The sequence below is a fragment of the Haliotis asinina genome, chromosome 16 (assembly GCF_037392515.1).
Source record: "Haliotis asinina isolate JCU_RB_2024 chromosome 16, JCU_Hal_asi_v2, whole genome shotgun sequence".
NCBI lineage: Eukaryota > Metazoa > Mollusca > Gastropoda > Lepetellida > Haliotidae > Haliotis > Haliotis asinina.
In genome coordinates, this window is record NC_090295.1 from 16,205,166 (window position 1) to 16,327,506 (window position 122,341).

A 122,341-nucleotide genomic window follows, 5' to 3' on the forward strand; every position below is an offset into this window, starting at 1 on the left:
GAGGACTGAGGATGCGCTTGTATCCAAGTCACTGAAACGCTTATAATCCTCACGAACTTTGGCTTTTCAGCACAGTAAATTGAGTGAGTGAGTTGGGCACTAGGCTACCCCACTGCCCGTGAGTAAATTGCACCTCAAGGGCACTAAGTTCTCTTGGTGTAATTTTTTAAAAAAAACATTTGATTTAACAAGCTTAAGAAATATAATTTGCATACTACACAAGGACAAATAGGTATCTTAGACACTGGAACAATATTTTCTTCCACTCAAATATCCCGCCACATTGTTCCACAAGCTGTGTGAGTGATGTTTAAGTAACCTAAATCAAAGTAACAGTTCTCTCAAGTTTCCAACCAAAAACCCTGGTCACTGTTTTGTGTTTCAGTTTAGAGTGATGTTTAAGTAACCTAAATCAAAGTAACAGTTCTCTTATGTTTCCAACCAAAAACCCCGGTCACTATGTTTTGTGTTTCAGTTTAGAGTGATGTTTAAGTAACCTAAATCAAAGTAACAGTTCTCTTATGTTTCCAACCAAAAACCCTGGTCACTATGTTTTGTGTTTCAGTTTAGAGTGATGTTTAAGTAACCTAAATCAAAGTAACAGTTCTCTTATGTTTCCAACCAAAAACCCTGGTCACTATGTTTTGTGTTTCAGTTTAGAGTGATGTTTAAGTAACCTAAATCAAAGTAACAGTTCTCTTATGTTTCCAACCAAAAACCCTGGTCACTATGTTTTGTGTTTCAGTTTAGAGTGATGTTTAAGTAACCTAAATCAAAGTAACAGTTCTCTTATGTTTCCAACCAAAAACCCTGGTCACTATGTTTTGTGTTTCAGTTTAGAGTGATGTTTAAGTAACCTAAATCAAAGTAACAGTTCTCTTATGTTTCCAACCAAAAACCCTGGTCACTATGTTTTGTGTTTCAGTTTAGAGTGATGTTTAAGTAACCTAAATCAAAGTAACAGTTCTCTTATGTTTCCAACCAAAAACCCTGGTCACTATGTTTTGTGTTTCAGTTTAGAAGTTGATATTCTTTTTCAACAAGTTGTTTCTAAGTCTAGTTTTGCCTTGGCTTTTTGATAGTTTGAAGCACACCATTATTTTGGTCATCCTTGATATCCTAAAGTCTCCACTGTACCCTTGTCGCAGCTACGGGTCAATAACTTTGTTTCCTCCCCTGCTGGCCAAGCACCCTCACAGTAGCCAATCAGCTAAGCGACCGTTACACCCGAGCCTGCCAGTGTCAACAAAGATTGCGGTTCGCTGCTGCGAGGGTTTGTTTGCAGTGCGACTCAGGTTTTGGTGAAATCATACAAATTGACAAATAGAAAGGTCCGAAACATTAAAAAATGCAAGAACTCCTTCTAACTCTATCAGAGAACCTCTGCATGGTTTGTGTCGCCAAGTTTAATCGGTTAGATAATCTCAGAAGCAAAACTGAGCTGTGACTGGTACACTAAACTTCCCCACGAAGACACCTGATTGGATAGAAAACGGTCTGTACAAGCTTGCGTCAAATGCCATTCTTCAGTCACTACCGACCTAATTATTTCCTAGTTTATATGAACTGTTTCTACTTTTATTTGCAGATGATGTCATCGTTGTATCCGAATCAATTATCGGCCTTCAAAATCAATTAAATATTCTTGAAACTTTTTCAGTCAATTGGGGGTTAACTGTTAATCTTAAGAATACACAAGTAACTTAAATATGACTAAATGCATCTCAGACCTAGCAAGCCGGGGTCAGAAAGCATTGATGGAAATCATTGTCAAACTAAACAAGATTGGAGTGATTGACCCGAAGACATATTTTAAAATCCATTATTCTCAGGTAATGCCGATATTATTATATGGCCGTGAGGTTTGGGGAATAAAGTACTACCAACGATTGGAAAGGGTACACCTTCTATCCTGCAAACGATTTTAAGGGTAGGACAACAAACTCCCAATGCTATTGTATATGGCGAATGTGGTCACCGTCCAATATGTATAAATGCTTACATACGGCTTTTACGCTATTGGCTAAAAAGTGCTCAGAATGAGCGATTGTAAACTGCCCAGGAAAGCGTATTATATGTTAAGATATTTTGATGACATTGGAAAAAAGAGTTGGGTATCGTTCGTAAAATATACTCTGTTTTCTCATGGCTTTGGTATATCTGGATTAGCCAAACTGTTGGCGATGAATTTTCATTTGTACAGTTGTTTAAAAATATGCGGATAAATGAATTTTCTCAAAGCTTGGACTTCCACTTTGAATAACAGCTGTAGATATGTGATGTACAGAGGATATAAATTCATATTTGAACCAGAAGGATACCCGCATATCATATCAGAAAAAAAGGTGCGCTCTACTTACATCAAATTCAGGTGCAATGTCTTGCCATTACGTTATAACGAAGGTAGGTGGCAATCAATCGAACCGGGTTTACGTCTCTGTCCCATTTGTAAGACGGCTGTATCATTCGAGTATCATTCACACTTATATGCCACTTGTACTATGAACTCAGAATAACATTTCTTCCGGAACATTTTTGGAAATTTCCTTCTATCCATAAATTTGTAAGTCTCTTAGGTACTTCTCAGGAGAATACTATCAAACGTGTACAGCATTATATATACCATGCATATATAAAAAGAAATATGTATTTAGAAACACTCTTCACCTGTATACTCTTGTCAACTATATATATGCTATATCTTGTATATGGGTCCTTGGCCTCGTTACAAATAAACTCCTTTGAGTTTTTGACTTTCAATGGTGTTTCTGGGTTTTAAGTCATACTAAGGTCAGTTTAAACAGGAAAAGATAACAAAAATCCATCCGTCAAAAAATATTTATTCAAGCTAATGGGTTAACATACAACAAGAGCTCTATGTTGTAGTATGAGTATAAGGGCCTGTATGGGGTCAAGATCTATTTTTAGAGTAGCATCATTATAGGGTCAAAATCTATTTTTAGAAATAGACCATTATCTATTTTTAGACGAGTCATTGTATCAGATCTATATTTAGAACACATCTGTTGTGTCAACACCTGGTGTCTGAACGACATGAGACCAGGTCCAGGTCTTGAGACTCCTACTGACAAGCAGATGACAGAACTACAAGATCCCAGTTGTCATTTACAATTCATCTTCTACAACCCATGCTTGTCGTAAGAGGCGACTGACGGGATCGGGTAGTCAGCATTGCTGACTTGGTTGACGCTTGCCATCTAGTCCCAATAGCGGAGATCGATGCTGATGATGTTGAGCACTGGATTGTCTGTTCTAGACTCCACTATTTACATACCACTGCCATACCAGCCAACCTGGGTCCTGATTCACATGTGATGCAAGCTTTCGTATACTGTATTTTGTCTAATAAGCGTTGGAAATACAGCAGTGGAGTAAGAAATAAGCGCCGTTTCCGGAATACCGTTAGAAAAAGAAGCCTTTGGCCTCTTATTACAGGAAATATGGCATAAAGTTTATCACAGGATTACGAATGACATATTGCAACAGTCGGTTTGTGGACCGGGCTCCTTGCATTTGACTGATAGGTCCATGACCTTGTGAAACATAACCATTGGCAACGATGACTGAGTAAAGGAAACATCTTTGCATATCTAATAAAAAGTAAGCTTTACGTAAATATTTATAGTGCACATGCAGGGAAATTGTCTTAACCGTGGACCTTTCATTACCAACATTATGCATTTAAACAAGTGAATGATATAATTCTCGGGAGGCCTCATGGTGAACAGCAATAATTTATTGACATTATTTATAAAACTGAGCACACAATGCCTAAAACACCCAAACCAACCCCCAAATATTTGTAACCAAATATTTCCGTATACCGTATTTGGTCTAATAAGCGTCGGAAATACAGCAGTGGAGTAAGGAATAAGCGCCGTTTCCGGAATTTCGTTGAAATAAAGAAACCTTTGGGTTCTTATTACAGGAAATATGGCTTATAGTTTATCACAGGATTACGAATGGCGTATTGCTACAGGTGCTTTGTGGATCGGACTCCTGGCATTTGACTGATAAGTCCTTGACCTTGTGACGCATAATCATTGGCAATGATGACTTAGCAAAGGAAACATCTTTTTATATCTAATATGAAGTCAGCTTTACGTAAATATACTCTTAAAAAGTAAGGGAACTTCCTCTTTTTATTTACAATTAAATATATTTAGGAGATTTATCGGAGTCAATCAATGATATGATAATATTGAATGTTTTGAGAATGCATCACCATCTGCACTTCCTCACAACCATAGCTATATGGAATGTAGTCGCTTATGAAAGATGACTGGTGTATGGCATGTAATTTGCATGTGTACGATTTTCATTTTAAAACAAACGACTAGAAACAAACGGTAAGAAATGTGTGATCCGAGATGAGTGTCAAAATTAATGTTCTAAGTGATTTCTCGACCTTCTTGAAAACCCTTAAAATCAAGAATGGGACCCCATGCACGTGTATGGGGCTACTGCATTGTGCACCTGCATATCATGCGTTGTTTAGGGGTGGTAATAGAGGGAATTGGTACTCATCATAAGATGTCTGTACTTGAACCGTTTGTCAACGTTTACACTTCCTATTCAAATTGAAAGGTCAGGTTCCCCTACTTAATAAAAAGTAAGTTTTACGTAAATATGTATAGTGCACATTGAGGGAAATTGTCTTAACCGTGGACCTTTCGTCGGATACATGTCTTGCCAACATTATGTATTTAAACAAGTGAATGATATAATTCCCGGGAGGCCGCACAGTGAACAACAATTATATAATTGACATTATTAATAAAACTGAGCGCACAATGTCTAAAACACCCACATGCCCTCACCAACCCCGAAGTATTTGTAACATCGACATTTTTGTATAAAGTATATGTACGTTGACTTCACAGTCTAAGTAAACTTAGGTTCGGTATTATTCTTTACACTGCGATACTGAGTCAGTAACAAATCCTAGTAGAACACTGGAGTTCGAATCTCTGTTTAGACAACAATTTCTAAAAAAAAAAAAAATAGACTTTTGTAATCGTACGTTGTTTTTATATGTTATGATTAGTGTACATTTCAAATTTGAGCGAAATTGGTGAAGAAATGGAATTTTAGAAAAATCTGCCTCTACACGCTATTTATATTTATTTTAAAAAAATATTGTCGAAACAGAGATTCGAACCTCTGTGCACTAGAAGGTCGAGTGTATGAAAACAGTGTAACGAATAGTACTGAACCTTAGTTTACACTGGTTGTCTTTACCATAACGACTCGAGTGAGTGAGTGAACCTTATTGAGAATCGAAAGTGGACCATCGGTGAGGTGAACAAATGCTTTAGTCATTAGGCCACCCCTACCTCCCAACCACCTCAACCACTGAAGATGGTTAGATGCTATATAACATGACAGATGTGTTGCAACACGACCAACAATCCAATCTAAAACTCAACAAAACATTTCCAAAGGTTTCTGGACCATGGTTATCCAGCCAGCCTCTGGCACAGTGCTGTAAAAGTCAGAAAGAACACACCCATGAGGCAGTGAAGGATGGTAACTAAAGGCGATGCATGACGTAGTCCTGAGACACTGGAGTCCACACTCAGTGACTGAATAAGTTGACAGGAAAGTCAATGTATATTCAACCTTCCCCGTACATGATGCATACGTCACGGCTGAAAGAAAACAAACTTCAATTCAAAAACACCTTTGACGATGATGATGACGATGACGATGGCGACGAAAATGATCAATATTCTATGTGAAACGATTTGTCAAAAGTACCAGTAAAAGTTATTTGTAATTTATATGGAAAAATAACTGAAACCAATGTTTATCTAACAAAATACAATCAAAATAAGCGTGATTCCTCTTGTATAAGACCAAACACATTTATATTTATAATACTTCTTAACGCAGTCAGTTCATGTTTCTGACCAAAAGATCTTAAAGAAACCATTTCAGTTTTTATATATTTCCACTTACTTGATCAATGTGAAGGAACACCCATACACAAATCACGACTTTCCTTAAACAATGTTAAAATTTATTTACATTTACTTTAAATGTTCCATGTTAAAAGAGTTTTATATTCGTACACACACTGTGGAATGAGAAAGGGGATGGAAGGCATTGCATATGGTCACTTGTTTTCATGTCACATATTTTCTTCCGCTGGAACTATTTGGCTTACATTTCCAAACAATCTTTTTACCGACCATGTAAGACAATCAACTGCATCTAAAACAAATGTGACAGTTTCGATCAAAAACGTTTTCGAGAAAACGACTCAGTGCCGAATGAAAGTGTCCAAGGGTACGTTTCTGTATACCCGTGTAGTACCCATGCTGAGACCTACCCCTTTGGCCTTCCTTAGTGCAGGTTAAAGAGGATGCGCTGTGTTATCCACCTCGCCGAATGAGTGAGTGAGTTGAGTTTTACACCACACTCAGCAATATTCCAGCTATATGGAGGCGGTCTGTAAATAATCGAATCTGGACCAGACCATCCAGTGATCAGCAACATAAGCATCGATCTGCGCAATTGGGAACCGATGACATGTGTCAACCAAGTCAGCGAATCTGACCATCTGATCCCGTTAGTCGCCCCACAATGGGGCATGGTGGGCGAGCTGGCTGAGGCGCCAGGCTAGTGATCCAGCGAGGTTTCGGTTTCGGGATCGAGCCCACCTGTGACCGGGTGTAAAAACCTTGGAGTCAGCTTTGTGTGCAGACCCTTTCAGTGTTGTCACAACCCCTAGTGTACAGTACACAACCCTGTGCACTTAAAAGAACCCACGAATCCGTTGGTGTATGACCAGATGGTGGCCACATGAACACGTGCATACACCTAGTTGCGGGTACGGCAACGTGCAGTAAACTTGGACCATGTGCTGTGACTATGTGTCCCAGTCCACCCAGCTGTCAGTTGGGTTAGAGAGAGAGAACCACAATAAACTCCGTGCGCCTAGTGGCAGCAAGAGTTGTATACTTCCCAGGGAGTTGAGATTGAAATACGATGTGCTTTTGAGATTGACATCCAGTGATCGAGGGAAAAATACCAGCCCTTGAGCATGCACTAGTGCGTGGATATGTGCGCTATATAAATATCCTATATCCTACGACAAGCATAGACGCCTTTTCTGGCAAGCATGGATTGCTGAAGGCCTACTGTACCCTGTACCTTCACGGGTCCCACGTCACCGAATCGCTGGCTGGTATGACATACCGGCTGTTGTGATTGCTTAGAATATTGTGGAACTGTGTGTTTTTAAACGCTGCACTCAGCAATACTCCAGCTATATGGCAGACAATCCAGTGATCAACAGCATGAGTACCGATCTACGCAGTTGGGGTACAATGACATGTGTCAACCAAGCCTAGTCGCATTTCACTACCGGCATCAGTTCTAAACCACATCTCCATGGGGCCACTTTCCAAATAGGGACCCTCCGCAAAACTGTTTCGACAACTTCACCTGTTGGCAAACATAACGCTGGCACTGAAACATAAGTAGATGTGGTGTGAGCTGACATGTTTTAAGGATACACTTACCAGAAATGTCTGCAATGGGTTCAAGTGGTATCAAACTGCCTCCTGCAGAGAAAAAATATAAAGCATTTTTAAAGACAATATGTCCCTTGTGTAACTGAAAATCGCAAAATGGCACGAGGAGCACCATTTGCTGCTTCAGAATCCATAGTCACTGTCAAATAAAAGTGGAAGCCATTGGCGCCAGGCGTGTATATAGAGGATATTGTATGAGTGCCCATGTCATACTATGTTTACGACACACGGTACGAGTGTCCAAATGTTGCTATTTCCAGAGCGAGAGCGTGGGATATGCCGACCTTTTGGCACGAATGTCGTAAACATGGTATGATATGGACACGAATGCGATGTCCAGTTGTGGAAGTGTCTTAGGGGTGTTTCGACGTTGACGTACATGTCGATTAATATCAAGTTATAGGGTGGATATGGCGAGATACGAACGTTGAAATGTTGGGCAACTGCACTCCCCACATTCAAAGAGACCAAATGTTTCGATTAGCGGAAAACAGGCACGAGTGTCGTAAACATAGTTTGATACGGACACGAATATAATATTCTGCTTATTACCGAAGTCATCAGATTGAGGAAAATAAACCCAAATCTCCGTTCAAACACAGGCTGGCTACCCGCCGTCGCCGCATGTAGAACGCAACGTCACAACAGAAACGCGATGTCATAGCACTGTTCATGAAGTTACGTCACCATGACGTTTTGCGAAGGCCATTTGTGAAAGTGTCTTAGGGTGTTTTGACGTTGACGTACACGCCCTTTAATATCAAGCTGTATCAGATATGATTTATCTGTGATTTCAATTGTTGTTCCACTAAGTTATCACCTGTACATTTACCTGAAATCGCTGACTGGATACCACGCAGTATTTAACTGTGGATAATACTGAATTTCAACGATAGCCTCGCGCTTTAAGCCTTGAAATTACAAATCAACAACATGCCAGTGTGGTCGTGCCTTTATTGCATATCATTTGGTAACATACACACCTTCCATTAGGTGTCATCAGCGGTGGGGTAGCCTAGCAGTTAAAGTGTTCGGTACACTGTCTGAAGCCCACCTTCATATTGCTGGAATATTGATAAAATCGGCCTAAAACTAAACTAAATATGTAATTGGGTGATGTCAAAGATTCAGGTTCGGGAGAGCTTGTAACATGTTCTCGTATTTTATTCCAGAATGTTTAGTGTGACTAGTAATTCTCTGAAATGGTGCGCTTACCGGCATGGGGAAAGATATGAGTTATAACTGCGGAGAGGTAACTGCACTTTGCTGTCGATGATAACACATTCATAGCTTGAGTAAATGGGTGAGTTTTAGCAATATTTCAGCAATATCACGCAGATGGCGCTGATGTTTCATCTACTCTGGTGTGACAATCGGACGCCATAATCATTGATGTGTGGAGGATTTCAAAGGAAAACTGAACATGTACGTAAAATGGCGTTTTTAATATTTTAAACTGCAGTCCGTTTCCAAATTCACGCATGACTGCACATAAATGTGTATCGATGCATGGAACTATCGATTGATCGCGTTTGTGAGTCTCCCCGATAGTGCTTTATCGATAGGTGTGTGAAATGACGATCCAGTGCATCGATAGTTGCATCAACTATCGACAATATCGCTTTAATTTGTTTTCTAAATAACGGTAACTTGAACACATGTCCTCTCTACAGTCCTACCTCCGACTGAGATCAATCTCTATTTGCTGTAAGCTAAAGTATTTTGCAGTGGTATAAGGAGCACTGAAGAGTTAGATTTAGATACTTTCATAGCGACAAACAATTATTGCCCTCTTTATATCTGCTGTGTCTGTTGAATGTGCAGTGCATTTGATACAAATTCACGTTGGTTAAACCTAAGCAAGGCAAAATTGTGTCCAGGGACACGGATGCCCCTGCTGCTGTAGAAAGCGTTCCCTACACTGAGTGTGCTCTGGTTATTAAATTTCTACCAAACAAATTTAAAAAAAACATCTGTGCAACTGTAAGATGCACACCTGTCGAGTCCCAATGAAACAGGTATAAGCGTAATCAATTCTGTTCAGCAGTTTTCGTGGAGAAGTGGATCCCCTATTTCACTACCATCAGAGAGAAATTCCACAACATTTATCTAAGTTCAAAAATAAAATACAAAACGAAAAATGAGATATACGCCTTTAGGGTGTCTACAAAATAAATGAGCCATGTGCAATGGTTTCTGAGAAGTGGATAAAGTACACCTCATGTTATATGGGACGAACAGGATGAATATAACCAAATTCAATTAAGTTCAAACATCTGTAGAAGTGACAAAGTTAAGAAACTGGATGAACAAGATATGAGATGCACACCTTTAGAGTACCAGTGAAACACATGTAGATACTGAATCAGTTCTGTTTAGCAGCTTTTGTTGAGGAGTGTATAGACTTTATCTTCTATAACACTATATTCAGGGAAAAATTCAACAAAATGTATGTACGTTCAAAATACGTAGATACGAAATCCAAGTATGAGATGTACTTATGTAAGTTCAAACGACATCAAAATTGGAAAAAATAAATAAAGTACAAAATCAAACCCCTTTTACACTATCATTTTGCTGAATATACCCCAGTTCAAATGTCTCTAAACAAAAAAAAAAGAAGAAAAGAAAAGAGAAAACCACAACATCACCACAAAGTCGTGGAGATCAGAGAGTCTGCAAAACCACAGTTTTATAATGAATAGTATCAAGTCCTGTGTGAATATGTTGGCTTGTCGATTTTTTAAATACGTGTACTAAATCATATTCGCCAAGAAGTCGTCATGACAACTTGACAAGTACTTACCTGAAAGGGATAAACTACACATTTTATGGTTTAAATAGTTTACACATTTTATGGTGTAAGTAGTTTACACACTTTATGGTTTAAGTAGTTTAATGTGAAAGAAGATGGTAGAAAATGGCAATTATCTGAAATTTATGTTTTGTCTGAACTTTTGCAATAGTTATCGCAATAGTAGCTTGCAATAGTCTATCGACATCGCAGTAGTTCCTGAGACCCCAATAGTCACCTGATGAAGACATACTTTTTTTTCTTCCAAACTTTGTGATCCTCATAATGAAGATGTCGACATTCATAAAATTCTCTCCCCCATGTGTATCACTTCTAAATGTCATTAAAGGCCTGCACTCGCAGGTCATTCTCCTCTAATGTCCTGATTCTTAGATTTACGCCGCTTTTAGCAATATTCCAGCAATATTCCAGCAATATTACGTTTGGGGAGACGAGGAGTATGCTTCACACATTGTACCCACATAGGGAATCGAACCCGGGTCTTCGGCGTGTTGAGTGAAAGCTTTAACGACCACCGCGTTCATGCCTTGAATCTAGTTGCGCATAAACTTTGGAATTGTAATATCATTGAAGTGAGTATCAAATTATTTTAGCTCAACAGGCTTCCCTTTGTTTAATGCGGTTAGTTGCAGCTACGAGCGATCCCGAACACGTGTGCATAAAGGTGTTCCCGAAGTGACAATAAAGCTTACTTACTTCTCACCTATCATGTTTAATGAACCTAACACATTGCACACACCCTGTGTATTGGTGAAATCCCCAGTCACTGCAGCAATATCCCGATAGTGACGTTAATACCATATAAAAATGTTAAACGTTCTAAATAACCACCCCACTAAAGACCAAATGTGACCTGTCACGACGTAAATTGTAATAAAAACGTAAATTGTACTACTTGAAGCAAATTTTAATAACCGTTGACGTAAACTGTAATAAAACGTAAATTGCACAGTGCTTACGTGTGGTGAAAATTTTTATTACAGTTGTAACGCAATTAAACGCAACAATTAAACGCAAGCGTCCTCATGCTTCAACTATAATAGTTCAGGGCTTTATTACACTATACATGGTGAGAGTGAGTGAGTGAGTGAGTTTGGTTTACACCGCTTTTAGCAATATTCCAGCGATATCACGGCGGGGGACACCAGAAAATGGGCCTCACACATTGTACCCATGTGGGGAATCGAACCCGGGTCTTCGGCGTGACGAGCGGACGCTTTAACCACTAGGCTACCCCACCGCCCCTACATGGTAGAACGAACTGTATTTCTTAATTAGAATTTGCGTATTTCAACTTGCGTTAATTTTTATAACAATTTACAATTTACAATTGTATTAAATTTACGTCATGGGTTATTACAAGTTGCTGCAAGAATTGCAATTTACCTTTCCTTACAATTTACGTCGAAATATGGCTCAATGTATGTGTCGACTCACCTCCCCCTCCAGAGAACACCTGGGGTATAAGGCTGATGAATAGGGCCACAAACGACAACATGACAGGCTGCTTTCTTCCGCACTGCTTCTAGTCTAGGAGGAAATGGACGCACTTCACAATGACAAAGCTGAGACCATCCACATCCCGGGTAGAATCAATATTATCTTGCTTTGAGGGTACACACTTAGACAGGCTATTTTCTCCATTTCAAGTGGGAACCGGTGAATATTTAACGGGAAATTTGCATTTACGATATGGTGCCGTAAGGCATAGGACCAATAACATCCTTTTCCTACTAAGGTGGCTAAAACGTTCGCTCGTCACGCTAAGACATGGGTCCGATTCCACATATGGGTACAACGTGTGGTGCCCATTTCTGGTGCCCCCCGCCGGGACATTGCTGAAATACTGCTTAAAAAACTCGCCTAAGGGGGCTCAGAAAAAGAGTTTGTTCAACACGTCTGACTACACAGTTTGATGGACTTTGGCAGTTATTAGGTATTATAGAGCAGGAAAAAGTTAGGGGGTTTCCTTGGAGACCCGTGAAGATCCGGGTAGGAATTGGTCTTCACCAACCCATGCTTGTTGTACATTACATGTAAGAGGCGACTAACAGGCTCTTTGACATGCTTGACACAATGTCATGCGTATCCCATTTGCGGAGATCAATGCTTATGATGTCAATCACTGGAGAGTCTGGCCCAGATTATTCACAGATCGCCCAAAAAAAGTTTGGAACTCCGATCGGTGCGGCATTAAACATATGCAAGTAAGTGAGTTTAGTTTGACGCCGCACTCAGCAATATTCCAGCTCAACCTATCCGGTCCTGTTTGCGAGTCGTCAAACTTAAGGTGCCTTCTTCAAAGGATAACTTAAAATCTCTCCTAAATTCTCACCTCTTTGTGACAGTAAATAACCAGAACTACCAGTTCATTGTCAATGATTTAATCCCCCTGTACATTTGGTGTTATCATCATTATCACAAACTGTTTATCAGTATCAAATGTGTATAGCGAACTAAGGTATTGAGTGTTAGGCTTTTCGAGTTAAAACTCACTTTTTTTAATATGGATTGGGGTCGGTATGGACCGATCAACGGGATATAGCATCCCTTCCTTCTTTCAATCGTTCAAGTAGAGGTGTGTTGATAATGATAACCAGCCGTGGTGTGAAAGTATAAATTAATGCTCTGAATTATCTTTATATCGGTCAGTAAAAAGTGTGGTGTTTTTTAAAGTTATCTATCTAGTATATCAGTGAAAATCTATCACTCTGCACTTTGTTTTCTAAGATGTTCTAATCACTGCTTAAAGATTGAAATGGGGCGGAAACTGGAGTCAAAGAGACAAGAAAGCCTATGACCGTTATGCATTGTTCCAGCTGTAGAAACAGAATTACATTTTGTTCAACAATTTTATAACGAAATAACGCAATTATTATTACCAAGATATCATTGGCAAGGTCAAGGACGTTATCTGGCGGATGAGGAAGACGGCGTAGACGTCGACCCATCTCGTCCCAAACTTTGCTCTGTCGACGAGAGATCCGGTGAATTTGCAGGCAACGTTGCAAGAAATCAATAGCAACCCGTGCCGTATGAGGGTGGGCATTGTCCTTCGGAATGTTAACCCAGGGCCATGACGTTGCAGAAAAGGAATTGCCACAGATCGAAGAGTCTGATCCCTGTAGCCCACACCAGTTAAGCAGTCCTGAACAATCACCAAGGAAGTTGTTTGGCATGATGTTATTCCACCCCAAGTCATCACGGAACCACCACCACCAAAGTGATTCCTCTCCGAGACATCCACACTATGGGAAATGTTAAACATGGACTCATCTCTGAAAACAACATTTCTCCACCATAACAAGGCTCTGCGGACATGATTTCGGCACCACTTTCGGCGGGCTTGTCGATGACGATGTGTCAGGATAAGTCGCATGGCGGGACTTCGTGGTCTGATCACGTAATGATGTACACGTTGTCGAACTTTGTTGAGGTGAATAAGTCCTGGGATGGTCCGGACAGTCATCACTGATCTCTGAAACCTGGGGCGAAGATGGGTCACCCTTATCCATCTGTCCTGTCTTGGCGTTGTTACACATGGATGTCCAGAACGCGACCGATCGATGACGTCATTTGTGTTCTGGTAGTGTCTCACTAGTGCAGAAATTGTGTTCCGGTGGCAGTGGAAATGCCCTGCCACTTGTTGTTGAGACATTCCCCGACGGACCATCCCGTGCAGACGTTAGCCTTGGCATGCGTTTCAATAGCCGTTTCATTTTCTTAACGATCGCAAGGGCAGGGGTTGAGCTTTCCAAAGTGACAGTGGCATTCGTTTACTGTTTCTCTCCTCCGGAATGCACGTGCAACAACGTATTGCACATCTCAAGGATGAAACCACTGACGTCACGGAACGTGGCACGTGCATGCACGTTAGATACATATCACTCTGAGTCAAATCCTTATATGTCTACACAGATTTGATAAATGTAAATTTTAAATCTGTGTATGTACAGTTTCTTTATGCGCCCAGCATATTACCTGCCGACTGTGCTACGCTCCATCAGTATTTGTTGTACAGGGCACTGTATAAGAGGCCCGTGGCCGATCTACTGCAATAAAGTCATTCACCAACTAAAATAAGTGGTCCCTTTATGTTTGTTACAACAACACGTTACCGTATTTGCTCCTAACACTGTATTTGAGGCTCAGGGGTTTCTTAAAAACAGTCATCATTTACATAGCTCTTGAAACAATCTTCACATGCTGGTGTCCATGTCCTGACATCAACGAATCTGTTGAAACTTTTCAGCTCGAAATTATTCAATTTTGCCCAAATGGCATCAGAAATCAGTCATGAAATCAAAATACTCACAAAAGTTTGTGTTCAGGCACCAGTTTAGCACTTTTCAAAGGTTAATTAGAACTAGGAGCTAAAATTACTGGTTAATATGTTCCTCAAAATAATCCAATACCAGTAATTGTTGTCCTGAAAACGTGTACTAAGTGATTGTTCTCGCGTGCAGTGCACTTTGGCAGTCAAAATGTTAGCCTTTTAAATAATTGGTGTTATTTCTGAAAGCTATAGTTACTACTTTTGTTCCAGCGTTGTGGGCATGGTTCAATGAATGTTTGTCTTCACACCTCCAGAAAACACGACGGGTATCAGGCTGATGAGCAGGGCCTCAGCAATAACATAGCGATAGGCTGTGAATTTACACTTTAATTATCCTACGATGATTTGAACAATAGAATTTCCGACACAACTGACAAGCACAGTAATTGACCTGATCTGATTTTACGAGTTGTTTGTCACGGACAAATAAGCACAAAGCTAGAATGACTCGTCACTGTACCTTGATCTTTTAGTGCTCAAATGAAATATATATATAGTACACTTTAACAACACTTTGACGAAGATGGCGCTGATGTTTCATCTACTCTTGCATGACACTTTGACGCCGTAGTCATTAATGTGTGGAGATTTCAAAGAGGAATTGAATGAGAAGGTGAAATGGCGCTTTTAATATTTTAAACTGCAGTCTGTCTCCAAATTCACGCACGATTGCACAGTTGACCCGATGAAGAAGTACGTAGTTTCTTCCAAATTTTGTGATCCTCATGATGAAGATGTTGTCATTCATACAACTCCCTTCCTCGTGTATCACTTCTAAATGTCATTCAAAGGCCTCCACAATGGCCTCCATCAAATGTTTGATGAGAGTTTAGATTTGCTCCCCTTATATTCTGCAAAATTCTGGCAATATCATGGCACCAGGAATGGGCTTCACACATTATGCCATGTGGGAAATCGAACCTGGGTCTTCAGCCTGTCGAGCGAACGCTTTAACCACTAGGCCTCCTCAACACCCCTACTGAGAGCGGAGTTAGACAACAAACCAGCCAAAAAGCTAAGCAAGTATCTAAATGAATTGGACAAATTGTTATGGATAACAACTTCTTTATTGCGTGATTGCGATAAGAAGTTGTTATCCATAACAATTTGTCCTATTTGTACACCTCAACTTCTAAAATGCCACTCAAACAAGTTAAGTATCTAAATATCTGTATTTTAGAGCAAGTTTATTTAAATCACGAGGATACGAACATGACATAAGTATTTCATTATCCAGTATATCTAACATGCAAGTGCGAATATACCCACCCTTGACTATTCCTAGAAGTAAGCTACATATGTGGTGAACGTTGAACATCTATGGCTTTATATAGAAACATCAGAACCACTCAAGATCAGTTAATGCTCGATGGCGATATCATGTCCTGAAGCATCCAGTTGTCCTAATATAGTAAGTTTACATATATAATGCTGGAAAGTAACAAATATTTGATGTTACACACCCCTAACGAGATGTCGTGTCCAAGTCAGGGCACAAATTCAATATCGTGTGTGTCCACCACTGGTTTTGATGCAGGCTTGACATCAAGCGATTACTTCACATAGTAAACTGTAACCATACATTATTTTATGTTATGCCATTTGTCAATGCAAAAGATAATAACGTGATTTGTGGTACTTTACTTAATGACAGTTGGCAGAATAATATCGAAATCTGTATGGTTTGACACAAGGCATCGTGCCAGCCTTGACGAGATGTCGTGTCAAAGTCAGTTCACAAATTCAGAATCTTTTGTGTCCACCATTGGCGTTGATACTGGCTTGACATCAAGTATACTACTGGATTAAAGTAACTATACATTATTTTAGCTTATGCTATTTCTTTATGAAAAAGATAGTAACGTGATTTGTGGTGCTATCCTTAATGCCTGTTTAACTGTTGGCAGAGTAATATCTAAATCTATATGGTTTGACACTAGGCACCGTGCCAGCCTTGACATGATATGGTGTCAAAAGTCAGTTCACAAGTTCATAATCTTTGTGTCTACCACTGGCTTTGATGCATACTTGATATCGACGAAAGACGGCACTAAAGGATTGAAGAAACTTTGGGGAACGTTGTCCCGTGTCTGAACCAAAGCTTTAGTTAACGTCAACTGCTCATTATAGGATTGACGTAAACGTTTCACATTTATTACATTTTAATTTCAGGATAAGACATAAAACCTCCGAATGATCTAGTATCAAAATAGCCCCCAAGATAAACATGACTTTGTCAAAACTCAAAACTAAATTGAACATTTATGACAGCATAACAAACGCAAGGAAAGACTATGGGTCCACAAGTAGGTCTCTACTTAAAACGTCAAACATACATCAAAGTGCATGACGTCAGTAAATGACAAACATATGTTCCTTAAAGGATTGGTATGGCCTACTTGAACTTCTCCGTTCCCCTCAAGCGATGTGACGTCTGTATATAAGCGGCACAGATCCAGCATTGTCCGGTAAGACAGTAGTTGTCTCCCTTCTGACTTTTCAATTACACACTGGGCCGCCTGAAAGAACATGAAAACACGAGGCACCTAAATCTATTAAATAAACACTGAAATGTCTGGCAATCTTATATGAATGTTTAAAAATTATAATTGATAGAGAACAGCACAGCAGGGTACCAGTATGTAGGCACTGTCCTCACAAACAGTGGTGCACTGACCCTTAAAGTCACATACAGAAAAGGTTTACATGTATACCTCGGACGTTCCCTATCTTGAGCAAGTGGTACTTCCAGCTGTGTCATTAATATACTGAATCAGGGATCAGTTACTTTCAGCAATATTCCAGCATATCGATGGAATAGCTACAACGGGCACCAGAAATGGCCTTCACACATTGTACCCATGTGGGGAATCGAACTCACTTTTAAACCACAGTTCTAACGGTACTTTAAATGCCACGACTGTCAAGTATGCTACGTGAACTTGCCGTTGGCATGTTGCAAACAGGAAGTTATTGACGTCACAAAGCAATGGGATGCAGCCGCTGTACTGTATATGACTTGCGAGGTCGTCTACAACAAACTGACACCACTTCTGATCGCCCAAGGTCCATGTGTGACGTCACGAGCAGAAGACCGTCAAATCGTCCTACGTCACCTACGTGACAGATTTCTGCCGGATACATTGTCCTCACAGACCATTCGAAATCGGTTGCGGGCTGCTAATCTCCATTCGAATTTTTATTCTTGTGACTTGACATTCTGTATACCCATGTTTTGGAACTGCTTGTGGCACTGTCAGTGTATCGAGTACATCACACAGATCTCAGCAATGCAATCAATAATAGCAATTGAACCATCTTACCACATCTTGTTCTTTTATAGTGCCCTGAAGAAAGAATGTGAAGTTTCAAGCATGGGTTATTGAAGATCAATTCTAACCCTGATCTCCAGGGTTTTCTACCCCTCTTTCAGTGATATTTCAGCAATATCGCGGCAGGGGACACCAGAAATAGGCTTCACATACTGTACCCAGGTGTGGTATAGAACCCGTGTGTATGGCGTGACGAGTAGTACCCATGCTGAGAACTACCCCTTTGGCCTTACAGTACAGGTTAAACAGGATGCGCTGTGTTATCCACCTCGCCGAATGAGTGAGTGAGTTGAGTTTTACACCACACTCAGCAATATTCCTGCTATATGGCGGCGGTCTGTAAATAACCGAGTCTGGACCAGACAATCCAGTGATCAACAACATGAGCATCGATATGCGCAATTGGGAACAGATGACATGTGTCAACCAAGTAAGCGAGTCCGACCACTCGATCCCATTAATCGCCTCTTACGACAAGCATAGTCGCCTTTTATGGCAAGTGTTCATTGGTAGATGGTTCCGACGGGGAGCAGTCAAGGGCTGTTGGCCTTGGTCGGTTTTCCCTATTATTGTGTCAAACACCGACGCTATTCATGGCAAACATCCACATTGTCCATGTCAATCATGCCCATTGTTCATGTCAAACACCTCCATTACATTGTTCATAATAAACATCTACAGTGTTCATGTCAAACACCTCCATTACATTGTTCATAATAAACATCAACAGTGTTCATGTCAAACACCTCCATTACATTGTTCATAATAAACATCAACAGTGTTCATGTCAAACACCTCCATTACATTGTTCATAATAAACATCAACAGTGTTCATGTCAAACACCTCCATTACATTGTTCATAATAAACATCAACAGTGTTCATGTCAAACACCTCCATTACATTGTTCATAATAAACATCTACAGTGTTCATGTCAAACACCTCCATTACATTGTTCATAATAAACATCAACAGTGTTCATGTCAAACACCTCCATTACATTGTTCATAATAAACATCTACAGTGTTCATGTCAAACACCTCCATTACATTGTTCATAATAAACATCTACAGTGTTCATGTCAAACACCTCCATTACATTGTTCATAATAAACATCTACAGTGTTCATGTCAAACACCTCCATTACATTGTTCATAATAAACATCAACAGTGTTCATGTCAAACACCTCCATTACATTGTTCATAATAAACATCAACAGTGTTCATGTCAAACACCTCCATTACATTGTTCATAATAAACATCTACAGTGTTCATGTCAAACACCTCCATTACATTGTTCATAATAAACATCTACAGTGTTCATGTCAAACACCTCCATTACATTGTTCATAATAAACATCTACAGTGTTCATAATAAACATCTACAGTGTTCATGTCAAACACCTCCATTACATTGTTCATAATAAACATCTACAGTGTTCATGTCAAACACCTCCATTACATTGTTCATAATAAACATCTACAGTGTTCATGTCAAACACCTCCATTACATTGTTCATAATAAACATCAACAGTGTTCATGTCAAACACCTCCATTACATTGTTCATAATAAACATCAACAGTGTTCATGTCAAACACCTCCATTACATTGTTCATAATAAACATCTACAGTGTTCATGTCAAACACCTCCATTACATTGTTCATAATAAACATCTACAGTGTTCATGTCAAACACCTCCATTACATTGTTCATAATAAACATCTACAGTGTTCATGTCAAACACCTCCATTACATTGTTCATAATAAACATCTACAGTGTTCATGTCAAACACCTCCATTACATTGTTCATAATAAACATCTACAGTGTTCATAATAAACATCTACAGTGTTCATGTCAAACACCTCCATTACATTGTTCATAATAAACATCTACAGTGTTCATGTCAAACACCTCCATTACATTGTTCATAATAAACATCTACAGTGTTCATGTCAAACACCTCCATTACATTGTTCATAATAAACATCAACAGTGTTCATGTCAAACACCTCCATTACATTGTTCATAATAAACATCAACAGTGTTCATGTCAAACACCTCCATTACATTGTTCATAATAAACATCAACAGTGTTCATGTCAAACACCTCCATTACATTGTTCATAATAAACATCAACAGTGTTCATGTCAAACACCTCCATTACATTGTTCATAATAAACATCAACAGTGTTCATGTCAAATATCCACATTGTTCACTCAGAACAGTATATTGTTAAAGTTAAATATCAAAATTGTTCATATCAGCAATCCACATTGTTCACGTCAAACTCTATATCGTTCATATCAATCACCTGCACTGTAGTGTTCATGTCAAACATCCATAGTGTATATATCAAGCATCTGCATCATTCATATGAAACATCCACACTGTTTATGTGAAACATCTTCATCGTGCATCAATGTTGTTAATGACATCATACCTTGGTAATATCTTTGTTTTCCAGAAACGTCTTCAGTCGGCCTTCATTGAAGACCTGTGGCTCAACGAACACGTTGAACAAGTAGACAAAACCGTCTCGTTTACCCACCTGCAGAAGAGTGAGAGGGCCCTTCTTTCCTAGACTGATTCCCTCGCGGTTCACAGCAACGACAGGATCCTTCAGGAGGTCATCGACAGCCTTGACGCAGTCATCGACGTTATCCACAACGTTGTGGCGTTCATCACCGTCTGCCATCTACGCAAACGATGACAGAGGGCAAACGGGCCAAAAGTAAGTCAAAAGTGTAAATGCCAAAGTCAAGGAAAAATCGAAAAGGGCCAAAGGAAAGTTTAGTGGAACACACACTAATGCCTTATGGGGCTTTATAAACAACAGTCTGGTGTTTTATATCAAGTATGTTCATGATTCACATTGCCCAATTCGAGATATCGTGAGTCACACAGTATGTGACACTTGGATGTTGTCCCTGTGTGATAAACACAGTATGTGACACTTGGATGTTGTCCCTGTGTGATAAACACAGTATGTGACACTTAGATGTTGTCCCGGTGTGATAAACACAGTATGTGACACTTAGACGTTGTCCCTGTGTGATAAACACAGTATGTGACACTTAGATGTTGTCCCTGTGTGTACTTCAACAGCAACAAATCACACCATTTAAACTGGAAAGCAGTCACGGTGAAACTGGAGATTCAGAGCCCGTGTAAAATCGGGAGAAAGGACAGAAAGGGCTTGGTGACTAGGATATGAGAACTATGAGACAGACTCGCTTGTTATGCTTTCAGGTCACACATATCGCATTGCAGTGGGCGGCTACTATTATATTCTAATGAAGCTAAATCAACGGTTGTTTAACATTTAATCATGTTATTTAAGGGTGGGGGTGTCAGGGGCATTCAGGGCATGGTCACCAAGAAATGACAGTCTTTGGGTTGTTTTTGTTTTTGTTAAACAAATAACACTTACGTTCTTGAAGCACGAAAAAAACACCCGACCCAGTTGATAACAAAGATGATAACGGGGGGGGGGGGGGGGGGGGGGGGAGGAAGACATCACAAAAATTATTGTCAGATTATTGTCAGATTATTAGAGTAAAAGAAACAAACTCAGAGACGTTTAATGATTAATAAGTAAGTCCCGTTAAAAACAACACTACTTCACTGTCAATATTACCCTCACAATCAGTACATACACCCTGTTATCGGAATATACTACCTCACAACTCAAAACATTTATTCATATCGATCTCATGGTGCGTTATCGATCCACACTGAATAAGTACCAAAAAAAAACATAACAGGTGTAATGCATATGCCAGGTGCATTGTGAATCACTTTACGACCGCATCAAACAGAGAGAGTCTGTGACGTCTTTGTTAAGATCCTGTTGCCTACACCTCGCAATAAAAATAGAAATACGGTGTTATTAAAGTTTATAATTAAAATCCACTTGTAAATACCATTTACTTATGAAGCAAGAAATTGGAATTCAATGCAACCAGAGCTCTTTGTCATGTCTATTTTTTACTTTTGCACAAGGAATTTCGGATGGCTGAAAAGTAGGTCATTAATGAGACTTATGTTTCAGTATAATCAGTAAATACACTCCGCTATCGGAATATACTACCTCACAATCAGGAAATACACCCTGCTATACCTCACACTGAATAAATAAACCCCACTATCGGAATATACAAGTAGTATAGACAATAAAGGTTTCTGACCAAGTACGGGTGGGTGTCAATAGGTTTTGAGCCTTGAGCATTTTTCATACCCAGGTGTCACAGCCTATGGTATGTCATTGAACTTTGGGGTGTAGCTGATGTGATATATAAGTTTTGGTATCCTACTCTCAGAAGTTATTGACAGAAAGCGCCCCCCCCCCCCCCCCCCCCCTCACGGCAGTGAAAATGAATAAAATTGAGTACAGAGCAGTAATTAAGTTTTTAGTTCTTGAAGGAAACTCGGCGAAGAACATTGAAGAAAGGCTTTCAGCAGTTTATGGGAAGTCTTCCCCTTCATCTGCTATCATCACACGATGGGTCAATGAATTTAAGCATAGTAGAGAGAGTCGTGAAGATGACCCCCGTCCAGGTCGCCCAACAAGAAGCACTAGTCAATAAAACACTGACAGAGTGCATAGACTTGTGCTGGAAAATCGTCGAATCACACTCCACGAGTTAGAGGAGACCACAGGCATTTCACACGGATCCATCGAGACAATTCTTCATGAACATCTCGTCATGTCTAAGGTGAAGATGGGTGCCAAGAATGCTTACAGATGAAATGAAGCAAACAAAGGTCACCATAAGCAACTCCATGCTAACCAGATACAACAAGAATCCAGAAGATTTTCACTTTCGGCTAGTAACATGTGATGAACCCTGGATCCATCACTATGATTCCGAGAGCAAACAAGAATCCATGGAATGGAAACATGCCACTTCTCCCAGGACCAAAAAGTTCAAAGCCTCCACATCAGTGCAGAAGGTAATGGCGACAGTCTTCTGGGATAGCAAAGGCGTCATCCACATAGATTACTTACCAAAAGGAAGAACAATGAGTGGGGAATATTAGGCTAACTTGTTGAGGCAAGTGCGACAGTCAGTCAAGGAGAAGCGCCGGGGCAAGATCAGACAAGGTATTCTTCCACATGAAGACAATGCTCCAGTACACACCTCTCGCGTTGCAGCCGCTGCTGTCCAGGAATGCGGGTACGAAATCTTGCCGCATCCCCCCTACTCTCCAGACCTGGCACCAAACGATTACCATCTGTTCCCAAATCTCAAGAAACACTTGCGTGGTCGTAGATTTCAGGATGACAATGAGCTTATTGCTGCTACTGAGGCTTGGTTTGAGGACCAAAATGGCGCCTTCTACAGAGATGGCATCAGCGCCTGGCAGAAAAGATGGAACAAGTGTCTTGACTCACAAAGAGACTATGTTGAAAAATAAATGTGGTTCATACCATTATTTTGTGTTTTTCTATGCAAGGCTCAAAACTTATTGACATCCCCTCGTACCTGCCTCTCAGAACCGGTTCCCTGGTTCTTGTGCTGTGTTCCGAATGGAATACATAAGGGGTACTAAACGACCTTCCGTGTGATACCATTTTTATTAAACGAGTTAATGATTTAGTATCAAACGAGCGAAAGTTTAATAAAAATGGTATTTCACAGAAGTGAGTTTAGCATTCTGTTCATTACTCCCCAACACAAATTAATAAGAAAATATGCGGCTACACTGCCAACAGTGGACTCTCATTGTTCCGCGAGTCAATTAACGTCTCGTACCAATGCGACGTCATAACTGTGAATCATTATGACGTCATACGTCTAGAGTTATCACACTTGTGAAATACTGCCGTTATAATATTACACTACAGTACTCTCACGGGCGATAATAATCGAAATTATGTCGCAAGCAATAATGTGACCTCATATTCAGTCACCCCACAACGACACTTATAACAAACAGAACAAAATATAGAACCATTTTGTGATACCCGTTATTGCTGGAATACTGCTGAGTGTGGTGTCAAATATTATACCAACCAACCCCTTTTACTACATGGTTTGTTATTTTCAGTTGACGTCATGTAACTTGAATATTGCTGCATAATACACTCTTCAAAAAAGAAACGCAAAATGAAATTCAAAAATGATACTTACTATTTTGTACACAAATGTAAACTCAAACATTTTTTAGGGTTGCACATTGTTTCTGGAATGTCTTAGAAGATCATGCTTGACCAAACGCAACCAAAAACGATTTTGAACGGTTTTATCAATCAGGATTGTCATGATGTGCGTAGATGTGTGTGTGTGTGTGCGTGTGTGTGCGTGTGTGTGTGAAATCGGGAGTTGAATCCGTTTGGGCGATAGCATTACAGAAAGGGCTTGTGAGTGTGTGTGAAATCAGGCAATTGCAAGCTGGCGAATCAAAGGTGAGGTGGCAAGGATCTTCAACGATCATCCCAGCACAATAACTCGATTGTGGGACCGATTTCGTCAAACATATTGCACAAATGGCCGTCAAAGATCAGGAAGACCTAGAGTCACCATTCCTGCCAAAGATCGGTACATCCGGGTAACACACCTACGTGACCGCCATCGTATAGCCCGGTACACAGCACACGAACAGTTTGGAGTTCGAAGAGTGTCGGATCAATCAAGAATCGTCTCCGAGAAGTAGGAATACGTGCCAAACGTCCAAAAGTTGCCCCCTTCTTGACACAACTAGATCGACAAGGACGAATGAGATGGTGTAACACGGTCTTGCCACGGAATCTGGTAAACTGGAGGCGCATATGGTTTAGCGATGAATCCCGTTATTTCCTAGAGACCGAGTCTACAGACGACGTCATGAACATTTTGCTCATAAGTGCATCAGACAGGTGGTCAGATTCACTGATGGGAGTGTTATGGTGTGGGGAGCGATCTCATACACCCGCAGATCGGAACCTGTGCTAGTCCAAAGCAATCTGACTGCCAGTCGATACATCGACCAGATTCCGCACGTCCTTCACTTTGTTGACCGTCAACGGCAGCTCTTCCAACGGGACAATTGCCGGCCCCACATAGCACGTGCCACCATGGACTACCTGGCCAATAACAACATCGATACCATCCCCTGGCCCTCCAGATTCCCGAATCTAAAACCAATCGAACACCTTTAGGATCAGATCGATACGTCGACGTCGTAATCCACCACAGAATCTTCAGCAGTTGTTCCAGATGCTGCAGGAGGAATGGAGAAGGATTCCACAACAAAACATCCAACGACTGATTCGATCTGTACCCAGGAGGTGTCGCGCAGTGGTGCAGCTGGTGGTGGTCATACCACACTTTGGACAGCAGCAATGACCGTGATGACTGTTATTCTCATGAAAATATGGACAAGACAGTAATGCATTGCTCCATTGTCATTCATGTATTTTTGTTTTCCGCTTATCTACACGTCCTTGAATAACATCAAATTTTCATTGATACTTCGGTTTATGCGTTTTTGGGTTTTTTTTAAGAGTGTGCTTTAGTGGATACAGAAATCGATATAGGTGATAACCATTCGTGACCAACTCGTTTTATTCCGGGAGGCTACGAGTGGTGACGAATGGGTAATTACATTTACGCAATAATAAAAGTCACAGATGAGAGCGCGGTGGGATAGCGTACTGGCTTGTAACACCCAGGTTCGATTCCCGAATGCCCACATGGATGCAATGTGTGAATCACATTTCTCGTGATATTGCTGGAATGTTGCTAAAACGGCCTAAAATATATATGAGTGTCTGTTTCCAATTGTTTCGACTACCAAACTCGTTGTGAAGAGTTGTGACTGGAACATATGGTTGTGTTTCGAGATCACTGTTCTCCCCGATGTCTCCAGGTTTGGCAACATTACTTCGGCGTTTACTCCCACATTAAGTATTCATGTCGTGATCTGACTGGAACACTGTCCAAAGCGCCGTTAAAGCCGACTCACTCACTCACTCACTCACTTAACATGTGTTGCACTCATGGCAGTACATATCCAGTGCTTCCTGTTTTTGTCCTTGTAACCATATAAGGGGCGACTGATTAGCCTTTTTTTTAAAGCATTCGCTCCTCACGCCAAAAACCCGGGTTCTCATGGGTTCACGGACGTGATGTTGCTGGAATGTTGCTAAAAGAGGCCTAAAACTGCACTCATCCACACATAGAAACATACAAGTTATTCGCCAAAATATCACTGTGTAGATAAATCTATGGCAAATTAGCAAATTCTCAGGGAAATATGCTAATGGCTCAGATAGTCGTGATATCTTTGGGTAAAAGTTAACATATGTCATGAGCAGATATGCTAATTAAACAAAAACCTGCACACTCTCAGTGTATTCACTACACAACCCTTATTAACTTTCTATAATGTCACAAGCCTCTTTGGTAAACCAGGTTGTCGCCAAAACCATAGACACTGAACTGTTTATTTGTTGCGGACTATACATCAGCTTAAGCCACACAATCCTGTGATCATGAGCATTAGGATACTGTGACATGCATCAACTAGACCCATACCAACAAAGTGTTCTTAACGTTACGGCCTGTTATAACCCTAGACCATAGTGTATCTTAGGCCCAAGTATGTCGTAGCGCTATGAACGCATTGTCAATCGGAACCCTCATCAACTTCTCCCGTTAGTTGCGTTTTACAAGCTGAGATTGCTTCAGAACATTTCTTACTTGGATCATGACTGACGTTTTCTCGAAAAATGTGGGAGATGGGTGGCCTAGTGCTTAATGTGTTCGCTCATCACGACGAAGACCATGGTTTACTTCCCCTACATTGGTACAGTGTCTCCCCCGTCGTGATATTGCTGTAATATTGGTAAAAGGCAAACTCACACACTCACTCACTCACTCACTGCCAAGAAAAAGGGTTTGAATAAACAATTGTTTCAAATCGCACGCTGTCACGCTATATGGGCGGGGATGGTGGGAAAACCCACTTGTCACGTCGAAGGTCTGTCTGCTTCCACACATGAGGACATTCCATTGGGACAGTTTGCGGTGTCCCTTGTCGTATCGTAATAGCAATGTAGTACGGCTAACAGCGACGTAAAACCATACTCTTTTCTTGAAGCCAGGACCCGTGAAGGTCCCGGGGTAGAATAGGCCTTCAGCAACCCATGCTTGCCATAAAAGGCGACTGTGCTTGTCGTAAGAGGCGACTAACGGGATCGGGTGGTCGGGCGCGCTGACTTGGTTGACACATGTCATCGGTTCCCAATTGCGCAGATCGATGCTCATGTTGTTGATCACTGGATTGTCAGGTCCAGACTCGATTATTTACAGACTGCCGCCATATAGCTGGAATATTGCTGAGTGCGGCGTAAAACTAAACTCACTCACTCTTGAAGTCAGATTTCAAAATGGCCTACTGAAATCACCGAATTGTCCTTCTTGTTTTTAGAATGTTCTTATGATGGAGTGAGTGAAAATGTCGTACACCCTTTGAACATTTCTTCAGTGTTTTAACGGTTTGCCAGCTTAATATAGACGTGAGACTCAAATGAAGCAAGCCTTGCTTGCTTACCCTTTCTGGGAAAATCTAACGTCACTGGTACGAATAAATCAAATTGTTTGAAATAGTATCTTGGAACTTGTCACAAAATGCCTTTTTATGTTTGAGTCCTCACACTGTAGGCAATTTCGCCGCAGTTTCTGTCAATATATGTTGGCGAGTAATAACAGAGTACTAAACTCGCTTCCGTGAAATATCATTTTCATTAAACTCGTTAAAGATTTAGTATCAAACTCGCTCGCTCTCGTTTGATGCCAAATCATTAACTCGTTAAATAAAGATGTTATTAAACGGAAGGTCCTTTAGCATCCTCTATGAATCCAAAACTGGCATCTTTAACCTATCAGTGAAGAATAATTGCAAACGCAAACTCGTGTCATCAGAAGGACAAATACGCATCCGTTTCACAATTTTCTGTTAGAGCACTAATTCCCGAACATAGATTTGGGGGAGAATTCACACATGCCAGAGGTCGTTTGCAACTTGTTACGCGCTGCACAGCGCATAGTTTGAACGTGAATGGCGGCAACATAAGATACACGAATATTCCTAGACGTCAAATATGCAAAATAACTTACGTTGTAGCTACACGTCCCTGGTGATATTCTGGTAATTCACAATATGATGATTGAGAAATCCGGAGAAAAATTACTTACTTGACAGAATCATTATGAGGAGATTATCTGAAAGATGAAGCTATTGCAGTGAGCAGGACAGGCGGCCAGGATGGCGATTGAGTTGGAAGAAGTAAATATGTCGTTAGTCAACCCACGTTGAAACCACGTGATAATTCTGTATAAAGCAAACAAGGCAAACTTACCAAGACAGAGAAGGGTGCATAATGTTAACAAAGGGTGGTGAGATAGGTGTGATTGTGTCATTTGTAACTCAGGTGGGGGGTGGTGGGGTTAGAGTGTGTATGCAACCTACACAAAACCCAAACTGTCAGTAGGCAAGTAGGCATTGAACGTAGATTAGATCCACAAACTGTCAATAGGCATGTGGTTAAGTATGGAATAGGCATGAGATCCACAAACTCTCATGTGTTTCAGTAATGAAAAAGGCGTGAGATCCACAAACTGTCAGTAGGCAAGTGAAACAGTATGTAGTAGAGCACTAGGCCCACAAACTATTAGTAGGCAATGATTACAGTATGCAATAGGCATGGGATCCACAAACTGTCAGTAGGCTAAGCAGGTGTTTCAAGATGCCCTGCATTGAAATCTGAAGCATGCATAAAATCCCTTTGAGTCGGTTGACCAGTATCAAGGTTGGGGACATGTGCAAGTACCGTCACTTAGCATCAGTGTTAACTCCCTCACTCATTGTTCACTAAAGCCGGGGAAGGGAGAAGGTGGACCGGAATGCAGAAGTTGAACAAGCAGTCACAAAACCAATCACACATGCGCGTCCCCGTATGAACATCATTGTTAACACCTACTTCACCTCACCGCTGTCACTCAAATATAGTGATCTGCTGGCACTTGCATTCTAAGCATCCAGGTTTCACTCACAATGCGTCACAGCACCGATGGCAAACGAGTTGCGTCCCTTTCCTACCAGGATCGGCTACTCATAGGTTCGAATCCCAGATCCGCTCTGGTGATCAGCCTTCATATCATTATCAAATGATGTTCGTATCTACCAAACACGGGCGGTGGGACAACCTTATGGTGAAAGCATTTGCCAGTCAAGCCTAAGACCCGGGATCGATTCCCCAACATGGGCGCAATATGTGAAGCCCATTTCCGGTGTCCCCCGCCGTGATCATGCTCAAAAGACAATCAAGGGTTCCAAAGTGGCATCCGATATTTTGCTTCATATGTAGTGTCTGAAAGAATGAAATCATAGGAATATGGCCCACTCGTGTTATTCTGGAAATTACGGAAAGGGACGAGTGGTGACGAGTGCTGCCGCACTACCTTATGTAAAACAAATTCGTAAATGCCATCATTCATTTCAGATCATAAATTTCACAGTAAATTGCCACCCATCAGTTTCAAATGATTTGCAATTTATGTCATTTATTTTCCTCCATACAGATGTTGCAAAATGTGACAAGATGACTTGTACAGCCATCCGTAAATGTGGTCTGGGAAGTACATCCGGGGCTTTGCCGCGTGGAGTCCGTGCAATTGGTGCAGTGGTGACTATCCCTGTGTTCAGGCCCAGCAGACACGATGTCGGACTCTCCGTATAACATATTATTTGGTGTATTTCACAGGTATGTTGACAATAATCTTTTCAACGTTACGAATTTGTTTTACAGTACATGAGTTCAAGTTTAAACAGTATCTTTAAAAATTATGGCATGTTTAGCAAAATTTAGTTTTGAACAGTTGACTGAAGTAAGTGGCTAGTGAGTCTAAACTTTTGATGGGTAGTAGATTTTGATACAAACTTATTGCCATCCAAAGCTTTCTGCTCTTTTTTATGAAAATGGGTTCCCGATTCGGAACAAAACGTAGTCCCATAAATTGTAATCGCTGTAAGACTCTGATTTGCCTACTGTGTTCATACATGGGGAAACTGTAGTGCAAATAGGTTGCGCAGCATAGAGAAAATGGCCAGTCTTCTAAAATGCACGCGAAGCGAGCAAAGGTTGGCAACGTGCTTTCCTCGCTTCGGTTCCAAAAATATCGCCACCTTCAAAAGTATACACCCATTTCTTCACTTGGTTGTGCTCTCACATTTCCAGCCCCATGTTGAACAATTACTCACGTGAAGTAGTGAGTAAACTATTCAACATTTTAAGCGGAACTCGTGGTATATCAGACTGGTCTTCGCCTCCATTCCCCTTCCAACTTTCCCCTTCCCGCACTCAACAGAGTGAAGGAACAGGAGGGTATTATTCTAGCTCATATTCTCTGTGCTGCGCAAACCCATTTGCGCTACAGTTTGCCTGTGGTTCATACTATACTTCCTGTGTAATTATCTACTAACTCACGGGGAGAGTGCAGATATTTGGCTGGATTTTTCTACGAGTTCGTTGAGGATCCCCCGCTAATTATGAGCTACAGACACGTCTGTGTTACCCACATTAAGCATATTTCGTTGACCCACAACTACTAGCTGTTAGTTGATGTTTTCGGGTGGTTGGGTAGCCTTGTGGTCACACTGACGACCAAGGTTCGATTCCGTTTCTGGTGTCCCTGATGTTTCTGGAATATCGCTAAAAGCGGTGTAAACCAACATGTTTATTGGATGTCGCATTGGCCACTCAAAAATATACACATGAATATTTGCTTAAAGGAGAAGACTCTCGGTGTTGCAGGTTGGGGGAAACCTACCGATCTGCTTATGATAGGCCGAAAGGGATATTATAGACATTTCTGCCTAATTCGTTATACGCCAGTCAGACTATGGTTAGGCTTGTTTCTAATTATTTCACACAAAGTGGTTTTATTTGATCATAGAGATGAAAAGTTAATGGACCTCCTCAGCTTGAAAAAATGTATTTGGACAAAATTAAAATTTATATAATGTTCAGGAAAAAAGAACACGATTTTCCCTAGAATTTCCTTCTGACAATTAAAAATGAATATTCCTTATATTTAATTAGCAATTCCAAACTCCATTATTATGTGATGAAAATTCTCAAAAAAAAAGGTTTGAATGAAAACCTTAGGACATCAAAACGTGAATCCTGTTGATGCTGATGTTTATTTGATCATAAATATCATAATCATAGGCCGATCGGCCTGTAGCAAACGGCCTATAATAACCCGTTTTGCCTTTCATAAGCCGATCGGGAGGTTTCCCCAACCTGTTTTGTATCTCTTGTGATGAAGGAATCAGGGTCAAGCATGTCTTACTTGACTGTTGAATATTCCATCACAAGGGGTATATATTTCCAATCCCGAACTGTACAGGATCTTTTTAATAATATAAGTTCTCATTTCGTTATTGCATTTTTAAAAGATTTGTTAAATGATTTACAAATAGATAAATGTTTAGATAAGTTACTGATATTGTCAGTGGCTGTATTCTCAAAGGGGGTTGAAGTATTGTAAAATTGTCCTCCTGAGAGGGTACGTAAATAAGTAGTATTTTTGTTATCTTAATTTGGGGGGTAGAATAGGCCTTCAGCAACCCATGCTTGCCATAAAAGGCGACTCAGCTTGTCGTAAGAGGCGACTAACGGGATCGGGTGGTCAGGCTCGCCGACTTGGTTGACGCATGTCATCGGTTCCCAATTGCGCAGATCGATGCTCATGTTGTTGATCACTGGGTTGTCTGGTCCAGACTCGATTATTTACAGACCGCCGCCATATAGCTGTAATATTGCTGAGTGCGGCGTAAACCTAACTCACTCACTCACTGTTATCTTAATTTGGGGTATCATTTCTTACACTCGCCAGCGGCGGAAGGGATGGTGTAAATCCAACTATAGTTTGGCATGAAATGCCTGTGGACCCGGTTTGTTTTGGGAATACCTCAATCTCAAGCGGCAGTGTTGGGTCAGAAAGGGTCAGCATCACCATCAATGTAGGTCAGCTTCAAGTGACAGATATGCTGAGGTGTCACAGGTCGTGAAGAGGGTAAGGTGGGTGCCAACTGTTAACCATCATACGGAGTTTGTTTCTCTGAGTTGTTCAAAATGAACCACAAAACCCATTCGTGAGAATTATCCTTTGGATTAAAATCTTTAAATTTGTAATGTTGTGGTCATATTATGTTTATGCAGTACCTAAGTGGAAATGCATTTGAAGACCACAGAAAGTATATTTACACTAAATTATTAATCGGACCAACTACGGTTAGAACTCAACAACTTTAAGCATATAGATAGTTAATATTTATAATTTTATGGTAATTTTATGTGAAACGAGTGTTTTATGTTACGCTTTACGTCGTTGGAGTCAATCAATTACCTGGCTGGATACTATTATTATCTGTAAATTTAATAACAGAATTAAACTTCATCAAGTTCACTCCATTCTTCCACAGAGGAGTCATCAGTGTCCAGACGAATGACAACTGGATTAATTGTTTGCTCCTTCAAGCCGTTTTTGTAGTACTCAGTACTCTTTCTCCACCTAAACATGTTCAACACGTGCATGTCAGCATGCAATGTCAATGTCACACATAGCAGTGTTGGCAATGTGCTTGACATTATTCAACTTGAATGACTGATTTTTCCGGGCCAGTGTACTTTTAAGGTCTCCCCAGATAAGTTCGATTGGACTGAGATTACAGTGGTAATCTTAAGGACTTGTGGCAATGATTTGTGGGTGGAGGTTTGTAAATTTTAATCAAAGAGTACAGCTGTAGTATGGTGGCCTTAACTGAAAATTGTATATTGTTGGCCATTGCTGCATATCTGACTTCTTTGTGTTTGAAGTTGGGCACCTATTGTTTGGATATCGAACATTGTGATAGCATTGTCCACGACAAGCTGGCAACAATTGTTCCTCAACATACTATATGAAAACCATTGAGTTTATTTCTGTATGATAGCACCAATTATCTGTGGTCTTTGACCTAAATACCAGATCACACCCTGGGAACCAGCATGAAGAACGAGTAAACGTTCACCTTTGCCTGTTGGTATATTCCAGTAGTTTGCTTAGCATAAACCTAGAAACATTAACGTCGTGATCCTCTGCAAGGATGTTTTAACTTTCTTGTGAACAGGGGTGGTGGGGTAGCCTAGTGGTAAAGCGTTTGCTCGTCACGCCGAAAACCCGGGTTCGATTCCCCACATACCTCACACTTGTGAACAGTTGTTCATTTCTAGTAAATAGCCGGCGAATGACATCTCTGGTGACCCTAATGTCAAAAGAATCTAACTTTGGATGCCTACCTTTTTGTATAAGGTATTGTTATTGGTTGAGGTCTCCCAATTTTAGCACGATGTTCTTTATCATGCCAAGAGCAAAAGTTATACGTTTCATGTAATCCGACACCTTATAACTTGGTTTGCTCTCTTTTTAAAAGCCCCGTGAAGGTCCCGGGGTAGAATAGGCCTTCAGCAACCCATGCTTGCCATAAAAGGCGACTCAACTTGTCGTAAGAGGCGACTAACGGGATCGGGTGGTCAGGCTCGCTGACTTGGTTGGCACATGTCATCGGTTCCCATTTGCGCAGATCGATGCTCATGTTGCTGATCACTGGATTGTCTGGTCCAGACTCGATTATTTACAGACCGCCGCCATATAGCTGGAATATTGCTAAATGCGGCGTAAAACTAAACTCACTCTTTTTAAAAACACCTTTCTAATTAAACGTTTAGCATCATCTGAATAAGCTTCCATATGGGATGACCGCTAGAAGTAGACCGTTCGGATCATTCATTGACTGTCACTGTGCAGTTAACTGTCATGAACTGCACGTGCATTGACCTTCCTGACCCAACACTGCTGCTGTTACAGGTGATTGCCTCCCTCCCTCTGCAAACTGTTTGCGTTCTGCTGTTTTGTTTTTCATACAAATGCATAAAAAAAATGTGATTTACAATGTGATTAGGTTGTCTGATAAAACAGCCACTTGCAAAGTTTGAGATCGGTTGGATGAAGAGATATTTTTAAAAATTGGGTCCACGTGCATTTCATGCCAAACTATAGGCCCACATTTTGGTGAGCTATCTTCAGTTGTTTTCACATTGTATTGGTTTTTATAATGTATTGTCCAAATAGTGATACGCGCGTATCACTAGAATATTTTCATTTAAATGTTCGTCAGGATTTGGCAGAAATGTTGTCGACGTGACATTCAACACATCTGGGTACGAGTTCCGCCCCTAAACCTGCTTAAAATGTGATTCATTTTTGGTCGTTAGGGGGGATTAGACGTCGCATAGTGTATATGGAAGAAGCAAGAACTGTTATTCAAAATGCCTCTCAAGAATCTTAAATCATTCTACGAGTTTACTGGCGGAAGTCTTTCCCAGATCTGTTGGTCCTGGTGCAATTGAAAGTCAAGCAGATATAAAAATGGCTGCAGAATCCTGATAGCAGTTTGTGTAAATATGGGCGCATGTGACATTTTTGTTGATACCTTGCAGGTGGAACTTCTAGTGTGAAAGAAGACTGATGTGAAGATCTTCAATAACCAACCTGATCCTGTCGGTCGCGTTTGAATAATAAAGTAACAAATATTCCACCTCGACTTATTTTATTTATTTACTTTCATACACATACATGCGCGCCTCCCCATTTTCTTCTGGTCGATGCGACATCTGGCCTGGAACAAAAAACAGCGGGTATTAAACCAATGAAAGACTTCTGTAATTCTATTCGGACGAAACTAGTCAAGGAAAATAAAGCAGATCTTTAAAAAGAAACCATTACACGCAATATACTCATGGAGACATCGATGAAGCATACCATGTGAAAAGACTTCCAAAAAAATGTAGGGGGAAGTGTAAGCGTTAAGTACAATTCCCTCAAAAACGCATGATTTTTCATTTTGACGGTATTCAAGGTCGAGAAATCACTCATCTTGCATCACACAATTTGTTAGTGCTGCAAGTAGTTTCTTTTAAAATGAAAAATCGTATACATGCCATACACACAAGCGACTACATTCCAAATAGCTATGGTTGAAAGTGATGCACTCGCAAACCATTCCCGCCCGTATCACTTATTTTACATGGAATGTTACACTGGGGAAGAATGAATATTCACACACTGGAATTCCTTGGTTGTGTTTTATACCGGTTCTAGTTTAATGAATGTATATTTAGATGAGGTATGCATGTCAGTTTGTAATGTAGGCTTTTGATTGGGGTGGGGGGATTACGGGTAGAACTCGTATCAAGTTTCCTCTTTTTTTTAAAGAGTATAGTTTATCCTTTAGTCACAAAGACATGTTTGGTCGACATAGGACGAGAAGATCACAGAACACGACGCCCACGAGCGATTGTTATCAAATTTAGCCATTGTATTGCTGAAAAGATGTCCTCTGAAAAATTACTTAGATGGCTGTCAGTTGACGTATTTTATCAATACAAACCCCTGTGGCGACACACTGCGTTGCTGGTTAGGTGAAGGTTTTGGGATTTACGTTAAAAACACATGAACCAGGGATTGCGGTTACTTAAACGTCACTTCAACATGGAGCACCTTCAAAAACGCTATTTCTGTCGCCTGAATTGAATTACAGCTAGACACATATTAGATGATCCTGCGCACTAAACGCATTTGTGACAAGAGAAAGCGGTACAACGAATTGGGCGAGTACACTTGGCTGCTACAGGTAGCTTGACGATTATGCACGTGCAATACATGCTAACCGTGACATGAAATCAACACCGCTACTGATTAACACCTGTCTCGCTACAGATTTCAGTTGTAGTAAAAAAAAAAGTTAGGAAAGCATGGGCAAATAGTTCATTCTCAGGCAAGGGAGAAAGCATACAATGTTATGTATATGGACAAATTGTAACCAAAGCAGATTCTCCTTTACAAAGTAGCCTTGCTACTGGACTCTCAACGGCAACTTCAAAGTGCATTAAGGCAGAAGGTGGTAGGAGTGCGAGTGGACCTACATTTATCAGTCCCACCAAGTTGCACAAACCCAAAACTTGCAGTTACAAACCTGATGATTTCGACAGGTGTGAAGTCCGTAAATTTGGACAAAGTTTATATGGCGTAAAAAAAACAACTGCCCTCTCTGGATACGATGTATGATATGGCAAAGTGCCAGTTGAACTACAAGGGTTCTAAGGAAAGTTTTCGAAAAAATATCGAAGACATGGGGTTCAAGTGGCGAAAAACGCAGTCAAACCGTAAACTTTTAATGGAACGTAAAGACACTGTTTCCAAGCGTTTGCAATACTTGCGTGCAATAAAGAAATACAGAGAAGAAAATCGAACACTCATCTTTATCGATGAAACATGGTTGCATGGACACCACATTGTCCCAAAGTGTTGGCAACTTGAGGGTGAAGTCGTAATAAATGGGGTTCAACCTCCGTCTGGCACCGGACCTCGGCTTATTGTGGTTCATGCATTGGATGAAAATGGTTTTGTTCCAAACGCTTTGCTTGTTTTTGATTCCAAACTCAAATCGGCAGACTATCATGACGAGATGAACTTTGATAATTTTTCCAAATGGCTCCAGGAAAAGTTGATCCTAAACCTTCCACTGCACTCTGTCATCGTTATGGATAATGCACCATATCACAGCAAGCAAGTGGACAAATGTCCGACAACCGACAACAGAAAAGATGACATAAAAGCGTGGCTACAAAGGCGCAATCTCATTAGATGAGAAAATGCTTAAAGTCGAACTATTGTTTCTTGCAAAATCCCACAAATCGGGCCCTGTCTACAGAGAAGACACGATGTTGAAGCAACATGGTCATGATGTACTAAGTCTCCCTCCATACCACGCAGAACTAAACCCGATTGAGTTAATTTGGGCAAATGTGAAAAATTATTTCGCTTCACAAAACTTGCAGTTCACAAAAAGTTCCTTAAGAGTTGCCATAAATGAAAGGATGTCTGCAATCGGTGCAAAAGAATGGTCGGAATGTTGTAAACATGTTAAAACAATTGAAGATGGATACTGGCAACGCGAAATCGCAGTAGAAGGGGAAATTGACAGACTAGTGATTGACTTAGGACTTGCAAGTGATTCAGACACACTAATTCAGAGAGTGATAATTAAAGCATAAATCAGTAAGTCCGCCTAATTGTCCAGCATTGTTGTGTCTTGTATAATAATTGACACATACTATATCAGGTTTTTACTGTTCCCATACTTTGTCGTAAAAAAAGAGTAATCTTTGGTGAGTTGTCTGTATTTTATATTTTTTTAGTCTCAGCCTACAGAGAAATAGGAACAAAATTATGGGATAAAAATATTTTCCCCTTGCTACTCTGATTTAGCCACCACCATTCAGTAACAGATAACCTTTAACATATTAAAAAGTTAAATGAAACGCAATTATCTATATGTAGTTATCTATTTAATATTTAGCAGACGAAAAGTCAACTTTACCCATTAAAACACCGCAGATTCCTTCGAATGATACGACTGCAATTTCAGGCATAAGATACTGATATTGCACGCTAACCTATAGTTAAGACGAAGACAAATATATGAATGGGGCATTGACAAGCATTTTAGATATTCAACAATTTTGTTTAAAAAACAAAAAACAGGAAAATGTCATTTGCTTCGTGAAATGGGTCGGTGGTCCTAAACATATTTGCTCAGTATATTGTGTTGATTCAATTCGTTGGGGTTGTACCTATTCCCAAATCGAGTGTGCTATAACAATTCATGCGTGAAACGCACGGGGGAAAATGAACTTCTCGATATTTTTCAGACAACCCGTCTCCCTCTTGTTTCAAGTGGATCGTTCTGTGGGGCGTTCCCTAGTATGCAAATTGGGGTCATTTGTCAGGTCGTGGATCATCTTATATGTGGTTTACCAGTAATTTATCTCTTCCAGTGTAGTTACATAATAAACACCTTAACGTGTCATATCCATTGCCACTCTGCGTGTTCAATCATACAGCTATTTGAACAGGGATTTGGCATAATATCAATGTGAGAAAACGCCTTAACCGCCCAAAATGTTGAATGCGAGCGGAGGTCTTTACCGTACCGTGCGTGATGCACCAATTTACAATTTATTTCAAACGTTCTTGCCACCGTGAGACGTCCATCGCCATCAAAACAAATGTTAGTTTGGGCTTCTTCGTTCAACATTTTGGGCGATTGGAAAGACAAATTTCATTCTAGTCAAATGAGATCACCAGAATATTGTCCTCATCTGACAAGGATGGATGATAACATGTTGTAACATACTGAAATACATATTCATCTTTTCAAAATGCCACTTGAAGAAATTTCATTCTAGTCAAATCATATCACCATAACATTTATTACTCACTCGTTGAAGATATCACTTTTACAAAGTTATTACACATTGTGTAATATCATGGCGTGATGCCGGACGTATGACGTCAACGTTATGACGTCACAATGCTAATAATGCCTCCCTTGATTGACTCGTGGAAAGCTGAGCCATCACACTCGTTGATTCTTCGGAAAGTACTTTGCTCGATATTATTTTGCTAATGTTGGGTGAGTAATAAATACAATACTCAGACTATGACATTCCCCCGGCCCCCTTAAATTATTTGAAAGGACAAGTCAACTGACAGTTACTAGATGTTAAGTTTGAATTGTTTCCATGGAAGTCATGTAAATTATAAATGCCATATATCTGTAAACAGCAATGGGCACCACTTCAAGATCTGTCTCATATATATGCCAAGATCTGTTAAAAGATGTGCAAGAATGGTTTTCGAGTTGTGCTCTGGAAACGAAGCTTATCCCTCCATTTTGAGACTAAGTCAGAATTGTTTCAGTGGAAACAGGGAAAAATAGAAATGCCAAAACATTGTAAATAGAAAAAAGGCACCACTTTGGGGTCTGCCTCAAAAACTTGTAACTAGAAAAAGGCACCATTGTAGCTTCTGACTGGTATATATACCAAGTTTTGCAGAAAAATAAAGAACGGATTTTGAGTACTGCTCCAGAAACGAAGCACCTCCTCCAAAAGGCAAAAGGCACAACTTTGGGGTCTGCCACACATATCTACCACGTTTTGCAGAATAAGAAACGCCAAAATGTTCCATGGAAAAAAACAATGCCTAAACTGTGCAAATAGCAAAAGGCACCACTATAGGGTGAGTTTGTTATATCTATCAAGTTGGTCTAAAAAAATTGAATAGTTTGAGTTATGCTCGGAAACAAAATGATTACGGACGGACGGACGAACAGACGTGGCGTCGACTATATCCCCCGCATCAAACGCCTGGGAATAAAAATATTAAACTATGACCCGTGTGTAACACCATATTTATGTAACTCGTGAATGATATCGGTTTTTACCTTGCTTTCGTTTGTTAGTCACTCGTTTCATAAATACGGTATTACACGGGACATAGTTTAGTTTTCTGTATATACTACTCATCTGATAACACTGAAACACATAGCCAACGTATAAAATAACTCTAAGAACGCTATTCTCAATGTTAAAATTTAGGGTGGATACGGGCGGAAGTATTTTCTGCAAACAATTCCACATTACTAAACATGAAACGTTCATCTTCCTTACACACATGCAACATACCATCAAATAAATACCTGCACTCTGGTGCAAGTGTAGCCGACGCAAATCCAGTGCTGTTCCCTCCACTGTTGCTCACGGACTGATCACCAAACCACGTGTTCGTCCGAGACCTGGGGTTTGCACGTGCAAATCACGCCAATCGTTATTATACACTCTTCACGATTTGCACGTGCTTTGATCCTTCAGCCAGCCAAGACCAGGCATTCTTTTGCGCTGACGTTTTCGGATAATCTTGTACCATGCCCATTTTATATAATCCTCAATAGGAGAGTCGATCAATGATGATAATGGGATTCGATTAGATTCTAAAGATCATCATCAGGTCGTGTTGTTTGTGTAGTGTTGCATCCCATACTCTTATGTGTTGTGCACCACCAGACACACATTCTTTAACCTCCAGCCCGTGATCTCGCCCGGCTCACTGTACAGGGAATTCATATTCAATGTGTCCACCTGAAGTATGAGGTGAGCTGAATTCTGCCTAAGGATACACATCGTTTGATTGAGTAAACCTAAACTTCAATTAATAGGAATTACAACTGTCACAAGATACATATAACAGTAACTACCAGTTCACAGGATAATATCTTTTATTTACAAAAGGTCATCTCTGCCTCACTACATGATATATTCCACACCACACATAGTGAGTCAGGAGCCTACAATCAACAGGAGGCGACCAGAGTCACCCACTTGAGAAACATACTTTCTACAAAACAACAGTAAGGTTTCACACAGTTGTTGATAAGCATGATGGGAACAACTGCTCTTCAACATAGAGACAACATGGGCAGCCATTTTGGATTATGTAAATCATGCAGTTTCCAATATTTTGTCTTGGTTATGAATTTACTTCCACAAACTGTCCTACAGCAATAGTCCACTGAACATTCACATGGCAAAGTAGTCTACAAGTGTGAAAACCATGTTGCAAGAGTTTGGTCAAAACCAACAAGTCTGCAGATGTTTTATGACTAGGTGTTGATGTAAATCTGGTAGAAGACTAGTCCCTGTCTACGGCCACCAGTATTAACACTATTTTCAGGTCTATGCCCAGAATAATGTGTCTATCCCGGAATACTTGGTCATTTAATGACCCTCATCACAGATTATGCACTTAGCAATATTTGTCGGAACCATGCTCCTTCCAATATCCAGAATGCAAATATTTTTCTTTGTCAACAATTCTGACACATTCCTAGGTGCGTAGCAAGCTATTTCTTTTGTGTAAGCCTCATAGGCTGCTATATACTAAAAACAATCCTGCAAGCCTGAGCTTTCTTTCATAATGGCAGCTACACTCCTGATTCCATTTAGCACTATTGCAGCAAAAAGGAGTTTACTATCTTTAAAGTCCATTACACTTACACTGACAAGCAGTTGTCTGCCCCTTGTCCCCATCATCCATACCACCAAGTTCAACTAAGAAAAACATGTTAATATTTCGATCACCTTTTGATCATGTTCAATGAGACAAAGAATCACAGTTCTTGAAATCAAACTATAAAATATATTTCTCTCTTTCATACATATAGCATCTACGTACAATATCAAACTTGGACACCAGCTGGAAGTTTACAGGTCGTCACGGACTGATGATTCCATGCACATACTTCACAATATTCTACCTTCCAATCCTCAGACAAATGCTATGCACAAAACCGTCAAAATTACAGCAAAGTAAGTTTTACTTGCTTTTACAAAGAACTCATATCAAGCTATTACAATCTCAAAACACAGGACATATATCAAATATTTCAGATTACAGAGCAAACTTTATGAAAACCCTTTAGATATATCAGTGTGTTCACTATGGTCAAACTGTCTTCAAACATTCCATCAAGCTATATCAAATGCATTGCATGAATGTATAAATAGTTGCAACAAAGATACAGTAGCATAATCTGGAATACTATTTCTTTACATATTCTTTGGTCAGCATATATCGATATACAGATATCTACTGAAGAAATCTGTTCCTGGGGTTGTCCAGCGATGGGATGAAAATCTTGGCAGTCACAGAGTTTAATTTTACACTCTTTTCACACTATTCTAGCAATTTCATGGTAGGGATCACTAGAGGTGGGCTTCACACATTTTGCCCATGTAGGGAATCGAAAGCTTCAACCGCTATGTTACCCCACCGACCCAAAAATCTTTAAAGAACCTCACATTTATCTTCTTTCAACATTCCAGATTGCTTTAAAAGGGTCGCACAAAACTGTGACAAAAACGGAATCTGAGAGCATCCTGGCCATATCTATATCCATATTTAGCCAGTAATGATAGAGGGTGAGGTTACTTTCCATTTTAATGAACCAATGCAGGTAAGGTGTGGACAGAAAGACGATATTTAAATCAAGACAGGATCCTGGCAGGACAATGGGGCATAATCTGGACAGAGACTGCTGTCCCCACATACATATGTTAACCTACATTTTTGGTGATTTTCTATCACTACAGCCTGGTCCAGACTCGTTTATTTACAGAATGCTGCCAAATAGCTGGAATCGTGCTGAGCTAAACTAAACTCAATCACTTCTTATTTTTTATGCCACTCAGCAGGACAACCACAGGACATGATCAGCTGTAGACAGGCTTTCCTAACAACTAGTCTTTGTCATGGTATTGTTGGAATACAACTCCCAATATTTCAGAAATTATGTTCCTAATGTTTCCATGGATATTTCTACAGAAGCAGCAACCAATAATTTTTCTGAAAGCATACATTATACTTCCCCAACCAACATGCTGATAAACGGAATACTTCCCTTGACACCAAGAATACAGTCGCCATGACATATCTCAATTTTCTCTCATAATCAAAGGCAACAGAAAAAGTTTTATGTTTCTGGTCACCGTCCACATGTTTCATCCCCTGCTTCATATTCAATCCCAAGCAGCCATTTTTATTTTCTGGATATTGATTCAGGGGCAGAAAACTCCACTTGTGCAATTGTGAGTTTGGGGGCATGGCTTAATAACCGAGGGCAAATGGGCATCATTTTGGGACAAATTCCCAGAAACATAATACCTTGAAGGAAGAAAGGTTAAGCATTACTGACAGTTTCTTCCAAATAAAAAGATCACATTTTCCATTAATCTGTGATTGCAAATGTGTCTGAAGGACTTTAAAATATGTAACATCAAACGCCATTGTAACTAACTATGACAATAATTGATACCAATCACTACACACTCGCCATTGAGACTATACAGAAGTATGCTGCCAGACAAAGGCAAAATCCTTCACAAAATCAGTGAAATCAATAGAATTTCTTTTCACATTCAACATAACTGTCATTTCAAAATCTCTGCAGTGGTTCAAAGCAGTCTTCAGGGGCAGATAACTCTGCCTATCTTTTCAGGATAGGTAACTCTGCCTAAATCAAGACTTCAAATTGTTATCATTCATGTGTCAATATGACACAATAGTATTTGACACTGTGAACTGACTAGGTTACAAAAAATGCAAAATAAATTTGCAACTATTCCTAAGGCTTTTTTCCCAATTTAGTTGGTTTACAGATACTTCCCCTTTAAAATTTGGAAGTTTTGCTATTCCGACAAGACAAGGGAAAGTGCTCAGACATTTTTTATACAATTTCTGTATTGATAGAAATATTATTCCATAAAATGATTACTTCTTTTTTCATATCTTTTTCTTTCTTAATCTTGGAATTTGAGATCTGAAAACCAATTAAAAATATAGCCCAATTAACTGAGTTGCATTTTTGACAAGAACAATTTCACTAAAATTCAGTGTCATATACCTAAAACAAAAATTAAATTAGATCAGTTAAACCACTGAATCACTCATTCAGATACAAAACCTCCAACCTGTCATCTCAGAACACCTGTAGTCCACAAACTTAAGTACGCTAATGAATATCATCATTTATCAACATGGTAGTAAAAAATAATTTATGGACATGAGAAAGCAAAACATGACATCGTCAGGCCATTACAATGACAACTGATCATGTGCTCCCATAGCTGTCGCAACCCTTTCATATAAAAACTAAACCTTTCAGAATTTTTGTTGATTTTTTATTAAGAAAACATTTACAACAGCTTTTAAATGTACAGTGATGTGGTAATGTAACTGTTGTGAGATAAATATTATTAGTAATGAGTCCTGCCTCTATTATTCTGCAGGAGACTTGAGTCAACTTTAAATGGTTGCTAAAAATCCCACTTATGATGCAAAAAATAAAATCATGATCAAGAATATTTGGTATATCTTTAAGAAGAACAGTGCTCAGCTCTCCCTTCATAAATTTACTTCATAATATTCCAGATCCATAACCATTGATTTTCAATTAAATTAAAATGACAATCTACTCATTATTAATGTTTTTATCAGTCAGTAACTGTTGTTTTCAATCAATCACAAATCCCCTTAACTCAACCTTAGCCACTCCCATTGAAATCACTTGGTATTACAAATGTCAAGATAAGGCTTGATCAGTTTTATTTTGTGTTTTATGGATTTCTGTCCATAAAACAAGAAATGAAATTGGTCTGGCCTTAACATGAGTTGTGGCTCAAACATTTACAGCTCCTTATCCATCCTCAAAAGGAAGAAGTTTCTGAAGCTAATGGAGCTTCATGAAAGTTGGTAATGTGGTCACTGTGGCTGAATAAAGAGCTTTGTAGACATGGCATGTCATGTGGTAAATGTATCGGTGTAATAAAAAAGTAAATATCTTCCATGGATATGCACTGGCCATGATTGTCCCACCAAAGTATCTCAATTCTTTGAATGGCACGTTATCAGGGAGTTCCAGATGCAAATGATACAACTGTATCATTTCAACAATGTCGGTGTTACGTTTTGTCATTTCTATATTTACCATGACAACATCACCATTTCCAATCAAGGGGAACTCTGTGTTCTCAAGACTTTTTCTTTCACTGATGTAAATATTTTCAACCAAGACAGATGAATCAGACTCAATTTTGAAAGACGACAACAATATTTCCAAATCGAGAGATAAGAATGGTGACATCAAGAAACAACAAATACTTCCAATTTCACTCTGGATTCGCCTTGTAAGACCTGAAAACATCCTCAGATCTGCTTGTCAAGGAGTTGGCCTTACCTTAATCCCTACCTCATCCTAACTACAAATGAACAATCCAAGTCATCCTCTTCACCACCAGCATAATCTACGCTTGAACATCACACACATAGCACTTGAGATCCAAATGGACCAGGATTAGTTCAAAACACACTTCATCAAAAATAATGTTAATTCAGTTAATGTGTAAAGCTTGGCTGGTATGAGAACCCAGGTTCTTCATAAAATGGAATCTTCTACAAGGGGAATGTTGTTTTTCTATGATCACTTTTCAACAAAATGCCAAAATGTCCTTTCTTGGAAAAATGAAAAGTCTTTTTCTCAGAAAAATCTGCCAAAACATTCATGTTTAAAAATTATATTTCCACCATGGAACAAATAATCTTCTTATGTCAGGTATTGCCTATTATTAAAACATTAAGCAAGACCAAATTTATTTCTTGTTTTATGAATCACACCGATTGTATTTTTTCAAGAATAAGAAAAAAATTTAAAATTAACTTTCCCACTAATCGAAATAAAATCTGAATGAAAATATTATTTCATTGGGGTTATTTTGCCCCATTTGTACTGTTTTTTGCCACAGATGCACTTCCTAAAATGACAAAAGCAACTTTGGTGATTTTTTCTTTTGCCTCCGGCCTTTCATTTCCAGAGGACAAAAATCCGGAAAACAAGAAATAAATTAGTCTGGTCTTCGCACTTAATATTCTGGTGAGCCTAGTGGTTTTATTCTTCTCTCATAACTTGGAAAATACTTGTGCTGTCCTCATCTTTAAAACTTCCCCTACAAGAATAAATCAATCTTTATTATGATTCTAATTCAGTATCATTCACTTAACCACTACACACCATCACAATAACCTACTTCACTACAGTTGTAGGTTCAGAGTTTACGTGTTTAACCCTGAGTATCCAAATTTTGATCAATAATTGTCACATAATTCTGAATTGACATAAATATTCAAACAGCCAAAACAACTTAGTAATCATAAATTACAGCAATATTTACAAATGAATTGATATTCAAGCATTTATTCAAACCTCAACAAGCAAGTCTCCATTCTCAGTGAATCATGAAGCAGAGTTGTCTCCCTTTACATGGGCAAGCGAGGTATTTTGACATTGATTTGTAATCTCAATAAAGATAGCTTCACATATCACTTTAGTTCTCTCCTATTCTCATAAAATTTACATGCTGAAAACATGGAAATCATAATTCTCCTTTGTCTTCAGAATAATCATAAATGTGGACACATAAGCAGTTTAAATATCACGCTGCACTCAACTTTCTTGTGTACATTCAGTCAGTGAAACATGAAATCTTACTGCATTAAAATGCTTTGCCATATAGACATAGCTACCTATGCTCCTTTGTGTGAGCACTCCAAGAATCCAAGTACAGATTCTTAAATATTGTGACGTGATTTCTATGGCAACACCACAGAGAACCTGCCTGGTACTTCACTCAGTGAGGTAAACATGGCACACAAGGGATATGTATCAGTCCCTCCAGAGTCTAGTCTACACACTCCTCCATCGTCCATTGTAGTACACAGCCATCCTGTTACACTAAACTCCCACGGCCAATTTGGCACAATAGTTTTGCCTCAAAAGTTCACCCTACTCAATGTAACTCCCTGGACCAATTTGTCAAATACTTTTGCCTCAAAAGTCAACACTATAGTCTGTTTGGCTCAAAAGCAGATCAATGAATTGCAATATAACTCAAAAACTAATAAGCGTAACATACTCATTGAAACACAGATCATAAGCAAAACATCATACCCACTCTGTGAGGTTTTTGCAGAATTTTGTTCTAATAATGAAAAAAAGCTGTTTAACAAACTACCGGTATCATTAAACTATTGACACTGCTCACTGTTCACTAAGGAGGAGTGCAGAGAAAGGCACAGCCAGGTGGTGTTCTAGAAGCATGTACACAAGTGCCTAGACAGTTAATTATTCATTAACCTGATGCTGTGTCTCCATGCTTCCTCGCACACGCGGCTGTCCCTTTCTCAGGGCGACCTCCCTCTGAACAAATAGTGAACTGTGTCAATATTTTTAATGATAGTTTGTTAAAGAACTTTATTATTTTAACGAAAAATATTCTGCAAAAGTCTCACACAGTTGGTATGATGTTCTGATTATGATTGAGTTTTCAAGCTAGACTGCAATTCATCAGTCCACTTTTGAGCAAAACGGACTACACCCAATAATAATATCAAAACTGCTGCCTCATACAATATATTCCTTGATATAGCTACCAAAACAAGACCGACCTTTTCCAAAGAGATGGTTCTGCTACCAGATATCTCACACACTGTATTTCAGATGGTGAAGGTGTTTGGGGGATGATACTACTCCTTTAATGATAACAGGGAGTCATTTGATATGGGCATTAAATGAAGAAATAGAGACAGATGGATCCAAGGTAGTTAGAAACAGACTAGACATATATTTCCCTGGACGATAGAGGATGAGTCTGAGGAGAAACTTCAAGCTCACTGGGTTGTGACAAATCTTGATTATTCCTGACAAAAGTAGCAACACTGGAACTTAATTTTGAGTCAAAAAAGACAAAGTAAAAATATTAGAACTGCGAATCATTCTAAACATTTTTCCATTTACAAAACTGAATCTAGTATTTTATTATGAATTATAAATGATTGTTCAAGGAATTGAATTGATAATTTAATTTCAGCTATTGCTGGGAGAAAAGCCTAGTAAAGAGCTGTCACTGCACAGCAGTCAGCTCTTGTACAGTGACCTGTTTCGAACAAATACTGCCCACTGCTTTCAAATACAAAACAAAGCTTTACAATAACAACCAGGATCATCGTGATGCATGATTGTCTGTGCACCTGACTGGTCATCAATCAACCAATCATATACCCGAGGCATTGAGCATAAAGTTGAAGAGAGTACAACATTTCAGAAAATCAAACTATTCTCTGATTCGCCATTGTACAGTTTAGAAAGGGAATGAAGGACATTGAAATAAAATAAATTTTCATTCAACTGTTCATGTAAATCCGCAAGATTATATCAGTCCTGGCTTTTTGTGGATGAGCAGTTAACCAAAACCTGCTTTGCCCGAAATCACCAGATAACTCTTTTTCTTCAAAATTTGCCAGTAAACCTTGTTCCAAAACTCTTCTTTCAATCCTGCTCCATGTCTGAGGTACACAAAGATTTCCTACAAACAATTCAAAAAGGAAGATTTTCCTATTCTCCTCATTATCAGAACCAGTTTATCTACAAAGTCTGTATACCACTGCCTTGTCTGGAATAAACATGATTAATCACCTTCCTACAACAGAAGATGGCTTCACCCAACACAGGACAGCAGGTTGAGTTTGTATAGAGAGTATCAGGAGGGGGATTCATTCCGGGGTAAAATAGTTCCTAGAATCAGCACCAACACTCCTGTTGGATGGTGGGTGACCTAGATGATGAGAACGACATCAATGACAGTGCTAACAGTTGCTATGTACAATGATGGGCATGAAACAGGCGGTGCTACCACGCCCGCTGTAAATGTAAATTCCGGCTGAGGACGCTGCGAACGTCGCTGCAAAACCTGAGAGCGTCTAACATTGGCAAGAGGCAGAGAAGTGCTGTGTCTGTGGCATCACTGAACCAGGACTTGATGGGTATGGCATTATCTGCAACACGACAAGGGCAATGTCAAGAGATTCAAGCCAACATCAACCAAACCTTGTATCTAAGGAATTCTTAAAAAATGAAATCATTATTAAAACCCCTATAAAACCTAATAATTAAATGAATGTCAGAATGTATAAATGCTGAAAAGAAAGGTAAAATGTGTGAAAGTTGTTCCACTAAAAATGAAATTCAATTTGTGTTTGAATGTAAAGCATGTGACAGTATTTGTCAGAAATGTTTCTCAGTGTTTGGTAAAGTGAATACTTTATTTGCACACTTAAATTTATTAAGAGCAACATTAAATCAAGTAAGCGTGAGCTCACAGAAAAGCTGTGACTAAGACACATGTTAATGAAAAACATTTACTATTTTAGCAATCACAATGGATATTATAAATATTGTCTTGTTCCCCAATAAATACTTGGATGTGATCATTGGTTACTTGTATATGGAGATATAGGCTACTTGCTTGGATAGAATAATTAGGTTACGTACATGGATTTGATTGTTGGCTACTTACTTGGACATGACCAGTTGGCTACTAACTTGGACATGACCAGTTGGCTACTAACTTGGACATGACCAGTTGGCTACTAACTTGGACATGACCAGTTGGCTACTAACTTGGACATGAGCATTTGGCTACTAACTTGGATATGACTAATTGGCTACTAATTTGGATATTAGCCACTGGCTGCTAACTTTGACATGATTGATTGGCTACTAACTTGGATATGACCAATTGGCTACTAACTTGGATATGACCAATTGGCTACTAACTTGGACATGACCAGTTGGCTACTAACTTGGACATGACCAGTTGGCTACTAACTTGGACATGACCAGTTGGCTACTAACTTGGACATGACCAGTTGGCTACTAACTTGGACATGAGCATTTGGCTACTAACTTGGATATGACTAATTGGCTACTAATTTGGATATTAGCCACTGGCTGCTAACTTTGACATGATTGATTGGCTACTAACTTGGATATGACCAATTGGCTACTAACTTGGATATGACCAATTGGCTACTAACTTGGACATGACCAGTTGGCTACTAACTTGGACATGACCAGTTGGCTACTAACTTGGATATGACCAATTGGCTACTAGCTTGGATATGCCATGTTGGCTACTTACTTGGACATGAGCATTTGGCTACTAACTTGGATATGACCAATTGGCTACTAGCTTGGATATGCCATGTTGGCTACTTACTTGGACATGAGCATTTGGCTACTAACTTGGATATGACTAATTGGCTACTAATTTGGATATTAGCCACTGGCTGCTAACTTTGACATGATTGATTGGCTACTAACTTGGATATGACCTGTTGGCTACTAACTTGGATATGATCAGTTGGCTATTAACATAGATATGACCTGTTGGCTACTAACTTGGATATCACTAAGTTACTTACTTGGATAGGATCTGTAGGCTACTGGAGAGTTGTCTAGAATGAAGATACTTGACAGGTCGGGGCATATATTTGACAGATCTTTTGTGTAGCTACCACAGTCTAAATTACAATGCTGAAACAAAGAAACCAATACAATTACATTTCCACACAGCACTGTCATCAAATAATAATTCAAAACTTCTATCAAAATATGGAGAAACAAGACATCAGTGTAAATATATTCATCATAATTAGTGTGACAAAACAATTTTTCTTGCGACAGTGTAATCCAAGCTTAGAGTCTCCAACCAATCTTGGGTCAACCAAACTGACACACTATTCAAATGTCCTGGACTTGCAGACTAGTGAAAATATGTAGTTAATTCTAAGATGCTTCGGTGAAAGATGAAAGGTGCCAACAATACTTTATCAGGCGATAATGTGCACTTTTTGCATTACGTCACAATGTGTTGACGTCACTGCGCCATTCCAGTCTGCCCCCTTTAAGAGACTCACAGACGTAATTGAAATGATCGAGAGAAGATATTTAACCCAAACATAAACCGTCACCAAACTGTTCATCATTTGTTTTTTTATTACTTGAAATTAGGCTTAAAAATGATTAAATATGGCATCTTAGAGCAGAAATACAGTTCATTCTATGACCATGTATAGTGTAACAGAGCATACTTTTGCCCTGAACTATTACATCGTTAAAGCACTCGGACGCAAGTGTCCTTGTGCCTTAACTAGAATAGTTCAGGGCGAAAGTGTGCTTTATTACACTATACATGGTGGTAGAACGAACTGTATTTCTTAATTAAAGCATACAATTTCCTACATAATCACTATTAAAGGGCAAATCAGTCCAACTCAGTGAATAACATGTACTGATATGTTTTGGGGCAATATAATCATGATAATACGAGAGGGCACACTAAACTCTCTTTTAGGGTGGAAGGGTAGCTTAGTGGTAAAAGTGTTTGCTCATCAAGTCAAAGACCCAGGTTCAATTTCCCACACTGGTTCAACGTCTGAAGCCTATTTCTGGTAGCCCATGCTACTGAAGCAGCAAAAAACTCAACTCACTCACTTACTCTAGTAATATTCCACACACTTAACAATGGACATAGAAATGGACATCACACACTGTACCTTTGCAGGTAACCGAACACTTCTCCTCCTTTAATGAGCTAATGCTTCAGAATGCAGTCGTCATCAGTATCATATTGTGGATTTAAAAAACACTACATCAAATATTACTAGTGGTTACCATTAAAATATGATCATGTGCATGATCTTTTCAAATACCTCACGGACAAAATAATCCTAACACTGTATTTACATGACGATGGTTTAGTGCTGCTCTGAGCAATAGTCTATCAACATCATATTGGCGACATCAAAAATGGGCTTTACACTTTGTCAAGTGAGTGAGTCGCTGTTAGCAATATTCCAGCAATATCACAGTGGGGACATAAAAAATGGGCGTCACACACTGCACCCAAGACAAGGATCAAACCCTGGTTTTCAGTGTGTCCAGCAAATGTTTGAACATTTAGGCTTCCCTACATGCCCTCAAACACTGCCAGGGTTTATCAACATGATATTTGTAATCTCAGCGCCTGGCACCCATTTCCAGCAGTTGTAGCGTTCAAAAAGCTAGCTTATTGAACGCATGACCTTTGAAATTCTGGTTTCATCAAAACATTACTTTCCAACTTCAATACAGTATGCAGTCTTTTTACGGTAATTTGAACCTTCTAAACAAGCTGCAAACATTCCACCACATAGCTGTGAAATCAATACTTGATCAGCTTTAGATGTCACTGTCAATACCTTGTTTCCTTGTCTGATTGTTCATCATATACCATTCAAACAAAGTAGGGCATATTCCATTTTGCAAACATACCACTAGCCAAGGCATATGAGAAAGAGTAATATACATCCATACAGATTAAAACATTTTCAATGGAACGGAATAAATTTGTCACATTTTGCCTTAGTATCTCTCCATCATCTGATTCCTTCTTGGCTTTATCATGTGCATTTTATCAATCTTGTAAATCCAGTATCCCCTACTTTTTATAATGTTTTACAAAGACGAGGGTCTTTAAACATTAATTATGACAAACCTGCAGTTTCATCACCCAATTTAACATAATACATGGATGAAAATACCACCACAGTGGTGAAATTCAGTTTTCAGGTAAAATGAGACGAGGGTTGTTTCGAATATCACAATGTGTGTTTTATTACTATAGCCATGATGAAGATGTTTCTTTGAAGAACGCTCGTTGTTTTACGTCACACTCAACAATAGTACTGCTATGTGGCAGCAGTCTGTAACGAATCAAGTCTGGACAGACAATCCAGTGATCAACAGCTTGAGCATCAATCTACAGGACACATTGACATGTGTCAACCAAGAGAAATAGACTAAATAATATTATGTTTATGGGAGTAGTGAAAACTGGAGATCACACCTTACAAATCTGCATAGCATGTGACCAGCTGATTCACATTTCTGGAGGTTTACTTAATGATTATTTGCAGAGTATTTTAGTGATATTGTAGTAGTATAGGGAATGGGGGTTCTGGCTCACTTTCAAGAAATGTCTCTACAAAGCCTTATTTACTAAATAAGGCTTTGGTTGGGCCATTAGCTCTTGCTACTATTACCCCTACTACAAAAAAGTTGGCGGTAATTACTGTGCCTTGGTAGGAGGTAACACTGTGCCGTACGGTACGATCAATAATTCTTCTCTTACAAAACCCCTACCCGGCCCATCCCTCAAGTAGTACAAGTTAGGTTCGTCGGCTTTCATATCCACTTTATCTATGTTGTAAGTTTTGACTGACCATATAGGATCGGTGGCTCGCTTACGGCTATCGCCCTCGTGTTCCCCCGGCTGGTATAGATACCTCACTAAGGCCCTATCTGGTATCTGTTTCTCCTTCCCACGCAATGGAGCGGCCGACTCTGCAACTATTGATTTTAGTTTGATAGCGTCTGCCGGTTTCTTACCGGTGAGACGGGTGACTTCATGGTTGATTGCCGACACCACCTTGGGTAACCTCGTGACCCATTCAGTCGATCGTTTTCCAGGGGTGGCCATCTCCCTAGCATACTGATAGCCGAACAAGCGCTCAGCCAAAGTCCTATTAAATCTCTCAACTATGGCTTGGCTGCGATGGGCTCCGGCCGTGCCACGCCTGACCTTTGTATCGTGTTTGGTTAGCAGTTGTGACACGGCACCCATGAACTCCCGTCCGGGGTCAACTTGCAGCTCTGTTGGCCACGTCAGCGGACTGCGTTTGTATATGCGTTCAAATCCTCTGGCTACCTGGGCCGAATCTTTCGTGGTCAAGGGTTCGGCTTCCTTGTAACGACTAGCTACATCCACTACGGTTAAGGCATACTTGTACCTCTTGTCGTGGGGTAGGAACAGTAGGTCTGCCTGGTGAATGCTATTAGGTATGTTAATACCGAACCTCCTTCTAGGCACGTAGCGTGGTGCCGGTAAATAGATCTGCCACAGGGCTTGTTTTTCAAGCCACGCTTTGGCTTCCTCCGGGGGTACTCGCGCTATTTTAGCTAGCTTATCTACTGCGCTAGCTCCTTTCCAGTACCCACGCGGGCTGTAGTAAATAGCCTCAAATTTTTTCATGTCCATACGCATATGTGTTTATACCATCAATAGCTATCCAACGTTTCGTGTCCATAGGCGACAGGGACGTCTTGTTTATAGTCAGTCCGTATATCTTATGTCCATCACTTCTAAGTGTGTTCATTTTATGTCTAAAGGTACGGGTCTTGAACAGGGCTTCCTTGAATCTGGCGTGTTTGATGTGTTGTTTCACCACATACTTCTTAACCCCTTTAGCCTTCCGGATCTCACTATTGTCGGCTTTCAGTATGGAGTACATCTTAGGTCTCAAACCTATGTACTCGGCTATGGGCGTGCCAGCACACTCGTCCTTCATCTTACCTAGGACCTTTTTATTTACCGTACTGTGTAGGGTATGGGTCTTAGGGTAATCGCTGGTGTCGTATAAATCAAGGTGTTTTTTCATGTCCTCGTACACGTCCTCGGTTCGAATCTCCATCAGCAGGGAATCCGTGTCAGTGTACAGTACTTCACACCTGTCGCCGTACTGTTTCTTGAGCTCGTTGTAGTAAAAATCGTACATCAGGTGTTTGGATAAATCGAGGATGCTCATCCCCACGTAAACAGGCCGGTTGAATTTTATGTGGCTTTTCTTTATGTGTAGGGCAACCAGGTTGTCTGTGAATATCTTACTACGGTTGAATGCCGGAATGGCTATCAATTTCCTGAGTTTGTCTTCCTCACTAGATCTAACCAGCTTCACGGTCACGCGTTTCCTCAGGTTCTCCATAGTCTTACCAAACACCGAGTTATTCATGAGCTTGTAGAGATTTTTCTCAAAATCACTGGTTGCTTTTTTTCGTAGGTCTGTGTTCATTCTGATGTAGGGCTCCATCCATGGGCTCTGGTCGAACATGAGCACCCTGTGTATTTTGGTCAGCCTCATACCCAACGACAGGTACAGCTGTAGGTTGCGATAGTGAACGATGTACTTGGTCTTATTCATTAAGTTAGGCACGAGTTTTTCAACGTCTGTCACACGCCCACCTGACAAGTTATGTTGGTACTCAGACATCCAGTCTGGGTTAACCCTCATACGTTCGGGGGCCAGGGGGTAGCTGTTGTGTGATGTGTGTAATTCCTTGGGATACTCTAAGTCAACTTCGAGGATATACCCTTTGTTCGAATCTGGTGCAACCTCCATAACATCAACGTGGGGCACCCATTCGAATCCCCCTGTAGGTAGATACTGGCTCATGGCCCAGCCGTACAGGTTGTTTGCGTCGAGGTAGAGAATGTGATTGGTTGGTTTGTTAGGATCGTAACCTTTCACGTATTGATTATTTGCTTTCGCATATCGTTTGGATGCCATGGAAATCCCACCTCACAAGCCTTTCTCAATGAATAGGTGCATGTCGTAATCTGTGAGCAATTCCAAATTAACTCCGGTCTTTTTAAGCAAGGCGTCCCACGACAGACCTGGGCTGGTGTAATACCATGCGGGGTCGAGTTTATACTGCTTTAAACATGTCTGCCGAAACGTTTCAAACACGTCGGCTAACAGCAGTACATCTGTCCTCAAGTACAGGTCGTGATAATCACCCAGGTTCTTACAACCCAGTTTATTCCATACGTTAGTCGCGTGCGAGTAATCATCTCGTGAGACGGACGCCTCATTCAGCTTGCTATAAAAGCAGTCAATAGGGGGTAGTCTGGTCTCGGTGAACTTGGCCCAACTATCCATGTACTCATAGGGGTACACACCCTTCCTCATAAGCAGGGGTCTAGTCTCGGCGTCTGTGTATCGATCGGTGATAGGGAAGGTATTGTTGGCCTTGACCAGACTGTCGAGTGACGACAGGAGGAACTGAAACGAGTCAATGAACCTAAGTCCGTTTAAGCTGAAGGAGATGTATCTCTCCATGTTGTTGGGGATGCACGTTATATTACCATCGATTTTCGCGATGGCCTGCATGATCAAGTGTGAGTCGTACCCTCTCAAGTTGTGAAAGACAACGGGGATGTTTATTGTCTTAGGGTTGATTTTAAGCTTGAGGTTGCACGCGTTGTGAGCGGCGCCTCTATACTTACCAGTTATGTGACAGTGATCTCTCACCGAATCACCGTTAAGTGGTGAGTCGCACACGTGACAGTTAGTGCTACTAGCGTGAGCTAGCCTGTCGGCTCGGGTCATACGCATGGGAGCGATTCTATACAATGCATTCCTAATAATTTTTTCTTCCTCCTGCAAACACTTTAGAAACCTTTCAGCCGCGTCAGGCCCCCTATACACTACCGGAGCTTTCGTTTCCCCGTCACAACGGACGACAATGTATCCAAATGAACAGGCTTTATGCTCTTGTGTCTTGTGGGTGAAGCTACCACTGGGGGAATCCCCACCCACAATTAAGGCTTCGAAGTCGGCGTATATAATATAAGGTACAGACATTTGGTTCTTGTGGTTACTGAATTTTAGGATATTTTCACCTTCCTTAGGCATGTCGACTCGTATGGCCGTCTGCCCCACACCTTGACAATCATCCCGGTGGGATTCTAATAAATCAGCTCGACTGAAACCGTGTAGGCATCGTTCACAGAAGTGGGTCTTTTCTCTGTGTGCCGATTGGTCGTGCAACAACCGGCTGAGATGTTTTATCCATGTGTAGTGATACTTTTCACCTCGCTGGATCATGAATATATTGATAACTTGACGATCCTTCACCGGGCTGACCCTGTGTACTATTGTTGTGTTACCTTCGTGCCCAAAGACATTTATAGCCAGATTATTCTGTTTTTCTACTTTAGTGATCTGGGATATGGGGGTGGGTTCATCTATACCATCCCAATTAAGCCCATCGTCTTGGGGATAGCTAGAAAGCCTATCTGAATTCTTGCCAGCTGGAAATAAGGCTGACCTGATAGCTAACCTCAGGCAATCGTTTCCTCTATTCTTAACGTTTACTATAGCATGTTTGTTCCTATAGTAGGGAGGCAAGGCTAGGTATGACCCGCCTCTGAACGGCACGTAGTTAGCTATGTCTAGATAGACATTATCGATTTTATCTACAGCCCACCCGGACCCCAAGTGTGTGTAGCGTTCTAGGTATTCTCGTATCTGCTGAAAACTTGTATCGATTGATGTGTCAATGGTCTCTGCATGTGTGACGACCTCTTGTTGACCTCGGAAGTAAGGCTGAACATACTCAGTGACCCCTGTGGAGCCCTGCTTATCGAGCGACATTTTCACTGTGATCTGAAACTTGATACTTCCTAGGTTATTTAGTTCCTGGTTGACCTTATCAGCTATCAGAGGCTTGATATCTGTAATGTCTATGTTTCTATCAACGTGCATGCGCCAACCTCTCAAATAGTTACCTACAGCGCGCTCAGTGCGCACGAACTGTAGGTCAATAGCTCTATTCTGTCGTAATAATTCTACAAGCTGTGGTTTTCTCATACGGGAATACCCGCCTAAACCCAAATCGTGTGCCTCGGCTTTCAGTTGTTTTACAGTGGGACGTGCTACGGGGGCATGTGATAACAATGCGGTTAACCCGGCTCTCCCCAGGTTTGAATAACCCGTGTGCCCAAGCTGTTTCGCTTGAGCTTTTAATTGTTTTACCGTAGGAGGGGCTTCTAAACCTAGTAATCTCAACAATGCTGACTTCCGCATTCGAGAATACCCGATGACACCTCTCTGTTTTGCGACCCTCTTGAGCTCGCTTACAGTAGACATCGTGTTTACACCTAAGAGAACTAATGTCTAATTGGTTCACAGTAACCTTATTAAAAAATATTTCAATCCAGAAGAGGCCAAACTCGGGCAGCCGGGTCCAATTCTAGTAATTCTGTCAAATCGTCCCACGTACCTGGTAAAATATATAGTGTGGCTGTTTCAATCCAGCACTCGCCTTGGTTATAGTATTCACTTAGACTTGAAAAACGTTCTATATGGTATTGAGTCGCGATATCCCGCTCCCATTCGAAGGGGTGAGTATACTTAAAACCCTCTTTAATCCATACCACGTCCAATATTATCTTAAATCTGAAGCTTCCCCATAAAGCCAGTTCATATTTGAATATGTTTTTAACTAGAGATGCGATCACACTTTCCGCAGACATAGCTATACGTAGGTGTGTATAATCTCTAATTGGTTCACAGTAAGGGGAGGTAACTCTTAAGTGGCTATCTTGAGCAGTCGCCTACGTTCTTTTATGTAGCCTTTTTTATTCTCGTAGATGAGTTGATGTCTGACTACGTTCGCTCCGTGAGCTTTACATAGACAGTAGTGTCCTTTAACCCCGATACCACACACAGAACACGTGTAGTTAGGACTTCCCATATGGAAACAACAGAACCCCTGATTCCTACATTTCCTACCACAGGCCTCGGTCTTCCCCATAAGTATGTATTCGCATCGGTATGGAGCGGGTCTCATGTTTACTTATATAGGTATTTTAGTTTAATTGCTTAGCAACCAACGCAGTAGCTGCTATACCCAACACTATGAAGCCCAGTTCACGATTCATTTGTCCCTTGGATGGTGTGTAGTACTGAGCGAGTGTGGGTTTATTTAGCGGTTCCAATCGTTTACCAGTTAGTAGGTAGTATTCTTTCATTGCTTCATCGACATCGTAGAATGTTTTAATGGCATGGTTTTCACGCTTGAGCTGTTCGTTAATAAAATCGATCCTCTGGAGGCGTTTTTTAACGTACTCGTCCTGTGCTCTTTGTAATTTCTCAGTAGCGAGATCGTGTCGCTTCCTTTCTTCCTGTATTTCAGCCGCGTGATCATCTCGTAGTTTCGAGAAGAGGAAATTACTCCCGGAAAATGCCAGGGCATTCACTAACGCCCCACCGACCATCATAGCTATCGTGGCCATCCCTATATTTATTTCATTATATTATCAGGTATTATTCCTTGTTTTACTAGGATGTCTTTTGTGGCCATCGCCATACCAAGATTCATTATGAGCATACCCATATCCTGCAGGTTGAAATCTAGCTTGATAGTTGGTTGTTTAAGCACCATTTTAGTCAACCGAGCGTACCCTACTGCTAGACTGGCTACCACTGTGGCGTGGTATGCGTCGTTGACGAACGTTTTCCCCTCAGACATTATGTATATGATATAAAATATTAAAATTATAACATGATATGCGGGTCTACCATGGGGGATACCCCCATACCCCCACTGTTGTGGGTGGGGGGCGGCTCACTGTGGGAGGGTACCCCCACGTATAACCACGAGATAGCCAAGGCAGCAGTTACACCTACAGCCAACAACAGTCTGGTTGGGTTGGTCACTTTATGTTGGTTACACCACCGTTTTTTACCGGCAGCTACTCTCTTAGGATTCTTCTGCCTGGTTACTGTGGGGGGTACCCCCACTGGGGTCTCCACCGTCACTGGTTCCTGTGAACTCACTGTTTGGGGTGTGGGGGGTACCACCACTGGGGTCTCCTCCACTGGGGTTTCCTGTGCAGCATCCATCTATACTATTATTATTATTCTTTCTCTCAAATTGACAATGTTTTGCCGTGATAATCGCCGCCGTCACTGGAGCCAACAACATACCATATTTGTGGTACAGCCCGCAGCTGATAGAGCTCACGGCGTGTTCGATAAAAGGGTCTTTCTCGAGGTCCTCCCACAGGTAAAGTCGGCGCTCTGGTGGAATGGGAAGGAAGTGTGATACAATACCGGTGTATATCTGGGTCATAGCCGATCCTATTGTCTTTGTCATTTCTGCTCCGAGCCGGGACTCGTATCTAGCGTATAGCTTATCGATTTCTTCGGCTGACATTTTGTGAATTTTATCCGGAGTGTAGTCTCCAAAGTAATGTTTGGCTTTGCCGCCAACAGCCAACGCCACCAGTTTCTCTCGCTTGTCATCAGTGGGGCCTGCCGGCGGACCCTCCAACGACAATTGTTCGAGCAATTCCTCACACTCCATCTTATAATATAACAAGTAAGATTTAGTTTTAACTATATAATACCCGATACAGACAAAACACAGAGAAATGAAGGTTAAGTTGCACACGACAAACACTTCGAATATCATAGCTTTAGCTTAGCTTTGCTTAGCTTTAGCTTAGCTTTGCTTAGCTTTGCTTAGCAAACTATATATGCTACTGGTTGGTCGGTTTTTAGAACGAGCTTAGCGTGTTTAGTTTCAGCGAGCTGTTTCTTCACCCGTTCCCGTTCTAATTTACTCATCACATCGTTCTCTCTCAAACACTCCTCGAACGAATCCCTATCCTTGCAGTGAAATAAGGCCACCCATCGCGTCTGCTCCCTGAGGTCTTTCAACACCGAGTTGAACTTCTGCGTTAGCACCCAGACGCTGTGATTTGCATGCCGGCCGGAGAAGGCCAGGTACGATAGCATGTCTCTCTTTTTTGTTATCTCGCGATTAGCGCTGCAGTCGTCCAGTATGAACAGCGTCGGTTCTCCTTTAAATTTCTCGTGAAGAGCTTTCAACCAGTCCTGCAGGCGTGTTCCAGGGTCGATTTTGTGTACGTCCGGGTCCGTCATCACCCAAGGTCGCGCGTACGTTTTATTCATGCTCAGAGTAGGGCACATGATAACGATGTTATCGAACACATCCTTGTAGTAACCCTCCAACATATCCAACACGAAAACGGTCTTCCCACAGCCAGTCTGCCCGCACACTATGGCGCAGTGTGGGTCAGTGGGTAACCCCAGGGGGGTGTGGGGCAGTTTATTGTTGGGGGGTGTGGGGGGGTACCCCCCATCAGTAGATGGCTTGCACGAATCTCCCATTGTCTATATTAAGTTGCGCGTCCATAATAACGTACAGATATAATTTCAACTTACCAGCGGTTTGAGCCTTCTTAGTAATCTGGATGGTTATCCCTTCGCTGCCGTTATCTATACGACGCCCGCTACCGTGCAGTTTGTCATCATCCGTGGATCGCATGTCCAACCATAGGGCGTACTTGGTGGTCAGGTATTCACCGATCTGCACGGAGCCGAGGTCCAGGTCCTTTGTTATGTAGTCCCCCACTGGTAGCTTTTTTATCTCATCCCACTGCTGGTGTGGCCTCATACCATGACTGAACAGCTGGTTGGGCACGCCCTCGATGGTCACTTCCACCTTTTCAATCTCGGGGTTGAAAAACTTCTCGCTGTCCCTCCGGAATGGATCGTAATCCTCCACGGGGACGACCAGGATACCTTTCATCGATCGCGCCGGCACGTTCAGGTTGATATTCCACACAGTGTCGCTCTTATCTCGCATGACTGATCTATGCCTCAGTACGCGATCGTACAGGATAGCCATCTTCCCAGAATACTGGTTTCGAACCTGCCTGGCCAGCTCCGGGCTAGTGACCATGTCGAACTCCAGAGAGATGTTGTCTATGGCATAACTGGCCTCATCACCGTTCGGTGTACGCACTACTTTGCTATAGTCGTTAAACGTGAGCTCGTATTCGAGCCTATCACCCAGCGCGGCCTGGTAAAATGGCGCGTGTCCCGTGAGCAACTCGAAGTCGAGCGGCACGCAGAATCGATTCCCGTATGCTAGAGCGATGGCCTTTTCACCGTCCGATAGCTTGTCTTGCTGGTCTGTCGTGAAGACGTATCCTATGCGCGCCCGGGTTGATTTGCTGATACCCTGGTACACATCATTGACTCGTTCTCCCTCGCTTTTCCAGAGATCCTTGTAGCAGTGAAACACGTCGCTGTCGTCGATGCTCAGCACCTCGTTACCGCTGATCTTGACGGTCGTTTTCTTGATGATAGCTCGACCCACGTTCCGCACTAGCTCGCGTTTGTCGTTGTCGGAGGTCAACGTGATATTGAACGCCAGTCGAACAGTGCCTGGTACAATGAGGTCATTCTCACCAAGGTTTGGAAATCTAACCAGCAGAGTTTGGTTCTGGTCTATCTTGCTGGGATTGTTGGTGATGGTCACCGACTGGCGCACGGCTCTGGCACCTAATGGCTCTCTCAATTTTCTGAAAGGATCTAATTTTCTACCGTACATTGTTATATAAAAGAAATATATTTTTAATACTAATGGATGAAGATATACCTATGGATGAGATGCCGGGCGCTAGTGCCCAGGCATTCGATGATGAGCAGGAGACCTCATTTACTAGTTCACCATTGAACCAAGAACTCTTGGAAACAACGGTAGATGATTATTTCGAAAGTTTAAGAAGAGATAAAAACTACGTTGAACCACAGGGTCGATACCATAAGGATTTTTTTATTGATACAAAGGGTGTTCTACGCCTTAAGTCTGACCCAGGGGTTGACCTCTTTAACAAGAGCAATAAAAAACCACTGGCCTTGTCAACTCTAGCCAGCCGCTATGGTGTTGAATTTATCCGTAAAAATCTAAACATGAATGATTACGGTGGTGCAATACCTAAGGCCGTTAAAGAAGATCTGCAAGCTACCAGATCCCACCTCACCATTAGAGATGAAATGACACCACAGCGTGCTACAGAAGCCTCGGACAGCATAGAAAAACTGTTGAGCACCTACTGGGACAAACCGTTACCGGGATTTGACTTTCCGGTAAGGGAACTGCGCGGCTTAGACGAAGCCGTGAAACGCGTGCGTGGAGAACTCGTGAACAACATGGGGAAACTGAACGAAATCGACGAGCACATCGCTAGGGAAAAAACCAAACTCAACGAAACTGAAAACGATGATATGAAGCGCCGTATCAATGAACGACTACGCGATTTAGAAGACGAGAGACGTACACGATTGGAATCCGCTTCCTCGAATCGTGAACAGCTTCGATCCCAGATCAGTCGTATTCGGGAAACAATCGATAGAATACTGAATGAGGATACAACTTTAGCCAACAGGATTCGGATATTGTTCCGGGAGCAAGGGATCACCATCGCCAGTATTCTGACTGCATTGGGTTTCATTATATCAACCCTGGTGGTGTCACTGGTGGGAGGAACCCCTGTGGGGCCTGCCGGCGGGGGAACTCCCAGCGGTGGTGGGGGTGTTAAAGACTGGATAAAAAAACTCGGGGAAGGCCTAGCTAAACTGGCTGGTAAAGCCGCCGAAGCCCTTCCCGGCATACTGGGTAGCATCGTCTCGTGGTTGTTGAGCGCTCTGTCTAAAACTGCCATGTGGCTCAGTCAAAACCTGTGGGCAGCCATCGTCGCCGTGGCGGGTCTGGTGTACGTAGCGGCTAAGAAATCTTTAACCAAATAAGTCCCAAAGCTACCCCACCAACCACTAGGGCTGTTTTATTATCAATATGCTGCTGTACCCCCACATGCACATGAGGGTGTGTGGGGGACACATGAACTTTAGGCTCCGGGGGTGGCGCCACTATACCCTTTTCACGTGGTGGGATGTGTGGGATATAGGGGGTGTTAATATCGGGGTTGATACCCAACTTTTGGTCCGCCGTGGCTATGACTATTTTATTGTTATAACCCACCACTTTTTTTACTCTCAGTTGCATATCACTCGGAGCCATGTACAACCCCACGCCGAACACGTAGTTGACTTTCGATCTGGCGTATTCTAACACGTTTTGGTAGCGTTCGATGGCCCGCGGGAGATCAACTGGAGAATTGATAGCATCCTCAACGTTGGAAACGAACTGTGTCTGAGCGTCGTAAGCAGTTCCCTTACCGAGGATGTTGGAACGCGTCATCGACTGCGCACCCAACAGCGCCCACACGTACGTTCGAATCGAGTCGTTCAAGCGTATTGTACCAGCACGAGTGAATTCTTTCGATGTTTTTGAGATCATTTTAGTCCAGGCTGTGGCTGCATCAGGACTGGTTTGCTTTATACAGCTGACATGGATCTTTTCATTCGTTGTGGGGCCTGTAAATGTATGACGGTTTGGGTTGTATGAACCATCTTTAGAACCGGCATAATATGTTCCGGACCTGTAGAAGTACACGAGAACTATACCGAGACCATGGTTCACACCAGGAAGGCGAAAGTCTTTATTCGTTGGAATCTCAAACTCCCCACAAATACGTTCATAAGCACGTCTATCATAGGGGTTATTCGTCATACTCCACGCTTTATCTTGGGGAAGAGGAGCACTTATTTCCTTCAATATTCGTCTCGTTTGATAATAAATATGAAACAAAATAACCGCCTTACTCAGTTCGTCTATACCGTAGTCTGGTGTCACACCCGACCCTGTCGTCGCACACCACACAGCAAAGTTTAGTTGGTTCTGCCAAAACTGCATTGGGTTTTGATTCCAGTTTACCACCGCCTGCGCGTTATTAACGGACACGATATATTTTTCAAAGATATTAATAAAGGTTGTTTTAAACCCCGTACCATCTGCATTCACCACGATTTTCAAGTGTGCTAAATCCATATTATAATATATAAATTATATATTATAATATGTACATAACACTTCCAGGAATAACGAGCGGTGAGGCCGTTCAGCTGACGCACGCGATCGATAACACGTCAGGTCAACTCGAAGTCGCACTCTGCGATATCACCTACCTACCGCAATGGACTAACATTAATATCAGCAACAATAAGCTGTTCGTCAGTGGAACTCGCAGTCAGATAACTGACGGCTACTACAGCGTGTGCTCTCTAAACGACGAGGTCTTCAAACCCCTGGGAGCCGAACTCAAGATGAACGACTCAAACGGTACAGTGGTGTTAATCAACAACGGAAGAACCTCCTTGAGGCTAGGCCGACCATTAGCGAGGATACTCGGTATGTCTCCTGACGAGATAAAACCAACAACAACCGTCACAGGCACGAAGTTACCCGACCTAGTACCGTACCGAGAGCTGTACATTCATCTCGATCAGGTGAGCACAACGTACAACATTCAAGGAGGTCACCCTTCCACTATACTGAGAGCAGTGCCGGTGAAAACTGAGAAATTCAACGACGGTAGAACCGAGTCGTTTTCACCACGGCAGTATAAGAGATTAACCCAGGGCAACATACCTGAGCTGACAATATCGGTGTTAGATATAAATCATAATCCTGTAAATATAGGATACCTCAGCTTAACGCTTCACGTAACATGACCAGCGCACAAGGGCCCGGAGTAAAAAAATGCGTCAATATCGGGATCTCCGACCTCGGAGACACACGTGGTTTCGACGCTCCCGGAGTAGATGGTAAATCGTATGCCTTGCAACTGAAAAACAACATTTACAAACGCGTTGAAATCCCCTCCGGTGGAACCCTAAGTGATATGATAGATACCACAAGAGCAACAGTAAACACTAAGTACTCCCTTGTCAACACCGGTGATAATAATTGGGTAATATACCCATCGTTCGAAGGTAAACTGTTCGACTTAGACGATGTTGAGAGCACTACCGTCATCAAAAACAAACCATATATGCTCGTCTTCACCGAAGATGACAAGTGGGTGTTGTTACCCGATAAAGACGACTGGTTTCTCAATATTAGACTCGTCTCCCCTTACGTGTTCACGGATAACAAAGACAACCACCTAAACAAAGTCGTGAACAATGGAACCCTGCTCGTGGCTTACGTCCCAACTCAGAGACGTAGCGTAGTCGTCAGCCCAGTCAAAACTGTGGCAGCCCACATGCTATCGAGTAAACCGGCCATACAAAACGTGAAATTGCAGTTGGTGTCTGAATTCGAAGGCGTGACCAAGGTACTAGATAATATAACGATAAACGGAACACTGATCATCAAAGTATACCTAGGGGAATCATCGGGGAATAATATCGAGATCGTGAAGGGGATCAAACTCGGGTGGGGCAAACAACATCAGTTTCAAATTTGTAATGTTTACGTGCTGGAGGGTGTCGGCCCCAAGACCAGTCTGCAGGGGGTCAACGTGATCGTGGAAAACAAGATATCACTAATCAATATCTTCCTGCCTGACAACATACACTTCATGGGTATGAAGTTAACCCCTGAAATATTATCAGAAAACCAGTTGGAAATTATATCATAATAGTATAATAATGACCAGTCATCATCCCAACACTACGCTTAACGACCTAGGAGATACGGAGGGATTCGATCAGCCTGGTGAGGAAGATGAATTATACATCCTACACTTCAAAGACAACGTGTACAGACGGGTGTCGTTACCAGATTTAAAAGAGCCCAAATGGCTGATCAACTTAACACTCACCTCACCTTATATCACAATAAACATAAATACGTGGATGATCTCTAAGATTAGGAACAACGGTATCTGGCCCGGGGATTTCATTCCGGAGAGGGAATTAGCATTCAAGATAGCTACTGCTGGTGCTGAAAAAAATATATTAAATTCTGGGCAAAAAAATAAATTAACATTTAGCTATAATACTCATAACATAAATCTTGTTAATAGAATATTCTCCCCTTTCACACTCATCATAGAAGTCTTCTTTACGTCTTTACTACATGAAAACATCTCAAGAGTACACCAAATTTTACCCGGGGTGTCAATACACTGGTATGACGAACAACACACATTCAAATATTGTCGTATTGTTATACAACAGAATACCACGGGTCCTATAAACAGCTTAATAAGCCTCAGTGGGGTTTTTATTACAACAGAAAAGTCTATTAGCCTCTCACCTATTACCCTGACTAGTAGTCTAAAACTTGTAGACTTCAAATTCATTGATAAAGTATTAACTGAAACCCAATTAAAATATCTTTCATAATATATATTATAGGATGGGCCTGTACCCAGTCGTAGAGGAAGTAGCGAAGACGTTGGAAACCATAGATGGGTTTCGCTTGAGGCAGTTATGTGATGTGAAACGCCAACTAGAACAAGACCGTGACACGCGGAAAGCTCTATGTAAAAAGTACAATAGAGCTTTCAATATCGTGGACGGGGCTGACACTACCCTTATGGCAACCAGCATGGGACTAGGGGCGGCAGGCGTTGGGTTGTTGACTACCATCGTGGCTGCACCTATAGTGTTAGGTATTGAAATAACGGCTGGGGTGACAGGGTTGGTAGGGTTGGCGCTTAAGTTAGTATCACGCAGACTTAATCGTAAGGCATTGAAACATGACGAGATCAGGGTTCTGGCCGAAGCAAAGCTGAACACAGTGAGTGAGCGAATTTCCACGGCACTCTCTGACAGTAAGATCTCAGAAGAGGAGTTTCGTTCAATCCTATCTGAACTCACAAAATATAACGGAATGAAACAAGATATTCGGTCCAAGTCTCGTAAGTCTGCTATCAGCGAGGACGAGAAAAAAAAGTACATAGCACAGGGAATACAAAAAGCCCAGCAAGCCTTTATTATGAACACCAAAGAGATCGTAGGCGGTTCACATTAAACTGTTTCATTGATATAAACATAACATAGGGGCGATAGCCGTAAGCGAGCCACCGATCCTATATGGTCAGTCAAAACTTACAACATAGATAAAGTGGATATGAAAGCCGACGAACCTAACTTGTACTACTTGAGGGATGGGCCGGGTAGGGGTTTTGTAAGAGAAGAATTATTGATCGTACCGTACGGCACAGTGTTACCTCCTACCAAGGCACAGTAATTACCGCCAACTTTTTTGTAGTAGGGGTAATAGTAGCAAGAGCTAATGGCCCAACCAAAGCCTTATTTAGTAAATAAGGCTTTGTAGAGACATTTCTTGAAAGTGAGCCAGAACCCCCATTCCCTATACTACTATTGTGGTTTCTCATGTTTATGTAGGAGTAAAGTGGAGCAGGTCCTAGTTTGGGGTGAAACCCAACAGCACATGTATAGTGCAGACAGACCCACTATCACAGGTTACTGGCATGCCAAAGGGACACGACTCTGCAAAACCCATTCCAGCCCATGCAGCATTATACAAAGGATCCCTATATCCTCAGGAACGGATACTGTACGCCCTCAAGAAGCCACAATACACCCATATAATTCAAAATGGGTCCTTTTGTTCAAACTTACTCAGCCATATTTTAGAATACTTGTTGCAACATGTGAACCTAGTAAATCATGAATAACCTAGCCGCTTTAATGAGTATGCCACAACCTGATACACAAACACAAAGTCCACACTCCACTATTTGTCTACCTGTCATGTATCTAAACTACATCACCCTAGCATCATGCAGAATAGGTCTCTGTTAACCATCTTAATTAGGCTGCATAAAAAAATTAAATGTTCCTTGGGCATAGTTTTTTCAAAACGGTGGTAGAACTTTATTCTTTATTTCTAAAAGAAATAGAAGTGACCACGGAAGAACACATTTTATATTTTTTTTCTCTCAGAAATACAGCCTGGGAAGTTTAGCATGTGCTAATGAGTTGTAGTTTCAGTCACACTCATCCTTAGAGTGGTCAAATGGATGATCGGGACGTGGCAAAGTCAAAAACATTTTTCCTACAGGGAATAAAAAATTGTTACGTGCACAAATAAAAGTCACACACCGATGCCTGAGAAACATCTCACTTTTTAATTTAGCCTTATGTATCCAATTTCAGTAATAACTTTGTGAGTGGAAATTTTTCTATTTTTCAGTTTCAATATTTCATTTCCATGATAACTTGCTGAAAAGAATTTCAACAATATCTACAACAGATGTGGGTGATTTAGGTTTTAAGCAGCTTTTAGCTTTATTCCAGCAGTATCTCAGTTTGGAGAAACCAAAAATGGGCTTCACTCACTGTATCCATGACAGGAGTGAGTGAGAGGAGTGAATGAGTGAGTGAGCGAGCAAGCGAGCGAGAGAATATTGCTTAACACTGCATCAGCAATGATGCAGCTATTTGCAGTAAGCCTCCACGTGGCATGACAAGTGAATAATCTAAGCACTAAGGTACCATATGAAGTCATAGTTTATCATGATCAGGTCAGAGGCTGATATCTGACCTAAGCAAACCTGAGCAAATGTCTTTGAAGATCTTTACTTGAAACACATTGTTTCCCAGTTAATGTCAGCCCAACACAGCATCAACTGACTGTTCACATGACTGGGGTTATTTGCTGATATCAACAGGATCAAAACGATAAAGAGGCTTCCTAATGCTTTGATTCTCATTACTGCTTTGAGTGCTGTCTAAAGTACATTGTTAAAATACCTCTGAGAATAAAACAAGGAATGAATCCATATTTTGAACTCTTCTTTCCCCAATTTGCTAGACAATATGCACTTTGTTCAGAATCTCAATCTGTTTTTTCATCACATGTATGATGTTAAAACACAGTGGGAGTGATTTAAGATGTTATTTATTTCAGTTATGACACATTTCGACACCAGGTGGCACATTCAAGGAAATCCAAAACAAACATGACTGAATCACCATAGCGCCCTTTACGCACACTCTCACAGTGAAACATTTTCCAGGCTGATTAAATTAAGGACTTGGTTGTTCAAAGGCTCTGTGGAACAACAATAACATGAGTATTATGCATCTACATTGGAAGGAAACATATTTACGGCAACACAAATCTTTAAAAAAATCAACAGCCATCTTGCAGGTAAGCACAAAACTCATGATCAATGGTTGAGCATGGCATGTGATAAGAATCAATACTTGAGACAAAGACTCTTCACACAGCTACTGCTTGTGACAGATTGGAAATATTTGTCAGAATTAAAAACATAGTCCAATCCATATGAGTAAAATCGCTGTGGGCCAAGTAATAAATTAGACTTATTGATGTATTCGAGACAAAGGTATGTCTATGATGGTGAAAAAAAATGGTCAGGACCGACGGCAGTCTACATAAACTTAGTCTCAGTATTATTCGTTACAACTTACACTCCGCTACTGAGTCTAACAAACCCTAGTAGAAGGTCGCGTCAGGTAACCTTTGAGTGAGCTATGACCGCCCTATCAATAGTGAGACGGCTAAATAGATTGAACCAATCAGACAACAGCTACTACTTAGGGATCGGAGGGACTTACAAAATATTCAGGTCACGGAAACAGATCTCTCAACAAACCAAAATCTGCATATAACAATTATTTGACATGCAGTATATACGCTTTGGGGTTTCTGTTGGCATGGCTACCATTAGCTAATATTTCCGCAAGATGACATCCTTGAATATAGCCAAAAACACTATTTTCAGCGACTGTTTGTCATGGTTGTAACGTGCACAGTTTGCATCAACCGGAAGCAAGCCTATACTAAATAGCATTCGGAATCTTTCGGGTACGAACCTTTTCAAAATAAAAAGTTGCAAACTTATGTGCAATTGTCCACTTTCGCAATTTGGTAAGCTGTGTTCTGATTGGTCAATCTCAAAGGTTACCTGACGCGACCTCCCATAAGGTTTTGTTAGACTCAGTAGTGGAGTGTACACGAAAAGTACTGAGGCTAAGTTTAATTACACAAGGACTGACAGGTACTTCGAGTTGTGCATAATATTTGAGATGCCGGCATTTGACTCGTCAGGATTTGACTGTATTTTTATTTACTGTTGACAGGTTCTGCAAAATCACTTCATAAACACAAAAGTGAGTCAATGCATTAGATTTAACACTTTCAGCAATATGGAAGCAATATCACAGCTGGATACGAGAAATGGTCTTCACACATTGTACATTGTACTCATGTGGGAATTCAAACCTGGCTCTTCAGCATGATGAGTGAACACTTTAACCACTGGGCTAGCCCACCCTAGGAGTTACTGTTGACTCCTATGCCTTGCTGTCCTTCACTGCATGAATATTCAAAACAATGTACTTACTTGTCTATAGTATCTCCTTCGTAAAACCCCCCTGTTATTGTCGAGTTTGTCGGCGACTGCAGCACCATATATCTCCATACTGGCTGTGAAAACTACCAGGTCGTACCACTGGCTCACCTACAACACAAGCATCATAAGTCAGGAATCAAACGATATGCTGTCATATGAATATATCAGAGGTGTCACAGATTACTGGAGGTGATGCTGGGAGTACTCATAATGAACTCATGTTTCTTACCCTGGCCAAACTATTTACCAACATGCACCCTAAACCCTTCCAAGCTCATCTGATTCTTTTTCTTGCACATCCTAGATGTCTGACGCCAACAAGGCAACAAAGTAAGTAATTCCTGAAATACTGACATTTACCACGGATGGCCATGAACACATAAAACAGTTCCCAACTGTTTAAACATCAATGGGACAGAATGATGGTTTCAAGATGGCCACCATGACGGCCATTGTGTTTGACTCCTATGACTGCTTTAGGTTAAATCCAAAAATCAATCCAGTGAAAAGTACAAAATCCATCCAAACCAGAGCAATGGTCCACTAAGCAGAGCTAAGGTGATTAAAGCTTCCATGCCACAACTTGATAACTGTCATTTCACTGTGAGCACTTTGTGGAATAGGGCTGAAGACAAACTCATGCTGTGGTAGTTTTCAAATGATAATATCATGTAGAGATGCAAGCCTCAAAATTAGGAACGAGCAAAGGAGATGGATTTTACGCCTCTTTCAGCAATATCACAGCGGTGGTTCCAGAAATGGGCTTTAAACATTGTGCCTATGTGAGGATTCAAACTCAGGTCTTTGACATGATGATCGAACATTTTAACCCCAAGGCTACGCCACCACCCCTAAACGAGGAATGAGGATTAACTTGGAAATCTGCGATAAAAAAAAAACGGTGTAAGAGTAATCATTATGAACACAGTGTCTTTTGAACTGAATCACACCTTCAGAAGAAAGCCGAACCTTCACCTTTGCGAAGCAAGCCAAAACAAGTTTCAGACTGACATAAATCAAATCAAGGTCAATAAAGACTTCATATTGTGGCATAATCATGTTTCACAATTGTTGATTTAAAATATTAAGATGACCGAACCAAAATAAAAACAAACGGACAGACTTAAGCACATTTCTGGATGAACTATTTAATTTTACAGTACAACAGATTAACAGTCCTGAATTTGAAATATTATATAATGATTTATTCATACTGAAGCAAACATAACACTTATTCTTTCATCAATCTGTTACTGTCATCTGAGCGTCAACTGTTGAACAACGATAATAAACCAGCTGGCAGGGATGTTCTCAAAAATATATGAACAATGGTGAAGGGACTTCTCAAAAACACATTTATCTCTCCTTCCCAACTGTCACATGAACACAACAGGCTAGGTGATGCAGGAGTTTATCATGCATGCATGATTAGTGCACTCATATACATATGATACCACACGTGGGAGGATGCTTGATAATGCTTGAAATAGTACTGAATGCTCATCTAGGTACCATGACATGACACGGCTTGAACTGGTCTAGATACCATGACATGACATGGCTTGAGCTGGTCTAGATACCATGACATGCCACGGCTTGAACTGGTCTAGATACCATGACATGACATGGCTTGAGCTGGTCTAGATACCACGACATGGAAATGCTTGAACTGGTCTAGATACCATGACATGCCACGGCTTGAACTGGTCTAGATACCATGACATGACATGGCTTGAACTGGTCTAGATACCATGACATGGAAATGCTTGAACTGGTCTAGATACCATGACATGACACAGCTTGAACTGGTCTAGATACCATGACATGACATGACATGGCTTGAACTGGTCTAGATACCATGACATGGAAATGCTTGAACTGGTCTAGATACCATGACATGACACAGCTTGAACTGGTCTAGATACCATGACATGACAAAGCTTGAACTGGTCTAGATACCATGACATGACATGACATGGCTTGAACTGGTCTAGATACCATGACATGACATGGCTTGAACTGGTCTAGATACCATGACATGACATGGCTTGAACTGGTCTAGATACCATGACATGACAAAGCTTGAACTGGTCTAGATACCATGACATGACATGACATGGCTTGAACTGGTCTAGATACCATGACATGACATGGCTTGAACTGGTCTAGATACCATGACATGACACAGCTTGAACTGGTCTAGATACCATGACATGGCAAAGCTTGAACTGGTCTAGATACCATGACATGACATGACATGGCTTGAACTGGTCTAGATACCATGACATGACATGGCTTGAACTGGTCTAGATACCATGACATGACATGGCTTGAACTGGTCTAGATACCATGACATGACAAAGCTTGAACTGGTCTAGATACCATGACATGACATGACATGGCTTGAACTGGTCTAGATACCATGACATGACATGGCTTGAACTGGTCTAGATACCATGACATGGAAATGCTTGAACTGGTCTAGATACCATGACATGACATAGCTTGAACTGGTCTAGATACCATGACATGACAAAGCTTGAACTGGTCTAGATACCATGACATGACATGACATGGCTTGAACTGGTCTAGATACCATGACATGACATGGCTTGAACTGGTCTAGATACCATGACATGACACAGCTTGAACTGGTCTAGATACCATGACATGACAAAGCTTGAACTGGTCTAGATACCATGACATGACATGACATGGCTTGAACTGGTCTAGATACCATGACATGACATGGCTTGAACTGGTCTAGATACCATGACATGACATGGCTTGAACTGGTCTAGATACCATGACATGGAAATGCTTGAACTGGTTTTGTTGTGACAACTCATCCAGACACTACATCAGTTAACATGACCCACTCAGATACATTACACTAACACACATTAGTTTTAATAAGAGTTCTTAACAGCTCTTTGTATGACACACCCACAGTTCTCTTTTTACACATTTGAGAGAGTGAGCCTAGCATTTACCCTCCTTTAGCAATATTCCATCAATATCTAGTAATAACCCGCAATATCAATGCAGTGAGCACGCGAAATGGGGGACCTCTTTAGCCGCTAGGCCATGTCGCCACTACACCCAGAGAGTCGTCAAAGGAAATCACATGCAATGCAACAATTTTTGACATGAATAATGTGCCAGTATTATTTAGTGTAGCAACAAAGTGTGAAATATGAGAATTATTAAATCAACTTACAACTTCCAAAAAATAATCAACATGTGGCCTTTTATGCACGAAGAATCTGACTGGATGTCGGTCTATCGTAACCTGAAACAAAATTGCAATATCATCTTCCAACATATTCCGACAATGTAAACATTTACTCATAAGTGTCAGGAGCCTTAGCTGCTTGAAAACAGCTCTTACCAATCTAATAAAATCACATCTTGGTTGGTTGGTTGGTTGGTTAAACCCAATCTCAGCAATATTCCAGCAATATGGTGGGGGCCTATAAACAATCGAGTCTGCACCAGACAATCCAGTGATCAACAACATGAGCATCGATCTGTGCAATTGGGAACCGATGACGTGTCAACCCAGCAAGTCTTGACCACCCAATCCTGTGAGTCGTCTCTTACGACAAGCATAGTCGCCATTTATGGCAAGCATGGGTTGCTGAAGGCCTATTCTACCAATGGACCTTCATGGGTCTCTTACAACAAGTATGGGTCAATGAAGATCAATTCTAACCTGGGCCTTCATGGGTCAAATAATGATGGAATCAGTTATAAAGACTGTAACTGTCATGCAGAATACAGAATGAATACAGACCTTAGAAAGACCACATGATCACATTTCCTGACGCAACAGTATCACGACTTGAGATTAAAATATCTCCAAAGCCTACCCAATGTTAATTACTACTCAGTGAAACTCTCGTGTAATGTACTAAATACAAATAATGAGGATAATTTACATGCACTCGCCATCTTTCTTAAAAATGTATTTCTATTGAGATATAAATCAAAATTAAATGGAAATAGAAATATTGCGGTATTGTTCACCACGTCACATGTGTCCTTTCAAATACAATTGTATGCAAGGCTTTGAGGCCGAATTACTGACTAAAATATCTATTTATCTATCTATTTCCAGTTTGGTAAAGGATAATTAATTAATCATATAATTACCATTATTAATTCATCTAATAATTGCAAATGTTAATTGTCATGTGACCCATAATGACACAGACTACAGATGTTCGTTAATGATAAACAAAATGAGGAGCATTATACTAATATATGATACTGAAACTCAATTATCATACATTTGTATTGCCTCGATATAATCAAGACAGTTAGGCTATACAAGTAGACAAATCTCATTTATCAGGCCTACAACAAATGTGACTGATACTGCGATAGATAATATACACTTAAACATAAAAAACTAAACTTTTGCTTAATGATCTTAGTGATGTAGTGCAAGTGTCAGTTAATAAATTTGGTTTAATGCATTATTATTCCGGCATTATTCCAGTAAATTCTGACAAGATTCCAACAATTTTGACAATATTTCAGCAATATTCCGGCATTATTCAAGTAAATTCTGACAATATTCCAACAATTTTGACAATATTTCAGCAAAGCATATTAAGGCATTATTCCAGTAAATTCTGACAAGATTCCAACAATTTTGACAATATTTCAGCAATATTCCTCCATTATTCAAGTAAATTCTGACAATATTCCAACAATTTTGACAATATTTCAGCAATATTCCAAAAATTTTCCAGCAACATCACAGCCAGCAAAGGACATGCTGTACCCATGTGGGAAATTGAACATGGCCCCACAGAATGAGTCCCATTACTTCACTGGATTCAAACAGAAACATAGCAATACTTCTGACCTGTTGAGTGTACTCACTTTTAGGACAAAGTCTGGAGGTGTACCCAGTTTGACTGTTTGTCGTAGAACACCGTCGTGATGTGAATGTATAAGTGTTTCATCAAGATCCAACACTAAAACCTTCCTTTTTAACATACCTGAAACATAACACATTATACCTAATACACCTTTCAACATACCTGAAACATAACACATTATACCTAATACACCTTTCAACATACCTGAAACATAACACATTATACCTAATACACCTTTCAACATACCTGAAACATAACACAATATACCTTATACACCTTTCAACATGAATGAAACACAAGAAAAACAAAAATATTGCACATAACTTTAAACATGGCACAACAAACAAATAGAACAAATTTAAGTTTTACACACACTAAACAATATTCAATGACAACGACAATTTATTTCAGTATGAAGGCCACATGGCCTAAAGTACATTAAACATACAAAAGCAGCAGTGCACAGCGGTATACAAAGAGTGGAGGGTTGTGTACTACCAATATACTCAAATTGGCAAGTTTCATTTCAAATAGATACTTAAAGCTTGTATGTGTTCATAGTGAGTTGATGTCAGTAACTGATAATATTTAGCCCGTGATGGATTAGCATGATAATATGATTGAATAATTTTCTTGCGGCTTCAAGAATAATAAGGACAAATTAGCAAAAAATGGTACTCATCCTCGATTTGCTGCAATTGGCACTTAGTGCATAATAACATTCTTTTCTCAACAGTTTATTCAAACCTATACTGTTGAATATTTAACTTATGTGAAAGACAATGACTTACATAGGATTCTTCTCATGTCTGTCAGCAAGTGCGGATATGTATTTCTCGGGAGTTAATAGTGATTTCAGTTCAGAATATGCCCCCAAAAAGTGAGAATTATTAATCTTAGAATGCCATTCTTGAAACTGGATATCTTCACAACGTTGTTGAAACTGCTGAATAAATATGTCAGCGTGACCACAATCCTGGGCAACTCATATATATGAAAACCCAGTGTACCAAAGTAATAATCTAACTTGTGACACCCAATTTATTTTCCCATTTTTGTCGTATGTCTTGAGCATCTCATTAAAGGCTTTTGGATATCTTGTATGTTCCATGTATAACAGTCGACACCAGCACTTGATACAGTGAGTATAATATTTAACACAAAGTGAGTGTCTCACCAAGACTGGCATTTGTGGAAATAGTTTTACTGATACCTATAAATCTCTTAAAGACATTTCCTTGTACTCCCTCAATTACATCTCTCTTTGTGAAGCACCAAATCTCTGACCCATACAATAAAATGGGAATGATTTTAGAGTCAAAAATCTTTAGAACACTATTAAAGGGGACAGTTTGGTATTTTCACCAAATTTTCTGTATTGGAAAAAGCGCTTTAGTGGCTTGTAGAGCTAAGGCTTTGGACCAGCATAGTCTAGACGAAAAGATTCCCTATAATACCATTTCTCGACTGATTTCAGGTAACCTAAAAACAATAATATTTGACTTTTCTAAATTAACCTCAAGTCCCCCCTTTCTGCAATAATTAGCAAGGGCATCGAGTTTTCTCTGTAAACCAATAACAGTTGAATCAATCAAAGAGATGCAGTCAGCAAGCATTAACATAATAACTTCTTCAATACTATTCATGTGATATAGTGACAGTCTGTAAATAATCTACAGTGGACCAGACAGTCTAGTGATCAAGAGCATGAGCATCGTTATACGCAACTGGGACACAATGGTATGAGCTAACCAAGTCAGCAAACCTGACTACCCAATCCCATTAGTTGTCTCTTACGACAAACATGTATTACAGGATTATTATTAATTGTATTACATCATGGCAGAAGAAACAAAACATGGGCTTCAAAAATAGGATTTATATCAGAATTCAAACCTGGATCAAACCAATATCTCAACCACTAACCCCTCAAACAGTCAAAGGGTGAATTGAGGATGTGACAAGGACTGTTTTATTTGGTAACAAGAAGCAATGGACTTTTGTAATACAATTCCATCAGTCCTACACCACTCAAGCATCTCAGGCAAGGACTGCTTCTGTCACTGAATTGGTGCCATAAATGTAATGGGATTGGTTAGGGTTAGGGTTAGGGCTCTGCTCTTTTGAATTGGATTTCAGTATGAGCAAGGGAGACAACTCTACACAGCATGGGCAAATGCTTCCTCGATATCTCCAGGATATACATTCCAATAAATCTACACTATAATATTGGATGCATCTACGGCTTGGCCTGATAATTTTATTACTTCCCTTTGCTGGGTCCTCAGTAGCAAATCAGATAAGAATCAGATAAGAATCAGATAAGTCGCTGTTCCAACCAAGCTTGTCAACAAAGATAGCAGTCGCAGCGCCAAAGGTTTGTTCACAGTGTGACATACATATTAGGGAGAGCATAGAGACAAACTGACAGGTCCGAAAATATATGCAAGAACTCCTACCTCTTTCCAAGTTCCTCTACATGATTTAATTGGTTGGATAATTTAAGAAGCAAAAGTGACTTGTGGATATAAAGCCAGCCAAGGTAAGTAATAAATTCATCCAGCCAAGCCGTAGGAGCATTCTGTGAAGAGTGGAGATTTATCCTAACGTATACCCTGGACATATCAAGGATGAGGAGCATGAACAAATTTTAGCTTTTGAAGGTTTACAAGAGTGAGTGAGTTTAGTTTTACGCCACACTCAGCAATATTGCAGCCATATGGTGGCGGTCTGTAAATAATCGAGTCTGGACCAAACAATCCAGTGACCAACAACATGAGCATCGATCTGCGCAATGGGGAACCGATGACATGTGTCAACAAAGTCAGCGAGTCTGACCACCCAATCCCATTACTCACCTCTTACAACAAGCATAGTCACCTTTTATGGAAAGCATGGGTTGCTGAAGGCCTATTCTACCCCAGACCTTTGCGGGTAGGTTTATCAAATATATCAAAGACTCCGACCTCCATATTTTACTTAAAACACTAGGTACTTTTATCAAGAATACAAAGTTAAGGTTGGCTAGATCTGCTTTATTTAACTCTACTGCATTACAGTAAGGCCTGGGAGAAAGGAAAATAATATGGTTGAAGCCAAACTACATTAATTGTTTGAGTAAAAATATTTTTCCAGTATTTTCCAGAACAAATGACTTTTCACAAAAACAACCTTCAGCTTCATCGAGAGTATCAAATGTCCAAGCTAGTTGGCCTGATGGACAAGTTCTAACAACATACTTATGCTCATTTCAGAAATCAATTGCTAACATGAATCTTAGATTTTTCTAAAAGAGATTTTTAACATGCAGTACATGAATGCCTCACAAACTGGTTGTCTATAAATGTCTACATATGATGGTTTAGGGACAATAACCCAGGCTATAGTCCTTTGTGCTTGATTTTTCTCAACACTGACATTTATTTCAAACAACTGCTTGACTCATTGGGTTCAGTTCAATCAATGATGACAAGGATCTATCAGTATCAATTTTTGAACGTTTCACAAATCGATACAGGAAAAATCTCTTTTGTCTGTTAGTTGCTTTACTTGGCAACATTCCAGATATATGGTGGCGGTCTTAAATGACAAGCATGGCCATCCTCATTTACCTCAAGGCTATACATTACAATAAATCTCCACTATTCCCTAGATGCATCTACAGTTCAGCACAAGAATTGTATTACCTCCCTTTGCTGACTTTGTATCCAATCAGTTGTCTACGCTGGGGGGCTGAGTATACCAATCATAATGCTTCTATCACAACTCATTTCTGCTTCTTCTACAAACAGTAATGGTGGGGAAAACAACTGACTTCGATGGGGCATGTTCTTGTTTCAACACAGAAATTCTAACTTCTATTCAGGAAAAACACTGAAAATGCTGCAACCACCATCTTTGTTCACACTGGCAAGCTTGGTTGTAACAGCCGTTCTATTTCTCTACTGTCAGAAGGCGGAGCCAGTAAAGGGGGGTCATAAATTTATTGGACCAAGCTGTAGATACAGCCAGGGTACTAGTGGCAATTTAATAGAATGCGTACTCCAGAGATTATCAAAGATGAAGCATGGGATGAAGAGCAATTCTAACCTGAATCCTATCGGGTCATTCAATATCTCATTCTCTTCCCACAGAAGTTACTGTCATATCTTCCTATGAACCTCGGTTCTAATACAGCCATATTTTCCGTAATAAAATCACTAGCAGCAAAAAATTTGAAACATGAATTATCTCCCTTCCTTGTATCCAATCAGAACATGAGTTACATTAACAAAGATACTACTGGACTAATACAAGCAAATGTGGGGACACAAATATCCCTCATCTGCCCGAGACTTGCTTTACCTGTCCACTGTGAACAAGGGCTATGGAAACACCATTGATCCGGCCATTGCATGGCTGAGTTCTGTCCAAATGACACATTTGTGCATCATGCTGGGGAAGACGTTCTAGTTTTCCTAAAGCATAGAGGAACTGCCTAGACCTTGCGAATGATCACTTCTGAAACAGCATTGCTGATTGCACAACTAAATTTGATTGCAACCAATCACAAATCCTGAACACTCACACCATAAAAAGGTTGTTCATTAGAAGATATGATAAGTAACCTCTGATGGAAGAGAACGTCAATATCTATATAACATGGTTCATGAGACAGTGCTGGCTTGTCAGTGCACTCTTACAATATATAGAGGATACTAAACGACCTTCCGTGTAATACGATTTTTATTAAACGAGTTAATGATTTGGTATCAGACGAGCGAAAGCGAGTTTGATACTAAAACTTTAATGAGTTTAATGAAAATGGTATTTCACGGAAGCGAGTTAAGTATTCTGTTTATTACTCGCCAACATATATTGACAGAAACTGCGGCAAAATCGCCTATAGTGTGTGGACACTCAGCTTTCAAGTCAAGCAAGGTCTAGTAAAATCGTGACATCAACATTAGCATTGTGACGTCACAACTTTGAACCATTTAGACGTCATAGGTCAAGCGGTATTACACTAGTGTAATATTGAAGTGAAAATATTACAGTGCAGTATCTTAAACGGGCGAGTAATAAAGTGACATATATCTAAGGCAACTGCTCCACATATTGGGTTCAGTTAGACGACTGATCAGATGCAAAGGCTTACTTAATCTGTGTTTGGAGAGAGGGGACAATGGTATCATCTCGTACTTCACTGTCTGATGCTGTATCACCTAAAAAATAAAATAAATATGTTAGTTCATAGGTAAATACATATAAATTTGCAGACTCTGCGAATATAGATACAATGTCACACTAACATAACCATAGAAGCTGACCTGCTCTTGACCAAAAATGAACATGAACAGTCAATGGGTCACTTAGATGAACTGTTTGTTTGTTTGTTTGTTTGTTCAGTACCACACTGAGCAATATTTTGACTAAATGACAGTTGATCAGTCATGTGGTCAGTCAATAACCAGGCCAGACCAGATAATCCACTGATTGACATCAGGTACTTTGATCTGTGCAGTTGGAAGATGACGACATACTTCAAAGAAGTCAGCGAGTCTGACAAATGGGTGTCATTATACAAGACAACCCAAGCACTAAGACTGGCACAAGTCTAAGTTAAGGTGTGGGAGTTACGATCACTTGGCATTAATATCACTTAGTGCCATGGCACTCTCATCCCGCAAGTCATGTAACAACAGCAACGTGTTCATTCACGATGGAATGACAGAGTATGTAGAAGACGAACAAAGTAAGAAACAGCTAGCACCGCATCACTTTGTTGTGACAGCTGTATGAAGGTAACCTGTAGTAATCAAGTGTGGGACAGGATGTTCACTGATTAATGACCCAAGCTATTATTAGTATTAAGCATGGTGACCATGATACCAATGGTTGGCTGTTTGATGGTTAACACAGTGTAGTACTAGCAGTTGACAGAATACAATGATTAATCCCTTGGGCGTACCGACCACTTCCGTTTAACACGGCACTCAGCAATATACTAGCTACATGGGATCTGTAAGTAATCCAAGTCTAGACCAAACAATCCAGTGATCAACATCATGAGCATCACTCTACACAGTTGGGGTACGATGACATGTATCAGCAAAGTCAGTAAGTCTGACCACCCAATCCGGGCAGTCACCTATTACAACAAGCATGGGTTGCTGAAGATCAATTCTAACCCAGATCTTAACAGGTAACGAAGGCACCGAGACTTAACCCTGCATCCTTCAGTCATAACCAGCACACACACATCCAAATTTGAAAGCATTCCCCATGGGATTTGTAAGTTAACATAAGTATTAGTCAAGACAATTTGCAAAACTGACCTTCATTTCACTGTTTGGGCATCATCAGTGCATAGTTGTTATCTAGTGTGAAGGTAATTAATAATGATAATCATGTACGTGGGCACACAGTTATCTTAAAAAATAACCTTAAAAATCTAATGAGACACCTTACAATGTGTCTTCAGGGATAATGATTTTTAACAATTCAGTGATCAACAGCATAAGCATCGATGTCAAGAATTGGAGACCGATGAAATGTGGCGACCAAGTGAGTGGGCCTAACCATCCATCCTTGTTAGTCGCCTCTGAAGACAAATTTGGATCATTTCTATTATTCTAACCCACATCATTACGGTTTTTACATGTATGCATATGCTGTTGTATGAAAATAGGCTGAAGAATGTTTATACATAAGTGTTCATTCTAAGAGTTTTCTTTTTTCTCAAGTTCATTTTGAATTTATCCTAACTGTTCAATAAATGTTGAAAAAGTTTAAATTGTTGACCTTAACTGTATTGGACATCAAATATTGCATATCTACTACAAGTAAGTGAATTCTAATTGGTAACTACTAAATACTGTAGGTGTAACAACTGACATACCGTTGTAATTGACATGACATGACCCATACTATTTTCTAAATGGCCCACGTAACTGAGGACGGGGGAGGGGGGGGCCTTTTTATTAACACCAGAATGAACATAGTACACATTATTTTTATTTCCCAGTTTTAGAATTTATTCATTCAGTACCAAAATTATTTTTAATTTCTTCCAAAGATTTAATTCTGTGATTTAAAACTATTTTGTATTAGTTTCAGTTTCTGCTCTGCAAAAAATGTATTCATTCAGTGACATGTTTGCTTGCCCTACAAAAATTAGTTTTCAGTCATTCAGTTTCTGGGACTTTCACTGATTTTAATCCATAACTGTCTTGAAAACTTCTCTAAATTTGTAACGTAATAACACTGTCCTCACAGGTAACCAAGGTAAAAAGTTTTAAAGAAACCAAAACCAGTTTCATACAACTATTGATAAACTATATATATATATACACTTGAAAAAACAAAGGTAGTCCAAAGTTATTTATCTAAATAACAGCAAATCAGTTTGTGACATATCATACTTTTTCATAAACTGGTCTCCTATCAAGTTCACCATATACCATGCTTTAGCATTGAAATTTCTTAATCCTACCACAATTTTAAACAATCTAAACTATATTGTTTTTTCCATAAACTCCAAGTTTTCAAACACTCATACCTTTGGACAGCATAGAATGGCTGTGGTAACTATGGCATCAAAAGCAATTTGGTACATTAGCACTTTTATTTCAACTACTGACAGAAGCTAGTAAACATCTTTCATGGCCACGATGTGTTGATACCCTGGCACATAGTGACCTGACAATGTCAACACAGGTAAAGTGGGTCGGATTTCACAACACCTGATAATGTGGGGATGTCACAACACCGGCAATCATTGACCTCCTAAAGAGGACAACCACCTGTCACAGCAAACAGAGATGAAGAAATTATGCGAACACTAGACCAAACCAAGTTGTCTTATTTAAAGCATAAGTATTTTTTTTATTATTTAGTATTGTTTCCCTCATTACAGCATAAAAAGTGAAAGTTGAGTAATTTATTAGATCAATACCAGTGTGTCCTCCAATTCACTCCACCTCAGACATCTTAGCCTCTTGTCACGCAGAACATTTACCATCTCAGTCCTCTTAGCCTCTTGTTACACAGAACAGTTACCACCTCAGACATCTTAGCCTCTTGTCACACAGAACATTTACCACCTCAGACATCTTAGCTTCTTGTCACACAGAACACTTACCACCTCAGACATCTTAGCTTCTTGTCACACAGAACATTTACCACCTCAGACATCTTAGCCTCTTGTCACACAGAACATTAACTATCTCAGACATCTTAGCCTCTTGTCACACAGAACATTTACCACCTCAGACATCTTAGCTTCTTGTCACACAGAACATTTACCACCTCAGTCCTCTTAGCCTCTTGTTACACAAAACATTTACCATCTCAGACATATTAGCCTCCTGTCACACAGAACATTTACCTCAGACATCTTAGCCTCTTGTCACACAGAACATTTACCACCTCAGACATCTTAGCTTCTTGTCACACAGAACATTTACCACCTCAGTCCTCTTAGCCTCTTGTTACACAAAACATTTACCATCTCAGACATATTAGCCTCCTGTCACACAGAACATTTACCTCAGACATCTTAGCCTCGTTACACAGAACATTTACCTCAGACATCTTAGCCTCTTGTTACACAGAACATTTACCATCTCAGACATCTTAGAATCTTGTTACAAAAACAATTGTGTTACACAGAGCATTTACCATTTTCATAATCATGAAACTTGCGTCTTGGACTCCAAACAAAGTCCTCTTGTGAGACAGGTTTGTGAAAATATTTCATTCTATACCAAGACAAAAGTAAACACTAAACCTTTTAGCATGCTGACAGTCTTGCAAAACATGTCCACAAGTAATAACCATGGCATTCTTCATTTTTCTACTGGTTTTGGTTCATTCACTGACTGCCTCTATTCAGGTCAAGATTAGTCCCTGATTTATTCTAGAAATTTGGGGAAACAAAGCCACAATCAGAAGTTTCTGGTGTGCATGGCACAAAGGAAGGCAATTCTTCAAACCAGTGCGCTGGATATATTTAGATAACCCTAGGTCCCTGGCCGTAGTCTTTAAACAAATGATGCTCCTATCAACGGGTTTCCACAGATTTCCACGAGTTTCCACCAAGAGAAAGATAAAATACCCAGGACCAAAGTGTGTAGAAACGCAGCCGATCTTTGATATATACGTTGTGCAATGTTTCAGAAACACATGGCATTTAGTCAGATCAGTGACACAAATGTCATATGATATTCTAGAAGATAGTTTTCTTATTAATCGCAACAGGCATGCTGGACAAAACACAGTGTTTGAAAATATCATTTTTTTTATAATACTTCCCATTCATACTTCATTTCATCCTCTTTTGAGAAATCAAAGAATCGAGACCTGATATTAGTTGGTCTGTTGTATAGCGTAGGCAATATTCAACCTGTATAATAGTGGTCTGTAAATAATCAAGTCTGGACATATATATATCCATTCAGTGTTGTGATACAATTTGCTTGCAGTGATGATGAAATGGAAAAATTAGATTCTATTTACAAAGAAACCAACAAGGTTTGGAAGGAATCATCACTTGTAGAAAAAAACATTGAGAATGAGATGCATGACTGTTTAAAATAAAGATGTCCATGATCTTCACAACACGACTACAAAGAGCAAGAGTTCACATTAATACCACTGTCAGAGAAAAAATAAAGAAAACATACACATGATCAATAACCTTGGAATATCTAAGATTACACTTGACATCTGATAAATATCAACATTGTATAACCATTCAGACATAGTGAAAAAACACTGATAAATCCATATCTACAGTGTTCGACTGAGTTGGGTGAGCATCTCCTTTAGCAGCGGTTCAGAGGCTGTGAGGGAATCCTGGGTAAAAACATAGGTCACCAACAACATGTTTATGCAAGAGTTCACAAAATGGACCAAGTTGAACGCTAAAGAGAAGAGTTTTTCAATGAGATCTATCTATCACATCTTTCATAACCAGTATTTGAAGTGTAAATAGTACCATTTGACAGGACAATGTTGATATTACTAAACTGGAAAATATCGCAAACTCTATTTAACATTTCTATATCCAAGTTTGTCCAAAACAAAACTGTCAAAACATTATGACAAAATACCAGCAGCGACATATACTTTCCACAACTATTAAATGCAAAGTCAATTGCCCCATAACTCTTTCAAAGAGAAAAATTCAAACAATTTGATAAACAATTAACTGAAAAATGTGTTAAGGTCATTTTGAAACGGAAATAACCAAAAACTATTCGTTCAGCTGCATCTGAGTGTATGTCCACAGCATAGTTTCACAACTAAGGTCATTCAAACCAACCAAATGGCAATCTGGAAAGGTTACAATAGTACATTTTGCTCAGCATCCATGAAAATTGGGTGCCGTTAAGTGAGTTTTACGACACAGTATGCAGTATTCCAGGTATATGGCAACATCTGTACATAATCAAGTCTGGACCAGACAATCCAGTGATCAACAGCATGAACATCAATCTACACAATTTGGATACGATGGTGTGTCAATTATTTCAGCAAGCCTGGCCTCCTGATGCCGTTTGTTAGTCACCTGTTATGACGGACATGGATTACTGAAGATCATATCTAACCAGGATAATCACAAGTCAATTCACTGAAACTTGACCGGGTTGGATTACAAGATGAATCAATACATTTTCATAAATTCCACAATCAGCAAACCAAGAACTAATGCAACAAGTTTCTTTGGATTTAAACACATTTAATGCTGCACTTAACAATATTAAAGCTACATCGAGCAAATGAATAACTGAGTCTGGACCAGATAATCCAATGATTGACATCACGAGCAAGGATATCGTGGTCAGTTAGCTCGTTAAGTTGTATATGCTATGTGATACTGGGTTAGAGGTCACAATATGGCAGAAATATTGCAATGTGGCATTAAACATTACCTCACTCACACTGGGTTATGAGGGTCTAAAATAACTCATGCCTGTTATAAGAGCCAACAAGATGGATTGATTGAATGATTCCTTGACCTGGCTGATTGTCTGGTTTGTCACAGGTTTGGTATTTTCTAGAATGCTAAAAAAAACCAAAGAAAATGGACAGCGATTTTATCCAATGATGAGACAATTAATTATGGACACGTTCACTGCTGACCACTCAGAAGTTTCAGGTTAATTATAAATATAACATAATTCAAAGTATTTGATGATTCTGCTCAAGATTTAAAAAGTGTCATTAATTTCTGTTTACATCTGGACAGCTACACCAGAGATTTCTGGAATGGCGTGTCCTAAACATGCTCGAGAAGAACTGCACTGGAACATTGCTTCGATATGTTCCACACCTAGGTCATTACTCACAATGTCTTCAGTCTGGTGAGTCAGCACCTACACATGCACTGAGGAAGGAAGTTTAGTTTTTCACATCACTTTGAACAGTTTTCACTGATATAAAAGCGTCAGCTTGATGTCTGGTCCTCAACATTTCCTGCTTTAGCAATACAGACTGGCACATGCACAGTGAAAGAGAATGCATGGTTTTTACGCCGCTACTCCACCGCTGCACAGTGCAGGTTCAGTCCTGACTCACCTGCCTACACAATCAGGATACATACAAAATTCAAATCCCATCATCAGTTCCTTGCAAAACATGGAAATAACAATGTACAGCAATTCTCTGCAACAACTATTCTCACATATCAGTATTGCTTTATTTTTTGTTCAAAATGGTCCGCCTGTCTAATGGAGGCTGATAAATATTTGTGTCTGGACTAGATAATCCAGTGATGGACATCTTGAGCACTGATGTTCATTTACCTTCATGAACCAGATCACTCTTTCATTTCCCAAATACAAGTTAAAACTGCACTGACGAAATTTGCTTATCAGATATTTAACACATGTACATGTGTACTTTCAGAAAGGTTCCATATTTGGAACTAATTCTAACAAAAGAAAGCTTCTTCAAACATATGAAAGCCAACATTTATGTTTGTATTTATTTATTATTTCTCAGTAGCCAGTGCAAACCACTTCATAATTTGACCATAAAAAATTTGGGATATAAGTTAAAACTGAAGTCCAATAATTCTGTGTAAAGCATTGTCTTATTTCCAAACATCATTGGACAATGCACATAAAACATATATTCCAGACACAAATATTCAAGTTAATTGTTGGAATTTATTTCTATTCTTTCTACATTCCACTTACTCAAACTCTGATTTAACATATTCACATTCAAAACATAAACGCGATAAAATTATTCAAATAGTGCCAGTGCCAGTGTAAAGTTAAAATCTTGCACTTTGCTACCAACAGGCATAGTATCAACCATAAACACTAATGAGAACATTAACAAGTACAGCCAGAAATTGTTGCAAAAATGTTATTTACTAAACATGAAATACAAAAAGACACTACCATGAGTGAGTTAGCATAAATGTTGTTTTTCAGCAAGAGACGTTTTTGGCAAGTGTGCAATACTCTTCCCATAATGCTCTACCAAACATCAACACAAATCCTTTGAACCAAAATACAGACACGCAATCCCTCTGCCACAAGGTCACCGAAATCGCCTGGCAAGGTCAGCAGGCAAGGTCATGGAGCAGTGGTTTGGCAGATCCAGTATTAGTTACATTAGCTGGCTTTCTTCTATTTGTAAAGAACGACAGAATGGCAGATACCCATTATCGAAAGAGGCATTATTTGACTTGTCAGGTTGATCAATGTCTGAACTGATGACTAGATAAATCATTCATAGGGCAGGGACTTCATTGTGAAAGTATTCTACCGTCTAGGACTGGCAGTGAGGACTTAACTATGACTATGTCAAGAAGGGTTTAACCAATGAAAAACATTACTTCTTCAATACATATTTGTAGTGAACTGACTCAAATTACTTAATCTATTTAAAGACACCTGTGACTATTTAAACATATCTGAACGTAATCTGACTGTTTCAAGATACTTCAAAGTGATCTCTTTTAGGGCACCTGAGAGTAATCTGACTCTTGTAAGACACCTGAGAGTAATCTGACTCCATTAAAAATTCTGGAGAGTAATCTGTGTAAAATGATGCCTTTACAACCACCCTAAGGATGAATGAATTTGATTAATAAACATCAATAATTACATTTGGTCACACAAAAATGTTATTTCTGTTGTGTTTAGAAATCTAATGAAAGTTCCAGGTGCCAGTGCAGGCCTTTCTAGAAGTTGTGAATTAAAATTCCAACAGCAAAATCTACAACAGGTTTCCAATCATGTGCAAAATCATGACACCATGGAAAGCAAGCTAAAGACATTCGTAGTCATGTTTTGGACCCAGAAAAATAAACTTATCAAAAGATCATACAACCTTCCCTTTCGAACACCTGCAGTTATTCATTATGGCCTGGCAGGTTATCCATACACTAGAAATACAAAGGAATCAGGTGTTATTCACATCTTTTGTGGGGAATACATGATGTTACGTCTTTCAGAGACCAAATGGACCAAATAAACATGATGTATGTCTGGGAAAGTAATGTCCCATCAAACGGCGTGGCCATGTCTCTGTAAGCATGGTAGATCTATAAAGAAAGAGGTCCTCACGAACAGTTTAGCCATTGTTTGCCCTGAAAACCTGCGAGAGCGAGTGAGTGAGTTTAGTTTTACGCCACACTCAGCAATATTCTAGATATATGGCGGCGGTCTGTATATAATCGAGTCTGGACCAGACATTGAGACAATCCAGTGATCAACAACAGGAGCATCTATCTGTGCAACTGGAAACTAATGACATGTGTCAACCAAGTCAGCGAGTCTGACCATCCGATCCCATTAGTCGCCTCTTACGACAAGCATAGTCACCTTATATGGCAAGCATGGGTTAGCTGAAGGCCTATTCTACCCCGGGACCCTCACGAAAAACCTGCATATTTGACACATAAATTATCTCAAACATGCATTGAATTTAAAAGCTTGCGTCATTGTTACACTACTGGGTCCTTAATTCAGATAATCTAAGCTTGTAATTTGCTGTTGTTTAACAGATGCCCAGATAAGCTGCAAATCCGGGTAAAATATGTATAGAATACTTCCAATGAAGCATTCAAAACTAAGTGGTGCATATCAGTTACACATTTAAATGTTAGATATGCAAAACGTTTGCAACATGTGCATTCTGAATATATCTAATTATATATCTATAATTGCCATTGCTATCAAATAATCAAGCTGTACAGTGTAAGTATAACACTAGTGTTGCACTGTCAGTGTTGGATGAGTGATATTTCATGAAATCCATAATATTTCCATTATACTTAAATTGATTATCCATGACATAACACAGAACATGCCTGCCCAATAAACTTACTCAATAACATATACCAAAGTGAGTAAAATGACTGTAAAACCTACATATCTGAAAACTCTGAGTAATGTAACATGAAACAGAAGCGTACACAAGCAACAATTTGATACAGTGAGATTTTGTATGAAACAATATAAAATGTGGTAGCATTACATTTGGCTATCGTTTGTTTTGTTTGTTTGTTGTTTTCTGCTGCACTCAGCAATATTCCACATATTAGGCTGTATCTGACTATCAATGTAGATCATATCGATTGATAACTTTTGACAAAAATTTGATCAACTGCCTTGAAACTAACTCAAAGATGCCAAAACAGTCTGAGTGAGTACATGAGCTTAGTTTTTAGCCGCTATTCAAACAAGATCATGGTGGGGTACACCAGATATGGGCTTCACACATTGTACCTATGTGCGGAATCAAACCCAGGTCTTCAGCAAGCGAACACTTCAACCATCAGGCTACCCCAATGCCCCTAAAACAGCCTGAAAGAAATCAAAATATTTCACATCACTGGCGAGTGTTGACATGTTTTCCCATGGATTACTAACTTAATAGCAGCTTTAACACAATGAAGAAGCAGCCCATTAGTAAAGGCCAAACTGTGTGTGTTGTGTGAGTAAATTAACACTATATTTCATCACAATAGTATATGCACAATACAACTGATCACTGAAGATCCATATCAGTATCATTAAAGAAATCACCAAGAACAATACTGGCAATGATCATGGTAGGTTTTGTACAAGTGCTTACAGAAATAAAATGATAATTATGTAGTTCAAACCTTTTGCATGTGAAATTTTCAGCACAATCCTGACTCATGTTAAAATTTAATGCTTGTCTATAAGTTGCTTTTTTAAGGTACTTTTCAAAATTATGTAGATCAGAATCTATGCGTCCAAAACATGCTCACAAAATATTTTTTGTGTCATTTTATTTTTTTTTTGCATGAAAAACGCATGTTTCTGTGTTAACACAAACATTGTATTAGCAATTAAAGTAGCAATGTAAGTCTATATAACCACCATGATTTCATCCATATTTGTCTTAAATATTTTTTTCAAGATTATTCCATTTTCAACAATTTCAACACACAAAACAATAATCAGATGATATTTGTACATGCCATAAACCATGATACTTTGCTTTTTATGTTAATAGTGTATAAAAGAGCAGCATTAATATGAGGTGATATAGGTCCTAATACCATCTTATCATTCTACATAACAGCAATGATAACTAAAACTCTGCTATCTGAATGTCCAGTGGTGTGACATTTCACAAAGCAAACACTCTATGCCATTTCGCTTTCTTGGAGCAAGAGGAATAAAAATGTCAGCCTGTACCAAGGAGAATGGATTCTGAAAACCTCATATGACTTCCTTCCCGCAATGATTTTCTTACCTCGGAACTGTCTAATGCATTGTGTTCTTTACACGGCTACTAAATCATTCATTCTTTACAACAATGCACATGAAGTATCTGCCACAAGGAACATCTTCTTCATCTCACTGCACTTGATGCATAGTGTAGAAAGTTGCAAGGATGATGTTTTTGGTAAGCATTACAAAATGATGTTGCATTAGTCTTGCTATGATACACATAACAATACACAGGTAATGATGACCCATGGTTACGCCTGAACTTTACGGGTCCCTGTCTTCGGCAATTAACCCTAACCCTGACCCTAACCTTACAGACCCTTTAGCAAATATAGCCAAGAAAGCCCACGCCAAGTCTAGACAATGTGGCAAGTCTAGATTTCCTTAGCTTCTGAAAAGAAAACCTCAAGGCTCCATTTCATAATATTTTTTTACCATGAAATGTTTTCCATGTTCATTTCAGAGACTAGTTGTTAGTCTGCTGGAGTACCTGTGCCGGCAATGAGTCCTTCCATCATATTTTGCTATCAAATTTACCACAGACATTCCAAACTACTTTTTGTCCACAATGGCATCAACCTGCAATCTCATATTAAATGTGCTGTATCATATTATTAGTAAATGCAAGGAAACAAATACTAAACATCCTTCTTATCAACAGGAAGTCACACTGGAGCACTTCCCTTCAGGAGATAAACGCACTGATGTCTCTGCTTAATGCAACACTCAATATTATTCCAGAAGACGGTGGCCTTTATGTAATCAAATATGGATCTAATAATCCACTGACTAATATTGTTAGCAATAACTGATGCCATTATAGTATATCAATATGTAACTTTGTCACCAAGACTGACCACTCGGTCCTTATAGTCGCCTCTCTGGAGCCATTCCAACATGAAACCACACAGGGAAGATTTACCAAATAGAGGGATCAAATGACCAGAGCTATAAGTCCAGTACACAGTTAATCAGTTTAATTCTATGCTTCAGGCTTCAGGACTTTCCCAGGTAAAAAATTAGTTTCTTTCCTGCAAGTGTTTCAGGATCAATCATTGTTGCAGTAGGTAGTCTGACTGACCCACAAGTAATCCATTAGATATCCTAATCATGCCTGTCACAACAGCACAATATCCATTTGAAATAAGAAGGCTACACAACCAATGAGCTGTTTGTTTCATAGTAGGAATATAGTATCACTACATGTTTATCAGAGTTTGAAATTAGGTGACGGACTGAGAAAATAATCATATTCTAAAATTACATGATGGGGAGAATCATTAAAGAAATTTTCTAAATGGCCCTCAACATGAATATTGATAATAGGAAGCATTACTATTGTGATGAAAGTAAAATATAATCCACACAAACAATACAAAAAGGCATAGCTTTGTTCATGATCAGAACACTGACTTTGTAATTCAGGCACAAATGTGTCCCCTCTCACAAGTGATCGGCAATACGTTGATTTACTTTTGAATTCATCAGCATAATCAAAGTCACTTCAATATTTAGTGATAATCATAGAATCAATCTCAATGACATATGCCAACAGTTATCCTCAATCTTTGTCAAAATCAGTGTTGAAAACAAGCGTAGGTCACAAAGCCCCTATTAATGCAGTCATGTCAAAATAAAAAAGACAGGAAGGGCCCTGAAATTTTGTAGTCGATGACAAGGTCCTTGGAATGGACCCTTCTAATTAAGACCTTGTCTGATGATTTGGATATTTAACAGGCACTTTCCGACATGAAGCATGCTTCCCACAAGGCTTTGTCCTTATCCAAAACTATAACATGGCTTAGAGCTGTTTTGATGTCTAGTAATCCATGTCATTAAAATTTAATATTTCAGAATTACAAGATAAAGTCAAACAGTCCTCATGAAAGCCCTGTCAAAACGTTCAAGCATAGGGGGCACAGATTCATATATTTTAAAAGCAAACCTCAGAGGCCCCATTTATTTTGACTGACATGCTCTAACCAATTGTTAAAATTAACTTAAAACAATGAACCATGAAAACATCATTAAATAATTCAACTGTTATCATGATCATCAAATCAAACATAAAATGGTGCAAGTAACAATGTTGTTGAGGTGATTCAGATTTAATGAATTAGTTCTCTGTGTTGCCTCATGAAACATTATTAACTACTGACTTTCACTGCTACTTATTTCTACCCCCTACCAGGCTCTTGTGCCAGATTCACAGCTAATTTCCTCAATACTATGTTTGATATTACGAACAAAGGTCGAGCAGTCTTTGACAAAACCACGTTAGAAATCAACGATCAAAGGGCCTTATGGAAGAACAAGCATCAGAAACAAGCATCCTTCAATTCAAAACATTTGAATGTGTTAACACTATAGCTATATAAAATTTGAAGAAGTAGCCAAATTACAGATCGCAAATGTCAAAGTAGATTCGTTAATAATTTGAGTTCTTTTTTGTAAAATAGTCTGATATTTTTATTTTAATTTTAGAGAAAAAATACAGGATCCATTAATAATTTGAAAAAAAAAATAAATAAAATATTTGAAAACATCAAACTGTTAAAGGTGACTGAAATTGTAATGTTTAAAGTAAAAACTTAACTGTAAAACTGGACTGATACTTTGAAATTTTTATGTTATAAAATAATAGACTTCATTTTTCATCTACTACGGGGCCATGGTGATAGCAAGTAAAGTGAATTTGACTAGCACCATTTTTTTTTCTCATCTAAATCTGACAACATACTGGCTGGCTGTGAGGAGCTGATCAATGATAACGAGGGCACAGATAACCTAGATCTGGCAGTGACCTTCACTTAAGATGTGTACTTAACACGGTGTGTATACGCAGGGCTTGTAATCAAGTGCTTCAAACTAGCCAGGGGTGATTAGAACAACCACGAAGATCACCATCTACATTGTACATCTCCATTGAACATCTCACTGAGCACCAACCTCATCTGAAATGGATTAAGGCAGTTTATCTCACCTCACACATAAATGTTGTTTTCTGGTTGGTTCTATGCTCTTCTATTATTTTCAGTGTTTCCTTATTACACGTGAGGTACATTTCAATGTATGCTGTGCCAATGGTAACTCATTCTTTAGTTCATGGTAGTACCAGTACTTGTTTAACTCGATTAATGCATTATGCATGATGCACAAAAATTGCAGATGTTTGCGAATGCAAATCAATGGAAATGAGATAACTCTAAATCTGTTTTCCTTGAGTCAGCCTCAGGGAACATAAACAAACATCCAGGGTACATCAACTCATGACTCCCGATGACCAGTGAACAACTTACAATATTCCATCTCTGAAAAATCATGGATGTTCGAATTTTCATATTTCAGTAAATGAAACCTTTCAGTATGGTGGAGAAATATTTGGTGATTTCTTTTTTTACAGTGTAAACCGTTGTGGCCATAATGACATGATGTCTGTATTTGAAGACATGATGTGAAACAAGATGCCCCAGTGACAAAGGTTGTGATATTTAACCAATCTGATCAAAGCAGAAAGAGTGGACATGACAGAAATGGTATGAACAAAGGTTCAAAACTAGGATGACTCTCGAATTCAAAACCATGATCAGCAAATCCTATCCTTTCCAAGGCACGAAACTCTGTACAACAACAATCAAAACTATTTTTCAACAGGATGGACATGGTGCAAAGAAATGTTCATTATATCATAAGAATACATTTAGAATCCAAATCCATGGTCAGCAGATCCTTACCTTTCCAAGTTATACAACTCTGTACAACAGAAGAACACCCAAGCCCTATAAGACATAATAGAACAGGTACAAACAAACCAGGATAAATCTGGAATTCAAACTTAAGATCCTAACCTTTCCAAGGCACATAACTCTGTTCCAAAACAGTTCAGGTCACAGCCATTTTTCTTAACTACCTTTGAACTCTTGCAAGATTGTCAATTAGTTTGCATCAATAATCAACAAACCACTTGTGTAAGTGAGTAAGTTAGTTTTAGGCTCTTTTAGAAATATTCCAACAATATCGTCCTGTGTCTTCAGCTTGACGAATGAGCAATTTAAACAGTAGCCTTCTACACCAACCACTGACTACTTAAAAACACAACCACTTGAAGTACTGTCACAATTTGACAGAGGTATTTCCCGAATGACCGAGTTTTCCCCTGCCCATTACGCCCTCTGAGCATCAGTTTCATATTGACCTTCAAGAGATAGTTCGCCCCAAAGCTTTCTTTGAGTGTTTACCATTGACTACCTTAATCAATAGGTGAAACTCAGGTCGGAAACACAGTTGTCCATCTGGGTGTTCCCTATGCTGAGTCGAGTCATCATGATGTGTGTTGAGCAGTATATGTGGTTCTTCCACAAGTTCCCCAAGAAAAAGTTCAATAGTGTTCAAGCATGCTGCAAATTACTGATCATTATTCAATATTTGATCAATAATTGATTTTGTCTCTTCAGTCTTATGAAATTGTTTAAAGATTAGTCTTGAGGTCAAGTGCAAAACATATTTCACAAGTTCAAGAACTGATTGCTGGAGAAAGAAGGTTCACTATGAGTAAAATTTCGGTCACTTTTATAATCGTTCTATTATATCGTAAAATCAAAGATTTGAGTGTTAACAATGAATTCCTGCCCTTAAACTGTTGTCGTAGAGGCGAGTAACCCTATGAGCTGGTCAGGCTTGCTGACTTAATTGACATATGTCATTATATCACAATTGCGTAGATACATGCTCATGCTGTTTAACACTGGATTGTCTGGTTCCAATTGTATCATCTACAGACACACCACGAAGCTTGAATATTGCTGAATGCGGCGTAAAATAACAGAGAAATGTTTCTACCCAACAATGTATAACACATAAGTAAAAACCAATAGTGATTGACTCAGTTTAGTTTCACGCCACTTTTAGCAATATTCCAGCAATACCACAGCGTATGATGCCAGAAATGGGCTTCACACATTGTACCCATGTGGGGAATCAAAACCTAGGTCTTCAGCATGATGTAAAACCCACTAGTGTACCAGCCATGACAGTCAAGGATGAAGATAGCTAACCACTCTTCACAGAGCCTATGCCACAAGTCCATGACATTACAACAAGTGATGGGAGAGTTGTCAGTCACATCCATATGAAGAAACAGGGATAACACATACACCTGGCCCACATTCAGTTGTAAACTAACATCTGTTCTGTTCGTCATCTATTTCACTATGTGAAATAACTTGATTTCCTTCAAACTATTTTGTATTTTGTGCCCAAAGTTACTTTTCCTATAGTTATAAATAAAGGAAACAGGGTTTTATCTCAACATATCATACATGAGGGTCCTAGGAACCCATACTTATTAGCTTCAGGGATCCTGGCAGGCAATGTAAAGGTCCCGTGAAACAACAGTGTAGACTGGCTGAGTTTGACTTTCACGCTGCTTTCAGCAATAGTTCAGCAACATCTTCTCAGTGAGAACACCAGAAATGGGTTTCACACATTGTAACCATGTGGGGATTCAAACACGGGTCTATGGCGTGATGAGCTAACACCGTAACCACTAGGCTACTCCACCAAACCAGCTATGTTGTAGAGAACTGAATATTTTTATCATTTCTGAAATGAGTCATTGATCATATGGACTGGTGGATGAAATGCTTCTCGTAAGTGCTCTGAAAGAAATAACCAAACACTCAGCAAAGTGATAGATAAGTTGTGGGTACAATGAATAATATTGTGCTTCCCTCTTGACGCACTAAATATATTTGCTGTATCCATTCTCTACATTTGTGCAAGCTTGACACACATTTGCACATGACATAAAACCCTGTTTACTGATATTCAGTTAACGATCATCTATCTCTATAACCTATCTCAATTCATAGTCGTACTGATTAACCAGAGAGAAATGGTATAGGTTCAAGCTGACGGAGTATCTCTTGGACAACTATATGGTGTAAAACCCATTAGTTCTCCTGTCCAGAACACCAGTGCTTCACTAGTGTTGTGGCAATCAGGTCAGGAGAATCACAACCAACACATGTCACCAGTATTAAATATAGTATCACATACTTAGAATAGGGCCTGTCCTACTTCACTGACAGACTTATCCTGAACAAATTTTAGGCTTTTCCAAGGCACTTGCAGTCAAAATCTAGACACATATAATCCCAGATTTGTTACTGTATTCATTTGGCTGAAAATTTTAATTCAAGCTATCTCCATGCCAATCTCAGTACCACACACCAATATTGCACATTTGCAGACAACCACATGCACATTTCAATTTCCTGTACAAATAGTGATTGAGTTTAGTTTTACCCCACTTTTAGCAACATTCCAGCAATCTGACTGCATGAACACCAAAAATGTGCTTCACACATTTTACCAATGTGGGGAATCGAACCTGTGTCTTCAGCATGACTAGTGAACGATTTAACCACAAGAATTCCCCATCAGTCCTTGATAAATAGCTGAATTAGATTAATGTCTACTTTGTAATTCAGTTTGCTTAAATGAGTGAATGAAATAGCGTCTGCCCAGCGACCCGCTGCTTGCTGGTTATATGGCAGGCTTAGAACTTTATTTTATAGCCGGCCATGTGCGCCAATACATTTTCCAACGGAATATATTTGCCCATGTCATTGACTACGGGAAAATTTTCGAAAACAATTCACAACTGTGGTAACTAGATGATGTCTGTACAGTTCATGATCAATCAAACTGTAACTTCAACAGATCCAACTACCCACTTATCAAACACTAAATGTAAGTGGTCTAGAGAGTACTTTCAGTCAATGAATAATGTCATTCTTTTGTGATGGCAGTGATATCAAATGAATTAACAGTGACCACCAAGTAATGATTATATTACATTTGCTTTAGCACATGTTTGAGTCTACATCACTACAAGTAATTCATTAATTACTCTATTTTAACACCATATCTCAATTCCCTATATTTAATACAGGGCCGGGCCGGCAACATATTTCAGCTATCAGCCCTGTCAGCTTCCTGTCTTTTTCCAGGAGTTTCATACACTGCTTAAATGTCAAGGTCGTGTCATATATTGGCTATTTTCAAAGTCTTTTCATGAGTAATCATGAGTAAAATAGTGTGTATAAATCTTCAGTAAATAAAGTAGGAGTGCAATCATCAAGACCATAGGGACTCATATTACCCTTCATCCAGCATGGCTCCCAGACAGGATTAATTCCTTTCCCTCCAATTGTTAAACGTTAAGCCAGAAATCATTCTGCAGTTAAGTGAGTATGGTTTTACCTAGCGTTTAGCAACATTCAAGCAATATCATGGCAGAGGAGACACAACACATATGGGCTTCACACACTGTACCCAGGTGGGGAATCGAACCCTGGTCTTCAGCATGAGTAAACACTTTAACCACTAGCCTACGCAGACGAAACACTACGTTACCCTTTCTGCAGTTAAAATACACTAAGATATGAACATATTTCGAGTCAGATGGTCTTTTAGCATGTTTAGAGGGACAATAATAATATATTCTTAGCAACAACATCTGACTGAAAAACCTGACAAGATGGTTTCAGCAACAAAAAGCTGGAGCTCGGTTCAAATTGAATTTTTGCCTGCTTAAATAAAAAAAACTAGCTGAACAAGGAAAATGCTGTATGCTCATTCTTATGAATTTTATAATTATATTCATCTATCAAAACTGTCTCAATAGTCAAAGTCTCACCGGCTTCAACACTGACTTCAGTTTTTAACCTGCGGCTAAAGGATAATTTATTTATTATTATGCAATTTATTAATAGTTTCATCAATCATTAATACATTCACAAATACAGACAGACTGATCTCATAAAATTCCAGGTCTTCTTCAGTGGAGATGCTATCATCCTAAAGACTTATTGAAACATGAGTAAAGAAAAAAAGGTATGATGTGCTGCACCATTATTTACACATCAAGTTGAAAAGGTCAAAGAAAAACAATCAATATGGATCCATTTCAAAGAAGTAACACATGCTCAGAATCACATCAGAGAATTCTTCAGATTACCTAAGGCATATTTGCTTGAAAGACACTCCCTATCTAAGTTCACTCCGTACGAAATTCCATGTAGTAATGCTTTAAAATATCCCAACAGCTATTAGCCTATTACTTACAGTCTGTCGATAGTCACGCTCAAAAGACCAACTAAACTCTAGCAGGTTTATCAACTCAAGTTAATGTCATGTATAATTTTATTCCGACATGATATCATTTTTTTCTTCTCAGGATTTGTCAGTCAAAAGAAACAATTTATTTTCCAAATGCTAAGGACTATCCAAATTAAACTATCGATTTCTTGGAAATAGATTTCACTATCAATTTCTGAGGTACTGCTTGATTCAAAGTTTGATGTTAAACAGGTCACAGGTATTTAACAACACACCTGATGAAGAAGGGGCAAAACGTAGCCTTGAAACACTTAGACAATGAATTAAGAAGTTGTAATCCATAAAATATCAGATTAAACATCAAACATGACTATTTCTGATGTCTCGCCTGCTTGAGAAGCTATTAACGTCTGATATCAAGATGTGATCCTCATTATCAAACAGGGATAAACATGCCAAAAAATAGCACTTCCCTGTCAGGCAGTCTGGACAGGAATACTCGGCCGGGTTTTTCTCTGTTCATTAACAGCACCAAAAAGTCAATGGTCAAAAATAATGTTAGATCGGTTAATATTTAAAGGACCCTTAACAGAGCTCCAGATAAGCTGCACATATGTACAAAATATACCATCAAAAAGTTTAAATATGTAAGTAAATATATACCAGCATATAAAAAAATATTTTTATTGTGTATTTACCCACAACATCAAAATCACATTGCATTTCATATCAAATCAAGCCAATTGAAATAAAGCAGAGTTTTTCATCTCCAAATTTTTGTGGTTAAAAGAATCTTGAACAATTCTAAACATAATTTAAATGCACAACACAGATAGAATACATGTACCAGTCATGGTTTGTCTACCTTTCCATTTTCTGTAAATAGCAACCAATCAAACAGCTGTTTTCTTTCTACATACCCTTTGAACAATACATAATGCTGAGCAAACATGGTCGAAAGCTTAAACACACTCATTGTAAAACATCTACATTTTTAGGCTACACATAGAAAGCTATTAGAGGACTGCTATATAAATTTATAGACAAGTGCTGTGTTTCACAATCTGATTCAGTTGATGGTGATATCTCAATACAGCCTATAAGTATAACATTAGCTGTTTGCGGCATCAAAACACAGACGAAGGAACACATTATTTCGTTCAGAAGAAGTGGATAAAGCCGTATTAGCTATAATTTATCATTATTAGTAAACTTAGAAGATTTCATCTTATTTGTATTATTAAATACAAAAACGGTCGCACTTCTTACCTTGTTATTTGAACTACATACACAGATTTTAAAAATACTGTGGGCATCAAAAAGTATATATGACCACTTGAAATTGGAAGTACCCACTTAGTTTCGAAAGTATGCGTATCATACCAACACAGTCAAAAGCTTTAAGGTCATATGCAACCCCACAAAAAAATCAAACATAACTAAAACACAACTGTCACTTATTCATGACATATAATATACATTGCTGATTGTGGGAGAAAAAAATAAACAAAATTACAAGCGTACAATCACAAATCAAAAGTACGATATTTGTACTTGGGTTTTCCTCACTCGAAAAGAAGCACCCAGGAGACCGAACTCAGTCAGAGCAGGTGTATGTGCACTCAAGTGTAACAAAGACTTTCTTTGGTGGGCTCATTTGCCGATACGCAGATGGCTCATTGTGTATATGTAGAGATGATCTGTGAAGTACAGCGAGCAATAAGAACGTGAGATTTTCTTTATGGACAACAACTTCTTTTATTGCATATGATGCGACGTTTTGGTAGGGTTTTATATACCATTGTCAAGCAAGAGTGATAACAATATAAGAATCCATACTGAAATGTCGCATCATATACAATAGAAGTTGTTATCCATAAATAATGCTTACAGAGATGTCATGGTTCTGCATTTCTGTTAGATCCCATTAACAAATACTGAGATGGTAAACTACTGCCTGGCTGGAAACTGTCGTTCATCCAAGAACAAAAAAAAATTCAAACTGACAATATGATTTTGCACTGGTTTCTGTCCAATGCATTCATCCAAGAAAAATGGAGATATAATAACATGTCATGTGTACAAGTATCACATCTGCCTGTCTGTGTAATTCCATAATGTGACAGAGAAAAAGTGCACGAGCCATAAATCAATGTATTTTGTTTATGGTGTATAGCCTGATAGGTGTTAAGTTCAAATGGCATGTGGTCAATGATTGAAGTGGTGTATTGCATATTGTCATTACCAGTCAGTCAGGCGGACACATAGGTGTCAATAAAAACTGACACTGAGTTTTGTCAGTGACTGAGACAGCTCGTCACAACAAATTTTTCTATGTTTCCATAGACGTGTATTAAAACATTTCAGTCTTCAAGTTGAATTTTTAGCAATGAAAACTGTATTTCTAATCCTACACTTTTTTGAAAACTTGGTTTGCAAAGCTGCATGTATGGGACCAGTGTATACTTATTGCTGCAGACCCAAGATGCTTGTAATCGCAAGAAACATCTCTTGTTCTCCAACGTGAACCACAGAGATAATCCTTGCACGCATCACTTGCTGTATTTGCACGAGTCGCCTTCCCGATTCAGGCTGCGTGAACCTAATCACTGTGGATGTACTATGGTCGCAGCGCAGCACAGCTGGTGAAAGTGCAATTTTGCTGGCTTTTTTTCATCACTTTTTTTCTTAAACTTTGTAAGTTGAATTTGAATTTTGAAAATTTCTTTCTGTAAGCCCATACAGAAAGGAATCAGAATATGCAAAGTCATGTTTTGTGGTGCATGTGACCTTTAAATGGAGCTCTGCCTTAAAAACTGATAAATGTACTTCTGTCCTAATGATGACAATTTTAGTGCAACAAATATTGACAGTAAGCAGTTAACAGTACCAAAGAGTCAACAGTCAACACCAACTCAAGTAATATTTACCAAAACCATAAAAACAGTGAAACATACTACTTTCCTAATCATGACACTTTTAGGGTAACAACTGACTATAAGCAGTTTCCATGAGACAAAAACATTTAATGGACCTGGACTCGAACCTTGAAATTTATAATTGTTTATTGATATCAGACATTGCATGATGCATATATTGCATTCACTATTGATAAACATCGAGGGCATATTGCATGAAAATGAATTGCAAGATACATTCATTATAAGACCATTGTTGAAAAATCTGTTTTTTTATTTCTCATCAATATATTCTCGTCAATATATTCATTCAATTGGATGTCACGATTTTCCTGCATCCTTTCTAACAATTACAATATCATATAACATATATGATTATACAAGGACATTCAGTGCACATATTCTCAAGCTCCTCATTGTGAATAATTATTATCAAGATATCATTAGAACAAAAGACATATTCATATGACATCCTTATCTGAACCGACCTGAATTGACATCCACATAAACCTCACTATCTGCAACTCTCAGGATCCTTATGTGAAATGACCTTACCATGTCCATACACTCCTTACTATCCCCTACTCTCAGCATATGTATATTATCACACCCTTATCTGAACTGACCTGACCACGTCCATACAATCCTTACTAATACTATCCACTACTCTCAGGATACACATCATATCACACCCTTATCAGAACTGACCTGACAATCCACACAATCCTTACTATCCACCATTCTCAGGTTCATGTCATATCACATCTTTATCTGAATTTACCTTACCATTCATACAATCCTCACTATTCATTACCGTCAGGATAAGCATCATATCACATCCCTATCAGAACTGACATGACCATCCAAACCATCCTTACTATATAGCACAGTCAGGATACGTATATCATATCCTTATCAGAACTCACCTTACCATACATGCAACTCTTCCTATCCATTACTCTCAGAAAAGATATCATATCACATCAAGATGATCAAAAATATATAGTCTGACTTTGGTCACTAGTGTAAACTGTGAAATATTAGATCATATCAAACAAGATTTTGGCCTGTTAGCCACAAAAAGTGTTTGGCATGGACCATATGTCATGTCAGTATTAACACATCCCATCCGCAAATGAGTGATGGAGAGCCTTTCTATCTTGCTATATCTGCCACAGCTGGTAAAGTTCCTATACCTGGCAGTAATCAATCATGTACTTGTACCTATAGCCTCCAACCAAGCCATGAAATCTGTAAGTGATCATTTGACAATTTCGTTTATGGTGAGTGAGGTAGTTTAATGCCATTTTGAGCACTCTTCCTGCAATATCATGGTAAAGGGGCACCAGAAACAGGCTTAACACATTGTACTTAAAACCAATTATGATAACTGACATGGTGTTTAATGTCATATTTACAGTGTTTCCTTGTACAAATGGTATACATGTTATCATTTAAAGCACAACAAAATTTTAAGAAGTGCTACATTTGAGTTCACATTATACTTTATAGTAACATATATCTCTGAAAATGTGTAAGTTTTACAAAGACAAAAAAATCAGTTGAAACTGAAAAGCAACCCTTGTGGTGGGAGATTCAGAACTATAGGAAATCTAAACCTGCCTTGTCTGGACTGTGTATTACGGAAACATATTAAGTTCATTTCCGGTGTCCCCTGTCTGGATATTACTGGAAATTGGAATATTGCTACAAGCCTCTCTAAATCCAACACTCACTCACTTACACAAAAGGACAGTAAGGGGTCAGTAAAAGGGGAAATGATTTGGGGACTGTGAAGACACACTCTATTCCCTGGGAAGATACAGAAAACAAAAGCACTAAATGTGTACATTCTGTTAATACTTATTATCCGTAAGTGTTTGGTCATCAGATAATTTTTCAAGTAAAATGCCAGCAATGATCAAGCATGAGGTTTTAACCATCGGAACCATGTTACAGCCCTACCTGACACATGCTTGTGGATTACCCAATATGTTTACTTAATCAACCTCCACATACAGACTGCTTCCCTAATCACCCGCTTCGGATGAAGATCAACCTAGCAGAGAACAGTCGTGAGACGGCAAGTTACATCGCCGAGGTATCACAGACCACTCGTCAAATAGATAATCAAGAAAGCAGAGCGAAACATCAGCTAGCACTCCAATATTTACCTCCACAGCCTGTAATTTGCAGAAGGAAAAACACACAGATAAAGAGTTACTCAGTTAGCACTCTTTGCCCAAGTTTCCAGTCATGAACAAGCTCTAGGTTTGAATGATAGATAGTACATCCATGACACTATGTTTTCCATTATTATAATGGGGCACTACTTTAGCATTTGTATCTGATGACCCAAATCCCTTCAGATATTTAACATTATCTGGGCTTTTTTTCAGAGAATACCTCTTGGTCACCATTTCAAACATGATTTTTCTACTTTTTTTAAACTAGGAGTTGAACAAATCAATGTATTTTCACAACATATTAAATTTCAGGTAATCTATACTCAGCCTATGCTATTACTTGTGGACAAAAACTGAGGACACCTTATTTTCAAAATGTCTCAACTGAAACATATTTACGAAATCATTCCAATTTAATCCATAAAATGAGCAGCTAGAACAGACAGGTAAAAGTATTTTAAGTTAAAGTTTTGATCACATTTTTTAACAGTTGGTTAAAGACATTACAAATAATTAATATGACTCAGTAAGGTTCTAATAATTTCAACAACTTGAGAACATGGAAAGCTTCATTTTTGGCCGTCCAAATTCTCCAAATCAAAAAAATGAAGAAAACCTCCAAAGTCATGATCAGTGTTAACACGTTTGATTCAATGAGAGTCATGATAAGAACAGATGCTCAGAAAAAAGGAAATGTTTTCAGGAAGAAGTGACAAACTCAGTCTCAAATACATAAGTCAAGAAACATCAGATAGTCCAAATCTTGATGGAGTTAATTTCCAACAAAATGAATGTGCTTCACACATCCACCATGTCCACAAGACCAAAATGAGCTGTGGGCAAACTGGATTCAACATATGGCATTTACCATGGGAAATGTTTGCACATATACCTTCTAGACAGATGCTCTGTCTGCTACACCTATTGCTAATTTAATAAAAGCAATATGAACCAAACTCACTCACTCCCTCACTCACAGTAGCGATACACATATACTGCTGTGCACTTCTGATGGATCATTTTGATGAAAACTCATGGTGGGTTAGACCTCATGCCAAGCAAATACTGAGGTATCCCTTGCCTTGAAATGTTATAATAATAACCCTGGGTTGGACTTGCTCCCAAACAGGCACAATAAGAAGAGGTATTACACTCAGACATCCTTCCAATACTGGTACAACAAAGGGAGACAACCTTAGACATCAAAATATCCCATACAACAGGACCCCTCTGTGTGGACAAAAATTGGTGGACCTGCCTGTACTCCACTGGTTCAAAATAACAATCATAGATTGACTATCAATACAAAATTCATTGGCCATCTGGATCACTGCAAATTTGGTTGTATTTTTACTAGCCAGGGACCACAAGGCCAGTGTAAATTTAGGATACTGTAACACTGCCAACCAGTTACTTATATCACAGTACAAACATTACACAATGAACATAACACCTAAGTAATATTACCTGACATGTAGAAACCTCACTCTAACATGCCTTAAAGCTTTGCATGTCTGTATTACTGCAAGCTGTGATGTAGTCATTAAGGGTCAAACTAGGTTAAGCAGTTTACTGCTGCTGGATTGTAATGTGTATAACACATATATTTCAGCAATCACATTTGCCTGTACGACTGCCAGGCCATGTAGAGTTCTGTACCGCAAAGTGATCAAATAACGCCCATTGTTAAACATTTTCACTAACAACTATAACTGCTTTCCTAAATTTAGACTCCGGCTGTGAGAACACACATTTGTCATACATATTAACCAAACCTAATTATTAATATCAATTATCATTACAAAAATATAAACCAGACTCTCAGACAAAATTATCTGATGCCCTACTGTATCTGAAACTTTGCAAAGATCCCAATATTAAGTTTCTTCTTCTCTCATGTTAATATCGGAGACAAAGCTACAAAGTAGGGATATAAATTTTTATAATATTGCAGAGATTTATGAAAGTGCCCTTTGTAGGTAAATTGGGAGGAAGTATTTCATTTCAAAATTCCACTTTCTCATACGTATTTCTGTTTTCATGAATGCTAACAAGCGGGAAATCAATAATTCAATTTGTGAATTTTTCTGTCATTTTCTGCATACCTGGGGCCAAACTTCAACTCAAACTTGAACAATCATGAACGCCAAAAGTGATTATAAGGCAAACATCTTTGCCTGTTCATCATGTTCTAAAATTAGAATATAGAATCACCCACTAAACAACATCATGTTCTAAAATTAATATGTATAGTCACCTACTAAAGACATCATAAACATGTCACTTTAGAAGTGGTATGCTGATGTTTACAAACTATGTTGATTGCACAGTTAAATACACATGTCCACATTTTGTTTGTAATTCATTTAACATGTCATGAGAGTTTTGTCCTGAATCACAAACTGACACATGGATCACCTGACCCAAAGAATCCAAGATTGTGATCAATGTCCCTTGACTCATTGTTTAAACAAAAATACTTATGGAATTTTGCAGTCTATTTGAAGCATTGAATGGCTTTACGTACAATAAAGTCTCTTAACATCATGTACACAAACAGCAGATTAGCATGTTTTGTGGTCTCTGTCTTGACAGGATGATGAATAGAACTCATGCTTATATTAAGTTGCAATCTGATGTGTGCTGAAGGGTTTTGAAAGGATGCTTGAAGTGTACTCTTATGATCTTTCTCATCAACCATGTACATTTTTTTCACATTAGGGTTAAAAAGACCCTTTCCTTGGAACAAATTCTGTGTGACAATAAACACACTACTACTTGACAGTAATGCAACTGACATGCCACTCTCCTCAACAGTAATGCAACTGACAGGCCACTCACCTCAACAAACTATCCATATCATTGATATATTACCGTTTAGGGGATTTTTTACAGCTTGTGTGACAATGCTTGCATCTGGCTGTATTGGCATAACTGGTTTCAGGTTTGATTATTTCAAACAAGACAAACAGAAAGCAAATCGATTGTGCAAGACTTGTCCAAGTCAAAACAGGCTTCCCCTACAATGTAGCAAGATCATGGTCTTGTGATAATGCAGGGGTTATCAGATTACACACAAGTAAAATCGGTGTTCAATCCACAGTGACATCACACCATGTGATCATATTTTCCGTCCCATCATAAGTCATTTATACTTCAGCACAAATTAGGACGCAAGTAAAAATGACAGATAACGGCTAAGCAGAAAAATTCAAATTATTCCGCCACCGGTTTGATGAGACAACAAGTGTTCCGCAAACGTATGTCAAAAGAGGTCATGTGTAGTTTTCAAAATTATGCCATGGTTTTCAAACTGTGTCAACACACGCTTGTTGCACAATATTTGTCAACTGGTGGAAGTATGCAAGCATAAATACAAGGGCATATTCTGCCATCAATGTACCTTCCGCCACCTAACAGCAGTAAGGAACTACACATTTTTTAAAGGAAAAATCGAAAAAATGTAGAAACACTCACTGCGCGAACCTGTCGTCGGAAACAGTAACACACAAAACTCCATATTTTAGCTGCCAATACGAAGAATCCACGCAAACCCATTACAAGGTACTTGAACATTAGTGTTGAATGATTTCACCCCCTGACTCTCGATGAAAAAGATGTAAGAAAGAGCAGAAAATAAACAAGATATGGGCCTAGTGGCTCCTCGATGTAGTGCCTAGTTTCACATCTACACCGCCATTAATTCCCACAGGTCAGTGCGCACCGGTCAACAGGAAATAACCTTTCTATTGATTCCGGAAGTCTCAGTTATAACACTGTCCTCGCAACAAATGTTCTTTCATTTTCCGATTAACGAGTAGTCTGTTAGCACGAATGTGTGAACATACCCGTTGCTATTCAATAATTGAAATGTACTGTGAAGTCACTAAGTGGTGACATTTACACAATCAGTTGTATATACTGCCTTGAAATGTAGTGTAAAATGTATTTGTCAATCTGTCTTCAGCATTACATCATTTCACATTTGCTTCACAATATCAGATTGTAGCCAAGTCACTGTGTGCTTTGGAGCATGACGAGGCAAATGTTAATTAGTACAAATGGTATAGAAAGAGCTAGTGACACATCCCTGTTGCAGATTATCCCTGACTATATATATTTTTTCTGTACCAAACTATATTCATGATACAGGACAAATTTTATGGATAGCAACTACTTGAGTTTAAAATTGAGTCGTGAAAATAAACTCAAGAAGTTGCTAACCATAAAATTTGTCCTGTATTGCTGCACCAACTTCTAAATGCCTTTGAAGAATCAAATATATTCATGATGATATGCATCGCCCAAAACTGAAATTGCAACAGGATCGCTCTTATTTATAACACATATTATAGATACAATACAAAAAGTCAACGTATAAGTAACTGGTTAAATGCATTCTTCATATTTGGACACCGATATAACATGGGGTTCAGCGGTTTTTGACCATATGGAGCAAAGTGCATTCACTATACATTCGTCCGACTGTGGACAAGGTAACAGCATGTATATTCTGCTCGCCAACAGCGATGCAATCCACCAAACTATGGCGACAGTCTCAGGAAGGCCTTGGTTATACGTTGTCCACTGGAAATACAGAGTTATGTCCCTTGACTTTTCAGATTTGATGTTTGTTGGGTCAAACCTTGGATTCGTTTAACCTCTGTTAAGACCGTGAAAAACAGTGAGTGAGTGAGTGATTAATGCCGCTTTGAGCGTGTCCGTTTGACAGGAAGGCAGTAATGTGCATTGTAGACAACGCCACTTTGGTAAAACTCACGAATGTCAGTGCTTTACTGAGGAAACTAGACACACAAACGGGATGACTATAATGTTCCAGTCAAAGACGCTCGAAGTCATGAGGATCGTACAGTGATCGTGCACTGTTAACCGTGCATGTTGAAACTGAGGGACGTTGCTGAACATCAGCTTATTTTACATATCCAGTCATTGTGCCATGCCTGGCATAGGAGGCCAAGTCGTTTCAGATATCTTCAACACATTCAGAGATAACATGAAATATGTTATTGATATGTATATAACACTTTGAGATATATGTAATTATATTTTGGAAATGTAAAATTAACTTAATGATATCCTCAATTAGTTACCGGTATCTTTAAAGCATTATTGATACCTTTAAATTATAGCGGATATCTTTAAAACAATTGAAGATATCTATAATTTCTTAATAAATGTGAAAACGGCTTGCCATATGATAGTGCTAAACGCGGAACACTTGCGTCAGTTTGGACTTTATTCATGGTAGGCGCTATCTGGCAGCCTAGTGGTTAAAGCGTTCGCTCATCACACCGAAGAATAGGGTTCGGTTTGCAGCATGGGTACAATATGTGAAGCCCATTTCTGGTGTCCCCGATTTGATATTGCTTGAATATTCCTAAAGGCGGCGTAAAATCATACTAACTCTTTCAGGTTATTCGTGGACTCCGTGACAGAAGTGGAATACTGTTGAAAGCGGTGTTTCACCAAGTAACTCACTCACATAAGTCGGCATGGCAAAACCACTTCCCTACCTCATGCACAGCTCGAAAGAAATTTGGGTACCCCTAAATGAATGCTTTTTATTACGTGAAAAAGTCTACTTGTGCTCTGACGTTCACATGTGCCTATATTTGGTTTGGAAAACATTGCATGTGAACTAGTATATATGAACTACTATATGTATGAACTATATACCATGTACAATGTTCAAGCTTGTGAACTTAAGTCAAATGGAATTATTTTGTATGTGCATTGTAGTTTGTTAAATAACAGTTGAGTGAGATTAGTGTTACTCACCACTCTGCAATATTCCAGGCTGCGGTCTGTGCAGTATTGAGTCTGGACCAGACCTTCCAGTGATCAACCGCATGAGTATCGATATACGCAATTGGGATATGATGACATGTGTCAACCACGTAAGCGAGCCTGACCATCCGATCCCGATAGTTGCCTCTTACGACAAGCATTATGCTGTAGATCAGTTCTGACCTAGATCTTCAAGGGTTTTTAAAATAAGAGATATTCTTTAACGAAAAAGCAACAACAACAACAACAACCATACAGAGAGGCGGAAACGTTGTGAAAACGTTTTTCTTTCTGCCATGAAATGCTTGTAATGAGTGCGAAGTTAGAAATCTTCTGACATTTCTCGACCCCAATACTATTTTAATTTTCGCAGACTAAAGTGATTTTTAAGAAACCACAATTTGAAATTTATTCTAAATTTTAGTCGCATGTATTTTAAGCTGTATAGTCACCACGTAGTGAATAGTTACAATATTATTTGTGCAATGATCGCTCCCCTACCTCCACTCCCACAACCCCCGAGTAAGTAAATGATTCCTGGGGTGAAATGTCTTTTTAGACTGCCCGTATATTTGTTTTCGTTTTTTTCCCCACCCTTCCGCCCTTTTGTCAGTTGCGCCTGGAGATGAGAAACACATTTAGAAACACACACAATGATTTTGGCCATATGCAAAAATCAAAACCCTACATACCTCAAATAAGCATTGAAAATAATGATCAGCAAATACCTGATAAATAAGATTAAGGCTATACATATTTCAACAGTTTGGAAGACATGAATCTTTATTTAATAATTTGTAAAACGCATGCATTGCTAGGTGCGTCATGTGAAGTCCTTTGTAGAAGCTCACTAATTGAAAGTAGTTGTATTAAAAGTAGCATCAACCACCTGCTAATGGCGTCTGTAGAAACGAAATCTGAGCCCTGAGGTTTCATAACTGATTGAACTTTACAGGAACATTTCACACCCGTGATTAGATGTCATAAACCAATGGATACAAGACTGCACGAAGCAGTTCGCTATGGAAGTGTAAATGACGTCAGGAAAGCTCTTGGACAAGGATATGATCCGAATTTGATAGGCCTTTACGACTGGAGTCCCGTCCACGAAGCCGCTCACAACGGCGAAACAGAAATTCTGACATTACTGTTAAACAACAAAGGTGAAGTCAGCGATATTCATTTGATCATTTTTTGTTTGTGTGAATTGTTTTATGGCTTTTTTTGTAAATGTTGGCAAGTAACGTTGTACCGGTGCTCGCAGTGCACAGCGATTAGTATAGTAAACATCGAAAAGTAAACATCAATTGTTTTGGACGTAGCTAGGTGAAATGTATACTCTGTTTCGACTGATAATTCTGTGCAAATACGTGTCATGTTGTCTGTCCTGTGTCTAATACAGTTTACTTCTCATAAAATCTTTCACCCAACAGTTTCTAACCTGAGAATTATGACATGTCAGAAAATGTAAGTTGTTAGATGTCATTTTCTCTCAAGCCCATTTTTTGTGTCGCTGACAATTCTTTTTTCTCACACCTGTTGTTGCTTCATTAGCATGGAAGTTTTTATTCGATGCTGTGAATGAATCTTGCTATTTGCAATATTCAAACAGTGTTGCATTCATAAATGTGCATGCTTGAAAAGCAACCCAGGGACAAGTTTGTTTTTGTTTACAAACTTTTATGAAACTATCAGTTAATCTCCAGCTTTCCCATAGTGGCATCTGAATAATTATATCTATGCCAGATAAACATTATGAGACATTATGAGCAAAATGTTACACCATGATAGACCCCACACCAACAGCTGAGTGATAAACTTTGTTTTTCAACTTAAACTATGTTGACGATCTGTACTGATGATGATTTGGGGATTGAATATTTGTTTTCCATCATAATGTATCTATTGCACATGATCTGTATCATATAACCATCATTTTATGTCCTTATGTTTGGAAGCAGTAGATATCAAACTAATATTATTTCTGCCTTTTGTCCAACAACTGTTCATGACACTGGCACCTACAAATGTTAATGACTTAAAGACATGATGTGTTTGCTTTTGACCAGATCCATTAATTAATTAACTAATTAATTCATTAATTACAGATTTTTTTTATGCCAAACTACCCAAAAATAACCCTGAACTAAATTAATATCTCATAAAATAAAAAATCAAAGCCAAAATGTATTGCAGCATTGTGCCCATTAGAGCTCTATCAGGAGAAATGAGCTATCCTAGTGTTCGTGGTAGGTTTTGAACAAGTGAGTGCAGAAATAAAGTTATAAATATGCAGTCCAAATCTTTTGCAATTTTCATTTCAACCCTGAATCATTTGAAAATGTGTTGGTTTTTTTTATGTTAATGTTTTGAGGTACTTTTTTAAAATTAAGTAGGTAATCTATGCATCCAAAACTTGCATGCAGAATATTTTTTGCATGTTTTATTAGTTTTTTGTTTTTGCGTTAACATGAAGACTGTATCCTATCGCTTTAGGCAAAGTCTTTGATTAAACAGGATAGTACAAACAGTGAATGTTACAAAGGTTACAAGTCTCATTTATTTCCATGTCCAGAATTTTCCAAAATGAAAATAATGTGCTTCTTAAAATGAATTGGCAGATTTGTTTGTTCCTCATTAGATAGTTCATAAATGGATAGCTAATGACAGTACCAGTTGACAATAACAGATTATGAAAAAACCTATTCTGGTATATGCAACATTTCGACACAAAAGTGTTTTGCATAAGATAAAATATCCATATCTTTCAACACGTTGCATCTTTAGAAATATATTTATGAACTTGAACTGATCGATAGCTTTGTTTTTTGAGAAACGGATCTACATTACCAATAATGTGTAATTGTTCTTGCATTAATGTCAGAAGCCATTGAGTCTTGTCCAAACTTGGCTGTATGCTGTTAGGTCAATTATCAAAAGCATAGATGAGTCTTTAGGTCTATGCAGAGATGCCAACCACTGTGATTTGGGAAGAGTTACTCCAATTTTCAAATACAGAATCCACTCTTGACTTGTTTATAAGTAAAAAATTGAATTTTTATAAATTTAAAATGTTTGAAATAGTTATAGTAAATAGCCATTTAAATGTGTTCATTTGAGTTAAGTATTATCTGGTTCAGTATACCCAGAAATGGAATATTTCCAGGTTAAGTCTAAAGATTTTCATAGGGAGACGCCCTCCCAGACCCCTACCATCAAAAGGGGCCTGAGCCCTCTCTTATGCTCACCCCCAGCTAGCACCTTCAGGGCTCAAGAATTGCTCTTAGCAAGTCATAACTCTGCTTTCATTTGATTCAGGGTTGGCATCTCTATCTAATGTAGAAATATTCTGATATTTTGATGTTTGTGTGTAAGGTGGTTTGTCATTTCTAAAACCAAGTAAAACTGGGATATCTTATTCAAATCCTTATCTGAACAGTTAACTGTACATGTCTATTGTCTTCATGTTAATGTAAAAGTATTTTTATGAATCAAATACCTCCTTCATCAGAAGAGTTGCTAAATGTTGGCCGTGACCTAAGATTATAGATAATCCCTTAATCAGTAGGTAAGCATGATTAACCAAAAGCTTCAACTGTTCACAATGACCTGGGTTGTGAACAGAATAATTCCTAAGCAGTACATTCATTAACATGCTCAGTTGTATTACAACCTCAATATTGCATTGCTAAGTTTTCTGTCGTTTAATACAATGTGCAAGCTTATACATATTGTGCATCAGAGTATGTTGTCCAGAACGAATAGTATCTGATTTTCGTGAACATTGACTGATTGTAAAACATACTGAGATCTTTTTCATGTTTGGTAAAGATATGAAAGAATGTTTGTCAAATGTTGACAAAGTTGTGTAAATGTCATGTGAGAGTCTTTTTATCTAAAATCACAGCAAATGAACTTCAGATTCATGTACAAGCTATGTCACTACTAGGTGGAAATATTGTTGAATTTGAGATTACAGTTTGCCAACCCCCAAAATACTAAAGCAAAACAATATTAGAATCTGTGGGTTACTGTGAATGACACTTTCCTTTATGCGATATATTCATAGTACAAAAAAGTTCATGATAAAACTAGGAGTAGGACAATGTGTGTTCTTTTCAGAACTCTTGTATTTAAACTTTTCTGTGTTAGAACATAATCATTCATTCATCATTCATTACTGACAATCTCTCCCAAGCTACTGACCATTTGCAGCCACCAACTGAATCATTCTGTTAATCTGTAAAGGGGTGTTGTAGCCTAGTGGTTGAAGTGTTTGCTTGTCATGACATAGACCCAGGTTCAATTCCCTAACATGGGTACAGTGTATGAATCCCATTTCTGGTGTCTCCAGTCATGATGTTGTTGGATTATGGCTGATTTGGCAAACACTTTGAACTTGAACTGGTGTTATGGCATAAATTATAGTATATTTTGCAATGACGTAGTGATCAAATTGGCTGATCTTGATCGACCAATATTAATTTTCCATGACTCTGACATCAGACTAGTGAGATTGTTTGAGGACAGTTCTTATCTGAAATACAGTTGTATATTAAGATCACAGTTGTGTAAGACAACACAACTTACACTTTGTAGAGTGGCATCCATTTGGCATGACAGAATCCAATGGTAATGTGTACAAATGCCAGATTAGTTGATTGTGGTTCTTGGTTTGTTTGCACCAATCCCTTGCTCATGGGGTCATTCAAAGTGGTAAAGATCTGAGACCTGCATCACTTCAAATGTTTTTTGTTTAACTTCTAACTGAAGTTCCAGGTGTGACCAAAATACTGTTTAAAATTAAACTGCCACTGTCTAAAGTTTGGATATTTGGTTTTAAGTCAAAAGCCATGAGAGTTTGTGTAAAGTTTTGTTCAATAACTTGAAAACAAGTACTCTACATCAGTATGTAAACAGAAACCTGTAAAAAATAGATAAAACACTTATGAAATACACAATATTTTAGAAAATGTTTTGCAAAATGAGGGAAAGCTAATCCATAAGGCAATAACAAGACATGGCGTGGAAAGTAATGAAAATAAACATCCAATACGTCTTTTTTTTGTTTCAGAGGAGGAATTGACAAACAATCTTGAAGGGTATTCGTGTGACTGCTTCTACTCTCTATTGAGTGTCAAGCATTGATTACATAAACTGCTTGTAAATACATCTTTCCTCCTAGTTGTTAGATCTGTTGTTGATGTCTGTCAATCAGAGAACTATAACCATGACACTTAACCCAGCTTTAAGTATGATTACACGATGCCATTTAGAAAGTGGTCAATGCAACATATGTCATATTTGGGATTTCACTTTCTTAGTAAAGTACAAATTCTAGTACTTTTTTCGGTGGAAGTCGCGGTGGCTGAGCGGGCTAGGCGGCTGACTTTGTGTGCTGGCGATTAGGTGCCTGACTCTGAGGGTGCGGGTTCGAATCCCGGATGGGACTCAACCGAAAAAAGTACTAGAATTTGTACTTTACTAAGAAAGTGAAATCCCAAATATGACATATGTTGCAGCTTTAAGTAGTGGTGGCAAAAAACATATCTGCATCAGTAGGCATGGTCGGGGATGTCACGATACATCGTAAATTGATGCACTGATACATTCAAAACTGTATTGGCTTTTAGTTTTGAAATTATAGGTTTACATATGTTGATGTATCATTTACGTTTTTGCAATTGTATCATGTTTTTTGATGTTATGAGAGTTGTAAATGATTATTTTTCATGAACAGAGATGGGAAATTAGAACTTTTTGATTTCTGAAAATATAAAATGTTCATATTTTCATGGACAGTTACTAAATATGAAATTTACACAATATTGGAGCGAATATAGGTATCGTGATATATGTATTGAATCGTGACATGGGCATCATGATACGTTTCGATTCATGGAACTTATGTTTTGTGACATCCCTAGTCATTATGCCCTGTTTACATGGACATTTTGCATGTGTGGGCATACATATGTGTATGTACAGTCATCTACAATAGGGCCTGTAAGCAGGCCATGGCACTTCACGAGACCTTAGTACTTCCCGTTGTGTGTCAATGTTTTATACCTTTTCGAATGGTCTGATGGTTGTCAGTTGACAGCCAGGAACAGATAATCCTCACAGGAATGCAAAAGTTTAGATCTAACCATCCCCAAATTAGCCACGTGTGACAGCAAAGCATGGTTGCTTACTTTGTCAGGTGAAGTCATATTTGGTGGTCACATAATTTTTACATGCATGTCATCTGAAATCTGGTACCAGAAGTAAGCTGGGCCTCTGCAAAATCCCTTAGCAGGTAGCTGCATTTTTTCATATTGCTGTTAATTCCTCCCTCCTTGTCCCATTACTGACTTTGGCCATAGGGAACTTATATTAGGTCTCCTTGTACAAGCAGACAATGTTTTATTGTCCTTGTGCAGGAAAGGACAAATGTCCATTATCAAACGTCGGAACCAGTAATGTTGAATTACGCGCATGCACACTGAGCTGACTGGTTCTAAGATGCAATTATTAGTGGCCAACAATAGCCTCGATGATTGTGTTTGTGGAAAGTAAAATACAAGTATTGGAATGTGTACAAGTGAAAGCACAGAAGTGGAGATCTATCCTTTGAAAGTGTTGACTAATTGATGAACAGAAACTGTTTCACTGAAAATACCAAGGAGCAAGTTGCTGATACCTTGTATTTTTTTTATTATGCAAGACAGCACATGGATGATATTGCACTTGTGTAAATTTACATTGGCATTTGTTCCAACTGTGATGCAAATTTGCTCTTGACAAATTACACACATGAATAAATGTGTCAGTGTTGACATGTATATTTGGATACATATGGAAATACACCAACCAATCAAAGGAACCTTTGAAATGACCTTGAAGTTGGTGACTGAAATTCTTTTTGAACACTGTAGCTTCCTGTTCAAGAATGGCGTTTGTTTGTTTGAAAGTTGGTTTGGGGTGGTTATTTTTCTTATTCTCTCAGATCAATTCAATCTTGTTGAAATTTTTGTTCATGGGGGTATTTTTTTTTTGTTTGGAAGGTGGAGGTGGGGACACAGTTTTGATGATAATAGCAACACAAGTAGCCATTGATGCTGCACTGACTGCATGATCTGAGGTCATGGTCCTCCATGGATAGAAATAATTTTCAACTGGTCTGTTCCTCTAAAACATGGAATATGACTTTTAATTGAGAGGGGTTTGTTGATTTCACTTCAAATATGATACAGAAGCTACTTATTTGAAATAACTTGTTGACCAGTTAGCTCCAACAATCATGTATAATGGTCCACTGACTGTGTGCTCAAATGTCATTATCTCTCAACACTGATAATATACACATCAAGACATTAAGTTCTCTCTCTAACCAGTGCAAGGGCGGTGAGGTAGCTTATTAGTCAAAGCATACACTTGTTACACTGAAGACCTGGGAGTGAATCCTCACAGTGGTACAATGTGTGCAACATATTTCCCGACCATGATATTGCCAGAATATTTCTAAGAGTGACACAAAACCATCCTCAGTCAACCACAGAGCATGTATTTTTCAGCTCTCAGTCGTGAAGTGATAGTGCTAATAGTTGTGATGTTTGGGGCTTAACTGACACAAATGCTTAACTAACTAAAATGCGTGTGAGAGTAAAATTAATTCATAATGTGTCCAGTCCAAGCACAGGCCACGTGAGGACAACCTTTCACCAGACCTTTCAATGATGGCTTCCCACATTGTGTCCATGTGTTTCTTTTCTGATGTAATAAGGAAGGCATTAAGAGTATGGCATTCAAAAAAAAATGGTTGCATATATAATTTGATCTAACTTTGAAGTTTGACCTTCATGTGCAAGAGCACTATTTTTTATTTATTTCAGTGTAATCTTAGACCACTTCAACACTACTTGATCAGTTATTTATATATGAAAGTGTAGTATATTATAGATACAGATTACTTCAGAGCTTCCTAATAGTCTGGTTATCCTTTCAGGTTTGAGGATTAAGGGATAACTATTTTACTGAAACAGAACTGACAGAACTTGTCAACAGTAAATAAAAATACAGTCAGATCCTGACGAGTCAAATGCCGGCATCTCAAATATTATGCACAACTCGAAGTACCTGTCAGTCCTAGTGTAAGTAAACTTATCCTCAGTGTTTTCATTACATTCCACTACTGAGTCTAGCGAAACCTTATGGGAGGTCACGTCAAGTAACGCTTGAGATTGACCAGTAAGATCACAGCTTACCAAATCGCGAAAGTGGACATTCGCACATACCTTTTGAACTTTTTATCTCGAAAAGGTTCGTACCTGAACGATTCCGAATGCTATTTAGCATACATTTGCTTCCGGGTGATGCACACGGCGTATGTACAACCATGACAATAGTGTTTTCAGCAATATTCAAGGATGTCATCTTGCAGAAATACTGGCTAATGGTAACTATGTCAACAGAACCCCCAAAGCATATATACTGCTGGTCAAATAACTGTGTTATATACAGATTTTTGTTTGTGGAGAGATCTGTGTCAGTAACCTGAATATTTTGAAAGTCCCTCCGATCCCTAAATAGTAGCCATTGTTTGATTAGTTCAATCTATTTAACCGCCTCACGTTTCATTGGACGGTTATAAGTCGCTCAAAGGCTACCTGACGCAACCTTCTACTAGGTTTTGTTAGAGTCAGTGGTGGAGTGTAGCAAAATACACTGAGATTAAGTTTACTTAGACGGAATTCCATCTTGAATAGCATTCCAAAGTTATATGCAGGCAAGTCAGTTTTAAGAGGGATGAAAATCTGAATTGGTGCATTTATTGACATTTATCACTTAGTGGTCTGGATATAGTGCTGACAAACCAAGAAACATGGTCGGGATGAACGAAGTTGAAAACCAATAATCTGAGGATTACTAGCATGCCCAGAAGGTTATTCCTTACATTATAAGTTGTTCACTGGTCGCGAGGGGGCCATGGGCTCATGTACCCTCGAGGTTTGTGTATGTTACAAACCTCGACCAGTAAACAATGTATTTATCTTACCAAACACCTGAATTTTAATTTTGAACTGTTTGAAGCACTTCTGTTGAATACAAGGTGAATTGCCATTTTGCAGATTACACAAGGTAAACAGATTTAGAGTTATCTCACTTCCATCAATTTTCAATCGTGAAACATTGGTTATATCCGCGCTTTGTGCGTGATTCAATGTTATTCGAGGTAAAGAAGTACTACCATGAAGCACCAGAAGAGTCCGGAATTTCCATGGTTGTACATTGAAAATAATTCATCGCCTGTAAGCAGGGTACATTGAAAATAATAGAATAGCTCTTAGCCAATCAGAAAGTGACATTCATGTGTGAGGTGAGTTAATATGGATTGTAAATGAAAGGCGCCCCAGACCCACCATTTTACCTAAAACTTCCCACCAGGTAGCACTTGAGTGAGTGAGTGAGTGAGTTAATATTTGACGTCACATCGGCAATATCTCAGCCATATCATGACAGGTAGCACTTGCCATTTGCCCTTTAATGATCCTTTGACAAAACGAAAATTAGGATTGATTTGTTACAATGTGTGCACTGGTACATTCTGTGCCACTGAACCCAGATTGCTGTCCTCAGTATTATATACCTCAATAACTGAGAGCTTGTAACTGCGGTACCATTGTGTGCCATTGTACACAGATTTGTTTTGCTGTTTTGAAAGGGGACTTATGACACATGCATCTTGATATTTTCTACCAAAAATATTTTTTAAAGTACTGATGTAAAGTTAATGCCAACATCTGAGGCAGTGTTATCTTAGTAACGTGTGTGTCAGTGCGTGAAACTTATGGCATGTAGCATATATATTTCAGGTTATGCCAATGTCCGTGACAATCTGCGTGGCAACACAGCGCTGCACTATGCAGCTGAAGAAGACCATCTGGATTGTCTCAGACTCCTGCTGAAGGTCGGAGGTCACCCCCAGATTTGTAACAGCGATAACCTGACTGTCCTTGATGTGGCCACGGGTGAATGCCGTGATTTCCTGGTTGAGTTTGGTAGGTGATTGGCTGATATCTGATGTAACAACACATGACTCCAGGAAACAGCTGGAAAATTGCAATGATAAGAATTAACAAAAAGTGTTCATAGAATCAGCAAGTATTCCCAGAGACCATAGTTCACCGGAATTCCAGACTTGGTGTGAGAGTAAGCTGAGAATGAAAAGTAAGCTGAATGCATTTCCATTGTGTCTCAGAGTCTTAGAACTGCACTATTTTCCCTACAAACTAGCCCTACCTGCAGTGCTGTAGCCCTAAGTGAAGCATAAGAGTTCTTCAGGTTTAGGAACCATTTAAATTTGCCTCCTTTTCAGTTCATATTGGTTTCGTTGTAATTGTCAAAATTATATGTATTCAGATACTAAGCAACAGTCTATAGTCTATTTCATTGACTGTCTCATGGTCCTAGAATCATTGTAATTTTCCTTTCATGTTTGCCCTTGCTGGGAAAAGTCTTGATTTTCCTCAAGTTCTGAATTTTCCATATCAGTGGGGCTCCTTTCAAATTAAATCTACTTACCCTGTATTTGTATTTATCCGAAGTATATATTCTAAGAGATGAAGTGTTAGTATGAAATTTCCATACAAGAGACAATGATCATTGGTAGATCCAGAGGATGGGTGCAGGGGTGCGCACCCCTCTTTATGTCCTAAAAGTTTATTGTATGACCATTGAAACAGTCATGAAAATAAAGTGTGCAACCCTCTCTCCCCACCCTCACCCCCACCCCACTTCACACAGCTCTTTAACATAAACCTGCATCTGCCCCTGATGATGATAAATAGCTTCAAGCCTAAATTGGATGTGGTGTTTTATGCTTTACCATTGGATTGTCATTATCTTTTTTAGCAACGGATGAGCTTAGGCCTTCAAAAACTTGCATGTCAGTTTGGTGAGAATACCTGACAGTCAGTTTGGTGAGAAGACCTCGAATAAACATTGTTTATACTCAACTAGTCCTCCTCAGATTGGTCTGTTTGTTTATGTATCATACTGGGAAAACAAGACAATGACTGGTCCCTTCAGATTCCTCTTGGGAGGACACTCGCAAATGAGTGACTGTAATCAATTTCATTTGTTTAGATTATTGGCAAGATTTATTACACCAGGTACATGCATATATAAACATGTACATAGTTCAGTGAGCATTGATTTCACAAGTGGTATTGATTGGGCAGGTAATTACTGACTTACATGGTGACATAGTTTCTTTACTGGGCGTTGCCTAGACATGCCACATGTTTCTGAGTCTATATATATTTACCTCTTTTTGTCTAATGGATGGAGCATTGACATGAAGAACTATGGTCTATGGTTCAAACCCTGGCTATGTTGTACCATATGATAACAGTGAAGAACCAGGTTAGAACTGATCTTTTGCATTACCTATGATTGTCATAAGAGATGACAAATGGGATTGGGTGGTCAGACTTGCTGACTTGATTGACACATGTCGTGTTCTTGTACAGACAGCTGAAAAATCTGGAATACTGCTGAATGCAGCATTAAAAACAAACAAACGAAAACATACCTAAATACTGGACTGTATAGATGATAGTTTTTGTTACACTGTCTGGATAAGTGAGTGAAATACTCTTTCCCTTTTTTGACATTTAATGTTCTTGTCAAGCATAACTTGCATTGTATTGGCTAATCACAGTCCAGCCTCATGGTGTCATGGTGTCAAACTCATGGGAGTTGAATTGAAACTTTGAAAGTCTTTACATAGTTTGTTTTTGTTTAACCTGCACTGTATATGATGTTTCCTGAACCAAAAGTGATATTATTTAACCATGAGTTTATAACTTTCAAATTTTACTAGTACAGTGGAAGCTGTCTAAACCGAAGACTGAAGAAATAATCCAGTTTAGACGACGTGCCGGATTAGAGAGCTGATGATAAATGTACATGTCACAAATGGGACTGAGAATTTATGCCGGTGTTGACAATTTGTTGGAATGGACAGATGCTGGTTTTGACAGCTTCCACTGTATATGAATTTGTGGGGCAATGGGGAATTGGGTAGCCCTGTAGTCAGTCTGCCCCACAGTCCCCGAACCACATTATTTTGCCTACTGCCTAGCCTCATCTGCAGTGCTAAAGCCTTATATGAAGCAAGTCAAAATTTCCTCAGTTTCAATGTCTGTTAACATCTGCAAGAAAACTAACTCACTTTAGGGGTTGTGTTACAATGTGAGCATATCTAACTACAGCGGAAGCTGTGTAATTCGGACTCGACTGGGACCGACTTTTGTGTCCGAAATACGAGGAGTCCGAATTAGACTGGTGTGAGTCAAGAGTTAGTTCCCTTGACCAGGAGATATGCATGCACAGTACTTTTATGATGAAAGGCACAACTAAATGAATAAACTTGATCTTGTCAGTCAAGGTAAGGGCTGCATTTGGACATCTCCACTTCGGTGGTGGTTCAGCCATTTTGTCACTGATGAGAAATTATTGGAGTATTGTCTTTTTATAACAAAATTGCATACCATCAAAATGACACTGAGTGAGTCATGTCAACAAGAACTGCAAGTTAACTGTAG

At 39.3% G+C, this 122,341-nt stretch overlaps 1 protein-coding gene across 1 annotated transcript; it reads right to left on the minus strand.

Annotated features, from left to right (window-relative positions):
* Positions 1-43,334: 43,334 nt before the first annotated feature.
* On the minus strand, positions 43,335-107,694 carry LOC137268867 (CTD nuclear envelope phosphatase 1-like). Its single transcript, XM_067803445.1, has 7 exons — positions 107,421-107,694; positions 80,143-80,209; positions 75,007-75,125; positions 73,334-73,405; positions 70,105-70,221; positions 49,859-49,970; positions 43,335-48,430 (listed from the first exon to the last, which is right to left on the minus strand). The coding sequence occupies exons 1-7, from the start codon at positions 107,517-107,519 to the stop codon at positions 48,285-48,287; spliced, it is 732 nt and encodes a 243-aa protein (XP_067659546.1). The 5' UTR covers positions 107,520-107,694; the 3' UTR covers positions 43,335-48,284.
* Between the last annotated feature and the right edge of the window lie 14,647 nt (positions 107,695-122,341).

Coding starts and splice junctions, on each gene's coding strand:
- LOC137268867 (XM_067803445.1), bottom strand. CDS start 107,519: ATGTTCAAGTACCTTGTAATGGGTTTGCGTGGATTCTTCGTATTGGCA. Junction 75,126..80,142: donor TCTCTCCAAACACAGATTAA/GTAAGCCTTTGC, acceptor GTTATGTTTCAG/GTATGTTAAAAAGGAAGGTT. Junction 70,222..73,333: donor TTGATTATTTTTTGGAAGTT/GTAAGTTGATTT, acceptor CTTGTGTTGTAG/GTGAGCCAGTGGTACGACCT.